The sequence below is a fragment of the Lepidochelys olivacea genome (genome assembly GCF_965140295.1).
Source record: "Lepidochelys olivacea isolate rLepOli2 genome assembly, chromosome: 14".
In the NCBI taxonomy this organism is placed as follows: Eukaryota; Metazoa; Chordata; order Testudines; family Cheloniidae; genus Lepidochelys; species Lepidochelys olivacea.
The window spans coordinates 40,926,760-41,048,966 of record NC_140424.1 but is presented as its reverse complement, the minus strand read 5'-3'; the positions used below and the strand labels follow the sequence as shown (position 1 = coordinate 41,048,966).

The following is a 122,207-nucleotide window of genomic DNA, read 5'->3' as shown; positions in this document are numbered from 1 at the left end:
GTAACCTGTAATCGGGGTCCTGCTCTGCTTAAGAGAACGGTACCACGCTCGAGCGTAATAAACCTACAAACGCTGAGACACTCTGCAGTCTGTCTTTATTTGGTTGCCTCAGCCTAGAAACGAGCTGTACGTGTCCTAACTGGAATAATTCGTAACAGTTGCTGTGAAATATGAAGGGAAGTTGTCGGGATTCCTGTCCCCATCCCCAGCTCAGAGCTCTGCTTGCCGACTCAGCCTGTGGCCGGCAGGCATGTGAGAAATGAGAAGACCCTCCCCTTCTCCCTGTGCTGCGGGGACAAGGAGCTCTCACCGTCTCCCAGCCCCTGGAGCCTCCTGGCCGCTCTGAGCAGGTGCCTGTGGGATTCTGCTACTCTGGCCTTCACTCTTTTCTTTCTTTGCCATGATTAGTGGGACTGTGGCAGGGGCAGCAGGTGCTGAGCGGGGGACTCTTGTTGTTTCAGATGCCGGTGACCTTGGAGGAGGTGGCTGTGTATTTCACCCAGGGGCAGGGGGCTCTGCTGGACCCCGCTCAGCATCTGATGTGTTCTGACCAGTGTTCCCTCAGTTTTTACGTCCAAGTGTGGAATGAATTTGGTTCTACGCACCAGTATGTGACACATCATCTCCATATTGGCGCACAGAACAAAATTCATGGGGTGGGGGTGGGGGTGGGGCCGAGGGATTTGGAGTGTGCGAACTGGCTCAGGACTGGGACAGGGATGAGGTGAAGGGGGTGAGGGCTCTGGATTCAGGTGTGGGCTCTGGGGTGGGGCTGCGGATCTGGAGGTTGATGTGTGAGAGGGGGTTCAGGGCTGGGACAGAGGGATGGGGTGCGGAGGGGTGAGTGCCCTGGCTAGGCATGTGGGGGTTGGGACTGGGGATGAGGGGTTTGGGGTTCAGACTGCAGTGGAGAGAGGACTCCCCCAGCCCTCTCTCACCACAGCAGTTTGGGGCCAGGTCAGAGGCAGCTCTCCCCAGCCACGGCGGCTCCTGTGGTCCTGGGCCGGGCTGAGGGAGGGGTTTCTCTCCCCAGCAGCTCCAGTGGACCTGGGCCAAACCTGGGGAGGGGCTCCTCTCCCTGCCTGCCTCCACTGCCCTCCATAGCCTGCAGTTCAGCTGCGTAGCCTGCCAGGAACACAGTTTCTGACCCCCGACCTCCCGTTAGCAGAGTGATTGCTAGTCCCTGAGTTCCCCCTTTGGGGCCAGGTTGTCTCATTCGCAGATAGTCAAGCATTTACTCTTTCTACATTTTATCCCTTATGGGCCAGAATTAACCAGATGCTAAAAAGGCGGGAGAAGGGACAGTAAAATGTGGAGTTTTCGCTTCTGTGCTATTTCAGGGCAACGGGGTGAGTGCGAGAGAGTCCCTCCTTCCCCTCTCACTGTCATGCTCCTCTCTCCACACAGCAGCCTCTGTCCCAGCCATGGAAAGTTTAACCTGCCTCCGTTCTATCCCTCCATCTCCCACGGTGTCACGTACCACCCTGTCCCTGGCTCTCCATGCTTAGGAGTCACAGCTTTGATGTCTATGATCTTAGTCAGACTCCGGAGGGCTGGAGAAGGAAGTGTCACAGACCTGGAATTGGCAGGGAAATCTCAATGAACTTCAAAGCACAGTTGGACTTTCAGATCTTATAGTCCCGTTTCCATCTATTGGTAAAATTACTTCCCAGCTTTTTCTAGGTTTGGTCCAGATCATTTGTAGATGGGAAGGTTGTTTTCTCTTTCGTTCTCTTTCTTTTATGATGATGCTAAAACTTTTGTAACTAATACAGCCGAATAATGAGGCGAGAAGTGAAGCCGGTTTAGCCACTTGAGAAGAAAATGGGTAAATTTCTTCCCCTGATTTTGAGTCTTAAAGGATTCTCTGAGATTTCCACCAACAGGAAGAAAGGGGTAAACAAAGAAACTTACAATTCATCTGTAGCACAGTGTGTAGCTCACTGATGCCACGGACTTCCCTGACCCCATGACCCAGCAAAGACTTTTCAAGTATAAAGGATCCAAGTACAAGAAGCGGGGAAAGGGGTTCTGACCCCATGTCTACTCAGGGCAGCAAGATCCCTTGAAAGACAACAGGAGCATCATTGAGCTGGGGAAGTGGTCCGAGCTGGAAGGCTTTCCAATGAGCATGGACTGCTGAAAGCTTTTGGGTGAGAGAAATCCTTTTGCTTGTAAGGGTACGTCAACACTCCAAACTTTAGTTGACCTGTATTTGGCTGACTTATAACCACTCCAGTAATGACTGAGGTAGATGATGTCCACACTGTCCTCCTTGGGTCGGTGGGGTGCGTCCTCACCAGGAGCACTTCCACTGACGGAGGAGGGGCAATGTGGGGAACTGAGAGCCCGCTCTGCCAACCAATGAATTCTTTCCTGCTGGTCAGAACTGAGTCTAACCCACCTGTCCCCTGGTTCCTTCCTCCACCATCGGAAAGCAGAACTTGTCCCTGACGCGTTCCCAGCACTTCTGGCACAGTGGGTACTGTTAGAGTAAAGTCGAGTTACTGCAGGTGGGGAGGCACTGGGTCATCACTCGCATCAGAGCCGACTCAGCCGGGGCTGCCTCCTACCTGCACTGGGCAGCTGCAGCTCCCAGCCCCGGCTCCACAGACAAGCCCTTCCTGACCTAGGCAGGGAAGGGGGAAAGAGAAGTGGAGGGCGGGTAGACCCTTGGAGGAAGAGATGGAGTTGGAGCAGGGCCTTGGAGGGAAGAGGTGGGGCAGGGATGGGACCTTGGGGGGAAGAGGCGGGGCAGGGGAGGTTGCAGCACTCCGACTTGAGTGTCCATTTTTAAAATATTTCCAAATTGGCAACCCGAGTCGCTAGCTGAGAGGTTGTGAAAATTTTTAGCAAACATAGAAATACCCTTTTTCACAGCAGCGGATTTACTAACTACCAATAAAGAAACTATGATTTTCATGTTTATAGGAGTAAGGGGATTGTTGGCCCCTTACTGAACCTTAATGGGTTGGCCATTAGTTAGGCCTTCTCCGAACACCAAAAGAAAGGGGAAGGGCCAATGAGAAATGAAGACCCTGAGACTGACAAGGGTGGGGGCGGGAGCGGAGGGGAGGCAATGCTGTAGGTCAGCCTGATTGACAGGGCAGGCAGGCCAATGAGCGAGTCAGCATCCGGAGTTCTCTCCTTTGTGTCAGCTGGGGCTGGCTGGGGGAGAGCAGAGCAGGGGGGGCTAAGGAGAGAGGAGGGCTGGGCTGGGCTGGAGGCAGAGGGAAACTGGAGCAGCCGGGAGCAGTGAGCGAAGGGGACCCTGGGCAAAGGGCCCAGGGCAAGGAGAGGCCCTCAGCCAAGAGGCCTTGCAGGCCAGACTGGGTGGGGGATCATAACCCTGACAGGAAGAGGCTGACGCTAGGAAGAAGGGTCCTACTACCTAGAGCCTGAGGGCGTGTGGCCAACACCAGAGTAAGTGTCCAACCCTGGGCATGCCTGCAGCACAGTCAGGGTCTGGGCAGGAGGCCTGGGACGTGGGAGGGACAGACTGTGAAGTGCCCTGGCATTCCAGAGAGGGTTGTTTGGGGTTCCCCCCGCACAGAGCGGGGTGACATGTTTTCCTTTCATCTTTCCCACTTTTCTCTTTATTTTTATATTACTTGCTGTTTAATAAATTGTATTTGTGCTTAACTCTGTGCAATGATGAAGGAAGCATCCAGAGTGGAGAGAACACCCCACAATGGGGACAGCTGTCCTGAGTGATCACAAGACTGGGGGTCCAGCGCCTCAGGAGCCCTGGGCCCAGCCTTGGGGTTAGGGGTCCAGAGTGGAAGCGGGCGGGCGGGCGGGCGGGGGGGGGACGGGTCCTCGAGGTTATGCAGGCGTCTGGGTAAAGGACTCAGATCCTTTTGCTAGCCAGTATTCCCCCCTCTTGCCTCTGTGCATATTGATTGGTTTCTAGTAAAGTTAATTGGGATTATAGGGGCAAGTGTGAGAGCGGGCACCAGCGAGAGCTGCTGGCTACACTCTGAGGCCACCAAATTTGGTGGTGAGAACCCCTGGGCAAGATGCTCATGATGGTCCCTTGTGCCTTGGAGCCTGTGAGTGTAACAGGAGCCGGGCACAGGGATGCTGATCCTTCGGTGAGTTGATCGCTAGGACCCAGGAGCGGCTGGGGGGCGGCTCTGGGGGGAGCGATCGCGGGGCTCAGGCCCGGCCCAGGAAGTGACTCGCAGCCGCTGCGGGGACTCTGGCTCCCAGCGAGATCCCCGAGCCCCGGCGGCTGGTGCTGGGAGCCCGGATCCCGGAGCCTGGGCTGCAGCCGGGAGAGGGGAACCTCCAGCCGGGCCCTGCCCGCTGCTCCCCGGGAGCCTCTCCCAGGGCAGAGCCCCCAGCCCGGCCAGGGCCCCTTCCCGGCCCGGCCCCTGCCCCGGGGGGCCCCGCTCGGGGGGAAGGTAAGAGAGACCCTCCCATCCCCCCTTGCAGCGGGCCCCCCGCCCCCCGGTCATATCTGGGCTGCTGGGGGAGGAGGATAAAGAGGGGCCGGAGGCGGGTGCAGGGGATGCCGGGGGCAGGGGTGCACGGAAGGGAAGATGGGGCAATGGAGGAGGATCGGGAGACTGTGGGGCTGAGGGGAGCGAGGTCGGGAATGGGGGAAGACGTGAGTGGGGGGCACAGCGAGGGAAAGGGGGGATGTGGGGAGGCGGGCGGAGAGAAGCTCTTCTCAGCTTTGGGAGTGATCAGGGGACTAACCCCTCAGGGTGCAGAAGCTACACGGAAAAAAACCCAAACCCCCCTTAACCCCCCCCCACGACACACACACCCCGCTCTGAGTGTATTATTGTCAGACACCCCTGTGGTGGTGGGGTCTGTGTGCCCTGAGTGTTGGGGGCTGCCCAGGGCCCTGGTCTGATTTCTCTGTAGGGTTCAGATCTCAGCCACACCAGAGTCAGACCGGAGTCACTGCTGTCTCAGGCAGGGGGGTGCGCGGATGGGCCAATTGGGTTAAGCCTCTTCCTGCCTGTCCCTGGGGGCTGCCGGGGGAGTCCAGGGCAGCTCAATCTTCAGGTGATGCCACCAGAGGTCTGCAGGTATTGTTAAGGCAGAGGGGTTTACACTGCAATGGGGGGAAATCTCCCAAAGTGGCCCTTTTGGTTCCTCTCTTTTCTTTAGCATTTGGCTCAGAGATGCTGTTACTGGGAGGATCTGAAGAGTCTGGGGGGAATCGGGGTGAGACACGGACAGAAGCCCCTTTTGTAACCTCCCTCTCGCCCCGACAGGCTGAGGAATCAGGACCACGTTTCACCAAAGATCGGCCAGTCTTCCAGGAGACAGAGAAGGGAAATGGCTGTGTTGGAGCCAGCTCAGGTAGGGGATTTTCAGGGAGCTGCTGGGCGGGGAAGGGAGGAGAGAGGGTTTGATAAACCTACTGATTTACTAAGTAGGCCCATTGTGGCAAGGAAAGGGGAAGGGGACATTCCCCCATTTCTCAGGCAGGATATAACCACCTCGGCAGGGCTGGGAACATTTTCCAGGCTCCCAGCGCTGGATCCTGAACCCACTTGCCTGGGGCTGCTGTGAAATACGAAGGGAAGCTGTCAGGATTCCTGTCCCTGTCCCCAGCTCAGAGGCGTGTGGGAAATGAGAAGATCCTGGCGTGCTCCGTGTGCTGGGGCAGACAGGGAGCTCTCACCCGCTCCGCCTCCTGAAGCCTCCTGGCTGCTCTGAGCAGGGTGTGGGTGGGATTCTGCTACTCTGGCCCTCCCACAGCTTCATGTTTTTTTTTCCTTTCCCATGAGTAGTTGGATTGTGGCTGGGGCAGCAGGTGCTGAGTGGGGGACTCTTGGTGTTTCAGATGCCGGTGACCTTCGAGGAGGTGGCTATTTATTTCACCCAGGGGCAGGGGGATCTGCTGGACCCCACTCAGAGAGCCCTCTACAAGGACATCATGCAGGAGAACTACGAGATGGTGACCTCGCTGGGTAAGGGATTCCCGTCCCCTCAGTTATTAGAAGCTGTGGGGTCTACGTGTCTTAATGTGGTGAGGTTTTTCCCTGGTCAGTTAGAGCAGAGGCGAATGGGTTCCATAATGCACAGCTGCCATGTGAGAAATACATGCATTTCGGTGCCCTCTCCACTGGGACACGGGAGTCAAAACTCAATGGACAAGCTAAACCATCCCCACCCCTCCAGCTTTCAAAGGGGCATAAATCCGCATTGTTTTTTCTTGTCTCTATTGTTTCTTGGCTGCACATACAATCTCTGTTCATCTCCCTCCTTGGGAATAGCTCCAGGCATGGGGAGAACTCTGGGCTCTGCAGGTTTAGAAAGAGGCAGGCTGAAGTCGAGACCTGTGTGTGAGTCAGCAAGGCCCCCAGAGCGCACAGATCCTGGGAACGCCTAGTGAGGGTGTAGTAATAATTCAACTCACCTCCCCAGACAATGTCCTCTGCATAAGGGGGCTCAGTGACCCTGTTCCCATCCTCTTGGATTCCACCTTCCTCCAGCAGAGCACAGGGACAGGTTCCACTCACGGAACGTCCTTTGTGACAAATCCTCCACCAATGGTCCATGCACCCTGATCTGGACTCATTTCACCTTCTGCACAGGATTTCCCATTCCCAAACCTGAGCTTATCGCCCGGCTGGAACGAGGGGAAGAGCTGTGGGTGTCCGACCTCCAGGATTTCAAGGACAGAAGGCTTCGGAGATGCACCAGCAAAGGTGAGGACTGACAGAGAAACCATCTAGGGAACAAAGGAAAAAGTTGAGAATCCCAAAATATGATATGAGTAACGCCCTCAGTTCTTCTTCATCTCACCGAGAGCAGGGCTATGGTCAGCAGATTTTGCTCACGCCATTCCACCCTTCCCGTCTCTCCTTCCTTGTAAGCGTTTGGGTGGGATGTGGAGGCAGAATCGAATTGCTCAGTCTTTGTGTTGGCTTTTCCCTCAGTGCTATTCCTCTTTCTCCCCAGCACAATGACTCCTCTCTGGATTGTGTCTCTCCCAGCAGGTGCTGAGCGAGGGAGTGAGAAGAAGGAGGGGAATCATCATGAGGCAGTTCCTGGGGAAGTGGAACCACAGGGGACCTTTTTGGGAAGAGCTGAAGGGAATTTTTCCCCTTGCTGGAATCAGGGAGAAGCCTGGAGAAATTGGCACAGGTCAGAGAGGCTTCTGATAAACCAACCCAGGAAGAAAGTGGATGAATCTCTTAACGGTGGGGGTGGAGACAAGAATCCCAGAGAGCAGCAGACAAATCCCAAGGAAGAGACACCCTGGCACTGCCTTGAGTGTGGGAAAGGATTCATTGTGAGATCACAACTTGTTACACATCAGACAGTCCATATGGGAGAGAAACCATTTCAATGCTTGGACAGTGGGGAAAGCTTCAATAAGCGCACAGATCTCAATGACCATGGGAGAAGCCACACTGTAGACAAGCCCATTCAATGCATTGAATGCGGGAAATGTTTCAGTTCAAAGTCAGCACTAAATTCACATGAGAAAAGCCACACAGAAGAGAGACCCCACAAGTGCTTGGACTGTGGGAAAAGTTTCAAGCAGAAATCAGACCTTGTTCGTCATCAGGCAATCCACACAGGAGAGAGACCCCACAAGTGCTTGCACTGTGGAAAAAGTTTCAAGTGGAAATCAGACCTTGTTCATCATCAGGCAATCCACACAGGACAGAGACCCCACAAGTGCTTGGATTGTGGGAAAAGTTTCACAGCGAGGTCAAACCTTCTTAAACATAAAACAATTCACAAAGGAGAAAGATCCCATAAGTGCTTGGACTGTGGGAAAAGTTTCATGCAGAAATCTTACCTTCTTAAACATAAAAGAATTCACAAAGGAGAAAAACCCCACAAGTGCTTGGACTGTGGGAAAAGTTTCACATGGCGGTCAGAGCTTGTTAATCATCAGGCAATCCACACAGGAGAGAGACCCCACAAGTGCTTTGACTGTGGGAAAAGTTTCAAGCAGAGGTCAGTACTTGTAAAACATCGGGCAGTCCACACAGGAGAGAGACCCCACAAGTGCTTTGATTGTGGGAAACGTTTCAAGCAGAGGTCAGACCTTGTTAAACATCAGGCAATCCACACAGGAGAAAGACCCCACAAGTGCTTGGACTGTGGGAAAAGTTTCAGATGGAGGTCAGACCTTGTTAAACATCAGGCAATCCACACAGGAGAAAGACCCCACAAGTGCTTGGACTGTGGGAAAAGTTTCACTTGGAAATCAGCCCTTGGTAATCATCAGAAAATCCATACAGGAGAGAGACCCCATAAATGCTTGGACTGTGGGAAAAGTTTCACAGAGAGGTCAACCCTTGTTAAACATCAGGCAATCCACACAGGAGAAAGATCCCATAAGTGCTTGGACTGTGGGAAAAGTTTCAAGCGGAAGTCACACTTTGTTAATCATCAGGCAATGCACACAAGAGGAAGACCCCATAAGTGCTTGGACTGTGGGAAAAGTTTCACATGGCGGTCACACCTTGTTAATCATCAGGCAATCCACACAGGAGAAAGACCCCACAAGTGCTTGGACTGTGGGAAAAGTTTCACTTGGAAATCAGCCCTTGGTTATCATCAGAAAATCCATACAGGAGAGAGACCCCACAAGTGCTTGGAGTGTGGGAAAAGTTTCATACGGACATCAGACCTCGTTAAACATGGAGGAATCCACAGAAGATGTAAACTTCTGTGACACATGGCAAGAAAAGGTTAAGCAACTTGTATGTAATTGACTCAGATTCAACTTTTAGACAGAGATTTTAAAAGTGTTTCCACCTTCATTAAGCTAGAGTTTGAAATGTAAACATGTTAAAGACTTGGAAGAGGGGTAACTGTCGTGGTCTATATTTAGCTATATCTTTTTAGAGGTTAACAATTTATGCAAAGGGTTCCTGTATTTTGTTAATTCAGAGATTATACCCATCGCCCATGTCACCTGCCCAATTCCAGCTCCCTCTCCTTGAAATCACTGGGGTTAGGGGCTGAAGGATGGAGGGAATGTTTATAGCTGAAATCACCAAAATGTGTTTTGCAAGGTGGCCATATATGTGCTTGTGAGGGTGGGGCGTAAATGACCACACACACAAAGAAGGTGGGGCCAATGAAACACATTTGAGAACCACTGGTCTACACTCTTATGGTCACCACGATTACAAAAGGATAAGTCTTCTCCAAAGTATGTCTTGTGAAGTATCAGTCACCCTTACTTCTGTGCTGCTGCTGGAGGCCTTCAGAGCCGGGCGCATCGCCAGCAGCGACTCTGCCTTTAGAGCTGGGTGGCCATATATGTGCTTGTGAGGGCGGGGGCGGAAATGACGACACACACAAAGAAGGGGGGGGCCAATGAAACACTTTTGAGAACCACTGGTCTACACTCTTATGGTCACCACGATTACAGAAGGATAAATCTTCTCCAAAGTATGTCTTGTGAAGTATGCTAGGAAAAGTCATCGCCTGCTGAATATTATTGTCCTGTTAAAATGTGTCGATCAGCACTCTCCATGGAGCTCTGAGAGTTTGCTGTATGTTTGTTACATGCTGGAAAGCTGGAAAACGCCCACAGACTCACTCTTTAGAGACAATGGTACCTGCAGACCAGCTAGGTGCTAAGTGGCCATTAATTGCTTAGCTGGCCATTCACCAGCTGTGGAGCTGTGAACAAGAGAGTTACAATTCACCAGAAGGATGGCTGGACCCTCACTTTGGCCACAGACTGATTGTTGCCTGCCCCCTGGCTGGAGCTTGAACCTCAAAGAAGAGAATGGTATAAAAGCAGAAGGGAGAATTGCCTCCATTTTCACCTCTCCTCTCCCATCTTTACAGAAGTCAAGGATATGCCTTGAAAGGCCACCGGGGCCTTGGACTGGGGAGGACGCACCAAGGCAGGAAGGAAATCTGTCCTGGGTACTAAGAACTAACTAGTTTTGACCTTTCACATCTTTCTCCCTTGTGATCCCTGAAAACCTCCTTGTTCCAGTTAATAAACCGATTTTAGTGTTTTGTCTGGACCTGTGTGTTTTCCTTGAAGTGTTTGGGGGATTTGACTTGAGAGAACAAGGCTTTGGCCTAATCTGATCCCTTTGTGGGGGGGGGATGACCCACTAATTATTGAGTTTGTCCAGCACAGTGAACAGACTGAGCAGTTTAAGATGCAGATTCCCGGGGTGCAAGGCTGGGAGTAGAAAACTGGCTGATGTTGCTGTCTTGTTTAGTAACTTCATGAGTGTCTTGCTAGTCACACTCAGTACAGTGCAGCCAGGAGTGAGTTTGAATGCCAGTGGCTGTGTGTGAGCAGAGCGTGGAGGGGTTTGTTGTTTACACAGCGATGCAGCAGGGTGGATTTGATTTAAATCACTAGTCTGGAAGACTCGATTTAATCATGGTATTCTACAGAAAAGTACATTCTTGGTTTTTATAATCTTAATAGATCATAGAATCCTAGAATATCAGGGTTGGAAGGGACCTCAGGAGGTCATCTAGTCCAACCCCCTGCTCAAAGCAGAACCGATCCCCAATTAAATCGTCCCAGCCAGGGCTTTGTCAAGCCTGACCTTAAAAACTCCTAAGGAAGGAGATTCCACCACCTCCCTAGGTAACGCAGTCCAGTGTTTCACCACCCTCCTAGTGAAAAAGTTTTTCCTAATATCCAACCTAAACCTCCCCCACTGCAACTTGAGACCATTACTCCTTGTTCTGTCATCCACTCCCACCGAGAATAGTCTAGATCCATCCTCTTTGGAACCACCTTTCAGGTAGTTGAAAGCAGCTATCAAATCTCCCCTCATTCTTCTCTTCTGTAGACTAAATAATCCCAGATCCCTCAGCCTCTCCTCATAAGTCATGTGTTCCAGTCCCCTAATCATTTTTGTTGCCCTCCGCTGGATTCTCTCCAATATTTCCACATCCTTCTTGCAGTGTGGGGCCCAAAACTGGACACAGTACTCCAGATGAGGCCTCACCAATGTCGAATAGAGGGGAACGATCACGTCCCTCGATCTGCTGCCAATGCCCCTACTTATACATCCCAAAATGCCATTGGCCTTCTTGGCAACAAGGGCACACTGCTGACTCATATCCAGCTTCTCATCCACTGTCACCCCCAGATCCTTTTCCGCAGAACTGCTGCCTAGTCATTCGGTCCCTACTCTGTAGCAGTGCATTGGATTCTTCCATCCTAAGTGCAGGACCCTGCACTTATCCTTGTTGAACCTCATCAGATTTCTTTTGGCCCAATCCTCTAATTTGTCTAGGTCCCTCTGTGTCCTATCCCTTCCTGCCACCGTATTTACCACTCCTCCTAGTTTAGTATCATCCGCAAATTTGCTGAGAATGCAATCCACACCATCCTCCAGATCATTTATGAAGATATTGAACAAAACCGGCCCCAGGACCGATCCTTGGGGCACTCCACTTGATAACCGGCTGCCAACTAGACATGGAGCCATTGATCACTCCCCGTTGAGCCTGACAATCTAGCCAATTTTCTACCCACCTTATAGTGCATTCGTCTAGCCCATACTTCTTTAACTTGCAGACAAGAATACTCTGGGAGACCATGTCAAAAGCTTTACTAAAGCCAAGGAACACTACGTCCACTGCTTTCCCTTCATCCACAGAACCAGTTATCTCGTCATAGGAAAGTTGTAGGAAAGGTGCGTGGCAGCCTCCTGTTCATAATTATTAGGGGAAATTAAGCTAGTTAGCATATGTGACTCCATTTTGGGTTTCCTCTCGGCCATTAACTAGAAGCGAGCACACCACGTACCAAGGAAGGAAGGAAGGATCCTTCAGGGTGGACAGCTGGACAGTTTCAAGAGAAGGGAAACAAAGGAGACAGGAACCAGCCGACATGCCTGAAATAGCTGCTAATTTAGCGTTTTTGCAGGGGGAAGGTGGCTGCAGGGGATTGGTGATAGATAAGGAGAAGGCCTGTTTTTTGGGTTAGGCCCCCCGAGGCACACAGGCAGGATGTTTTGCCAACAGTATAGAATCTTTGTGTAACCTGCAATCGGGGTCCCGCTCTGCTTAACGGAGCGGTGCCACGCTCGAGCGTAAGAAACCTACAAACTCTGAGACACTCTGCAGTCTGTCTTTATTTGGTTGCCTCAGCCTAGAAACAAACTGTACATGTCCTAACTGGAATAATTCGTAACAGTTTGGGACTCTAGGCTTGCCCTCGTAAGCGAAGCCGCACTCCTTCCCTCAGACAACTCCAGCCGGCACCAGGTGAGTTCACCTTCAAGAACTCGGAGGAACGGGCGTGTGGGCCGTCGCTTAGGCGATAAGGTGGCACCTGAGGCGTTCTTTTGGTAGCCCTAGAATGGGCTCTGGGCAGAGTGTGAGCAGGGGAACCCCTTTGGCTGAGATTCTCGGGAATTGGAAAAATATTTCTGGCACCCCTGGGTTAGGTGAAAGGAGAGCTGTAATTTTGTATAAAGTCGAGTGGCCAGCGCTGACTATTCAGACGCCCTTTGGATGGCCACCCGACGGAACTTTTGCACAGGATGAATTAACCTGCCTTAGACAACAGCTGGAGGACAAGCATCCAGCTGAAATGGATTATTGGTATGTATGGGATAATTGGGCATACGCCTGAGATAAGGGGCGCCCCTCAACTTTGGGCTCTGGTACCAGATCTAAGGTTTGCATGCCGCTTGCAGGTTCCGCTCCGCCCTATGCTGCTTTCCCTCCTCCGTCTCTTCCCGCTACTCCTCCTCCTGTTGCCCCTCTATAGCCGCCTGTAACCCTACCCCCTGTTGCGCTTCAAGTGCCCGATACAACAACCCGTTGCGACGAGCAATGACCGTGTCACTATGGTCACGTCCACCGCCCTTTTGGGCCTGGGGACCTGGTCACCTGGCAGTCACAGATGCCGAGGTTCGCGAGGATCCGGAAAGAGTCCTACAGACTATCCGTTCAGTCCTTACGGCATTTAACCCTAACTGGGCAGACGTCCAGGCTATTTTGCAAACCCTATTTACCCCTGACGAGAAGTATTCTATTCTAGACGCCAATCGGCGTTGAGCGGGGGACGCTGAGAATCGCACCCCTTGGCCCGAAGCCGATCCAGGTTGGGATCCTAACGACCTCAATGGCCGGGCCAGCCTCTCAGCTGCCCGGGAAGGGCTCCTGGAGAGCATCCGTAGGGCGGGTAGTAAGACGGCAAATTGGTCAAAAATTAGAGAGTGCCAGCAAGACCTAAACGAGCATCCGTCTGCATGTTTGGCCAGCTTGTTTAAGCAGGTTAGAATGTATGGGGGAGGGGTGGAGCCAGAAGCCGAGGTTAGCCGCATGATGATGGTCTCTTACTTTGTCGATCAAGCGGCGCCGGACATAAAGAAGTATTTAACTAAACATGTTCCCGATTGGCCAGGGAAAGCCCTAAGCGAAGTAGTTCGCCTGGTCACTTTTGTGTTTAATGGTAGGGACGAGGAGAAAGCTAAGGAAAAACGTAAGCAAAAGAAGGAGGAAGTAAGTATGTTGGCAGCCGCATTGCAGGTTCTCTTGGGGAATCAGCACTGGCAGGGACACGGGAATATAAGGGGGAGGGGACGCGGACGTGGGACAGGACGGGGAGGAGGCTGTGGTGGGACAAGGAACGGGAACTGTTATTATTGTAAGCAACCGGGGCACTGGAAGAAGGAATACCCCCTGCTTCCACGAGGGGCTCCTTGGCAGGATCAGCCGGTGACCGGTTCCTCCTTTCCCCCTAACGCTTCCCAGGACTTCGATAATCCCCAGTGACGAGAGGCAGAGATTTTGGGAGCCGTGGGAGAGTTGGAATGGAATCTTGGATTGCAGTCGCATATTTCCTTGTAAATTGTGGAACGGTTTGTACCCTTTTTGGTGGATACCGGAGCCACCCTTTCCACTTGAACTTTTGTTCCGGGCTCTCTTTCTAATACCAAGGTTTGGGTGCAGGATATTGAGGGCGACCCGTGCCCAGGTCCCCTATCCTGCCCCGTCCGTCTGGAGCTGGGTTCCTTAAAGTTGTCACAGAGATTTGTTGTTATGCCAGAAGGCCCCGCTAACCTTGGGTGAGACATGCTTAGCAAGCTGGGAGCCCACATATATTATGCCCACGAGGGGCTTCACATGTCCGTCCCGGACTCGGCGGTTGCTTCTCTTATGGCCTCACTAACCCCGATTCCCGATCTCCCCACAGAATTCTCCAGCGTCCCACCCAATTTGTGGAGCGTGAGTTCCACCGACGTGGGCCTCCTTCAATCAGCCACTCCAGTCAGTCTGCAGGTAAGGGATGGGCCGCCTCCCTCCGTAAAACAATATCCCTTGCCGAAGGAGACGGAGGAAGGTATTTCCCTTCTTATCTCTAGCTACTTAACCCAGGAGGTCTTGGTTCCATGCAGTTCTCCTTGCCCTGGGCAACACAGCATGGGGAGGAGGTGACCAGCCCTCAGTGGAGAAAGAAGTGGTTAGGGACTATTTAGAAAAGCTGGACGTGCACAAGTCCATGGGGCCGGATGCGTTGCATCCGAGAGCGCTAAAGCAGTTGGCGGCTGTGATTGCAGAGGCATTGGCCATTATCTTTGAAAACTCGTGGCAAACGGGGGAAGTCCCGGACGACTGGAAAAAGGCTAATGTAGTGCCAATCTTTAAAAAAGGGAAGAAGGAGGATCCTGGGAACTACAGGCCAGTCAGCCTCACCTCAGTCCCCAGAAAAATCATGGAGCAAGTCCTCAAGGAATCAATCCTGAAGCACTTAGACGAGAGAAAAGTGATCAGGAACAGTCAGCATGGATTCACCAAGGGAAGGTCATGCCTGACTAATCTAATCGCCTTCTATGATGAGATTACTGGTTCTGTGGATGAAGGGAAAGCAGTAGATGTATTGTTTCTTGACTTTAGCAAAGCTTTTGACACGGTCTCCCACAGTATTCTTGTCAGCAAGTTAAAGAAGTATGGGCTGGATGAATGCACTATAAGGTGGGTAGAAAGTTGGCTAGATTGTCGGGCTCAATGGGTAGTGATCAATGGCTCCATGTCTAGTTGGCAGCCAGTATCAAGAGGAGTGCCCCAAGGGTCAGTCCTGGGGCCGGTTTTGTTCAATATCTTCATAAATGATCTGGAGGATGGTGTGGAATTCACTCTCAGCAAATTTGCGGATGATACTAAACTAGGAGGAGTGGTAAATACGGTGGCAGGTAGAGATAGGATACAGAGGGACCTAGACAAATTGGAGGATTGGGCCAAAAGGAATCTGATGAGGTTCAACAAGGATAAGTGCAGGGTCCTGCACTTAGGATGGAAGAATCCAATGCACCGCTACAGACTAGGGACCGAATGACTAGGCAGCAGTTCTGCAGAAAAGGACCTAGGGGTGACAGTGGACGAGAAGCTGGATATGAGTCAGCAGTGTGCCCTTGTTGCCAAGAAGGTCAATGGCATTTTGGGATGTCTAAGTAGGGGCATAGCCAGCAGATCGAGGGTCGTGATCGTTCCCCTCTATTTGACATTGGTGAGGCCTCATCTGGAGTACTGTGTCCAGTTTTGGGCCCCACACTACAAGAAGGAGAGGCTGAGGGAGAGGCTGAGGGAACTGGGATTTAGACTGCAGAAGAGAAGAAGAGGGGAGATTTGATAGCTGCTTTCAACTCCCTGAAAGGTGGTTCCAAAGAGGATGGATCTAGACTATTCTCAGTGGTAGCGGATGACAGGACAAGGAGTAATGGTCTCAAGTTGCAGTGGGGAAGGTTTTGGTTGGATATTAGGAAAAACTTTTTCACTAGGAGGGTGGTGAAACACTGGAATGCGTTACCTCGGGAGGTGGTAGAATCTCCTTCCTTAGAAGTTTTTAAGGTCAGGCTTGACAATGCCCTGGCTGGAATGATTTAATTGGGGATCGGTCCTGTTTGAGCAGGGGGTTGGACTAGATGACCTCCTGAGGTCCCTTCCAACCCTGATATTCTATGATTCTATGCTTCTATGATTCTAATGCTCCTATCCTTCCTGTGAAAAAGTCAAAACCGGGCCCAGATGGGCGCCCAGTTTATTGGTTCGTTCAAGATCTGCGTGAGATAAATAGTTATGTTATAACCCCCCACCAAGTGGTCCCTGATCCGAGTACTATCCTGACACTGATTCCCCAGTCAGCCAGTGGTGTCCTATTGCAGTACCTAGGGGATCGCCCACGCCCCATAGCTTAGTATTCCCTACCTTAGGACCCGGTCATTCGGGGATCGGTCTCCTGTGTGTGGTCCATTGCCGCTGCAGCCCTTATGGTGGAACGGTCACGCCCTATTGTTCTGGGGCACCCTTTGCCTGTCTGGGTCCCCCACGAAGTTGAGGTTCTCTTAAAGCAGCATACAACGCAAGCGCTGTCTCCACAGTGGGCCCACAAATAGGAGCGGATTCTGCTGGATTCAACTATTGGGGTCTCGAGACTCCATCAGGACTTCTTGTTTTCTTGTTACTTGGACTTATATTTGTTGTCCTGTTTTGTGCGTGGTACACGGGAGGATGCAAATACTGATATGGGTGGCCTGTGAAATCCCCTCTCTATTCTCGAGTTCGGTACACGGATGGGAAAGCAACAACTTCCTGGATTTAACCCATGCTATAGCACAGGGGGTTAACCGAACACGGTGTTGGCTCTGTATTCATACCCCCACGTACATAGGTCAGGGAATCCCGTTGGTAAGGGAGCCTATCCCTCTCAACCGAACCCTCCTGGCCGGATTATGGACAGACACTCCATTTAACTGGAATGTTACAATCCAAACTTGGTCTATTGATATGGTGGCCCAGGGTAGTTATGTTTTATGTGTGTCATGACGTAAGAATTTCGAAAATACAGTTTTTGTGGGTAACTTTGTAGGGTCCAGTGATAGCACCCGCATTAGCTCTGGTGCGGCAAGTCCCCCCAAGTATTCCAGGGCGCCGTGGCCGGTCCCTGAGGGATCAGGCTGGTTCTGGTTGTGCAACCGCACGGCTTATAAGGTCCTCCCGGCAGGTTGGTGTGGTACATGCACCTTAGTACCCGCTGTTACAGTACACCAGGCCCTAGCCCAGGGGGAAATTGGGAACCTGGTATGGAGGAACCGACGAAATGTCCCATCAAATCCTCTCTCTGAACGGCCTACAGGCTTTCACTCCTTTGTTCGTTGGTTTTTGCCCTGGGTGTGGGTGAGTGAATTGGAAAAGGCTACAGTTAATATTTCTGCAGCCTTAGAATTAATGGCAAATGCCACTGCAGACGCCTTGTCTACCCTTCAAATGGAGGTGACTCAGTTATCTCAGCCCACACTGCAGAACCCCTTAGCCTTAGACTATCTCCTTGCAAACCGGGGGTGGGGGGGTGGGGGGGTTGTGCTCTTGTTAACTCAAGCTGTTGTGTCTTTGTGAATCAACACAGCAGGGTAGAAGTCGATATCCACACCCTTATGCAGCAGGCCACCTCACTTCACCGTGTCACCCTTGACGACACCAGTACCGGATTCCACCACACGCTCCTCTCTCCACACCTCACCTCCAGGCTGCCAGACTTGGGGGCTTGGGGAAGGCGTATTTTGTACCTCCTTCTTATGGCTGGTTCTCTTTTTGTATTACTTTTGTATACCTACAATGCTGTAGTATGAGCTGCCGGCAAATTTTAATCTTGCATCGAGGTTATTCTGCCCTCATATAGTTTACTGACGTATATAACAAAAGGAAGGACTGTCAGGGGCAATCAACCGAGTTAGCATATGTGACTCCATTTTGGGTTTCCTGTCGGCCATTAACTAGAAGCGAGCACATCACATACCAAGGGAGGAGGATCCTTCAGGGTGGACAGCTGGACAGTTTCAAGATAAGGGAAACAAAGGAGACAGGAACCAGCCGACATGCCTGAAATAGCTGCTAATTCAGCGTTTTTGCAGCGGGAAGGTGGCTGCAGGGGACTGGTGATAGATAAGGAGAAGGCCTGTTTATTGGGTTAGGCCTCCCCCACCCCACCCCCCGCCCCGAGGCACACAGGCAGGATGTTTTGCCAACAGTATATAATCTTTGTGTAACCTGTAATCGGGGTCCCGCTCTGCTTAAGAGAACGGTACCACGCTCGAGCGTAATAAACCTACAAACGCTGAGACACTCTGCAGTCTGTCTTTATTTGGTTGCCTCAGCCTAGAAACGAGCTGTACGTGTCCTAACTGGAATAATTCGTAACAGTTGCTGTGAAATATGAAGGGAAGTTGTCGGGATTCCTGTCCCCATCCCCAGCTCAGAGCTCTGCTTGCCGACTCAGCCTGTGGCCGGCAGGCATGTGAGAAATGAGAAGACCCTCCCCTTCTCCCTGTGCTGCGGGGACAAGGAGCTCTCACCGTCTCCCAGCCCCTGGAGCCTCCTGGCCGCTCTGAGCAGGTGCCTGTGGGATTCTGCTACTCTGGCCTTCACTCTTTTCTTTCTTTGCCATGATTAGTGGGACTGTGGCAGGGGCAGCAGGTGCTGAGCGGGGGACTCTTGTTGCTTCAGATGCCGGTGACCTTGGAGGAGGTGGCTGTGTATTTCACCCAGGGGCAGGGGGCTCTGCTGGACCCCGCTCAGCATCTGATGTGTTCTGACCAGTGTTCCCTCAGTTTTTACGTCCAAGTGTGGAATGAATTTGGTTCTACGCACCAGTATGTGACACATCATCTCCATATTGGCGCACAGAACAAAATTCATGGGGTGGGGGTGGGGGTGGGGCCGAGGGATTTGGAGTGTGCGAACTGGCTCAGGACTGGGACAGGGATGAGGTGAAGGGGGTGAGGGCTCTGGATTCAGGTGTGGGCTCTGGGGTGGGGCTGCGGATCTGGAGGTTGATGTGTGAGAGGGGGTTCAGGGCTGGGACAGAGGGATGGGGTGCGGAGGGGTGAGTGCCCTGGCTAGGCATGTGGGGGTTGGGACTGGGGATGAGGGGTTTGGGGTTCAGACTGCAGTGGAGAGAGGACTCCCCCAGCCCTCTCTCACCACAGCAGTTTGGGGCCAGGTCAGAGGCAGCTCTCCCCAGCCACGGCGGCTCCTGTGGTCCTGGGCCGGGCTGAGGGAGGGGTTTCTCTCCCCAGCAGCTCCAGTGGACCTGGGCCAAACCTGGGGAGGGGCTCCTCTCCCTGCCTGCCTCCACTGCCCTCCATAGCCTGCAGTTCAGCTGCGTAGCCTGCCAGGAACACAGTTTCTGACCCCCGACCTCCCGTTAGCAGAGTGATTGCTAGTCCCTGAGTTCCCCCTTTGGGGCCAGGTTGTCTCATTCGCAGATAGTCAAGCATTTACTCTTTCTACATTTTATCCCTTATGGGCCAGAATTAACCAGATGCTAAAAAGGCGGGAGAAGGGACAGTAAAATGTGGAGTTTTCGCTTCTGTGCTATTTCAGGGCAACGGGGTGAGTGCGAGAGAGTCCCTCCTTCCCCTCTCACTGTCATGCTCCTCTCTCCACACAGCAGCCTCTGTCCCAGCCATGGAAAGTTTAACCTGCCTCCGTTCTATCCCTCCATCTCCCACGGTGTCACGTACCACCCTGTCCCTGGCTCTCCATGCTTAGGAGTCACAGCTTTGATGTCTATGATCTTAGTCAGACTCCGGAGGGCTGGAGAAGGAAGTGTCACAGACCTGGAATTGGCAGGGAAATCTCAATGAACTTCAAAGCACAGTTGGACTTTCAGATCTTATAGTCCCGTTTCCATCTATTGGTAAAATTACTTCCCAGCTTTTTCTAGGTTTGGTCCAGATCATTTGTAGATGGGAAGGTTGTTTTCTCTTTCGTTCTCTTTCTTTTATGATGATGCTAAAACTTTTGTAACTAATACAGCCGAATAATGAGGCGAGAAGTGAAGCCGGTTTAGCCACTTGAGAAGAAAATGGGTAAATTTCTTCCCCTGATTTTGAGTCTTAAAGGATTCTCTGAGATTTCCACCAACAGGAAGAAAGGGGTAAACAAAGAAACTTACAATTCATCTGTAGCACAGTGTGTAGCTCACTGATGCCACGGACTTCCCTGACCCCATGACCCAGCAAAGACTTTTCAAGTATAAAGGATCCAAGTACAAGAAGCGGGGAAAGGGGTTCTGACCCCATGTCTACTCAGGGCAGCAAGATCCCTTGAAAGACAACAGGAGCATCATTGAGCTGGGGAAGTGGTCCGAGCTGGAAGGCTTTCCAATGAGCATGGACTGCTGAAAGCTTTTGGGTGAGAGAAATCCTTTTGCTTGTAAGGGTACGTCAACACTCCAAACTTTAGTTGACCTGTATTTGGCTGACTTATAACCACTCCAGTAATGACTGAGGTAGATGATGTCCACACTGTCCTCCTTGGGTCGGTGGGGTGCGTCCTCACCAGGAGCACTTCCACTGACGGAGGAGGGGCAATGTGGGGAACTGAGAGCCCGCTCTGCCAACCAATGAATTCTTTCCTGCTGGTCAGAACTGAGTCTAACCCACCTGTCCCCTGGTTCCTTCCTCCACCATCGGAAAGCAGAACTTGTCCCTGACGCGTTCCCAGCACTTCTGGCACAGTGGGTACTGTTAGAGTAAAGTCGAGTTACTGCAGGTGGGGAGGCACTGGGTCATCACTCGCATCAGAGCCGACTCAGCCGGGGCTGCCTCCTACCTGCACTGGGCAGCTGCAGCTCCCAGCCCCGGCTCCACAGACAAGCCCTTCCTGACCTAGGCAGGGAAGGGGGAAAGAGAAGTGGAGGGCGGGTAGACCCTTGGAGGAAGAGATGGAGTTGGAGCAGGGCCTTGGAGGGAAGAGGTGGGGCAGGGATGGGACCTTGGGGGGAAGAGGCGGGGCAGGGGAGGTTGCAGCACTCCGACTTGAGTGTCCATTTTTAAAATATTTCCAAATTGGCAACCCGAGTCGCTAGCTGAGAGGTTGTGAAAATTTTTAGCAAACATAGAAATACCCTTTTTCACAGCAGCGGATTTACTAACTACCAATAAAGAAACTATGATTTTCATGTTTATAGGAGTAAGGGGATTGTTGGCCCCTTACTGAACCTTAATGGGTTGGCCATTAGTTAGGCCTTCTCCGAACACCAAAAGAAAGGGGAAGGGCCAATGAGAAATGAAGACCCTGAGACTGACAAGGGTGGGGGCGGGAGCGGAGGGGAGGCAATGCTGTAGGTCAGCCTGATTGACAGGGCAGGCAGGCCAATGAGCGAGTCAGCATCCGGAGTTCTCTCCTTTGTGTCAGCTGGGGCTGGCTGGGGGAGAGCAGAGCAGGGGGGGCTAAGGAGAGAGGAGGGCTGGGCTGGGCTGGAGGCAGAGGGAAACTGGAGCAGCCGGGAGCAGTGAGCGAAGGGGACCCTGGGCAAAGGGCCCAGGGCAAGGAGAGGCCCTCAGCCAAGAGGCCTTGCAGGCCAGACTGGGTGGGGGATCATAACCCTGACAGGAAGAGGCTGACGCTAGGAAGAAGGGTCCTACTACCTAGAGCCTGAGGGCGTGTGGCCAACACCAGAGTAAGTGTCCAACCCTGGGCATGCCTGCAGCACAGTCAGGGTCTGGGCAGGAGGCCTGGGACGTGGGAGGGACAGACTGTGAAGTGCCCTGGCATTCCAGAGAGGGTTGTTTGGGGTTCCCCCGCACAGAGCGGGGTGACATGTTTTCCTTTCATCTTTCCCACTTTTCTCTTTATTTTTATATTACTTGCTGTTTAATAAATTGTATTTGTGCTTAACTCTGTGCAATGATGAAGGAAGCATCCAGAGTGGAGAGAACACCCCACAATGGGGACAGCTGTCCTGAGTGATCACAAGACTGGGGGTCCAGCGCCTCAGGAGCCCTGGGCCCAGCCTTGGGGTTAGGGGTCCAGAGTGGAAGCGGGCGGGCGGGGGGGGGGACGGGTCCTCGAGGTTATGCAGGCGTCTGGGTAAAGGACTCAGATCCTTTTGCTAGCCAGTATTCCCCCCTCTTGCCTCTGTGCATATTGATTGGTTTCTAGTAAAGTTAATTGGGATTATAGGGGCAAGTGTGAGAGCGGGCACCAGCGAGAGCTGCTGGCTACACTCTGAGGCCACCAAATTTGGTGGTGAGAACCCCTGGGCAAGATGCTCATGATGGTCCCTTGTGCCTTGGAGCCTGTGAGTGTAACAGGAGCCGGGCACAGGGATGCTGATCCTTCGGTGAGTTGATCGCTAGGACCCAGGAGCGGCTGGGGGGCGGCTCTGGGGGGAGCGATCGCGGGGCTCAGGCCCGGCCCAGGAAGTGACTCGCAGCCGCTGCGGGGACTCTGGCTCCCGGCGAGATCCCCGAGCCCCGGCGGCTGGTGCTGGGAGCCCGGATCCCGGAGCCCGGGCTGCAGCCGGGAGAGGGGAACCTCCAGCCGGGCCCTGCCCGCTGCTCCCCGGGAGCCTCTCCCAGGGCAGAGCCCCCAGCCCGGCCAGGGCCCCTTCCCGGCCCGGCCCCTGCCCCGGGGGGCCCCGCTCGGGGGGAAGGTAAGAGAGACCCTTCCATCCCCCCTTGCAGCGGGCCCCCCCCCCCGGTCATATCTGGGCTGCTGGGGGAGGAGGATAAAGAGGGGCCGGAGGCGGGTGCAGGGGATGCCGGGGGCAGGCTGGGATGGGGGCAGGGGTGCACGGAAGGGAAGATGGGGCAATGGAGGAGGATCGGGGGACTGTGGGGCTGAGGGGAGCGAGGTCGGGAATGGGGGAAGACGTGAGTGGGGGGCACAGCGAGGGAAAGGGGGGATGTGGGGAGGCGGGCGGAGAGAAGCTCTTCTCAGCTTTGGGAGTGATCAGGGGACTAACCCCTCAGGGTGCAGAAGCTACACGGAAAAAAACCCAAACCCCCCTTAACCCCCCCCCCCCCGACACACACACCCCGCTCTGAGTGTATTATTGTCAGACACCCCTGTGGTGGTGGGGTCTGTGTGCCCTGAGTGTTGGGGGCTGCCCAGGGCCCTGGTCTGATTTCTCTGTAGGGTTCAGATCTCAGCCACACCAGAGTCAGACCGGAGTCACTGCTGTCTCAGGCAGGGGGGTGCGCGGATGGGCCAATTGGGTTAAGCCTCTTCCTGCCTGTCCCTGGGGGCTGCCGGGGGAGTCCAGGGCAGCTCAATCTTCAGGTGATGCCACCAGAGGTCTGCAGGTATTGTTAAGGCAGAGGGGTTTACACTGCAATGGGGGGAAATCTCCCAAAGTGGCCCTTTTGGTTCCTCTCTTTTCTTTAGCATTTGGCTCAGAGATGCTGTTACTGGGAGGATCTGAAGAGTCTGGGGGGAATCGGGGTGAGACACGGACAGAAGCCCCTTTTGTAACCTCCCTCTCGCCCCGACAGGCTGAGGAATCAGGACCACGTTTCACCAAAGATCGGCCAGTCTTCCAGGAGACAGAGAAGGGAAATGGCTGTGTTGGAGCCAGCTCAGGTAGGGGATTTTCAGGGAGCTGCTGGGCGGGGAAGGGAGGAGAGAGGGTTTGATAAACCTACTGATTTACTAAGTAGGCCCATTGTGGCAAGGAAAGGGGAAGGGGACATTCCCCCATTTCTCAGGCAGGATATAACCACCTCGGCAGGGCTGGGAACATTTTCCAGGCTCCCAGCGCTGGATCCTGAACCCACTTGCCTGGGGCTGCTGTGAAATACGAAGGGAAGCTGTCAGGATTCCTGTCCCTGTCCCCAGCTCAGAGGCGTGTGGGAAATGAGAAGATCCTGGCGTGCTCCGTGTGCTGGGGCAGACAGGGAGCTCTCACCCGCTCCGCCTCCTGAAGCCTCCTGGCTGCTCTGAGCAGGGTGTGGGTGGGATTCTGCTACTCTGGCCCTCCCACAGCTTCATGTTTTTTTTTCCTTTCCCATGAGTAGTTGGATTGTGGCTGGGGCAGCAGGTGCTGAGTGGGGGACTCTTGGTGTTTCAGATGCCGGTGACCTTCGAGGAGGTGGCTATTTATTTCACCCAGGGGCAGGGGGATCTGCTGGACCCCACTCAGAGAGCCCTCTACAAGGACATCATGCAGGAGAACTACGAGATGGTGACCTCGCTGGGTAAGGGATTCCCGTCCCCTCAGTTATTAGAAGCTGTGGGGTCTACGTGTCTTAATGTGGTGAGGTTTTTCCCTGGTCAGTTAGAGCAGAGGCGAATGGGTTCCATAATGCACAGCTGCCATGTGAGAAATACATGCATTTCGGTGCCCTCTCCACTGGGACACGGGAGTCAAAACTCAATGGACAAGCTAAACCATCCCCACCCCTCCAGCTTTCAAAGGGGCATAAATCCGCATTGTTTTTTCTTGTCTCTATTGTTTCTTGGCTGCACATACAATCTCTGTTCATCTCCCTCCTTGGGAATAGCTCCAGGCATGGGGAGAACTCTGGGCTCTGCAGGTTTAGAAAGAGGCAGGCTGAAGTCGAGACCTGTGTGTGAGTCAGCAAGGCCCCCAGAGCGCACAGATCCTGGGAACGCCTAGTGAGGGTGTAGTAATAATTCAACTCACCTCCCCAGACAATGTCCTCTGCATAAGGGGGCTCAGTGACCCTGTTCCCATCCTCTTGGATTCCACCTTCCTCCAGCAGAGCACAGGGACAGGTTCCACTCACGGAACGTCCTTTGTGACAAATCCTCCACCAATGGTCCATGCACCCTGATCTGGACTCATTTCACCTTCTGCACAGGATTTCCCATTCCCAAACCTGAGCTTATCGCCCGGCTGGAACGAGGGGAAGAGCTGTGGGTGTCCGACCTCCAGGATTTCAAGGACAGAAGGCTTCGGAGATGCACCAGCAAAGGTGAGGACTGACAGAGAAACCATCTAGGGAACAAAGGAAAAAGTTGAGAATCCCAAAATATGATATGAGTAACGCCCTCAGTTCTTCTTCATCTCACCGAGAGCAGGGCTATGGTCAGCAGATTTTGCTCACGCCATTCCACCCTTCCCGTCTCTCCTTCCTTGTAAGCGTTTGGGTGGGATGTGGAGGCAGAATCCAATTGCTCAGTCTTTGTGTTGGCTTTTCCCTCAGTGCTATTCCTCTTTCTCCCCAGCACAATGACTCCTCTCTGGATTGTGTCTCTCCCAGCAGGTGCTGAGCGAGGGAGTGAGAAGAAGGAGGGGAATCATCATGAGGCAGTTCCTGGGGAAGTGGAACCACAGGGGACCTTTTTGGGAAGAGCTGAAGGGAATTTTTCCCCTTGCTGGAATCAGGGAGAAGCCTGGAGAAATTGGCACAGGTCAGAGAGGCTTCTGATAAACCAACCCAGGAAGAAAGTGGATGAATCTCTTAACGGTGGGGGTGGAGACAAGAATCCCAGAGAGCAGCAGACAAATCCCAAGGAAGAGACACCCTGGCACTGCCTTGAGTGTGGGAAAGGATTCATTGTGAGATCACAACTTGTTACACATCAGACAGTCCATATGGGAGAGAAACCATTTCAATGCTTGGACAGTGGGGAAAGCTTCAATAAGCGCACAGATCTCAATGACCATGGGAGAAGCCACACTGTAGACAAGCCCATTCAATGCATTGAATGCGGGAAATGTTTCAGTTCAAAGTCAGCACTAAATTCACATGAGAAAAGCCACACAGAAGAGAGACCCCACAAGTGCTTGGACTGTGGGAAAAGTTTCAAGCAGAAATCAGACCTTGTTCGTCATCAGGCAATCCACACAGGAGAGAGACCCCACAAGTGCTTGCACTGTGGAAAAAGTTTCAAGTGGAAATCAGACCTTGTTCATCATCAGGCAATCCACACAGGACAGAGACCCCACAAGTGCTTGGATTGTGGGAAAAGTTTCACAGCGAGGTCAAACCTTCTTAAACATAAAACAATTCACAAAGGAGAAAGATCCCATAAGTGCTTGGACTGTGGGAAAAGTTTCATGCAGAAATCTTACCTTCTTAAACATAAAAGAATTCACAAAGGAGAAAAACCCCACAAGTGCTTGGACTGTGGGAAAAGTTTCACATGGCGGTCACACCTTGTTAATCATCAGGCAATCCACACAGGAGAGAGACCCCACAAGTGCTTGGACTGTGGGAAAAGTTTCAAGCAGAGGTCAGTACTTGTAAAACATCGGGCAGTCCACACAGGAGAGAGACCCCACAAGTGCTTTGATTGTGGGAAACGTTTCAAGCAGAGGTCAGACCTTGTTAAACATCAGGCAATCCACACAGGAGAAAGACCCCACAAGTGCTTGGACTGTGGGAAAAGTTTCAGATGGAGGTCAGACCTTGTTAAACATCAGGCAATCCACACAGGAGAAAGACCCCACAAGTGCTTGGACTGTGGGAAAAGTTTCACTTGGAAATCAGCCCTTGGTAATCATCAGAAAATCCATACAGGAGAGAGACCCCATAAATGCTTGGACTGTGGGAAAAGTTTCACAGAGAGGTCAACCCTTGTTAAACATCAGGCAATCCACACAGGAGAAAGATCCCATAAGTGCTTGGACTGTGGGAAAAGTTTCAAGCGGAAGTCACACTTTGTTAATCATCAGGCAATGCACACAAGAGGAAGACCCCATAAGTGCTTGGACTGTGGGAAAAGTTTCACATGGCGGTCACACCTTGTTAATCATCAGGCAATCCACACAGGAGAAAGACCCCACAAGTGCTTGGACTGTGGGAAAAGTTTCACTTGGAAATCAGCCCTTGGTTATCATCAGAAAATCCATACAGGAGAGAGACCCCACAAGTGCTTGGAGTGTGGGAAAAGTTTCATACGGACATCAGACCTCGTTAAACATGGAGGAATCCACAGAAGATGTAAACTTCTGTGACACATGGCAAGAAAAGGTTAAGCAACTTGTATGTAATTGACTCAGATTCAACTTTTAGACAGAGATTTTAAAAGTGTTTCCACCTTCATTAAGCTAGAGTTTGAAATGTAAACATGTTAAAGACTTGGAAGAGGGGTAACTGTCGTGGTCTATATTTAGCTATATCTTTTTAGAGGTTAACAATTTATGCAAAGGGTTCCTGTATTTTGTTAATTCAGAGATTATACCCATCGCCCATGTCACCTGCCCAATTCCAGCTCCCTCTCCTTGAAATCACTGGGGTTAGGGGCTGAAGGATGGAGGGAATGTTTATAGCTGAAATCACCAAAATGTGTTTTGCAAGGTGGCCATATATGTGCTTGTGAGGGTGGGGCGTAAATGACCACACACACAAAGAAGGTGGGGCCAATGAAACACATTTGAGAACCACTGGTCTACACTCTTATGGTCACCACGATTACAAAAGGATAAGTCTTCTCCAAAGTATGTCTTGTGAAGTATCAGTCACCCTTACTTCTGTGCTGCTGCTGGAGGCCTTCAGAGCCGGGCGCATCGCCAGCAGCGACTCTGCCTTTAGAGCTGGGTGGCCATATATGTGCTTGTGAGGGCGGGGGCGGAAATGACGACACACACAAAGAAGGGGGGGGCCAATGAAACACTTTTGAGAACCACTGGTCTACACTCTTATGGTCACCACGATTACAGAAGGATAAATCTTCTCCAAAGTATGTCTTGTGAAGTATGCTAGGAAAAGTCATCGCCTGCTGAATATTATTGTCCTGTTAAAATGTGTCGATCAGCACTCTCCATGGAGCTCTGAGAGTTTGCTGTATGTTTGTTACATGCTGGAAAGCTGGAAAACGCCCACAGACTCACTCTTTAGAGACAATGGTACCTGCAGACCAGCTAGGTGCTAAGTGGCCATTAATTGCTTAGCTGGCCATTCACCAGCTGTGGAGCTGTGAACAAGAGAGTTACAATTCACCAGAAGGATGGCTGGACCCTCACTTTGGCCACAGACTGATTGTTGCCTGCCCCCTGGCTGGAGCTTGAACCTCAAAGAAGAGAATGGTATAAAAGCAGAAGGGAGAATTGCCTCCATTTTCACCTCTCCTCTCCCATCTTTACAGAAGTCAAGGATATGCCTTGAAAGGCCACCGGGGCCTTGGACTGGGGAGGACGCACCAAGGCAGGAAGGAAATCTGTCCTGGGTACTAAGAACTAACTAGTTTTGACCTTTCACATCTTTCTCCCTTGTGATCCCTGAAAACCTCCTTGTTCCAGTTAATAAACCGATTTTAGTGTTTTGTCTGGACCTGTGTGTTTTCCTTGAAGTGTTTGGGGGATTTGACTTGAGAGAACAAGGCTTTGGCCTAATCTGATCCCTTTGTGGGGGGGGGATGACCCACTAATTATTGAGTTTGTCCAGCACAGTGAACAGACTGAGCAGTTTAAGATGCAGATTCCCGGGGTGCAAGGCTGGGAGTAGAAAACTGGCTGATGTTGCTGTCTTGTTTAGTAACTTCATGAGTGTCTTGCTAGTCACACTCAGTACAGTGCAGCCAGGAGTGAGTTTGAATGCCAGTGGCTGTGTGTGAGCAGAGCGTGGAGGGGTTTGTTGTTTACACAGCGATGCAGCAGGGTGGATTTGATTTAAATCACTAGTCTGGAAGACTCGATTTAATCATGGTATTCTACAGAAAAGTACATTCTTGGTTTTTATAATCTTAATAGATCATAGAATCCTAGAATATCAGGGTTGGAAGGGACCTCAGGAGGTCATCTAGTCCAACCCCCTGCTCAAAGCAGAACCGATCCCCAATTAAATCGTCCCAGCCAGGGCTTTGTCAAGCCTGACCTTAAAAACTCCTAAGGAAGGAGATTCCACCACCTCCCTAGGTAACGCAGTCCAGTGTTTCACCACCCTCCTAGTGAAAAAGTTTTTCCTAATATCCAACCTAAACCTCCCCCACTGCAACTTGAGACCATTACTCCTTGTTCTGTCATCCACTCCCACCGAGAATAGTCTAGATCCATCCTCTTTGGAACCACCTTTCAGGTAGTTGAAAGCAGCTATCAAATCTCCCCTCATTCTTCTCTTCTGTAGACTAAATAATCCCAGATCCCTCAGCCTCTCCTCATAAGTCATGTGTTCCAGTCCCCTAATCATTTTTGTTGCCCTCCGCTGGATTCTCTGCAATATTTCCACATCCTTCTTGCAGTGTGGGGCCCAAAACTGGACACAGTACTCCAGATGAGGCCTCACCAATGTCGAATAGAGGGGAACGATCACGTCCCTCGATCTGCTGCCAATGCCCCTACTTATACATCCCAAAATGCCATTGGCCTTCTTGGCAACAAGGGCACACTGCTGACTCATATCCAGCTTCTCATCCACTGTCACCCCCAGATCCTTTTCCGCAGAACTGCTGCCTAGTCATTCGGTCCCTACTCTGTAGCAGTGCATTGGATTCTTCCATCCTAAGTGCAGGACCCTGCACTTATCCTTGTTGAACCTCATCAGATTTCTTTTGGCCCAATCCTCTAATTTGTCTAGGTCCCTCTGTGTCCTATCCCTTCCTGCCACCGTATTTACCACTCCTCCTAGTTTAGTATCATCCGCAAATTTGCTGAGAATGCAATCCACACCATCCTCCAGATCATTTATGAAGATATTGAACAAAACCGGCCCCAGGACCGATCCTTGGGGCACTCCACTTGATAACCGGCTGCCAACTAGACATGGAGCCATTGATCACTCCCCGTTGAGCCTGACAATCTAGCCAATTTTCTACCCACCTTATAGTGCATTCGTCCAGCCCATACTTCTTTAACTTGCAGACAAGAATACTCTGGGAGACCATGTCAAAAGCTTTACTAAAGCCAAGGAACACTACGTCCACTGCTTTCCCTTCATCCACAGAACCAGTTATCTCGTCATAGGAAAGTTGTAGGAAAGGTGCGTGGCAGCCTCCTGTTCATAATTATTAGGGGAAATTAAGCTAGTTAGCATATGTGACTCCATTTTGGGTTTCCTCTCGGCCATTAACTAGAAGCGAGCACACCACGTACCAAGGAAGGAAGGAAGGATCCTTCAGGGTGGACAGCTGGACAGTTTCAAGAGAAGGGAAACAAAGGAGACAGGAACCAGCCGACATGCCTGAAATAGCTGCTAATTTAGCGTTTTTGCAGGGGGAAGGTGGCTGCAGGGGATTGGTGATAGATAAGGAGAAGGCCTGTTTTTTGGGTTAGGCCCCCCGAGGCACACAGGCAGGATGTTTTGCCAACAGTATAGAATCTTTGTGTAACCTGCAATCGGGGTCCCGCTCTGCTTAACGGAGCGGTGCCACGCTCGAGCGTAAGAAACCTACAAACTCTGAGACACTCTGCAGTCTGTCTTTATTTGGTTGCCTCAGCCTAGAAACAAACTGTACATGTCCTAACTGGAATAATTCGTAACAGTTTGGGACTCTAGGCTTGCCCTCGTAAGCGAAGCCGCACTCCTTCCCTCAGACAACTCCAGCCGGCACCAGGTGAGTTCACCTTCAAGAACTCGGAGGAACGGGCGTGTGGGCCGTCGCTTAGGCGATAAGGTGGCACCTGAGGCGTTCTTTTGGTAGCCCTAGAATGGGCTCTGGGCAGAGTGTGAGCAGGGGAACCCCTTTGGCTGAGATTCTCGGGAATTGGAAAAATATTTCTGGCACCCCTGGGTTAGGTGAAAGGAGAGCTGTAATTTTGTATAAAGTCGAGTGGCCAGCGCTGACTATTCAGACGCCCTTTGGATGGCCACCCGACGGAACTTTTGCACAGGATGAATTAACCTGCCTTAGACAACAGCTGGAGGACAAGCATCCAGCTGAAATGGATTATTGGTATGTATGGGATAATTGGGCATACGCCTGAGATAAGGGGCGCCCCTCAACTTTGGGCTCTGGTACCAGATCTAAGGTTTGCATGCCGCTTGCAGGTTCCGCTCCGCCCTATGCTGCTTTCCCTCCTCCGTCTCTTCCCGCTACTCCTCCTCCTGTTGCCCCTCTATAGCCGCCTGTAACCCTACCCCCTGTTGCGCTTCAAGTGCCCGATACAACAACCCGTTGCGACGAGCAATGACCGTGTCACTATGGTCACGTCCACCGCCCTTTTGGGCCTGGGGACCTGGTCACCTGGCAGTCACAGATGCCGAGGTTCGCGATGATCCGGAAAGAGTCCTACAGACTATCCGTTCAGTCCTTACGGCATTTAACCCTAACTGGGCAGACGTCCAGGCTATTTTGCAAACCCTATTTACCCCTGACGAGAAGTATTCTATTCTAGACGCCAATCGGCGTTGGGCGGGGGACGCTGAGAATCGCACCCCTTGGCCCGAAGCCGATCCAGGTTGGGATCCTAACGACCTCAATGGCCGGGCCAGCCTCTCAGCTGCCCGGGAAGGGCTCCTGGAGAGCATCCGTAGGGCGGGTAGTAAGACGGCAAATTGGTCAAAAATTAGAGAGTGCCAGCAAGACCTAAACGAGCATCCGTCTGCATGTTTGGCCAGCTTGTTTAAGCAGGTTAGAATGTATGGGGGAGGGGTGGAGCCAGAAGCCGAGGTTAGCCGCATGATGATGGTCTCTTACTTTGTCGATCAAGCGGCGCCGGACATAAAGAAGTATTTAACTAAACATGTTCCCGATTGGCCAGGGAAAGCCCTAAGCGAAGTAGTTCGCCTGGTCACTTTTGTGTTTAATGGTAGGGACGAGGAGAAAGCTAAGGAAAAACGTAAGCAAAAGAAGGAGGAAGTAAGTATGTTGGCAGCCGCATTGCAGGTTCTCTTGGGGAATCAGCACTGGCAGGGACACGGGAATATAAGGGGGAGGGGACGCGGACGTGGGACAGGACGGGGAGGAGGCTGTGGTGGGACAAGGAACGGGAACTGTTATTATTGTAAGCAACCGGGGCACTGGAAGAAGGAATACCCCCTGCTTCCACGAGGGGCTCCTTGGCAGGATCAGCCGGTGACCGGTTCCTCCTTTCCCCCTAACGCTTCCCAGGACTTCGATAATCCCCAGTGACGAGAGGCAGAGATTTTGGGAGCCGTGGGAGAGTTGGAATGGAATCTTGGATTGCAGTCGCATATTTCCTTGTAAATTGTGGAACGGTTTGTACCCTTTTTGGTGGATACCGGAGCCACCCTTTCCACTTGAACTTTTGTTCCGGGCTCTCTTTCTAATACCAAGGTTTGGGTGCAGGATATTGAGGGCGACCCGTGCCCAGGTCCCCTATCCTGCCCCGTCCGTCTGGAGCTGGGTTCCTTAAAGTTGTCACAGAGATTTGTTGTTATGCCAGAAGGCCCCGCTAACCTTGGGTGAGACATGCTTAGCAAGCTGGGAGCCCACATATATTATGCCCACGAGGGGCTTCACATGTCCGTCCCGGACTCGGCGGTTGCTTCTCTTATGGCCTCACTAACCCCGATTCCCGATCTCCCCACAGAATTCTCCAGCGTCCCACCCAATTTGTGGAGCGTGAGTTCCACCGACGTGGGCCTCCTTCAATCAGCCACTCCAGTCAGTCTGCAGGTAAGGGATGGGCCGCCTCCCTCCGTAAAACAATATCCCTTGCCGAAGGAGACGGAGGAAGGTATTTCCCTTCTTATCTCTAGCTACTTAACCCAGGAGGTCTTGGTTCCATGCAGTTCTCCTTGCCCTGGGCAACACAGCATGGGGAGGAGGTGACCAGCCCTCAGTGGAGAAAGAAGTGGTTAGGGACTATTTAGAAAAGCTGGACGTGCACAAGTCCATGGGGCCGGATGCGTTGCATCCGAGAGCGCTAAAGCAGTTGGCGGCTGTGATTGCAGAGGCATTGGCCATTATCTTTGAAAACTCGTGGCAAACGGGGGAAGTCCCGGACGACTGGAAAAAGGCTAATGTAGTGCCAATCTTTAAAAAAGGGAAGAAGGAGGATCCTGGGAACTACAGGCCAGTCAGCCTCACCTCAGTCCCCAGAAAAATCATGGAGCAAGTCCTCAAGGAATCAATCCTGAAGCACTTAGACAAGAGAAAAGTGATCAGGAACAGTCAGCATGGATTCACCAAGGGAAGGTCATGCCTGACTAATCTAATCGCCTTCTATGATGAGATTACTGGTTCTGTGGATGAAGGGAAAGCAGTAGATGTATTGTTTCTTGACTTTAGCAAAGCTTTTGACACGGTCTCCCACAGTATTCTTGTCAGCAAGTTAAAGAAGTATGGGCTGGATGAATGCACTATAAGGTGGGTAGAAAGTTGGCTAGATTGTCGGGCTCAATGGGTAGTGATCAATGGCTCCATGTCTAGTTGGCAGCCAGTATCAAGAGGAGTGCCCCAAGGGTCAGTCCTGGGGCCGGTTTTGTTCAATATCTTCATAAATGATCTGGAGGATGGTGTGGAATTCACTCTCAGCAAATTTGCGGATGATACTAAACTAGGAGGAGTGGTAAATACGGTGGCAGGTAGAGATAGGATACAGAGGGACCTAGACAAATTGGAGGATTGGGCCAAAAGGAATCTGATGAGGTTCAACAAGGATAAGTGCAGGGTCCTGCACTTAGGATGGAAGAATCCAATGCACCGCTACAGACTAGGGACCGAATGACTAGGCAGCAGTTCTGCAGAAAAGGACCTAGGGGTGACAGTGGACGAGAAGCTGGATATGAGTCAGCAGTGTGCCCTTGTTGCCAAGAAGGTCAATGGCATTTTGGGATGTCTAAGTAGGGGCATAGCCAGCAGATCGAGGGTCGTGATCGTTCCCCTCTATTTGACATTGGTGAGGCCTCATCTGGAGTACTGTGTCCAGTTTTGGGCCCCACACTACAAGAAGGAGAGGCTGAGGGAGAGGCTGAGGGAACTGGGATTTAGACTGCAGAAGAGAAGAAGAGGGGAGATTTGATAGCTGCTTTCAACTCCCTGAAAGGTGGTTCCAAAGAGGATGGATCTAGACTATTCTCAGTGGTAGCGGATGACAGGACAAGGAGTAATGGTCTCAAGTTGCAGTGGGGAAGGTTTTGGTTGGATATTAGGAAAAACTTTTTCACTAGGAGGGTGGTGAAACACTGGAATGCGTTACCTCGGGAGGTGGTAGAATCTCCTTCCTTAGAAGTTTTTAAGGTCAGGCTTGACAATGCCCTGGCTGGAATGATTTAATTGGGGATCGGTCCTGTTTGAGCAGGGGGTTGGACTAGATGACCTCCTGAGGTCCCTTCCAACCCTGATATTCTATGATTCTATGCTTCTATGATTCTAATGCTCCTATCCTTCCTGTGAAAAAGTCAAAACCGGGCCCAGATGGGCGCCCAGTTTATTGGTTCGTTCAAGATCTGCGTGAGATAAATAGTTATGTTATAACCCCCCACCAAGTGGTCCCTGATCCGAGTACTATCCTGACACTGATTCCCCAGTCAGCCAGTGGTGTCCTATTGCAGTACCTAGGGGATCGCCCACGCCCCATAGCTTAGTATTCCCTACCTTAGGACCCGGTCATTCGGGGATCGGTCTCCTGTGTGTGGTCCATTGCCGCTGCAGCCCTTATGGTGGAACGGTCACGCCCTATTGTTCTGGGGCACCCTTTGCCTGTCTGGGTCCCCCACGAAGTTGAGGTTCTCTTAAAGCAGCATACAACGCAAGCGCTGTCTCCACAGTGGGCCCACAAATAGGAGCGGATTCTGCTGGATTCAACTATTGGGGTCTCGAGACTCCATCAGGACTTCTTGTTTTCTTGTTACTTGGACTTATATTTGTTGTCCTGTTTTGTGCGTGGTACACGGGAGGATGCAAATACTGATATGGGTGGCCTGTGAAATCCCCTCTCTATTCTCGAGTTCGGTACACGGATGGGAAAGCAACAACTTCCTGGATTTAACCCATGCTATAGCACAGGGGGTTAACCGAACACGGTGTTGGCTCTGTATTCATACCCCCACGTACATAGGTCAGGGAATCCCGTTGGTAAGGGAGCCTATCCCTCTCAACCGAACCCTCCTGGCCGGATTATGGACAGACACTCCATTTAACTGGAATGTTACAATCCAAACTTGGTCTATTGATATGGTGGCCCAGGGTAGTTATGTTTTATGTGTGTCATGACGTAAGAATTTCGAAAATACAGTTTTTGTGGGTAACTTTGTAGGGTCCAGTGATAGCACCCGCATTAGCTCTGGTGCGGCAAGTCCCCCCAAGTATTCCAGGGCGCCGTGGCCGGTCCCTGAGGGATCAGGCTGGTTCTGGTTGTGCAACCGCACGGCTTATAAGGTCCTCCCGGCAGGTTGGTGTGGTACATGCACCTTAGTACCCGCTGTTACAGTACACCAGGCCCTAGCCCAGGGGGAAATTGGGAACCTGGTATGGAGGAACCGACGAAATGTCCCATCAAATCCTCTCTCTGAACGGCCTACAGGCTTTCACTCCTTTGTTCGTTGGTTTTTGCCCTGGGTGTGGGTGAGTGAATTGGAAAAGGCTACAGTTAATATTTCTGCAGCTTTAGAATTAATGGCAAATGCCACTGCAGACGCCTTGTCTACCCTTCAAATGGAGGTGACTCAGTTATCTCAGCCCACACTGCAGAACCCCTTAGCCTTAGACTATCTCCTTGCAAACCGGGGGTGGGGGGGTGGGGGGGTTGTGCTCTTGTTAACTCAAGCTGTTGTGTCTTTGTGAATCAACACAGCAGGGTAGAAGTCGATATCCACACCCTTATGCAGCAGGCCACCTCACTTCACCGTGTCACCCTTGACGACACCAGTACCGGATTCCACCACACGCTCCTCTCTCCACACCTCACCTCCAGGCTGCCAGACTTGGGGGCTTGGGGAAGGCGTATTTTGTACCTCCTTCTTATGGCTGGTTCTCTTTTTGTATTACTTTTGTATACCTACAATGCTGTAGTATGAGCTGCCGGCAAATTTTAATCTTGCATCGAGGTTATTCTGCCCTCATATAGTTTACTGACGTATATAACAAAAGGAAGGACTGTCAGGGGCAATCAACCGAGTTAGCATATGTGACTCCATTTTGGGTTTCCTGTCGGCCATTAACTAGAAGCGAGCACATCACATACCAAGGGAGGAGGATCCTTCAGGGTGGACAGCTGGACAGTTTCAAGATAAGGGAAACAAAGGAGACAGGAACCAGCCGACATGCCTGAAATAGCTGCTAATTCAGCGTTTTTGCAGCGGGAAGGTGGCTGCAGGGGACTGGTGATAGATAAGGAGAAGGCCTGTTTATTGGGTTAGGCCTCCCCCACCCCACCCCCCGCCCCGAGGCACACAGGCAGGATGTTTTGCCAACAGTATATAATCTTTGTGTAACCTGTAATCGGGGTCCCGCTCTGCTTAAGAGAACGGTACCACGCTCGAGCGTAATAAACCTACAAACGCTGAGACACTCTGCAGTCTGTCTTTATTTGGTTGCCTCAGCCTAGAAACGAGCTGTACGTGTCCTAACTGGAATAATTCGTAACAGTTGCTGTGAAATATGAAGGGAAGTTGTCGGGATTCCTGTCCCCATCCCCAGCTCAGAGCTCTGCTTGCCGACTCAGCCTGTGGCCGGCAGGCATGTGAGAAATGAGAAGACCCTCCCCTTCTCCCTGTGCTGCGGGGACAAGGAGCTCTCACCGTCTCCCAGCCCCTGGAGCCTCCTGGCCGCTCTGAGCAGGTGCCTGTGGGATTCTGCTACTCTGGCCTTCACTCTTTTCTTTCTTTGCCATGATTAGTGGGACTGTGGCAGGGGCAGCAGGTGCTGAGCGGGGGACTCTTGTTGTTTCAGATGCCGGTGACCTTGGAGGAGGTGGCTGTGTATTTCACCCAGGGGCAGGGGGCTCTGCTGGACCCCGCTCAGCATCTGATGTGTTCTGACCAGTGTTCCCTCAGTTTTTACGTCCAAGTGTGGAATGAATTTGGTTCTACGCACCAGTATGTGACACATCATCTCCATATTGGCGCACAGAACAAAATTCATGGGGTGGGGGTGGGGGTGGGGCCGAGGGATTTGGAGTGTGCGAACTGGCTCAGGACTGGGACAGGGATGAGGTGAAGGGGGTGAGGGCTCTGGATTCAGGTGTGGGCTCTGGGGTGGGGCTGCGGATCTGGAGGTTGATGTGTGAGAGGGGGTTCAGGGCTGGGACAGAGGGATGGGGTGCGGAGGGGTGAGTGCCCTGGCTAGGCATGTGGGGGTTGGGACTGGGGATGAGGGGTTTGGGGTTCAGACTGCAGTGGAGAGAGGACTCCCCCAGCCCTCTCTCACCACAGCAGTTTGGGGCCAGGTCAGAGGCAGCTCTCCCCAGCCACGGCGGCTCCTGTGGTCCTGGGCCGGGCTGAGGGAGGGGTTTCTCTCCCCAGCAGCTCCAGTGGACCTGGGCCAAACCTGGGGAGGGGCTCCTCTCCCTGCCTGCCTCCACTGCCCTCCATAGCCTGCAGTTCAGCTGCGTAGCCTGCCAGGAACACAGTTTCTGACCCCCGACCTCCCGTTAGCAGAGTGATTGCTAGTCCCTGAGTTCCCCCTTTGGGGCCAGGTTGTCTCATTCGCAGATAGTCAAGCATTTACTCTTTCTACATTTTATCCCTTATGGGCCAGAATTAACCAGATGCTAAAAAGGCGGGAGAAGGGACAGTAAAATGTGGAGTTTTCGCTTCTGTGCTATTTCAGGGCAACGGGGTGAGTGCGAGAGAGTCCCTCCTTCCCCTCTCACTGTCATGCTCCTCTCTCCACACAGCAGCCTCTGTCCCAGCCATGGAAAGTTTAACCTGCCTCCGTTCTATCCCTCCATCTCCCACGGTGTCACGTACCACCCTGTCCCTGGCTCTCCATGCTTAGGAGTCACAGCTTTGATGTCTATGATCTTAGTCAGACTCCGGAGGGCTGGAGAAGGAAGTGTCACAGACCTGGAATTGGCAGGGAAATCTCAATGAACTTCAAAGCACAGTTGGACTTTCAGATCTTATAGTCCCGTTTCCATCTATTGGTAAAATTACTTCCCAGCTTTTTCTAGGTTTGGTCCAGATCATTTGTAGATGGGAAGGTTGTTTTCTCTTTCGTTCTCTTTCTTTTATGATGATGCTAAAACTTTTGTAACTAATACAGCCGAATAATGAGGCGAGAAGTGAAGCCGGTTTAGCCACTTGAGAAGAAAATGGGTAAATTTCTTCCCCTGATTTTGAGTCTTAAAGGATTCTCTGAGATTTCCACCAACAGGAAGAAAGGGGTAAACAAAGAAACTTACAATTCATCTGTAGCACAGTGTGTAGCTCACTGATGCCACGGACTTCCCTGACCCCATGACCCAGCAAAGACTTTTCAAGTATAAAGGATCCAAGTACAAGAAGCGGGGAAAGGGGTTCTGACCCCATGTCTACTCAGGGCAGCAAGATCCCTTGAAAGACAACAGGAGCATCATTGAGCTGGGGAAGTGGTCCGAGCTGGAAGGCTTTCCAATGAGCATGGACTGCTGAAAGCTTTTGGGTGAGAGAAATCCTTTTGCTTGTAAGGGTACGTCAACACTCCAAACTTTAGTTGACCTGTATTTGGCTGACTTATAACCACTCCAGTAATGACTGAGGTAGATGATGTCCACACTGTCCTCCTTGGGTCGGTGGGGTGCGTCCTCACCAGGAGCACTTCCACTGACGGAGGAGGGGCAATGTGGGGAACTGAGAGCCCGCTCTGCCAACCAATGAATTCTTTCCTGCTGGTCAGAACTGAGTCTAACCCACCTGTCCCCTGGTTCCTTCCTCCACCATCGGAAAGCAGAACTTGTCCCTGACGCGTTCCCAGCACTTCTGGCACAGTGGGTACTGTTAGAGTAAAGTCGAGTTACTGCAGGTGGGGAGGCACTGGGTCATCACTCGCATCAGAGCCGACTCAGCCGGGGCTGCCTCCTACCTGCACTGGGCAGCTGCAGCTCCCAGCCCCGGCTCCACAGACAAGCCCTTCCTGACCTAGGCAGGGAAGGGGGAAAGAGAAGTGGAGGGCGGGTAGACCCTTGGAGGAAGAGATGGAGTTGGAGCAGGGCCTTGGAGGGAAGAGGTGGGGCAGGGATGGGACCTTGGGGGGAAGAGGCGGGGCAGGGGAGGTTGCAGCACTCCGACTTGAGTGTCCATTTTTAAAATATTCCCAAATTGGCAACCCGAGTCGCTAGCTGAGAGGTTGTGAAAATTTTTAGCAAACATAGAAATACCCTTTTTCACAGCAGCGGATTTACTAACTACCAATAAAGAAACTATGATTTTCATGTTTATAGGAGTAAGGGGATTGTTGGCCCCTTACTGAACCTTAATGGGTTGGCCATTAGTTAGGCCTTCTCCGAACACCAAAAGAAAGGGGAAGGGCCAATGAGAAATGAAGACCCTGAGACTGACAAGGGTGGGGGCGGGAGCGGAGGGGAGGCAATGCTGTAGGTCAGCCTGATTGACAGGGCAGGCAGGCCAATGAGCGAGTCAGCATCCGGGGTTCTCTCCTTTGTGTCAGCTGGGGCTGGCTGGGGGAGAGCAGAGCAGGGGGGGCTAAGGAGAGAGGAGGGCTGGGCTGGGCTGGAGGCAGAGGGAAACTGGAGCAGCCGGGAGCAGTGAGCGAAGGGGACCCTGGGCAAAGGGCCCAGGGCAAGGAGAGGCCCTCAGCCAAGAGGCCTTGCAGGCCAGACTGGGTGGGGGATCATAACCCTGACAGGAAGAGGCTGACGCTAGGAAGAAGGGTCCTACTACCTAGAGCCTGAGGGCGTGTGGCCAACACCAGAGTAAGTGTCCAACCCTGGGCATGCCTGCAGCACAGTCAGGGTCTGGGCAGGAGGCCTGGGACGTGGGAGGGACAGACTGTGAAGTGCCCTGGCATTCCAGAGAGGGTTGTTTGGGGTTCCCCCGCACAGAGCGGGGTGACATGTTTTCCTTTCATCTTTCCCACTTTTCTCTTTATTTTTATATTACTTGCTGTTTAATAAATTGTATTTGTGCTTAACTCTGTGCAATGATGAAGGAAGCATCCAGAGTGGAGAGAACACCCCACAATGGGGACAGCTGTCCTGAGTGATCACAAGACTGGGGGTCCAGCGCCTCAGGAGCCCTGGGCCCAGCCTTGGGGTTAGGGGTCCAGAGTGGAAGCGGGCGGGCGGGGGGGGGGACGGGTCCTCGAGGTTATGCAGGCGTCTGGGTAAAGGACTCAGATCCTTTTGCTAGCCAGTATTCCCCCCTCTTGCCTCTGTGCATATTGATTGGTTTCTAGTAAAGTTAATTGGGATTATAGGGGCAAGTGTGAGAGCGGGCACCAGCGAGAGCTGCTGGCTACACTCTGAGGCCACCAAATTTGGTGGTGAGAACCCCTGGGCAAGATGCTCATGATGGTCCCTTGTGCCTTGGAGCCTGTGAGTGTAACAGGAGCCGGGCACAGGGATGCTGATCCTTCGGTGAGTTGATCGCTAGGACCCAGGAGCGGCTGGGGGGCGGCTCTGGGGGGAGCGATCGCGGGGCTCAGGCCCGGCCCAGGAAGTGACTCGCAGCCGCTGCGGGGACTCTGGCTCCCGGCGAGATCCCCGAGCCCCGGCGGCTGGTGCTGGGAGCCCGGATCCCGGAGCCCGGGCTGCAGCCGGGAGAGGGGAACCTCCAGCCGGGCCCTGCCCGCTGCTCCCCGGGAGCCTCTCCCAGGGCAGAGCCCCCAGCCCGGCCAGGGCCCCTTCCCGGCCCGGCCCCTGCCCCGGGGGGCCCCGCTCGGGGGGAAGGTAAGAGAGACCCTCCCATCCCCCCTTGCAGCGGGCCCCCCCCCCGGTCATATCTGGGCTGCTGGGGGAGGAGGATAAAGAGGGGCCGGAGGCGGGTGCAGGGGATGCCGGGGGCAGGCTGGGATGGGGGCAGGGGTGCACGGAAGGGAAGATGGGGCAATGGAGGAGGATCGGGGGACTGTGGGGCTGAGGGGAGCGAGGTCGGGAATGGGGGAAGACGTGAGTGGGGGGCACAGCGAGGGAAAGGGGGGATGTGGGGAGGCGGGCGGAGAGAAGCTCTTCTCAGCTTTGGGAGTGATCAGGGGACTAACCCCTCAGGGTGCAGAAGCTACACGGAAAAAAACCCAAACCCCCCTTAACCCCCCCCCCCCGACACACACACCCCGCTCTGAGTGTATTATTGTCAGACACCCCTGTGGTGGTGGGGTCTGTGTGCCCTGAGTGTTGGGGGCTGCCCAGGGCCCTGGTCTGATTTCTCTGTAGGGTTCAGATCTCAGCCACACCAGAGTCAGACCGGAGTCACTGCTGTCTCAGGCAGGGGGGTGCGCGGATGGGCCAATTGGGTTAAGCCTCTTCCTGCCTGTCCCTGGGGGCTGCCGGGGGAGTCCAGGGCAGCTCAATCTTCAGGTGATGCCACCAGAGGTCTGCAGGTATTGTTAAGGCAGAGGGGTTTACACTGCAATGGGGGGAAATCTCCCAAAGTGGCCCTTTTGGTTCCTCTCTTTTCTTTAGCATTTGGCTCAGAGATGCTGTTACTGGGAGGATCTGAAGAGTCTGGGGGGAATCGGGGTGAGACACGGACAGAAGCCCCTTTTGTAACCTCCCTCTCGCCCCGACAGGCTGAGGAATCAGGACCACGTTTCACCAAAGATCGGCCAGTCTTCCAGGAGACAGAGAAGGGAAATGGCTGTGTTGGAGCCAGCTCAGGTAGGGGATTTTCAGGGAGCTGCTGGGCGGGGAAGGGAGGAGAGAGGGTTTGATAAACCTACTGATTTACTAAGTAGGCCCATTGTGGCAAGGAAAGGGGAAGGGGACATTCCCCCATTTCTCAGGCAGGATATAACCACCTCGGCAGGGCTGGGAACATTTTCCAGGCTCCCAGCGCTGGATCCTGAACCCACTTGCCTGGGGCTGCTGTGAAATACGAAGGGAAGCTGTCAGGATTCCTGTCCCTGTCCCCAGCTCAGAGGCGTGTGGGAAATGAGAAGATCCTGGCGTGCTCCGTGTGCTGGGGCAGACAGGGAGCTCTCACCCGCTCCGCCTCCTGAAGCCTCCTGGCTGCTCTGAGCAGGGTGTGGGTGGGATTCTGCTACTCTGGCCCTCCCACAGCTTCATGTTTTTTTTTCCTTTCCCATGAGTAGTTGGATTGTGGCTGGGGCAGCAGGTGCTGAGTGGGGGACTCTTGGTGTTTCAGATGCCGGTGACCTTCGAGGAGGTGGCTATTTATTTCACCCAGGGGCAGGGGGATCTGCTGGACCCCACTCAGAGAGCCCTCTACAAGGACATCATGCAGGAGAACTACGAGATGGTGACCTCGCTGGGTAAGGGATTCCCGTCCCCTCAGTTATTAGAAGCTGTGGGGTCTACGTGTCTTAATGTGGTGAGGTTTTTCCCTGGTCAGTTAGAGCAGAGGCGAATGGGTTCCATAATGCACAGCTGCCATGTGAGAAATACATGCATTTCGGTGCCCTCTCCACTGGGACACGGGAGTCAAAACTCAATGGACAAGCTAAACCATCCCCACCCCTCCAGCTTTCAAAGGGGCATAAATCCGCATTGTTTTTTCTTGTCTCTATTGTTTCTTGGCTGCACATACAATCTCTGTTCATCTCCCTCCTTGGGAATAGCTCCAGGCATGGGGAGAACTCTGGGCTCTGCAGGTTTAGAAAGAGGCAGGCTGAAGTCGAGACCTGTGTGTGAGTCAGCAAGGCCCCCAGAGCGCACAGATCCTGGGAACGCCTAGTGAGGGTGTAGTAATAATTCAACTCACCTCCCCAGACAATGTCCTCTGCATAAGGGGGCTCAGTGACCCTGTTCCCATCCTCTTGGATTCCACCTTCCTCCAGCAGAGCACAGGGACAGGTTCCACTCACGGAACGTCCTTTGTGACAAATCCTCCACCAATGGTCCATGCACCCTGATCTGGACTCATTTCACCTTCTGCACAGGATTTCCCATTCCCAAACCTGAGCTTATCGCCCGGCTGGAACGAGGGGAAGAGCTGTGGGTGTCCGACCTCCAGGATTTCAAGGACAGAAGGCTTCGGAGATGCACCAGCAAAGGTGAGGACTGACAGAGAAACCATCTAGGGAACAAAGGAAAAAGTTGAGAATCCCAAAATATGATATGAGTAACGCCCTCAGTTCTTCTTCATCTCACCGAGAGCAGGGCTATGGTCAGCAGATTTTGCTCACGCCATTCCACCCTTCCCGTCTCTCCTTCCTTGTAAGCGTTTGGGTGGGATGTGGAGGCAGAATCCAATTGCTCAGTCTTTGTGTTGGCTTTTCCCTCAGTGCTATTCCTCTTTCTCCCCAGCACAATGACTCCTCTCTGGATTGTGTCTCTCCCAGCAGGTGCTGAGCGAGGGAGTGAGAAGAAGGAGGGGAATCATCATGAGGCAGTTCCTGGGGAAGTGGAACCACAGGGGACCTTTTTGGGAAGAGCTGAAGGGAATTTTTCCCCTTGCTGGAATCAGGGAGAAGCCTGGAGAAATTGGCACAGGTCAGAGAGGCTTCTGATAAACCAACCCAGGAAGAAAGTGGATGAATCTCTTAACGGTGGGGGTGGAGACAAGAATCCCAGAGAGCAGCAGACAAATCCCAAGGAAGAGACACCCTGGCACTGCCTTGAGTGTGGGAAAGGATTCATTGTGAGATCACAACTTGTTACACATCAGACAGTCCATATGGGAGAGAAACCATTTCAATGCTTGGACAGTGGGGAAAGCTTCAATAAGCGCACAGATCTCAATGACCATGGGAGAAGCCACACTGTAGACAAGCCCATTCAATGCATTGAATGCGGGAAATGTTTCAGTTCAAAGTCAGCACTAAATTCACATGAGAAAAGCCACACAGAAGAGAGACCCCACAAGTGCTTGGACTGTGGGAAAAGTTTCAAGCAGAAATCAGACCTTGTTCGTCATCAGGCAATCCACACAGGAGAGAGACCCCACAAGTGCTTGCACTGTGGAAAAAGTTTCAAGTGGAAATCAGACCTTGTTCATCATCAGGCAATCCACACAGGACAGAGACCCCACAAGTGCTTGGATTGTGGGAAAAGTTTCACAGCGAGGTCAAACCTTCTTAAACATAAAACAATTCACAAAGGAGAAAGATCCCATAAGTGCTTGGACTGTGGGAAAAGTTTCATGCAGAAATCTTACCTTCTTAAACATAAAAGAATTCACAAAGGAGAAAAACCCCACAAGTGCTTGGACTGTGGGAAAAGTTTCACATGGCGGTCACACCTTGTTAATCATCAGGCAATCCACACAGGAGAGAGACCCCACAAGTGCTTGGACTGTGGGAAAAGTTTCAAGCAGAGGTCAGTACTTGTAAAACATCGGGCAGTCCACACAGGAGAGAGACCCCACAAGTGCTTTGATTGTGGGAAACGTTTCAAGCAGAGGTCAGACCTTGTTAAACATCAGGCAATCCACACAGGAGAAAGACCCCACAAGTGCTTGGACTGTGGGAAAAGTTTCAGATGGAGGTCAGACCTTGTTAAACATCAGGCAATCCACACAGGAGAAAGACCCCACAAGTGCTTGGACTGTGGGAAAAGTTTCACTTGGAAATCAGCCCTTGGTAATCATCAGAAAATCCATACAGGAGAGAGACCCCATAAATGCTTGGACTGTGGGAAAAGTTTCACAGAGAGGTCAACCCTTGTTAAACATCAGGCAATCCACACAGGAGAAAGATCCCATAAGTGCTTGGACTGTGGGAAAAGTTTCAAGCGGAAGTCACACTTTGTTAATCATCAGGCAATGCACACAAGAGGAAGACCCCATAAGTGCTTGGACTGTGGGAAAAGTTTCACATGGCGGTCACACCTTGTTAATCATCAGGCAATCCACACAGGAGAAAGACCCCACAAGTGCTTGGACTGTGGGAAAAGTTTCACTTGGAAATCAGCCCTTGGTTATCATCAGAAAATCCATACAGGAGAGAGACCCCACAAGTGCTTGGAGTGTGGGAAAAGTTTCATACGGACATCAGACCTCGTTAAACATGGAGGAATCCACAGAAGATGTAAACTTCTGTGACACATGGCAAGAAAAGGTTAAGCAACTTGTATGTAATTGACTCAGATTCAACTTTTAGACAGAGATTTTAAAAGTGTTTCCACCTTCATTAAGCTAGAGTTTGAAATGTAAACATGTTAAAGACTTGGAAGAGGGGTAACTGTCGTGGTCTATATTTAGCTATATCTTTTTAGAGGTTAACAATTTATGCAAAGGGTTCCTGTATTTTGTTAATTCAGAGATTATACCCATCGCCCATGTCACCTGCCCAATTCCAGCTCCCTCTCCTTGAAATCACTGGGGTTAGGGGCTGAAGGATGGAGGGAATGTTTATAGCTGAAATCACCAAAATGTGTTTTGCAAGGTGGCCATATATGTGCTTGTGAGGGTGGGGCGTAAATGACCACACACACAAAGAAGGTGGGGCCAATGAAACACATTTGAGAACCACTGGTCTACACTCTTATGGTCACCACGATTACAAAAGGATAAGTCTTCTCCAAAGTATGTCTTGTGAAGTATCAGTCACCCTTACTTCTGTGCTGCTGCTGGAGGCCTTCAGAGCCGGGCGCATCGCCAGCAGCGACTCTGCCTTTAGAGCTGGGTGGCCATATATGTGCTTGTGAGGGCGGGGGCGGAAATGACGACACACACAAAGAAGGGGGGGGCCAATGAAACACTTTTGAGAACCACTGGTCTACACTCTTATGGTCACCACGATTACAGAAGGATAAATCTTCTCCAAAGTATGTCTTGTGAAGTATGCTAGGAAAAGTCATCGCCTGCTGAATATTATTGTCCTGTTAAAATGTGTCGATCAGCACTCTCCATGGAGCTCTGAGAGTTTGCTGTATGTTTGTTACATGCTGGAAAGCTGGAAAACGCCCACAGACTCACTCTTTAGAGACAATGGTACCTGCAGACCAGCTAGGTGCTAAGTGGCCATTAATTGCTTAGCTGGCCATTCACCAGCTGTGGAGCTGTGAACAAGAGAGTTACAATTCACCAGAAGGATGGCTGGACCCTCACTTTGGCCACAGACTGATTGTTGCCTGCCCCCTGGCTGGAGCTTGAACCTCAAAGAAGAGAATGGTATAAAAGCAGAAGGGAGAATTGCCTCCATTTTCACCTCTCCTCTCCCATCTTTACAGAAGTCAAGGATATGCCTTGAAAGGCCACCGGGGCCTTGGACTGGGGAGGACGCACCAAGGCAGGAAGGAAATCTGTCCTGGGTACTAAGAACTAACTAGTTTTGACCTTTCACATCTTTCTCCCTTGTGATCCCTGAAAACCTCCTTGTTCCAGTTAATAAACCGATTTTAGTGTTTTGTCTGGACCTGTGTGTTTTCCTTGAAGTGTTTGGGGGATTTGACTTGAGAGAACAAGGCTTTGGCCTAATCTGATCCCTTTGTGGGGGGGGGATGACCCACTAATTATTGAGTTTGTCCAGCACAGTGAACAGACTGAGCAGTTTAAGATGCAGATTCCCGGGGTGCAAGGCTGGGAGTAGAAAACTGGCTGATGTTGCTGTCTTGTTTAGTAACTTCATGAGTGTCTTGCTAGTCACACTCAGTACAGTGCAGCCAGGAGTGAGTTTGAATGCCAGTGGCTGTGTGTGAGCAGAGCGTGGAGGGGTTTGTTGTTTACACAGCGATGCAGCAGGGTGGATTTGATTTAAATCACTAGTCTGGAAGACTCGATTTAATCATGGTATTCTACAGAAAAGTACATTCTTGGTTTTTATAATCTTAATAGATCATAGAATCCTAGAATATCAGGGTTGGAAGGGACCTCAGGAGGTCATCTAGTCCAACCCCCTGCTCAAAGCAGAACCGATCCCCAATTAAATCGTCCCAGCCAGGGCTTTGTCAAGCCTGACCTTAAAAACTCCTAAGGAAGGAGATTCCACCACCTCCCTAGGTAACGCAGTCCAGTGTTTCACCACCCTCCTAGTGAAAAAGTTTTTCCTAATATCCAACCTAAACCTCCCCCACTGCAACTTGAGACCATTACTCCTTGTTCTGTCATCCACTCCCACCGAGAATAGTCTAGATCCATCCTCTTTGGAACCACCTTTCAGGTAGTTGAAAGCAGCTATCAAATCTCCCCTCATTCTTCTCTTCTGTAGACTAAATAATCCCAGATCCCTCAGCCTCTCCTCATAAGTCATGTGTTCCAGTCCCCTAATCATTTTTGTTGCCCTCCGCTGGATTCTCTGCAATATTTCCACATCCTTCTTGCAGTGTGGGGCCCAAAACTGGACACAGTACTCCAGATGAGGCCTCACCAATGTCGAATAGAGGGGAACGATCACGTCCCTCGATCTGCTGCCAATGCCCCTACTTATACATCCCAAAATGCCATTGGCCTTCTTGGCAACAAGGGCACACTGCTGACTCATATCCAGCTTCTCATCCACTGTCACCCCCAGATCCTTTTCCGCAGAACTGCTGCCTAGTCATTCGGTCCCTACTCTGTAGCAGTGCATTGGATTCTTCCATCCTAAGTGCAGGACCCTGCACTTATCCTTGTTGAACCTCATCAGATTTCTTTTGGCCCAATCCTCTAATTTGTCTAGGTCCCTCTGTGTCCTATCCCTTCCTGCCACCGTATTTACCACTCCTCCTAGTTTAGTATCATCCGCAAATTTGCTGAGAATGCAATCCACACCATCCTCCAGATCATTTATGAAGATATTGAACAAAACCGGCCCCAGGACCGATCCTTGGGGCACTCCACTTGATAACCGGCTGCCAACTAGACATGGAGCCATTGATCACTCCCCGTTGAGCCTGACAATCTAGCCAATTTTCTACCCACCTTATAGTGCATTCGTCCAGCCCATACTTCTTTAACTTGCAGACAAGAATACTCTGGGAGACCATGTCAAAAGCTTTACTAAAGCCAAGGAACACTACGTCCACTGCTTTCCCTTCATCCACAGAACCAGTTATCTCGTCATAGGAAAGTTGTAGGAAAGGTGCGTGGCAGCCTCCTGTTCATAATTATTAGGGGAAATTAAGCTAGTTAGCATATGTGACTCCATTTTGGGTTTCCTCTCGGCCATTAACTAGAAGCGAGCACACCACGTACCAAGGAAGGAAGGAAGGATCCTTCAGGGTGGACAGCTGGACAGTTTCAAGAGAAGGGAAACAAAGGAGACAGGAACCAGCCGACATGCCTGAAATAGCTGCTAATTTAGCGTTTTTGCAGGGGGAAGGTGGCTGCAGGGGATTGGTGATAGATAAGGAGAAGGCCTGTTTTTTGGGTTAGGCCCCCCGAGGCACACAGGCAGGATGTTTTGCCAACAGTATAGAATCTTTGTGTAACCTGCAATCGGGGTCCCGCTCTGCTTAACGGAGCGGTGCCACGCTCGAGCGTAAGAAACCTACAAACTCTGAGACACTCTGCAGTCTGTCTTTATTTGGTTGCCTCAGCCTAGAAACAAACTGTACATGTCCTAACTGGAATAATTCGTAACAGTTTGGGACTCTAGGCTTGCCCTCGTAAGCGAAGCCGCACTCCTTCCCTCAGACAACTCCAGCCGGCACCAGGTGAGTTCACCTTCAAGAACTCGGAGGAACGGGCGTGTGGGCCGTCGCTTAGGCGATAAGGTGGCACCTGAGGCGTTCTTTTGGTAGCCCTAGAATGGGCTCTGGGCAGAGTGTGAGCAGGGGAACCCCTTTGGCTGAGATTCTCGGGAATTGGAAAAATATTTCTGGCACCCCTGGGTTAGGTGAAAGGAGAGCTGTAATTTTGTATAAAGTCGAGTGGCCAGCGCTGACTATTCAGACGCCCTTTGGATGGCCACCCGACGGAACTTTTGCACAGGATGAATTAACCTGCCTTAGACAACAGCTGGAGGACAAGCATCCAGCTGAAATGGATTATTGGTATGTATGGGATAATTGGGCATACGCCTGAGATAAGGGGCGCCCCTCAACTTTGGGCTCTGGTACCAGATCTAAGGTTTGCATGCCGCTTGCAGGTTCCGCTCCGCCCTATGCTGCTTTCCCTCCTCCGTCTCTTCCCGCTACTCCTCCTCCTGTTGCCCCTCTATAGCCGCCTGTAACCCTACCCCCTGTTGCGCTTCAAGTGCCCGATACAACAACCCGTTGCGACGAGCAATGACCGTGTCACTATGGTCACGTCCACCGCCCTTTTGGGCCTGGGGACCTGGTCACCTGGCAGTCACAGATGCCGAGGTTCGCGAGGATCCGGAAAGAGTCCTACAGACTATCCGTTCAGTCCTTACGGCATTTAACCCTAACTGGGCAGACGTCCAGGCTATTTTGCAAACCCTATTTACCCCTGACGAGAAGTATTCTATTCTAGACGCCAATCGGCGTTGGGCGGGGGACGCTGAGAATCGCACCCCTTGGCCCGAAGCCGATCCAGGTTGGGATCCTAACGACCTCAATGGCCGGGCCAGCCTCTCAGCTGCCCGGGAAGGGCTCCTGGAGAGCATCCGTAGGGCGGGTAGTAAGACGGCAAATTGGTCAAAAATTAGAGAGTGCCAGCAAGACCTAAACGAGCATCCGTCTGCATGTTTGGCCAGCTTGTTTAAGCAGGTTAGAATGTATGGGGGAGGGGTGGAGCCAGAAGCCGAGGTTAGCCGCATGATGATGGTCTCTTACTTTGTCGATCAAGCGGCGCCGGACATAAAGAAGTATTTAACTAAACATGTTCCCGATTGGCCAGGGAAAGCCCTAAGCGAAGTAGTTCGCCTGGTCACTTTTGTGTTTAATGGTAGGGACGAGGAGAAAGCTAAGGAAAAACGTAAGCAAAAGAAGGAGGAAGTAAGTATGTTGGCAGCCGCATTGCAGGTTCTCTTGGGGAATCAGCACTGGCAGGGACACGGGAATATAAGGGGGAGGGGACGCGGACGTGGGACAGGACGGGGAGGAGGCTGTGGTGGGACAAGGAACGGGAACTGTTATTATTGTAAGCAACCGGGGCACTGGAAGAAGGAATACCCCCTGCTTCCACGAGGGGCTCCTTGGCAGGATCAGCCGGTGACCGGTTCCTCCTTTCCCCCTAACGCTTCCCAGGACTTCGATAATCCCCAGTGACGAGAGGCAGAGATTTTGGGAGCCGTGGGAGAGTTGGAATGGAATCTTGGATTGCAGTCGCATATTTCCTTGTAAATTGTGGAACGGTTTGTACCCTTTTTGGTGGATACCGGAGCCACCCTTTCCACTTGAACTTTTGTTCCGGGCTCTCTTTCTAATACCAAGGTTTGGGTGCAGGATATTGAGGGCGACCCGTGCCCAGGTCCCCTATCCTGCCCTGTCCCTCTGGAGCTGGGTTCCTTAAAGTTGTCACAGAGATTTGTTGTTATGCCAGAAGGCCCCGCTAACCTTGGGTGAGACATGCTTAGCAAGCTGGGAGCCCACATATATTATGCCCACGAGGGGCTTCACATGTCCGTCCCGGACTCGGCGGTTGCTTCTCTTATGGCCTCACTAACCCCGATTCCCGATCTCCCCACAGAATTCTCCAGCGTCCCACCCAATTTGTGGAGCGTGAGTTCCACCGACGTGGGCCTCCTTCAATCAGCCACTCCAGTCAGTCTGCAGGTAAGGGATGGGCCGCCTCCCTCCGTAAAACAATATCCCTTGCCGAAGGAGGCGGAGGAAGGTATTTCCCTTCTTATCTCTAGCTACTTAACCCAGGAGGTCTTGGTTCCATGCAGTTCTCCTTGCCCTGGGCAACACAGCATGGGGAGGAGGTGACCAGCCCTCAGTGGAGAAAGAAGTGGTTAGGGACTATTTAGAAAAGCTGGACGTGCACAAGTCCATGGGGCCGGATGCGTTGCATCCGAGAGCGCTAAAGCAGTTGGCGGCTGTGATTGCAGAGGCATTGGCCATTATCTTTGAAAACTCGTGGCAAACGGGGGAAGTCCCGGACGACTGGAAAAAGGCTAATGTAGTGCCAATCTTTAAAAAAGGGAAGAAGGAGGATCCTGGGAACTACAGGCCAGTCAGCCTCACCTCAGTCCCCAGAAAAATCATGGAGCAAGTCCTCAAGGAATCAATCCTGAAGCACTTAGACGAGAGAAAAGTGATCAGGAACAGTCAGCATGGATTCACCAAGGGAAGGTCATGCCTGACTAATCTAATCGCCTTCTATGATGAGATTACTGGTTCTGTGGATGAAGGGAAAGCAGTAGATGTATTGTTTCTTGACTTTAGCAAAGCTTTTGACACGGTCTCCCACAGTATTCTTGTCAGCAAGTTAAAGAAGTATGGGCTGGATGAATGCACTATAAGGTGGGTAGAAAGTTGGCTAGATTGTCGGGCTCAATGGGTAGTGATCAATGGCTCCATGTCTAGTTGGCAGCCAGTATCAAGAGGAGTGCCCCAAGGGTCAGTCCTGGGGCCGGTTTTGTTCAATATCTTCATAAATGATCTGGAGGATGGTGTGGAATTCACTCTCAGCAAATTTGCGGATGATACTAAACTAGGAGGAGTGGTAAATACGGTGGCAGGTAGAGATAGGATACAGAGGGACCTAGACAAATTGGAGGATTGGGCCAAAAGGAATCTGATGAGGTTCAACAAGGATAAGTGCAGGGTCCTGCACTTAGGATGGAAGAATCCAATGCACCGCTACAGACTAGGGACCGAATGACTAGGCAGCAGTTCTGCAGAAAAGGACCTAGGGGTGACAGTGGACGAGAAGCTGGATATGAGTCAGCAGTGTGCCCTTGTTGCCAAGAAGGTCAATGGCATTTTGGGATGTCTAAGTAGGGGCATAGCCAGCAGATCGAGGGTCGTGATCGTTCCCCTCTATTTGACATTGGTGAGGCCTCATCTGGAGTACTGTGTCCAGTTTTGGGCCCCACACTACAAGAAGGAGAGGCTGAGGGAGAGGCTGAGGGAACTGGGATTTAGACTGCAGAAGAGAAGAAGAGGGGAGATTTGATAGCTGCTTTCAACTCCCTGAAAGGTGGTTCCAAAGAGGATGGATCTAGACTATTCTCAGTGGTAGCGGATGACAGGACAAGGAGTAATGGTCTCAAGTTGCAGTGGGGAAGGTTTTGGTTGGATATTAGGAAAAACTTTTTCACTAGGAGGGTGGTGAAACACTGGAATGCGTTACCTAGGGAGGTGGTAGAATCTCCTTCCTTAGAAGTTTTTAAGGTCAGGCTTGACAATGCCCTGGCTGGAATGATTTAATTGGGGATCGGTCCTGTTTGAGCAGGGGGTTGGACTAGATGACCTCCTGAGGTCCCTTCCAACCCTGATATTCTATGATTCTATGCTTCTATGATTCTAATGCTCCTATCCTTCCTGTGAAAAAGTCAAAACCGGGCCCAGATGGGCGCCCAGTTTATTGGTTCGTTCAAGATCTGCGTGAGATAAATAGTTATGTTATAACCCCCCACCAAGTGGTCCCTGATCCGAGTACTATCCTGACACTGATTCCCCAGTCGGCCAGTGGTGTCCTATTGCAGTACCTAGGGGATCGCCCACGCCCCATAGCTTAGTATTCCCTACCTTAGGACCCGGTCATTCGGGGATCGGTCTCCTGTGTGTGGTCCATTGCCGCTGCAGCCCTTATGGTGGAACGGTCACGCCCTATTGTTCTGGGGCACCCTTTGCCTGTCTGGGTCCCCCACGAAGTTGAGGTTCTCTTAAAGCAGCATACAACGCAAGCGCTGTCTCCACAGTGGGCCCACAAATAGGAGCGGATTCTGCTGGATTCAACTATTGGGGTCTCGAGACTCCATCAGGACTTCTTGTTTTCTTGTTACTTGGACTTATATTTGTTGTCCTGTTTTGTGCGTGGTACACGGGAGGATGCAAATACTGATATGGATGGCCTGTGAAATCCCCTCTCTATTCTCGAGTTCGGTACACGGATGGGAAAGCAACAGCTTCCTGGATTTAACCCATGCTATAGCACAGGGGGTTAACCGAACACGGTGTTGGCTCTGTATTCATACCCCCACGTACATAGGTCAGGGAATCCCGTTGGTAAGGGAGCCTATCCCTCTCAACCGAACCCTCCTGGCCGGATTATGGACAGACACTCCATTTAACTGGAATGTTACAATCCAAACTTGGTCTATTGATATGGTGGCCCAGGGTAGTTATGTTTTATGTGTGTCATGACGTAAGAATTTCGAAAATACAGTTTTTGTGGATAACTTTGTAGGGTCCAGTGATAGCACCCGCATTAGCTCTGGTGCGGCAAGTCCCCCCAAGTATTCCAGGGCGCCGTGGCCGGTCCCTGAGGGATCAGGCTGGTTCTGGTTGTGCAACCGCACGGCTTATAAGGTCCTCCCGGCAGGTTGGTGTGGTACATGCACCTTAGTACCCGCTGTTACAGTACACCAGGCCCTAGCCCAGGGGGAAATTGGGAACCTGGTATGGAGGAACCGACGAAATGTCCCATCAAATCCTCTCTCTGAACGGCCTACAGGCTTTCACTCCTTTGTTCGTTGGTTTTTGCCCTGGGTGTGGGTGAGTGAATTGGAAAAGGCTACAGTTAATATTTCTGCAGCCTTAGAATTAATGGCAAATGCCACTGCAGACGCCTTGTCTACCCTTCAAATGGAGGTGACTCAGTTATCTCAGCCCACACTGCAGAACCCCTTAGCCTTAGACTATCTCCTTGCAAACCGGGGGTGGGGGGGTGGGGGGGTTGTGCTCTTGTTAACTCAAGCTGTTGTGTCTTTGTGAATCAACACAGCAGGGTAGAAGTCGATATCCACACCCTTATGCAGCAGGCCACCTCACTTCACCGTGTCACCCTTGACGACACCAGTACCGGATTCCACCACACGCTCCTCTCTCCACACCTCACCTCCAGGCTGCCAGACTTGGGGGCTTGGGGAAGGCGTATTTTGTACCTCCTTCTTATGGCTGGTTCTCTTTTTGTATTACTTTTGTATACCTACAATGCTGTAGTATGAGCTGCCGGCAAATTTTAATCTTGCATCGAGGTTATTCTGCCCTCATATAGTTTACTGACGTATATAACAAAAGGAAGGACTGTCAGGGGCAATCAACCGAGTTAGCATATGTGACTCCATTTTGGGTTTCCTGTCGGCCATTAACTAGAAGCGAGCACATCACATACCAAGGGAGGAGGATCCTTCAGGGTGGACAGCTGGACAGTTTCAAGATAAGGGAAACAAAGGAGACAGGAACCAGCCGACATGCCTGAAATAGCTGCTAATTCAGCGTTTTTGCAGCGGGAAGGTGGCTGCAGGGGACTGGTGATAGATAAGGAGAAGGCCTGTTTATTGGGTTAGGCCTCCCCCACCCCACCCCCCGCCCCGAGGCACACAGGCAGGATGTTTTGCCAACAGTATATAATCTTTGTGTAACCTGTAATCGGGGTCCCGCTCTGCTTAAGAGAACGGTACCACGCTCGAGCGTAATAAACCTACAAACGCTGAGACACTCTGCAGTCTGTCTTTATTTGGTTGCCTCAGCCTAGAAACGAGCTGTACGTGTCCTAACTGGAATAATTCGTAACAGTTGCTGTGAAATATGAAGGGAAGTTGTCGGGATTCCTGTCCCCATCCCCAGCTCAGAGCTCTGCTTGCCGACTCAGCCTGTGGCCGGCAGGCATGTGAGAAATGAGAAGACCCTCCCCTTCTCCCTGTGCTGCGGGGACAAGGAGCTCTCACCGTCTCCCAGCCCCTGGAGCCTCCTGGCCGCTCTGAGCAGGTGCCTGTGGGATTCTGCTACTCTGGCCTTCACTCTTTTCTTTCTTTGCCATGATTAGTGGGACTGTGGCAGGGGCAGCAGGTGCTGAGCGGGGGACTCTTGTTGTTTCAGATGCCGGTGACCTTGGAGGAGGTGGCTGTGTATTTCACCCAGGGGCAGGGGGCTCTGCTGGACCCCGCTCAGCATCTGATGTGTTCTGACCAGTGTTCCCTCAGTTTTTACGTCCAAGTGTGGAATGAATTTGGTTCTACGCACCAGTATGTGACACATCATCTCCATATTGGCGCACAGAACAAAATTCATGGGGTGGGGGTGGGGGTGGGGCCGAGGGATTTGGAGTGTGCGAACTGGCTCAGGACTGGGACAGGGATGAGGTGAAGGGGGTGAGGGCTCTGGATTCAGGTGTGGGCTCTGGGGTGGGGCTGCGGATCTGGAGGTTGATGTGTGAGAGGGGGTTCAGGGCTGGGACAGAGGGATGGGGTGCGGAGGGGTGAGTGCCCTGGCTAGGCATGTGGGGGTTGGGACTGGGGATGAGGGGTTTGGGGTTCAGACTGCAGTGGAGAGAGGACTCCCCCAGCCCTCTCTCACCACAGCAGTTTGGGGCCAGGTCAGAGGCAGCTCTCCCCAGCCACGGCGGCTCCTGTGGTCCTGGGCCGGGCTGAGGGAGGGGTTTCTCTCCCCAGCAGCTCCAGTGGACCTGGGCCAAACCTGGGGAGGGGCTCCTCTCCCTGCCTGCCTCCACTGCCCTCCATAGCCTGCAGTTCAGCTGCGTAGCCTGCCAGGAACACAGTTTCTGACCCCCGACCTCCCGTTAGCAGAGTGATTGCTAGTCCCTGAGTTCCCCCTTTGGGGCCAGGTTGTCTCATTCGCAGATAGTCAAGCATTTACTCTTTCTACATTTTATCCCTTATGGGCCAGAATTAACCAGATGCTAAAAAGGCGGGAGAAGGGACAGTAAAATGTGGAGTTTTCGCTTCTGTGCTATTTCAGGGCAACGGGGTGAGTGCGAGAGAGTCCCTCCTTCCCCTCTCACTGTCATGCTCCTCTCTCCACACAGCAGCCTCTGTCCCAGCCATGGAAAGTTTAACCTGCCTCCGTTCTATCCCTCCATCTCCCACGGTGTCACGTACCACCCTGTCCCTGGCTCTCCATGCTTAGGAGTCACAGCTTTGATGTCTATGATCTTAGTCAGACTCCGGAGGGCTGGAGAAGGAAGTGTCACAGACCTGGAATTGGCAGGGAAATCTCAATGAACTTCAAAGCACAGTTGGACTTTCAGATCTTATAGTCCCGTTTCCATCTATTGGTAAAATTACTTCCCAGCTTTTTCTAGGTTTGGTCCAGATCATTTGTAGATGGGAAGGTTGTTTTCTCTTTCGTTCTCTTTCTTTTATGATGATGCTAAAACTTTTGTAACTAATACAGCCGAATAATGAGGCGAGAAGTGAAGCCGGTTTAGCCACTTGAGAAGAAAATGGGTAAATTTCTTCCCCTGATTTTGAGTCTTAAAGGATTCTCTGAGATTTCCACCAACAGGAAGAAAGGGGTAAACAAAGAAACTTACAATTCATCTGTAGCACAGTGTGTAGCTCACTGATGCCACGGACTTCCCTGACCCCATGACCCAGCAAAGACTTTTCAAGTATAAAGGATCCAAGTACAAGAAGCGGGGAAAGGGGTTCTGACCCCATGTCTACTCAGGGCAGCAAGATCCCTTGAAAGACAACAGGAGCATCATTGAGCTGGGGAAGTGGTCCGAGCTGGAAGGCTTTCCAATGAGCATGGACTGCTGAAAGCTTTTGGGTGAGAGAAATCCTTTTGCTTGTAAGGGTACGTCAACACTCCAAACTTTAGTTGACCTGTATTTGGCTGACTTATAACCACTCCAGTAATGACTGAGGTAGATGATGTCCACACTGTCCTCCTTGGGTCGGTGGGGTGCGTCCTCACCAGGAGCACTTCCACTGATGGAGGAGGGGCAATGTGGGGAACTGAGAGCCCGCTCTGCCAACCAATGAATTCTTTCCTGCTGGTCAGAACTGAGTCTAACCCACCTGTCCCCTGGTTCCTTCCTCCACCATCGGAAAGCAGAACTTGTCCCTGACGCGTTCCCAGCACTTCTGGCACAGTGGGTACTGTTAGAGTAAAGTCGAGTTACTGCAGGTGGGGAGGCACTGGGTCATCACTCGCATCAGAGCCGACTCAGCCGGGGCTGCCTCCTACCTGCACTGGGCAGCTGCAGCTCCCAGCCCCGGCTCCACAGACAAGCCCTTCCTGACCTAGGCAGGGAAGGGGGAAAGAGAAGTGGAGGGCGGGTAGACCCTTGGAGGAAGAGATGGAGTTGGAGCAGGGCCTTGGAGGGAAGAGGTGGGGCAGGGATGGGACCTTGGGGGGAAGAGGCGGGGCAGGGGAGGTTGCAGCACTCCGACTTGAGTGTCCATTTTTAAAATATTCCCAAATTGGCAACCCGAGTCGCTAGCTGAGAGGTTGTGAAAATTTTTAGCAAACATAGAAATACCCTTTTTCACAGCAGCGGATTTACTAACTACCAATAAAGAAACTATGATTTTCATGTTTATAGGAGTAAGGGGATTGTTGGCCCCTTACTGAACCTTAATGGGTTGGCCATTAGTTAGGCCTTCTCCGAACACCAAAAGAAAGGGGAAGGGCCAATGAGAAATGAAGACCCTGAGACTGACAAGGGTGGGGGCGGGAGCGGAGGGGAGGCAATGCTGTAGGTCAGCCTGATTGACAGGGCAGGCAGGCCAATGAGCGAGTCAGCATCCGGGGTTCTCTCCTTTGTGTCAGCTGGGGCTGGCTGGGGGAGAGCAGAGCAGGGGGGGCTAAGGAGAGAGGAGGGCTGGGCTGGGCTGGAGGCAGAGGGAAACTGGAGCAGCCGGGAGCAGTGAGCGAAGGGGACCCTGGGCAAAGGGCCCAGGGCAAGGAGAGGCCCTCAGCCAAGAGGCCTTGCAGGCCAGACTGGGTGGGGGATCATAACCCTGACAGGAAGAGGCTGACGCTAGGAAGAAGGGTCCTACTACCTAGAGCCTGAGGGCGTGTGGCCAACACCAGAGTAAGTGTCCAACCCTGGGCATGCCTGCAGCACAGTCAGGGTCTGGGCAGGAGGCCTGGGACGTGGGAGGGACAGACTGTGAAGTGCCCTGGCATTCCAGAGAGGGTTGTTTGGGGTTCCCCCGCACAGAGCGGGGTGACATGTTTTCCTTTCATCTTTCCCACTTTTCTCTTTATTTTTATATTACTTGCTGTTTAATAAATTGTATTTGTGCTTAACTCTGTGCAATGATGAAGGAAGCATCCAGAGTGGAGAGAACACCCCACAATGGGGACAGCTGTCCTGAGTGATCACAAGACTGGGGGTCCAGCGCCTCAGGAGCCCTGGGCCCAGCCTTGGGGTTAGGGGTCCAGAGTGGAAGCGGGCGGGCGGGGGGGGGGACGGGTCCTCGAGGTTATGCAGGCGTCTGGGTAAAGGACTCAGATCCTTTTGCTAGCCAGTATTCCCCCCTCTTGCCTCTGTGCATATTGATTGGTTTCTAGTAAAGTTAATTGGGATTATAGGGGCAAGTGTGAGAGCGGGCACCAGCGAGAGCTGCTGGCTACACTCTGAGGCCACCAAATTTGGTGGTGAGAACCCCTGGGCAAGATGCTCATGATGGTCCCTTGTGCCTTGGAGCCTGTGAGTGTAACAGGAGCCGGGCACAGGGATGCTGATCCTTCGGTGAGTTGATCGCTAGGACCCAGGAGCGGCTGGGGGGCGGCTCTGGGGGGAGCGATCGCGGGGCTCAGGCCCGGCCCAGGAAGTGACTCGCAGCCGCTGCGGGGACTCTGGCTCCCGGCGAGATCCCCGAGCCCCGGCGGCTGGTGCTGGGAGCCCGGATCCCGGAGCCCGGGCTGCAGCCGGGAGAGGGGAACCTCCAGCCGGGCCCTGCCCGCTGCTCCCCGGGAGCCTCTCCCAGGGCAGAGCCCCCAGCCCGGCCAGGGCCCCTTCCCGGCCCGGCCCCTGCCCCGGGGGGCCCCGCTCGGGGGGAAGGTAAGAGAGACCCTCCCATCCCCCCTTGCAGCGGGCCCCCCCCCCGGTCATATCTGGGCTGCTGGGGGAGGAGGATAAAGAGGGGCCGGAGGCGGGTGCAGGGGATGCCGGGGGCAGGCTGGGATGGGGGCAGGGGTGCACGGAAGGGAAGATGGGGCAATGGAGGAGGATCGGGGGACTGTGGGGCTGAGGGGAGCGAGGTCGGGAATGGGGGAAGACGTGAGTGGGGGGCACAGCGAGGGAAAGGGGGGATGTGGGGAGGCGGGCGGAGAGAAGCTCTTCTCAGCTTTGGGAGTGATCAGGGGACTAACCCCTCAGGGTGCAGAAGCTACACGGAAAAAAACCCAAACCCCCCTTAACCCCCCCCCCCCGACACACACACCCCGCTCTGAGTGTATTATTGTCAGACACCCCTGTGGTGGTGGGGTCTGTGTGCCCTGAGTGTTGGGGGCTGCCCAGGGCCCTGGTCTGATTTCTCTGTAGGGTTCAGATCTCAGCCACACCAGAGTCAGACCGGAGTCACTGCTGTCTCAGGCAGGGGGGTGCGCGGATGGGCCAATTGGGTTAAGCCTCTTCCTGCCTGTCCCTGGGGGCTGCCGGGGGAGTCCAGGGCAGCTCAATCTTCAGGTGATGCCACCAGAGGTCTGCAGGTATTGTTAAGGCAGAGGGGTTTACACTGCAATGGGGGGAAATCTCCCAAAGTGGCCCTTTTGGTTCCTCTCTTTTCTTTAGCATTTGGCTCAGAGATGCTGTTACTGGGAGGATCTGAAGAGTCTGGGGGGAATCGGGGTGAGACACGGACAGAAGCCCCTTTTGTAACCTCCCTCTCGCCCCGACAGGCTGAGGAATCAGGACCACGTTTCACCAAAGATCGGCCAGTCTTCCAGGAGACAGAGAAGGGAAATGGCTGTGTTGGAGCCAGCTCAGGTAGGGGATTTTCAGGGAGCTGCTGGGCGGGGAAGGGAGGAGAGAGGGTTTGATAAACCTACTGATTTACTAAGTAGGCCCATTGTGGCAAGGAAAGGGGAAGGGGACATTCCCCCATTTCTCAGGCAGGATATAACCACCTCGGCAGGGCTGGGAACATTTTCCAGGCTCCCAGCGCTGGATCCTGAACCCACTTGCCTGGGGCTGCTGTGAAATACGAAGGGAAGCTGTCAGGATTCCTGTCCCTGTCCCCAGCTCAGAGGCGTGTGGGAAATGAGAAGATCCTGGCGTGCTCCGTGTGCTGGGGCAGACAGGGAGCTCTCACCCGCTCCGCCTCCTGAAGCCTCCTGGCTGCTCTGAGCAGGGTGTGGGTGGGATTCTGCTACTCTGGCCCTCCCACAGCTTCATGTTTTTTTTTCCTTTCCCATGAGTAGTTGGATTGTGGCTGGGGCAGCAGGTGCTGAGTGGGGGACTCTTGGTGTTTCAGATGCCGGTGACCTTCGAGGAGGTGGCTATTTATTTCACCCAGGGGCAGGGGGATCTGCTGGACCCCACTCAGAGAGCCCTCTACAAGGACATCATGCAGGAGAACTACGAGATGGTGACCTCGCTGGGTAAGGGATTCCCGTCCCCTCAGTTATTAGAAGCTGTGGGGTCTACGTGTCTTAATGTGGTGAGGTTTTTCCCTGGTCAGTTAGAGCAGAGGCGAATGGGTTCCATAATGCACAGCTGCCATGTGAGAAATACATGCATTTCGGTGCCCTCTCCACTGGGACACGGGAGTCAAAACTCAATGGACAAGCTAAACCATCCCCACCCCTCCAGCTTTCAAAGGGGCATAAATCCGCATTGTTTTTTCTTGTCTCTATTGTTTCTTGGCTGCACATACAATCTCTGTTCATCTCCCTCCTTGGGAATAGCTCCAGGCATGGGGAGAACTCTGGGCTCTGCAGGTTTAGAAAGAGGCAGGCTGAAGTCGAGACCTGTGTGTGAGTCAGCAAGGCCCCCAGAGCGCACAGATCCTGGGAACGCCTAGTGAGGGTGTAGTAATAATTCAACTCACCTCCCCAGACAATGTCCTCTGCATAAGGGGGCTCAGTGACCCTGTTCCCATCCTCTTGGATTCCACCTTCCTCCAGCAGAGCACAGGGACAGGTTCCACTCACGGAACGTCCTTTGTGACAAATCCTCCACCAATGGTCCATGCACCCTGATCTGGACTCATTTCACCTTCTGCACAGGATTTCCCATTCCCAAACCTGAGCTTATCGCCCGGCTGGAACGAGGGGAAGAGCTGTGGGTGTCCGACCTCCAGGATTTCAAGGACAGAAGGCTTCGGAGATGCACCAGCAAAGGTGAGGACTGACAGAGAAACCATCTAGGGAACAAAGGAAAAAGTTGAGAATCCCAAAATATGATATGAGTAACGCCCTCAGTTCTTCTTCATCTCACCGAGAGCAGGGCTATGGTCAGCAGATTTTGCTCACGCCATTCCACCCTTCCCGTCTCTCCTTCCTTGTAAGCGTTTGGGTGGGATGTGGAGGCAGAATCCAATTGCTCAGTCTTTGTGTTGGCTTTTCCCTCAGTGCTATTCCTCTTTCTCCCCAGCACAATGACTCCTCTCTGGATTGTGTCTCTCCCAGCAGGTGCTGAGCGAGGGAGTGAGAAGAAGGAGGGGAATCATCATGAGGCAGTTCCTGGGGAAGTGGAACCACAGGGGACCTTTTTGGGAAGAGCTGAAGGGAATTTTTCCCCTTGCTGGAATCAGGGAGAAGCCTGGAGAAATTGGCACAGGTCAGAGAGGCTTCTGATAAACCAACCCAGGAAGAAAGTGGATGAATCTCTTAACGGTGGGGGTGGAGACAAGAATCCCAGAGAGCAGCAGACAAATCCCAAGGAAGAGACACCCTGGCACTGCCTTGAGTGTGGGAAAGGATTCATTGTGAGATCACAACTTGTTACACATCAGACAGTCCATATGGGAGAGAAACCATTTCAATGCTTGGACAGTGGGGAAAGCTTCAATAAGCGCACAGATCTCAATGACCATGGGAGAAGCCACACTGTAGACAAGCCCATTCAATGCATTGAATGCGGGAAATGTTTCAGTTCAAAGTCAGCACTAAATTCACATGAGAAAAGCCACACAGAAGAGAGACCCCACAAGTGCTTGGACTGTGGGAAAAGTTTCAAGCAGAAATCAGACCTTGTTCGTCATCAGGCAATCCACACAGGAGAGAGACCCCACAAGTGCTTGCACTGTGGAAAAAGTTTCAAGTGGAAATCAGACCTTGTTCATCATCAGGCAATCCACACAGGACAGAGACCCCACAAGTGCTTGGATTGTGGGAAAAGTTTCACAGCGAGGTCAAACCTTCTTAAACATAAAACAATTCACAAAGGAGAAAGATCCCATAAGTGCTTGGACTGTGGGAAAAGTTTCATGCAGAAATCTTACCTTCTTAAACATAAAAGAATTCACAAAGGAGAAAAACCCCACAAGTGCTTGGACTGTGGGAAAAGTTTCACATGGCGGTCACACCTTGTTAATCATCAGGCAATCCACACAGGAGAGAGACCCCACAAGTGCTTGGACTGTGGGAAAAGTTTCAAGCAGAGGTCAGTACTTGTAAAACATCGGGCAGTCCACACAGGAGAGAGACCCCACAAGTGCTTTGATTGTGGGAAACGTTTCAAGCAGAGGTCAGACCTTGTTAAACATCAGGCAATCCACACAGGAGAAAGACCCCACAAGTGCTTGGACTGTGGGAAAAGTTTCAGATGGAGGTCAGACCTTGTTAAACATCAGGCAATCCACACAGGAGAAAGACCCCACAAGTGCTTGGACTGTGGGAAAAGTTTCACTTGGAAATCAGCCCTTGGTAATCATCAGAAAATCCATACAGGAGAGAGACCCCATAAATGCTTGGACTGTGGGAAAAGTTTCACAGAGAGGTCAACCCTTGTTAAACATCAGGCAATCCACACAGGAGAAAGATCCCATAAGTGCTTGGACTGTGGGAAAAGTTTCAAGCGGAAGTCACACTTTGTTAATCATCAGGCAATGCACACAAGAGGAAGACCCCATAAGTGCTTGGACTGTGGGAAAAGTTTCACATGGCGGTCACACCTTGTTAATCATCAGGCAATCCACACAGGAGAAAGACCCCACAAGTGCTTGGACTGTGGGAAAAGTTTCACTTGGAAATCAGCCCTTGGTTATCATCAGAAAATCCATACAGGAGAGAGACCCCACAAGTGCTTGGAGTGTGGGAAAAGTTTCATACGGACATCAGACCTCGTTAAACATGGAGGAATCCACAGAAGATGTAAACTTCTGTGACACATGGCAAGAAAAGGTTAAGCAACTTGTATGTAATTGACTCAGATTCAACTTTTAGACAGAGATTTTAAAAGTGTTTCCACCTTCATTAAGCTAGAGTTTGAAATGTAAACATGTTAAAGACTTGGAAGAGGGGTAACTGTCGTGGTCTATATTTAGCTATATCTTTTTAGAGGTTAACAATTTATGCAAAGGGTTCCTGTATTTTGTTAATTCAGAGATTATACCCATCGCCCATGTCACCTGCCCAATTCCAGCTCCCTCTCCTTGAAATCACTGGGGTTAGGGGCTGAAGGATGGAGGGAATGTTTATAGCTGAAATCACCAAAATGTGTTTTGCAAGGTGGCCATATATGTGCTTGTGAGGGTGGGGCGTAAATGACCACACACACAAAGAAGGTGGGGCCAATGAAACACATTTGAGAACCACTGGTCTACACTCTTATGGTCACCACGATTACAAAAGGATAAGTCTTCTCCAAAGTATGTCTTGTGAAGTATCAGTCACCCTTACTTCTGTGCTGCTGCTGGAGGCCTTCAGAGCCGGGCGCATCGCCAGCAGCGACTCTGCCTTTAGAGCTGGGTGGCCATATATGTGCTTGTGAGGGCGGGGGCGGAAATGACGACACACACAAAGAAGGGGGGGGCCAATGAAACACTTTTGAGAACCACTGGTCTACACTCTTATGGTCACCACGATTACAGAAGGATAAATCTTCTCCAAAGTATGTCTTGTGAAGTATGCTAGGAAAAGTCATCGCCTGCTGAATATTATTGTCCTGTTAAAATGTGTCGATCAGCACTCTCCATGGAGCTCTGAGAGTTTGCTGTATGTTTGTTACATGCTGGAAAGCTGGAAAACGCCCACAGACTCACTCTTTAGAGACAATGGTACCTGCAGACCAGCTAGGTGCTAAGTGGCCATTAATTGCTTAGCTGGCCATTCACCAGCTGTGGAGCTGTGAACAAGAGAGTTACAATTCACCAGAAGGATGGCTGGACCCTCACTTTGGCCACAGACTGATTGTTGCCTGCCCCCTGGCTGGAGCTTGAACCTCAAAGAAGAGAATGGTATAAAAGCAGAAGGGAGAATTGCCTCCATTTTCACCTCTCCTCTCCCATCTTTACAGAAGTCAAGGATATGCCTTGAAAGGCCACCGGGGCCTTGGACTGGGGAGGACGCACCAAGGCAGGAAGGAAATCTGTCCTGGGTACTAAGAACTAACTAGTTTTGACCTTTCACATCTTTCTCCCTTGTGATCCCTGAAAACCTCCTTGTTCCAGTTAATAAACCGATTTTAGTGTTTTGTCTGGACCTGTGTGTTTTCCTTGAAGTGTTTGGGGGATTTGACTTGAGAGAACAAGGCTTTGGCCTAATCTGATCCCTTTGTGGGGGGGGGATGACCCACTAATTATTGAGTTTGTCCAGCACAGTGAACAGACTGAGCAGTTTAAGATGCAGATTCCCGGGGTGCAAGGCTGGGAGTAGAAAACTGGCTGATGTTGCTGTCTTGTTTAGTAACTTCATGAGTGTCTTGCTAGTCACACTCAGTACAGTGCAGCCAGGAGTGAGTTTGAATGCCAGTGGCTGTGTGTGAGCAGAGCGTGGAGGGGTTTGTTGTTTACACAGCGATGCAGCAGGGTGGATTTGATTTAAATCACTAGTCTGGAAGACTCGATTTAATCATGGTATTCTACAGAAAAGTACATTCTTGGTTTTTATAATCTTAATAGATCATAGAATCCTAGAATATCAGGGTTGGAAGGGACCTCAGGAGGTCATCTAGTCCAACCCCCTGCTCAAAGCAGAACCGATCCCCAATTAAATCGTCCCAGCCAGGGCTTTGTCAAGCCTGACCTTAAAAACTCCTAAGGAAGGAGATTCCACCACCTCCCTAGGTAACGCAGTCCAGTGTTTCACCACCCTCCTAGTGAAAAAGTTTTTCCTAATATCCAACCTAAACCTCCCCCACTGCAACTTGAGACCATTACTCCTTGTTCTGTCATCCACTCCCACCGAGAATAGTCTAGATCCATCCTCTTTGGAACCACCTTTCAGGTAGTTGAAAGCAGCTATCAAATCTCCCCTCATTCTTCTCTTCTGTAGACTAAATAATCCCAGATCCCTCAGCCTCTCCTCATAAGTCATGTGTTCCAGTCCCCTAATCATTTTTGTTGCCCTCCGCTGGATTCTCTGCAATATTTCCACATCCTTCTTGCAGTGTGGGGCCCAAAACTGGACACAGTACTCCAGATGAGGCCTCACCAATGTCGAATAGAGGGGAACGATCACGTCCCTCGATCTGCTGCCAATGCCCCTACTTATACATCCCAAAATGCCATTGGCCTTCTTGGCAACAAGGGCACACTGCTGACTCATATCCAGCTTCTCATCCACTGTCACCCCCAGATCCTTTTCCGCAGAACTGCTGCCTAGTCATTCGGTCCCTACTCTGTAGCAGTGCATTGGATTCTTCCATCCTAAGTGCAGGACCCTGCACTTATCCTTGTTGAACCTCATCAGATTTCTTTTGGCCCAATCCTCTAATTTGTCTAGGTCCCTCTGTGTCCTATCCCTTCCTGCCACCGTATTTACCACTCCTCCTAGTTTAGTATCATCCGCAAATTTGCTGAGAATGCAATCCACACCATCCTCCAGATCATTTATGAAGATATTGAACAAAACCGGCCCCAGGACCGATCCTTGGGGCACTCCACTTGATAACCGGCTGCCAACTAGACATGGAGCCATTGATCACTCCCCGTTGAGCCTGACAATCTAGCCAATTTTCTACCCACCTTATAGTGCATTCGTCCAGCCCATACTTCTTTAACTTGCAGACAAGAATACTCTGGGAGACCATGTCAAAAGCTTTACTAAAGCCAAGGAACACTACGTCCACTGCTTTCCCTTCATCCACAGAACCAGTTATCTCGTCATAGGAAAGTTGTAGGAAAGGTGCGTGGCAGCCTCCTGTTCATAATTATTAGGGGAAATTAAGCTAGTTAGCATATGTGACTCCATTTTGGGTTTCCTCTCGGCCATTAACTAGAAGCGAGCACACCACGTACCAAGGAAGGAAGGAAGGATCCTTCAGGGTGGACAGCTGGACAGTTTCAAGAGAAGGGAAACAAAGGAGACAGGAACCAGCCGACATGCCTGAAATAGCTGCTAATTTAGCGTTTTTGCAGGGGGAAGGTGGCTGCAGGGGATTGGTGATAGATAAGGAGAAGGCCTGTTTTTTGGGTTAGGCCCCCCGAGGCACACAGGCAGGATGTTTTGCCAACAGTATAGAATCTTTGTGTAACCTGCAATCGGGGTCCCGCTCTGCTTAACGGAGCGGTGCCACGCTCGAGCGTAAGAAACCTACAAACTCTGAGACACTCTGCAGTCTGTCTTTATTTGGTTGCCTCAGCCTAGAAACAAACTGTACATGTCCTAACTGGAATAATTCGTAACAGTTTGGGACTCTAGGCTTGCCCTCGTAAGCGAAGCCGCACTCCTTCCCTCAGACAACTCCAGCCGGCACCAGGTGAGTTCACCTTCAAGAACTCGGAGGAACGGGCGTGTGGGCCGTCGCTTAGGCGATAAGGTGGCACCTGAGGCGTTCTTTTGGTAGCCCTAGAATGGGCTCTGGGCAGAGTGTGAGCAGGGGAACCCCTTTGGCTGAGATTCTCGGGAATTGGAAAAATATTTCTGGCACCCCTGGGTTAGGTGAAAGGAGAGCTGTAATTTTGTATAAAGTCGAGTGGCCAGCGCTGACTATTCAGACGCCCTTTGGATGGCCACCCGACGGAACTTTTGCACAGGATGAATTAACCTGCCTTAGACAACAGCTGGAGGACAAGCATCCAGCTGAAATGGATTATTGGTATGTATGGGATAATTGGGCATACGCCTGAGATAAGGGGCGCCCCTCAACTTTGGGCTCTGGTACCAGATCTAAGGTTTGCATGCCGCTTGCAGGTTCCGCTCCGCCCTATGCTGCTTTCCCTCCTCCGTCTCTTCCCGCTACTCCTCCTCCTGTTGCCCCTCTATAGCCGCCTGTAACCCTACCCCCTGTTGCGCTTCAAGTGCCCGATACAACAACCCGTTGCGACGAGCAATGACCGTGTCACTATGGTCACGTCCACCGCCCTTTTGGGCCTGGGGACCTGGTCACCTGGCAGTCACAGATGCCGAGGTTCGCGAGGATCCGGAAAGAGTCCTACAGACTATCCGTTCAGTCCTTACGGCATTTAACCCTAACTGGGCAGACGTCCAGGCTATTTTGCAAACCCTATTTACCCCTGACGAGAAGTATTCTATTCTAGACGCCAATCGGCGTTGGGCGGGGGACGCTGAGAATCGCACCCCTTGGCCCGAAGCCGATCCAGGTTGGGATCCTAACGACCTCAATGGCCGGGCCAGCCTCTCAGCTGCCCGGGAAGGGCTCCTGGAGAGCATCCGTAGGGCGGGTAGTAAGACGGCAAATTGGTCAAAAATTAGAGAGTGCCAGCAAGACCTAAACGAGCATCCGTCTGCATGTTTGGCCAGCTTGTTTAAGCAGGTTAGAATGTATGGGGGAGGGGTGGAGCCAGAAGCCGAGGTTAGCCGCATGATGATGGTCTCTTACTTTGTCGATCAAGCGGCGCCGGACATAAAGAAGTATTTAACTAAACATGTTCCCGATTGGCCAGGGAAAGCCCTAAGCGAAGTAGTTCGCCTGGTCACTTTTGTGTTTAATGGTAGGGACGAGGAGAAAGCTAAGGAAAAACGTAAGCAAAAGAAGGAGGAAGTAAGTATGTTGGCAGCCGCATTGCAGGTTCTCTTGGGGAATCAGCACTGGCAGGGACACGGGAATATAAGGGGGAGGGGACGCGGACGTGGGACAGGACGGGGAGGAGGCTGTGGTGGGACAAGGAACGGGAACTGTTATTATTGTAAGCAACCGGGGCACTGGAAGAAGGAATACCCCCTGCTTCCACGAGGGGCTCCTTGGCAGGATCAGCCGGTGACCGGTTCCTCCTTTCCCCCTAACGCTTCCCAGGACTTCGATAATCCCCAGTGACGAGAGGCAGAGATTTTGGGAGCCGTGGGAGAGTTGGAATGGAATCTTGGATTGCAGTCGCATATTTCCTTGTAAATTGTGGAACGGTTTGTACCCTTTTTGGTGGATACCGGAGCCACCCTTTCCACTTGAACTTTTGTTCCGGGCTCTCTTTCTAATACCAAGGTTTGGGTGCAGGATATTGAGGGCGACCCGTGCCCAGGTCCCCTATCCTGCCCTGTCCCTCTGGAGCTGGGTTCCTTAAAGTTGTCACAGAGATTTGTTGTTATGCCAGAAGGCCCCGCTAACCTTGGGTGAGACATGCTTAGCAAGCTGGGAGCCCACATATATTATGCCCACGAGGGGCTTCACATGTCCGTCCCGGACTCGGCGGTTGCTTCTCTTATGGCCTCACTAACCCCGATTCCCGATCTCCCCACAGAATTCTCCAGCGTCCCACCCAATTTGTGGAGCGTGAGTTCCACCGACGTGGGCCTCCTTCAATCAGCCACTCCAGTCAGTCTGCAGGTAAGGGATGGGCCGCCTCCCTCCGTAAAACAATATCCCTTGCCGAAGGAGGCGGAGGAAGGTATTTCCCTTCTTATCTCTAGCTACTTAACCCAGGAGGTCTTGGTTCCATGCAGTTCTCCTTGCCCTGGGCAACACAGCATGGGGAGGAGGTGACCAGCCCTCAGTGGAGAAAGAAGTGGTTAGGGACTATTTAGAAAAGCTGGACGTGCACAAGTCCATGGGGCCGGATGCGTTGCATCCGAGAGCGCTAAAGCAGTTGGCGGCTGTGATTGCAGAGGCATTGGCCATTATCTTTGAAAACTCGTGGCAAACGGGGGAAGTCCCGGACGACTGGAAAAAGGCTAATGTAGTGCCAATCTTTAAAAAAGGGAAGAAGGAGGATCCTGGGAACTACAGGCCAGTCAGCCTCACCTCAGTCCCCAGAAAAATCATGGAGCAAGTCCTCAAGGAATCAATCCTGAAGCACTTAGACGAGAGAAAAGTGATCAGGAACAGTCAGCATGGATTCACCAAGGGAAGGTCATGCCTGACTAATCTAATCGCCTTCTATGATGAGATTACTGGTTCTGTGGATGAAGGGAAAGCAGTAGATGTATTGTTTCTTGACTTTAGCAAAGCTTTTGACACGGTCTCCCACAGTATTCTTGTCAGCAAGTTAAAGAAGTATGGGCTGGATGAATGCACTATAAGGTGGGTAGAAAGTTGGCTAGATTGTCGGGCTCAATGGGTAGTGATCAATGGCTCCATGTCTAGTTGGCAGCCAGTATCAAGAGGAGTGCCCCAAGGGTCAGTCCTGGGGCCGGTTTTGTTCAATATCTTCATAAATGATCTGGAGGATGGTGTGGAATTCACTCTCAGCAAATTTGCGGATGATACTAAACTAGGAGGAGTGGTAAATACGGTGGCAGGTAGAGATAGGATACAGAGGGACCTAGACAAATTGGAGGATTGGGCCAAAAGGAATCTGATGAGGTTCAACAAGGATAAGTGCAGGGTCCTGCACTTAGGATGGAAGAATCCAATGCACCGCTACAGACTAGGGACCGAATGACTAGGCAGCAGTTCTGCAGAAAAGGACCTAGGGGTGACAGTGGACGAGAAGCTGGATATGAGTCAGCAGTGTGCCCTTGTTGCCAAGAAGGTCAATGGCATTTTGGGATGTCTAAGTAGGGGCATAGCCAGCAGATCGAGGGTCGTGATCGTTCCCCTCTATTTGACATTGGTGAGGCCTCATCTGGAGTACTGTGTCCAGTTTTGGGCCCCACACTACAAGAAGGAGAGGCTGAGGGAGAGGCTGAGGGAACTGGGATTTAGACTGCAGAAGAGAAGAAGAGGGGAGATTTGATAGCTGCTTTCAACTCCCTGAAAGGTGGTTCCAAAGAGGATGGATCTAGACTATTCTCAGTGGTAGCGGATGACAGGACAAGGAGTAATGGTCTCAAGTTGCAGTGGGGAAGGTTTTGGTTGGATATTAGGAAAAACTTTTTCACTAGGAGGGTGGTGAAACACTGGAATGCGTTACCTAGGGAGGTGGTAGAATCTCCTTCCTTAGAAGTTTTTAAGGTCAGGCTTGACAATGCCCTGGCTGGAATGATTTAATTGGGGATCGGTCCTGTTTGAGCAGGGGGTTGGACTAGATGACCTCCTGAGGTCCCTTCCAACCCTGATATTCTATGATTCTATGCTTCTATGATTCTAATGCTCCTATCCTTCCTGTGAAAAAGTCAAAACCGGGCCCAGATGGGCGCCCAGTTTATTGGTTCGTTCAAGATCTGCGTGAGATAAATAGTTATGTTATAACCCCCCACCAAGTGGTCCCTGATCCGAGTACTATCCTGACACTGATTCCCCAGTCGGCCAGTGGTGTCCTATTGCAGTACCTAGGGGATCGCCCACGCCCCATAGCTTAGTATTCCCTACCTTAGGACCCGGTCATTCGGGGATCGGTCTCCTGTGTGTGGTCCATTGCCGCTGCAGCCCTTATGGTGGAACGGTCACGCCCTATTGTTCTGGGGCACCCTTTGCCTGTCTGGGTCCCCCACGAAGTTGAGGTTCTCTTAAAGCAGCATACAACGCAAGCGCTGTCTCCACAGTGGGCCCACAAATAGGAGCGGATTCTGCTGGATTCAACTATTGGGGTCTCGAGACTCCATCAGGACTTCTTGTTTTCTTGTTACTTGGACTTATATTTGTTGTCCTGTTTTGTGCGTGGTACACGGGAGGATGCAAATACTGATATGGATGGCCTGTGAAATCCCCTCTCTATTCTCGAGTTCGGTACACGGATGGGAAAGCAACAGCTTCCTGGATTTAACCCATGCTATAGCACAGGGGGTTAACCGAACACGGTGTTGGCTCTGTATTCATACCCCCACGTACATAGGTCAGGGAATCCCGTTGGTAAGGGAGCCTATCCCTCTCAACCGAACCCTCCTGGCCGGATTATGGACAGACACTCCATTTAACTGGAATGTTACAATCCAAACTTGGTCTATTGATATGGTGGCCCAGGGTAGTTATGTTTTATGTGTGTCATGACGTAAGAATTTCGAAAATACAGTTTTTGTGGATAACTTTGTAGGGTCCAGTGATAGCACCCGCATTAGCTCTGGTGCGGCAAGTCCCCCCAAGTATTCCAGGGCGCCGTGGCCGGTCCCTGAGGGATCAGGCTGGTTCTGGTTGTGCAACCGCACGGCTTATAAGGTCCTCCCGGCAGGTTGGTGTGGTACATGCACCTTAGTACCCGCTGTTACAGTACACCAGGCCCTAGCCCAGGGGGAAATTGGGAACCTGGTATGGAGGAACCGACGAAATGTCCCATCAAATCCTCTCTCTGAACGGCCTACAGGCTTTCACTCCTTTGTTCGTTGGTTTTTGCCCTGGGTGTGGGTGAGTGAATTGGAAAAGGCTACAGTTAATATTTCTGCAGCCTTAGAATTAATGGCAAATGCCACTGCAGACGCCTTGTCTACCCTTCAAATGGAGGTGACTCAGTTATCTCAGCCCACACTGCAGAACCCCTTAGCCTTAGACTATCTCCTTGCAAACCGGGGGGGGGGGGGAGGGGGGGTTGTGCTCTTGTTAACTCAAGCTGTTGTGTCTTTGTGAATCAACACAGCAGGGTAGAAGTCGATATCCACACCCTTATGCAGCAGGCCACCTCACTTCACCGTGTCACCCTTGACGACACCAGTACCGGATTCCACCACACGCTCCTCTCTCCACACCTCACCTCCTGGCTGCCAGACTTGGGGGCTTGGGGAAGGTGTATTTTGTACCTCCTTCTTATGGCTGGTTCTCTTTTTGTATTACTTTTGTATACCTACAATGCTGTAGTATGAGCTGCCGGCAAATTTTAATCTTGCATCGAGGTTATTCTGCCCTCATATAGTTTACTGACGTATATAACAAAAGGAAGGACTGTCAGGGGCAATCAACCGAGTTAGCATATGTGACTCCATTTTGGGTTTCCTGTCGGCCATTAACTAGAAGCGAGCACATCACATACCAAGGGAGGAGGATCCTTCAGGGTGGACAGCTGGACAGTTTCAAGATAAGGGAAACAAAGGAGACAGGAACCAGCCGACATGCCTGAAATAGCTGCTAATTCAGCGTTTTTGCAGCGGGAAGGTGGCTGCAGGGGACTGGTGATAGATAAGGAGAAGGCCTGTTTATTGGGTTATGCCTCCCCCACCCCACCCCCCGCCCCGAGGCACACAGGCAGGGTGTTTTGCCAACAGTATATAATCTTTGTGTAACCTGTAATCGGGGTCCCGCTCTGCTTAAGAGAACGGTACCACGCTCGAGCGTAATAAACCTACAAACTCTGAGACACTCTGCAGTCTGTCTTTATTTGGTTGCCTCAGCCTAGAAACGAGCTGTACGTGTTGTCATAAATATAAAGGGAAGGGTAAACCCCTTTGAAATCCCTCCTGGCCAGGGGAAAGCTCCTCTCACCTGTAAAGGGTTAAGAAGCTAAAGGTAACCTCGCTGGCACCTGACCAAAATGACCAATGAGGAGACAAGATACTTTCAAAAGCTGGGAGGAGGGAGAGAAACAAAGGGTCTGGGTCTGTCTGTATGCTGCGCTTGCCAGGGACAGAACAGGAATGGAGTCTTAGAACTTTTAGTAAGTAATCTAGCTAGGTATGTGTTAGATTATGATTTCTTTAAATGGCTGAGAAAAGAATTGTGCTGAATAGAATAACTATTTCTGTCTGTGTATCTTTTTTGTAACTTAAGGTTTTGCCTAGAGGGGTTCTCTATGTTTTTGAATCTAATTACCCTGTAAGATATATACCATCCTGATTTTACAGGGGGGATTTCTTTATTTCTATTTACTTCTATTTTTTATTAAAAGTCTTCTTGCAAAACACTGAATGCTTTTTCATTGTTCTCAGATCCAAGGGTTTGGGTTTGTGGTCACCTATGCAAATTGGTGAGGCTTTTTATCCAACATTTCCCAGGAAAGGGGGGGTGCAAGTGTTGGGAGGATTGTTCATTGTTCTTAAGATCCAAGGGTCTGGGTCTGTAGTCACCTAGGCAAATTGGTGAGGCTTTTTACCAAACCTTGTCCAGGAAGTGGGGTGCAAGGTTTTGGAAAGTATTTTGGGGGGAAGGACGCGTCCAAACAGCTCTTCCCCAGTAACCAGTATTAGTTTGGTGGTGGTAGCGGCCATTCCAAGGATAACGGGGGTAATATTTTGTACCTTGGGGAAGTTTTGACCTAAGCTGGTAAAGATAAGCTTAGGAGGTTTTTCATGCAGGTCCCCACATCTGTACCCTAATTCGTAACAGTTGCTGTGAAATACAAAGGGAAGTTGTCGGGATTCCTGTCCCCGTCCCCGGCTCAGAGCTCTGCTTGCCGACTCAGCCTGTGGCTGGCAGGCGTCTGGGAAATATATCCACCTCGGCAGGGCTGGGAACATTGTCCAAACTCCCAATGCTGGAGTCTGACCTTACTGGCCAGAGGCTGCTGTGAAATACGAAGGGAAGCTGTCAGGATTCCTGTCCCTGTCCCCAGCTCGGAGCTCTGCTTCCCGTCTCAGCCAGTGGCTGGCAAGCGTGTGGGAAATGAGAAGACCCTCCCATTCTCCGTGTGCTGGGGGGACAAGGAGCTCTCACCGTCTCCCAGCCCCTGGAGCCTCCTGGCCGCTCTGAGCAGGTGCCTGTGGGATTCTGCTACTCTGGCCTTCACTCTTTTCTTTCTTTGCCATGATTAGTGGGACTGTGGCAGGGGCAGCAAGTGCTGAGCGGGGGACTCTTGTTGTTTCAGATGCCGGTGACCTTGGAGGAGGTGGCTGTGTATTTCACCCAGGGGCAGGGGGCTCTGCTGGACCCCGCTCAGCATCTGATGTGTTCTGACCAGTGTTCCCTCAGTTTTTACGTCCAAGTGTGGAATGAATTTGGTGCTACGCACCAGTATGTGACACATCATCTCCATATTGGTGCACAGAACAAAATTCATGGGGTGGGGGTGGGGCCGAGGGATTTGGAGTGTGCGAACTGGCTCAGGACTGGGACAGGGATGAGGTGAAGGGGGTGAGGGCTCTGGATTCAGGTGCGGGCTCTGGGGTGGGGCTGCGGATCTGGAGGTTGATGTGTGAGAGGGGGTTCAGGGCTGGGACAGAGGGATGGGGTGCGGAGGGGTGAGTGCCCTGGCTAGGCATGTGGGGGTTGGGACTGGGGATGAGGGGTTTGGGGTTCAGACTGCAGTGGAGAGAGGACTCCCCCAGCCCTCTCTCACCACAGCAGTTTGGGGCCAGGTCAGAGGCAGCTCTCCCCAGCCACGGCGGCTCCTGTGGTCCTGGGCCGGGCTGAGGGAGGGGTTCCTCTCCCCAGCAGCTCCAGTGGACCTGGGCCAAACCTGGGGAGGGGCTCCTCTCCCTGCCTGCCTCCACAGCCCTCCATAGCCTGCAGTTCAGCTGCGTAGCCTGCCGGGAACACAGTTTCTGACCCCCGACCTCCCGTTAGCAGAGTGATTGCTAGTCCCTGAGTTCCCCCTTTGGGGCCAGGTTGTCTCATTCCCAGATAGTCAAGCATTTACTCTTTCTACATTTTATCCCTTATGGGCCAGAATTAACCAGAAGCTAAAAAGGCGGGAGAAGGGACAGTAAAATGTGGAGTTTTCGCTTCTGTGCTATTTCAGGGCAACGGGGTGAGTGCGAGAGATTCCCTCCTTCCCCTCTCACTGTCATGCTCCTCTCTCCACACAGCAGCCTCTGTCCCAGCCATGGAAAGTTTAACCTGCCTCCGTTCTATCCCTCCATCTCCCACGGTGTCACGTACCACCCTGTCCCTGGCTCTCCATGCTTAGGAGTCACAGCTTTGATGTCTATGATCTTAGTCAGACTCCGGAGCGCTGGAGAAGGAAGTGTCACAGACCTGGAATTGGCAGGGAAATCTCAATGAACTTCAAAGCACAGTTGGACTTTCAGATCTTATAGTCCCGTTTCCATCTATTGGTAAAATTACTTCCCGGCTTTTTCTAGGTTTGGTCCAGATCATTTGTAGATGGGAGGGTTGTTTTCTCTTTCGTTCTCTTTCTTTTATGATGATGCTAAAACTTTTGTAACTAATACAGCCGAATAATGAGGCGAGAAGTGAAGCCGGTTTAGCCACTTGAGAAGAAAATGGGTAAATTTCTTCCCCGGATTTTGAGTCTTAAAGGATTCTCTGAGATTTCCACCAACAGGAAGAAAGGGGTAAACAAAGAAACTTACAATTCATCTGTAGCACAGTGTGTAGCTCACTGATGCCACGGACTTCCCTGACCCCATGACCCAGCAAAGACTTTTCAAGTATAAAGGATCCAAGTACAAGAAGCGGGGAAAGGGGTTCTGACCCCATGTCTACTCAGGGCAGCAAGATCCCTTGAAAGACAACAGGAGCATCATTGAGCTGGGGAAGTGGTCCGAGCTGGAAGGCTTTCCAATGAGCATGGACTGCTGAAAGCTTTTGGGTGAGAGAAATCCTTTTGCTTGTAAGGGTACGTCAACACTCCAAACTTAAGTTGACCTGTATTTGGCTGACTTATAACCACTCCATTAATGACTGAGGTACATGATGTCCACACTGTCCTCCTTGGGTCGGTGGGGTGCGTCCTCACCAGGAGCACTTCCACTGATGGAGGAGGGGCAATGTGGGGAACTGAGAGCCCGCTCTGCCAACCAATGAATTCTTTCCTGCTGGTCAGAACTGAGTCTAACCCACCTGTCCCCTGGTTCCTTCCTCCACCATCGGAAAGCAGAACTTGTCCCTGACGCGTTCCCAGCACTTCTGGCACCGTGGGTACTGTTAGGGTAAAGTCGAGTTACTGCGGGTGGGGAGGCACTGGGTCATCACTCCCATCAGAGACTACTCAGCCGGGGCTGCCTCCTACCTGTACTGGGCAGCTGCAGCTCCCAGCCCCGGCTCCACAGACAAGCCCTTCCTGACCTCGGCAGGGAAGGGGGAAAGAGAAGTGGAGGGCGGGTAGACCCTTGGAGGAAGAGGTGGAGTCGGAGCAGGGCCTTGGAGGGAAGAGGTGGGGCAGGGATGGGACCTTGGGGGGAAGAGGTGGGGCAGGGGAGGTTGCAGCACTCCGACTTGAGTGTCCATTTTTAAAATATTTCCAAATTGGCAACCCGAGTCGCTAGCTGAGAGGTTGAGAAAATTTTTAGCAAACATAGAAATACCCTTTTTCACAGCAGCGGATTTACTAACTGCCAATAAAGAAACTATGATTTTCATGTTTATAGGAGTAAGGGGATTGTTGGCCCCTTACTGAAACTTAATGAGTGGGCCATTAGTTAGGCCTTCTCCGAACACCAAAAGAAAGGCGAAGGGCCAATGAGAAATGAAGACCCTGAGACTGACAGGTGCGGGGGGGGCAATGCTGTAGGTCAGCCTGATTGACAGGGCAGGCAGGCCAATGAGGGAGTCAGCAGCCCAGTTCCTCTCCTTTGTGTCAGCTGGAGCTGGCTGGGCTAGAGCAGAGCAGGAGGGGCTAAGGAGAGAGGAGGGCTGGGCTGGGCTGGAGGCAGAGGGAAACTGGAGCAGCCGGGAGCAGTGAGCGAAGGGGACCCTGGGCAAAGGGCCCAGGGCAAGGAGAGACCCTCAGCCAAGAGGCCTTGCAGGCCAGACTGGGTGGGGGATCATAACCCTGACAGGAAGCAGCTGACGCTAGGAAGAAGGGTCCTACTACCTGGAGCCTGAAGCCAACACCAGAGTTAGTGTCCAACCCTGGGCATGCCTGCAGCACAGTCAGGGTCTGGGCAGGAGGCCTGGGACGTTGGAGGGACAGACTGTGAAGTTCCCTGGCATTCCAGAGAGGGTTGTTTGGGGTTCCCCCCCACAGTGCGGGGTGACATGTTTTCCTTTCATCTTTCCCACTTTTCTCCTTATTTTTGTATTACTTGCTGTTTAATAAATTGTATTTGTTCTTAACTCTGTGCAATGATCAAGGAAGCATCCAGAGTGGAGAGAACACCCCACAGTGGGGACAGCTGTCGTGAGTGATCACAAGACTGGGGGTCCAGCGCCTCAGGAGACCTGGGCCCAGCCTTGGGGTTACGGGTCCAGAGTGGAAGCGGGCGGGGGGGAGGGGTCCTCGAGGTCATGCAGGCCTCTGGGTAAAGGACTCACATCCTTTTGCTAGCCAGTATTCCACCCTCTTGCCTCTGTGCATATTGATTGGTTTCTAGTAAAGTTAATTGGGATTATAGGGGCAAGTGTGAGAGCGGGCACCAGCGAGAGCTGCTGGCCACCCTCTGAGGCCACCAAATTTGGTGGTGAGAACCCCTGGGCAAGATGCTCATGATGGTCCCTTGTGACCTTGGAGCCTGTGAGTGTAACAGGAGCCGGGCACAGGGATGCTGATCCTTCGGTGAGTTGATCGCTAGGACCCAGGAGCGGCTGGGGGGCGGCTCTGGGGGGAGCGATCGCGGGGCTCAGCCCGGCCCAGGAAGTGACTCGCAGCCGCTGCGGGGACTCTGGCTCCCGGCGAGATCCCCGAGCCCTGGCGGCTGGTGCTGGGAGCCCGGAGCCCGGGCTGCAGCCGGGAGAGGGGAACCTCCAGCCGGGCCCTGCCCGCTGCTCCCCGGGAACCTCTCCCAGGGCAGAGCCCCCAGCCCGGCCAGGGCCCCTTCCCGGCCCGGCCCCTGCCCCGGGGGGCCCCGCTCGAGGGGAAGGTAAGAGAGACCCTCCCATCCCCCCCTTGCAGCGGCCCCCCCCGTCACATCTGGGCTGCAGGGGGAGGAGGATAAAGAGGGGCCGGAGGCGGGTGCAGGGGATGCCGGGGGCAGGGGTGCACGGAAGGGAAGATGGGGCAATGGAGGAGGATCGGGAGACTGTGGGGCTGAGGGGAGCGAGGTCGGGAATGGGGGAAGACGTGAGTGGGGGGCACAGCGAGGGAAAGGGGGGATGTGGGGAGGCGGGCGGAGAGAAGCTCTTCTCAGCTTTGGGAGTGATCAGGGGACTAACCCCTCAGGGTGCAGAAGCTACACGGAAAAAAACCCAGCCCCCCGCACCCGGCTCTGAGTGTGTTATTGTCAGACACCCCTGTGGTGGTGGGGTCTGTGTGCCCTGAGTGTTGGGGGCTGCCCAGGGCCGTGGTCTGATTTCCCTGTAGGGTTCAGATCTCAGCCACACCAGAGTCAGACCGGAGTCACTGCTGTCTCAGGCAGGGGGGTGCGCGGATGGGCCAATTGGGTTAAGCCTCTTCCTGCCTGTCCCTGGGGGCTGCCGGGGGAGTCCAGGGCAGCTCAATCTTCAGGTGACACCACCAGAGGTCTGCAGGTATTGTTAAGGCAGAGGGGTTTACACTGCAATGGGGGGAAATCTCCCAAAGTGGCCCTTTTGGTTCTTCCCTTTTCTTTAGCATTTGGCTCAGAGATGCTGTTACTGGGAGGATCTGAAGAGTCTGGGGGGAATCGGGGGGAGACACGGACAGAAGCCCCTTTTGTAACCTCCCTCTCGCCCCGACAGGCTGAGGAATCAGGACCACGTTTCACCAAAGATCGGCCAGTCTTCCAGGGGACAGAGAAGGGAAATGGCTGTGTTGGAGCCAGCTCAGGTAGGGGATTTTCAGGGAGCTGCTGGGCGGTGGAGGGAGGAGAGAGGGTTTGATTAACCTACTGATTTCCTAAGTAGGCCCATTGTGGCAGGGAAAGGGGAAGGGGACATTCCCCCATTTCTCAGGCAGGATATAACCACCTCGGCAGGGCTGGGAACATTTTCCAGGCTCCCAGCGCTGGATCCTGAACCCACTTGCCTGGGGCTGCTGTGAAATATGAAGGGAAGCTGTCAGGATTCCTGTCCCTGTCCCCAGCTCAGAGCTCTGCTTCCTGTCCCAGTCTGTGGCTGGCAGGCGTGTGGGAAATGAGAAGATCCTGGCGTGCTCCTTGTGCTGGGGCGGACAGGGAGCTCTCACCTTCTCCGCCCCCTGAAGCCTCCTGGCTGTTCTCAGCAGGGTGTGGGTGGGATTCTGCTACTCTGGCCCTCCCACAGCTTCATGTTTTTTTTTCCCTTTCCCATGAGTAGTTGGATTGTGGCTGGGGCAGCAGGTGCTGAGTGGGGGACTCTTGGTGTTTCAGATGCCGGTGACCTTCGAGGAGGTGGCTATTTATTTCACCCAGGGGCAGGGGGCTCTGCTGGACCCCGCTCAGAGAGCCCTCTACAGAGACGTCATGCAGGAGAACTATGAGACGGTGACCTCGCTGGGTAAGGGATTCCCGTCCCCTCAGTTATTAGAAGCTGTGGGGTCTACGTGTCTTAATGTGGTGAGGTTTTTCCCTGGTCAGTTAGAGCAGAGGCGAATGGGTTCCATAATGCACAGCTGCCATGTGAGAAATACATGCATTTCGGTGCCCTCTCCACTGGGACACGGGAGTCAAAACTCAATGGACAAGCTAAACCATCCCCACCCCTCCAGCTTTCAAAGGGGCATAAATCCGCATTGTTTTTTCTTCTCTGTATTGTTTCTTGGCTGCACATACAATCTCTGTTCATCTCCCTCCTTGGGAATAGCTCCAGGCATGGGGAGGGCTCTGGGCTCTGCAGGTTTAGAAAGAGGCAGGCTGAAGTCGAGACCTGTGTGTGAGTCAGCAAGGCCCCCAGAGCGCACAGATCCTGGGAACGCCTAGTGAGGGTGTAGTAATAATTCAACTCACCTCCCCAGACAATGTCCTCTGCATAAGGGGGCTCAGTGACCCTGTTCCCATCCTCTTGGATTCCAAGTTCCTCCAGCAGAGCACAGGGACAGGTTCCACTCACGGAACGTCCTTTGTGACAAATCCTCCACCGATGGTCCATGCACCCTGATCTGGACACATTTCACCTTCTGCACAGGATTTCCCATTCCCAAACCTGAGCTTATCGCCCGGCTGGAACGAGGGGAAGAGCTGTGGGTGTCCGATCTCCAGGATTTCAAGGACAGAAGGCTTCTGAGATGCACCAGCAAAGGTGAGGACTGACAGAGAAACCATCTAGGGAATGAAGATAAAAGTTGAGAATCCCAAAATATGATGTGAGTAACGCCCTCAGTTCTTCTTCATCTCACCGAGAGCAGGGCTATGGTCAGCAGATATTCCTCACACCATTCCACCCTTCCCGTCTCTCCTTCCTTGTAAGCGTTTGGGTGGGATGTGGAGGCAGAATCCAATTGCTCAGTCTTTGTGTTGGCTTTTCCCTCAGTGCTATTCCTCTTTCTCCCCAGCACAATGACTCCTCTCTGGATTGTGTCTCTCCCAGCAGGTGCTGAGCGAGGGAGTGAGAAGAAGGAGGGGAATCATCATGAGGCAGTTCCTGGGGAAGTGGAACCACAGGGGACCTTTTTGGGAAGAGCTGAAGGGAATTTTTCCCATTGCTGGAATCAGGGAGAAGCCTGGGGAAATTGGCACAGGTCAGAGAGGCTTCTGATAAACCAACCCAGGAAGAAAGTGGATGAATCTCTTAACGGTGGGGGTGGAGACAAGAATCCCAGAGAGCAGCAGACAAATCCCAAGGAAGAGACACTCTGGCACTGCCTTGAGTGTGGGAAAGGATTCATTGTGAGATCACAACTTGTTACACATCAGACAGTCCATACGGGAGAGAAACCATTTCAATGCTTGGACAGTGGGGAAAGCTTCAATAAGCGCACAGATCTCAATGACCATGGGAGAAGCCACACTGTAGACAAGCCCATTCAATGTGTTGAATGCGGGAAATGTTTCAGTTCAAAGTCAGCACTAGATTCACATGAGAAAAGCCACACAGAAGAGAGACCCCACAAGTGCTTGGACTGTGGGAAAAGTTTCAAGCAGAAATCAGACCTTGTTCGTCATCAGGCAATCCACACAGGAGAGAGACCCCATAAGTGCTTGGACTGTGGGAAAAGTTTCATGCAGAAATCATGCCTTCTTAAACATAAAAGAATTCACAAAGGAGAAAAACCCCACAAGTGCTTGGACTGTGGGAAAAGCTTTATATGGAGGTCAGACCTTGTTATTCATGAGGCAGTCCACACAGGAGAGAGACCCCATAAATGCTTGGATTGTGGGAAAAGTTTCATACACAGGTCACACCTTGTTAAACATCAGGCAGTCCACACAGGAGAGAGACCCCATAAATGCATGGATTGTGGGAAAAGTTTCATACACAGGTCAGACCTTGTTAAACATCAGGCAGTCCACACAGAAGAGAGACCCCACAAGTGCTTGGACTGTGGGAAAAGTTTCAAGCGGAAATCAGACGTTCTTAAACATAAAACAATTCACAAAGGAGAAAGATCCCATAAGTGTTTGGAGTGTGGGAAAAGTTTCACAGTGAGCTCAAGCCTTGTTAATCATCAGAGAATCCACAGTGGAGATAGACCCCACAAGTGCTTGGACTGCGGAAAAAGTTTCACTTCGACATCAGCCCTTAGTTATCACCAGAAAAGCCACACAGCAGAGAGACCCCACAAGTGCTTGGACTGTGGGAAAAGTTTCACTTGGAGATCAGCCCTTGGTTATCATCAGAAAAGCCACACAGGAGAGAGACCCCACAAGTGCTTGGAGTGTGGAAAAAGTTTCAAGGGGAAATCAGGCCTTGGTTATCATCAGAAAAGCCACACAGGAGAGAGACCCCACAAGTGCTTGGACTGTGGGAAAAGTTTCAAACTAAGGTCAACCCTTCTTCAACATCAGGCAGTCCACACAGGAAAGACGCCCCATAAGTGCTTGGACTGTGGGAAAATTTTCATGCAGAAATCTTACCTTCTTAAACATAAAAGAATTCACAAAGGAGAAAAACCCCACAAGTGCTTGGTCTGTGGGAAAAGTTTCAGATGGCGGTCAGAGCTTGTTAATCATCAGGCAATCCACACAGGAGAGAGACCCCACAAGTGCTTGGACTGTGGGAAAAGATTCACTTCGAGTTCAGGCCTTGGTAATCATCAGAAAAGCCACACAGGAGAGAGACCCCACAAGTGTTTGGACTGTGGGAAAAGTTTCACTTCGAGTTCAGGCCTTGGTTATCATCAGAAAAGCCACACAGGAGAGAGACCCCACAAGTGCTTGCACTGTGGGAAAAGTTTCAAGGGGAAATCAGACCTTGTTCGTCATCAGGCAGTCCACACAGGAGAGAGACCCCACAAGTGCTTGCACTGTAGGAAAAGTTTCAAGCGGAAATCAGACCTTGTTCATCATCAGGCAATCCACACAGGAGAGAGACCCCACAAGTGGTTGGACTGTGGGAAAAGTTTCATACTAAGGTCAACCCTTGTTCAACATCAGGCAGTCCACAGAGGAAAGAGGCCCCATAAGTGCTTGGACTGTGGGAAAAGTTTCAAGCGGAAGTCACAGCTTGTTAATCATCAGGCAATCCACACACGAGAAAAACCCCATAAGTGCTTGCAGTGTGGGAAAAGTTTCATACGAAGGTCACGCCTTGTTCGTCATCATGCAGTCCACACAGGAGAGAGACCCCACAAGTGCTTGCACTGTGGAAAAAGTTTCAAGTGGAAATCAGACCTTGTTCGTCATCAGGCAATCCACACAGGAGAGAGACCCCACAAGTGCTTGGATTGTGGGAAAAGTTTCACTTCGGGTTCAGGCCTTGGTTATCATCAGGCAATCCACACAGGAGAGAGACCCCACAAGTGCTTGGACTGTGGGAAAAGTTTCACTTCGAGTTCAGGCCTTGGTTATCATCAGAAAAGCCACACAGGAGAGAGACCCCACAAGTGCTTGCACTGTGGGAAAAGTTTCAAAGGGAAATCAGGCCTTGTTCGTCATCAGGCCGTCCACACAGGAGAGAGACCCCACAAGTGCTTGCACTGTGGTAAAACTTTCAAGGGGAAATCAGACCTTGTTCGTCATCAGGCAATCCACACAGGAGAGAGACCCCACAAGTGCTTGGACTGTGGGAAAACTTTCACTTCAAGTTCAGGCCTTGGTTATCATCAGAAAAGCCACACGGGAGAGAGACCCCACAAGTGCTTGGACTGTGGGAAAAGTTTCACTTCGAGTTCAGGCCTTGGTTATCATCAGAAAAGCCACACAGGAGAGAGACCCCACAAGTGCTTGGACTGTGGGAAAAGTTTCACTTCGAGTTCAGGCCTTGGTTATCATCAGAAAAGCCACACGGGAGAGAGACCCCACAAGTGCTTGGACTGTGGGAAAAGTTTCACTTGCAAATCAGCCCTTGGTTATCATCAGAAAATCCATACAGGAGAGAGACCCCACAAGTGCTTGGAATGTGGGAAAAGTTTCATACGGACGTCAGACCTCGTTAAACATGGAAGAATCCACACAAGATTTAAATTTCTTTGACACATGGTAAGAAAGGGTTAAGCAACTTGTATGTAATTGACTCAGATTCAACTTTTAGAATGAGATTTTAAAAGTGTTTCCACCTTCATGAAGCTAGAGTTTAAAATGTAAACATGTTAAAGACTTGGAAGAGGGGTAACTGTCCTGGTCTGTTTAGCTATATGTTTTTAGAGGTTAACAATTTATGGAAAGGGTTCCTGTATTCTGTTAATTCAGAGATTATACCCATCGCTCATGTCACCTGCCCAATTCCAGCTCCCTCTCCTTGAAATCACTGGGGTTAGGGGCTGAAGGATGGAGGGAATGTTTATAGCTGAAATCACCAAAATGTGTTTTGCAAGGTTAATATCAGTGAGATCTGTTCCTCTCTCCTGCTCGGACATTTTCTCTGGGGATCCCACAGACAGAAAGGAGCAGGTGTTACCATCTTGGGTTCCGATCGCAACGGTGACTGTCTACACTAGTAATTCTCAAACTGTGGGGCATGTCCTCCCAATGGAGGCACAGGAATATGTCAAGGGAGGCGTGACCTCTGGCTGGGACTCTTGAAGAAGGACCTGGCCTATCTGGGAGTTGGGGATAAATGCTCAGGCTCTCAAAAGCCAGGTGGAGCAGCAAGGCAGAAATCAGGGTGGCAATGGGGTGATAAGTCTGCTGTGAACAGTGATGTTGACGAATATCACTTTTCACTCGGTCACCCTTACTTCTGTGCTGCTGCTGGAGGCCTTCAGAGCCGGGCGCATTGCCAGCAGCGACTCTGCCTTTAGAGCTGGGTGGCCATATATGTGCTTGTGAGGGCGGGGGCGTAAATGACCACACACACAAAGAAGGGGGGGCCAGTGAAACACTTTTGAGAACCACTGGTCTACACTCTTATGGCCACCACGTTTACAGAAGGATAAATCTTCTCCAAAGTATGTCTTGTGAAGTATCCTAGGAAAAGTTATCAAGTGGTGAATATTATTGTCCTGTTGAAATGTGTCTATCAGCGCTGTCCATGGAGCTCTGAGAGTTTGCTGTACATTTGTTACATGCTGGAAAGCTGGAAAACGCCCAGAATGAAGACTCACTCTTTAGAGACAATGGTACCTGCAGACCAGCTAGGTGCTAAGTGGCCCTTAATTGCTTAGCTGGCCATTCACCAGCTGTGGAGCTGTGAACAAGAGAGTTACAATTCACCAGAAGGACGGCTGGATGCTCACTTTGGCCACAGACTGATTGTTGCCTGCCCCCTGGCTGGAGCTTGAATCTCAAAGAAGAGAATGGTATAAAAGCAGAAGGGAGAATTGCCTCCATTTTCACCTCTCCTCTCCCATCTTTACAGAAATCAAGGATATGCCTTGAAAGGCCACAGAGGCCTTGGACTGGGGAGGATGCACCAAGGCGGGAAGGAAATCCCTCCTGGGTACGAAGAACTGTGAACCGCTTGCAATAGCGGGCGGGGTGCGAAAACCTGCTTGCTTTGCATTTTCCTTAGATTGGTCAAATTTACGATTTAAAATGCATGTTTTAACTGTATAGATTTAACTAGTTCTGACCTTTCACATCTTTCTCCCTTGTGATCCCTGAAAACCTCCTTGTTCCAGTTAATAAACTGATTTTAGTGTTTTGTCTGGACCTGTGTGTTTTCCTTGAAGTGTTTGGGGGATTTGACTTGAGAGAACAAGGCTACGACCTAATCCGACCCCTTTGTCGGGGGGGCGGGGGGGGTGACCCACTAATTATTGAGTTTGTCCAGCAGAGTGAACAGACTGAGCAGTCCAAGATGCAGATTCCGGGGGTGCAAGGCTGGGAGTAGAAAAGTGGCTGATGTTGCTGAGTCCTTTAGTAACTTCATGAGTGTCTGGCTAGTCACAGTCAGTACAGTGCAGCCAGTGGCTGTGTGTGAGCAGAGCGTGGAGGGGTTTGTTGTTTACACAGCGATGCAGCAGGGTGGATTTGATTTAAACCACTAGTCTGGAAGACTCGATTTAATCATGGTATTCTACAGAAAAGTGCATTCTTGGTTTTTATAATCTTAATAGATCATAGAATCCTAGAATATCAGGGTTGGAAGGGACCTCAGGAGGTCATCTAGTCCAACCCCCTGCTCAAAGCAGGACCAATCCCTAGTTACATCATCCCAGCAAGGGCTTTGTCAAGCCTGACCTTAAAAACTTCTAAGGAAGGAGATTCCACCCCCTCCCTAGGTAACGCATTCCAGTGTTTCACCACCCTTCTAGTGAAAAAGTTTTTCCTAATATCCAACCTAAATCTCCCCCACTGCAACTTGAGACCATTACTCCTTGTCCTGTCATTTTCTATCACTGAGAATAGTCTAGAACCATCCTCTTTGGAATCACCTCTCAGGTAGTTGAAAGCAGCTGTCAAATCTCCCCTCATTCTTCTCTTCTGTAGACTAAATAATCCCAGATCCCTCAGCCTCTCCTCGTAAGTCATGTGTTCCAGTCACCTAATCATTTTTGTTGCCCTCCGCTGGACTCTCTCCAATATTTCCACATCCTTCTTGTAGTGTGGGGCCCAAAACTGGACACAGTACTCCAGATGAGGCCTCACCAATGTCGAATAGAGGGGAACGATCACGTCCCTCGATCTGCTGCCAATCCCCCTGTTTATACATCCCAAAATGCCATTGGCCTTGGCTACAAGGGCACACTGTTCACTCATATCCAGCTTCTCGTCCACTGTCACCCCTAGGTCCTTTTCTGCAGAACTGCTGCCTAGCCATTCGGTCCCTACTCTGTAGCGGTGCATTGGATTCTTCCGTCCTAAGTGCAGGACTCTGCACTTGTCCTTGTTGAACCTCATCAGATTTCTTTTGACCCAATCCTCCAATTTGTCTAGGTCCCTCTGTATCCTATCACTACCCTCCAGCATATCTACCACTCCTCCCAGTTTAGTGTCATCTGCAAACTTGCTGAGGGTGCAATCCACACCATCCTCCAGATCATTAATGAAGATATTGAAGAAAACCGGCCCCAGGACCTACCCTTGGGGCACTCTGCTTGATACTGTCTGCCAACTAGACATGGAGCCATTGATTACTCCCCATTGAGCCCGACAATCTAGCCAATTTTCTACCCACCTTATAGTGCATTTGTCCAGCCGAAACTTCTTTAACTTGCTGACAAGAAGACTGTGGGAGACAGTGTCAAAAGCTTTGCTAAAGTCAAGGAACACCACGTCCACTGCTTTCCCTTCATCCACAGAGCCAGTTATCTCGTCATAGAAGGCAATTAGATTAGTCAGGCATGACTTGCCCTTGGTGAATCCATGCTGACTGTTCCTGATCACTTTCCTCTCCTCTAAGTGCTTCAGAATTGATTCCTTGAGGACCTGCTCCATGATATTCTACACAACTCAGAGATAGATGTAGGTTGCATTTTTAGAAGGTACACACTATACATTTTAAAACACCGATTTATTTGCAAACTTTTGAGGTTAGTTTTAAAGCTAAATCAGACAATGAATGATTGTTTGGTTATTTCATTTCATTTATTTGCATTTGGTTATTTCATTGTTTGGTTATTTCATTCATGCCACCCTGTGGAGGAGAACATCACCAGACAGACGTTTAAATTGTTTTATTTCACTAAAACAACCACGTTAAGTATTCTGGATTTTTTTCTTCAACAGGAAAGATATAATATTTTAACAGAAAAGCATATGTCCATCGTTTCTCACATTTATCTCCAAACTTCTTCTCCTTGTCCAGATTTATTCCGCCTCCAACAGTCTTCTATTCATTCAACTTTTTGAAACTTTGCACTTTTGGAGAGAGGTAAGGGATTGACTCTGTGTACAGAAATTTGCAGGGGGACAATAGAGGTGAGGTCTGTTATTTCTCACCTCTCTATATTAATTGATTTTAAAACATTTTGGCTGTTCACAAACATGTTACCTCTGGAGACACAAAGCCACAGTTTGAGAACTGGGAAACTAAGCATCTCTGATGGGATCTTCTAGACTGAGCACTGAGTCCCATTGGGTAAATGGAAAGATTAACCTAAATAATCTATACAGAAGGCTGTGGAATCCCATAAAATTGGGTCCCTAATCCATCAACTATTGGAACTCATGTACAAAACTTTTCTTAAACATTCCATGAATATATTGTCTCATACTATAGAATTAGAATTTACAATCCCTATTCCAGGATGAGATATCTTTGAGCTATAATGTATCTTAATTAAAAGTATCTTTAAATAAGTTTTTTCCTCAAAAAGCATTTTATCAAAAAAAAAATCCAATTTAAATAAAAACACTGATTTTTGTTTAACTCATTGATTTTTATCCAGCCTGGGAAGCAGTGTAAAACATGCCCTGGGATGGAGAATTAAGCAGTTCAACAGTCCAGATTGTACCCTGGGGTATGTCTCACACCCGCTGTCTCCTGGGCCCCAGCATGGCACTGTTGGGCTTTCATCACCCTGGTCTTGAAAGACACGCTCAGCAGGGCAAACCAGAGAAGGGGAGCCAGCGGACATCCTCAACTCCACTGAGTTTGATTTTGGCTAAATCCTGAACTCCCCCTGGTACGTGAGCAGCTGCTGGGAGCTTCGGGCCCTTGAAATCAGGGCAGGAACAGTAGCTGCAGCGGCAGCCAGGACCCCCGGGGCTCCAGCGGCGATTTAAAGGGCCCAGGGCTCCGCTGTGGTACCGGTGGCCGGAGCCCTTCACATCACCGGCCTGGGGAAGCTGCCCCCTGCCGGTGCAGTCAGCGGTGTCCCGGCTCTTGCCGGGTCCGCCAGACTGGATCAGACCGGCTTACTTTCACCTCTATCTAAACAATTATGCCACCCCCACTTCTCCTCTCTCTCCTTTTGCCTTCCCTCGCTCCCCCCTGCAAATCTGGCCCAGTCAGCTCAAACAACCAGAGGTTTTGGGCCAGTAGCCGGTGACCAGAGAGGCGGTGAGAGCAAGGCCTCTGCCAGCCCAATATGGAGAGAAGTTTGCCGCAGACGGGCTGATCAGCCAGCGGCCGGTGCCCGGTCAGTCCTGCAGGGAGGCTGCGAGCGAGACTGAATGCTGACAGGAGAAGTTTGGAGGCGGGATGACCCCTTACTGCTGGGAGAAGCTCCCCGAGCCCAGGGGCGGTTGGGCCCCCAGGGGGCAGGGGCTGGATTACTGTGGGTTGATCGCTAGGACCCAGGAGCGGCTGGGGGGCGGCTCTGGGGGGAGGATCGCGGGGCTCAGGCCCGGCCCAGGAAGTGACTCGCAGCCGCTGCGGGGACTCTGGCTCCCGGCGAGATCCCCGAGCCCCGGCGGCTGGTGCTGGGAGCCCGGAGCCCGGGCTGCAGCCGGGAGAGGGGAACCTCCAGCCGGGCCCTGCCCGCTGCTCCCCGGGAGCCTCTCCCAGGGCAGAGCCCCCAGCCCGGCCAGGGCCCCTTCCCGGCCCGGCCCCTGCCCCGGGGGGCCCCGCTCGGGGGCAAGGTAAGAGAGACCCTGCCATCCCCCCCTGCAGCGGCCCCCCCCGTCACATCTGGGCTGCAGGGGGAGGAGGATAAAGAGGGGCCGGAGACGGGTGCAGGGGATGCCGGGGGCAGGCTGGGATGGGGGCAGGGGTGCACGGAAGGGAAGATGGGGCAATGGAGGAGGATCGGGGGACTGCGGGGCTGAGGGGAGCGAGGTCGGGAATGGGGGAAGATGTGAGTGGGGGGCACAGCGAGGGAAAGGGGGGATGTGGGGAGGCGGGCGGGGGGAGATGCCCAGGCAGCTTCTCCGCCCCATGGGACACGAGGTGGGAGGGGCGGAGAGAAGCTCTTCTCCTGGAACTGGTCAAACCAGCTTTGGGAGCGATCAGGGGACTAACCCCTCAGGGTGCAGAAGCTACAAAGCAAAAACCGGGTGTCCCCCCCCCCCCACACACACACCCTGCTCCGAGTGTGTTATTGTCAGACACCCCCGTGCTGGTGGGGTCAGTGTCTCATGAGTGTTGGGGTCTGCCCGAGGTTCTCGTCTAATTTCCCTGCAGGATTCAGATCTCAGCCACACCAGAGTGAGACCGGAGTCACTGCTGGCTCAGGCAGGGGGATGGGCCAATGGGATCAGTCTCTGCCTGCCTGTCCCTGGGGGCTGCCTGGGGAGTCCAGGGCAGCTCATTCATCAGGTGTTGTCACCAGAGGGCTCCAGCTATTGGTAAGGGAGAGGGGTTTACACTGCAATGGGGGCCAATCCCCCAAAGTGGCCCTTTGGGTTCTTCCCTTTTTTTAACATTTGGCTAAGAGATGCTGTTACTGGGAGGCTCTGAAGAGTCTGGGGGGAATCGGGGTGTGACATGGACAGAAGCCCCTTCTGTAACCTCCCTCTCGCCCCGACAGGCTGAGGAATCAGGTCCACGTTTCACTAAAGATCGGCCAGTCTTCCAGGAGACAGAGAAGGGAAATGGCTGTGATGGAGCCAGCTCAGGTAGGGGATTTTCAGGGAGCTGCTGGGCGGGTGAGGGAGAGGCAGGGAGGAAACAGGGTGTGAGAAACCTGCTGATTTTCTGAGTAGGCCCATTGCTGGAAGGAGAGCGGTGGAGGGGACATTCCCCCAATTCTCAAACAGGATATAACCCCCTTACACAGGGCTGGGAACATTGTCCAAACTCCCAATGCTGGAGTCTGACCTTACTGGCCAGAGGCTGCTGTGAAATACGAAGGGAAGCTGTCAGGATTCCTGTCCCTGTCCCCGGCTCAGAGCTCTGCTTCCCGTCTCAGCCCGTGGCTGGCAAGCGTGTGGGAAATGAGGAGACCCTCCCCTTCTCCGTGTGCTGTGGGGACATGGAGCTCTCACCGTCTCCCAGTCCCTGGAACCTCCTGGCTGCTCTGAGCAGGGTGCCTGTGGGATTGTGCTACTCTGGCCCACCCACAGCTTCACGTTTTTCTTTCTTTGCCATGATTAGTGGGATTGTGGCTGGGGCAGCAGGTGCTGAGTGGGGGACTCTTGTTGTTTCAGATGCCGGTGACCTTGGAGGAGGTGGCTGTGTATTTCACCCAGGGGCAGGAGGCTCTGCTGGACCCCGCTCAGAGAGCCCTCTACAGGGACGTCATGCAGGAGAACTACAAGACGGTGACCTCGCTGGGTAAGGGATTCTTGTCCCCTCCGTTATTGGAAGCCGTGGGGCCTGTGTATCTGAATTTGGTCAGTTTCTTCCCTGGTCAGTGAGATCAGGGGCGAATGGGTTCCATAATGCACAGCTGCCATGAGAGACACTTGCATCTCCGTGCCCCCTCCAGGAGGACATGGTAGTCAAAACCCAACGGACCCCCCTCCCTGGGAATAGCTCCAGCTATGGAGAGGGCTCTGGGGTCTGCAGGTTTATAAAGAGGAGGGGTTTAAGTCCAGAGCTTTGTGTGAGTCAGCAAAGCCCTCAGAGTACACAGATCCTGGAACGCCTAGTAAGGGTGTAGTAATAATTCAACTCACCTCCCTAATAAAGTCCCCCTGCGCAAGGGGGCTCAGTGATCCTGTTCCCATCCTCTTGGATTTCTCGTTCCTCCAGCAGAGCACAGGGACAGGTTCCACTCACGGAATGTCCTTTGTGACAGATCCTCCACCAATGCTCCATGCACCCTGATCTGGTCTGATTCCACCCTCTGCACAGGAGTTCCCATTTCCAAACCTGAGCTGATCACCCAGCTGGAGCAAGGGGACGAGCCGTGGGTGCCCGATCTCCAGGCCTGTGAGGAAGGAAGGGATGCACCCGCACAGGTGAGGACTGACACAGAGACCATCTGGGGAATGAAGGAAAAGTTTGAGAATCCCCAAATAAGGTGTGAATAACGCCCTCAATTCTTCCTCATCTCAGCCAGGACAGGGCTGTAGTCAGCAGTTATCGCTCACGGCATTCCACCCAGCCTCTTAGCTGCAGGAGTTTGTTTCCCAGCTTTCCTTCCTTGTCAGTGTTTGGGTGGGATGTGGAGGCAGAATCCAATTGCTCAGTCTTTCTGTTGGGTTTCCCTCGGTGCTATTCCTCTCTCTCCCTTGCACAATGACTCCTGTCTCAGTTGAGTCTCTCCCAGCAGGTGCTGAGCGAGGGAGTGAGAATGAGGAGGGGAATCGTCATCAGGAAGTCCCTGGAGAAGTGCAACCACAGGGGCCCTTGGTGGGAGGAGCTGAAGGGAATTTTTATGACTGCACGGAAGAGGGAGAAGCCTGGGGAAATTGGCACAGGTCAGAGAGGCTTCTGGGAAACCTCCCCAGGAACAAAGTGGATGAATCTCTTAACAGTGGAGGAGGAGATGAAGATCCCAGAGCGCAGCAGACAAATCCCAAGGAAGAGACACCCTGGCACTGCCTTGAGTGTGGGAAAGGATTCATTGTGAGATCACGGCTTGTGACACATCAGACAATCCATACTGGAGAGAAACCCCTTCAATGCTTGGACTGTGGGAAAAACTTCAATAAACTCTCAGATCTTAATAACCATGGGAGAAGCCACACTGGAGAGAAGCCCATTCAGTGCCTCGAGTGTGGGAAACGTTTCAGTTAAAGGCAGCATGAACATCACATAAGAAAAGCCACACAGGAGAGACACCCCACAAGTGCTCTGACTGTGGGAAAAGTTTCATGCAGAGGTCACACCTTGTTAAACATCAGGCAATCCACACAGGAGAGAGACCCCATAAGTGCTTGGACTGTGGGAAAACTTTCAGAAGAAGTTCAGAGCTTGTTTATCATCAGATAATCCACACAGGAGAGAGACCCCACAAGTGCTTAGACTGGGAAAAGTTTCAGACAGAGATCATACCTCATTAAAAATGGGAGAATCCACACAGGATGGACGTGGTCCACTCCCAATGACTGATGAGGAGGGGTCAATACCAAGAGAGGGAAATTGGTTTTGTAGTGAGCCAGCCACTCCCAGTCCCTATTCAGGCCCAAATTGATGGTGTTAAGTTTGCAAATGAATTGTCGCTCTGGAGTTTCTCTCTGAAGTCTGTGTTTGAAGTTTTTTGGTTGAAGGATGGCTACTTTTAAATCTGTTATTGAATGTCCAGGGAGAGTGAAATGTTCTCCTACTGGCTTTTGTACGTTACCGTTCCTGATGTCTTATTTGTGTCCATTTATTCTTTTACATAGAGACTGTCCGGTTTGGCCAATGTACGTGGCAGAGGGGCATTGCTGGCCCATGATGGCATAGATCACATTGGTAGATGTGCACGTGAATGTGCCCCTGATGGTGTTAGGGAAAAAGGGTTTCCCTCCCGTCTAGGGTTGGGGGGGAGCCTTCCCTGGACTTCTGTATTAGCCAAACAAACACAGAGTCAGGACTCTTAGATAAAATGAGGCACTTTAATGCTAGCAAGTACGACAGCTGAAGGGCTCACCAATTCCTACACAGAGGAATTTTCCCAGAGTGGAGGTCTTTGGGTATTTTCCCAGAGTGGTTTTACCTTGGGAGTGCAGTGACCTCTTCTCTACGCACAAGGGGGCCTTAACAAGCAAGTCTGGGCGATGGTTTGGGATCCACTTCCTAAAATCCATGGGTCCCCTGCCCCTTTTTCCCTTTTGGCCGTACCACGCCAAACCATTTTGCCAAGAATCAAGGAGTACTGGAACCGGCAAAATGGGGAACCCTTGCAATGAATGTGAGGAGAAGTCGGAACGCACCCAACAGTCACTAACATTCCAGGAGTTGGTTAGATTTTGGGCTAATTGTAAAAACGTGTTTTTGTCCCAACTCCCTAGGGCAAGGTTCCAGGTTAATGCCCGTAACCGTACATACATTGTAAACACTAACAACTACAAACAAAACACAAGGCAGTACAATTTGTAACAGTATAACCAATGTCCCAGAATTCTGTAACTGCTTCTGATCCCGCTGACCGACCGGTACACAGTTCATGTAGGAGCGGCGGTTGTGATGGCAGTCGTTGGAGACGTTGGAGCAGGAACCTTTTTACAGTGGCTGCAGTGCACCCATCTATCAATGCCCTCGATCTTTACCGCAGTCGGAGTAGTCAGAAGGACTTGAGCAGGGGCCGACCACCGTGGTTCCAGGCAATGCTTCCTTCGATGGATTTTAACACAGACAAAGTTACCTGGAAAAAGAGTGTGTCCACAAGTATCAAGTGGTAAAGGTTGGGCATCCTTTACTTTGGCCCACGCGTCACTTAACGCATCTTGCAACATGCGACAGTAACCCGCCAACTTATCTTGTCCCGCCATTAACGACGTTTTCGCTGGGACAAATCCGTTTGTATTGGTTAGGGGGATTGGCAAGGGTCGGCCAAATAGAATTTCAAACGGTGTCAGCCAGTGTTTCCTATGGGCTGTATTATACTGGTTGGTTAACACTATGGGTAACACTTCAGGCCACTGTAATCCAGTTTGCTCACATAGCTTTGCTAATTGGGTTTTGATCAGCCCATTCACCCTTTCCACTTTTCCTGAGCTTTGTGGATGATAGGGGGTATGCAAGGCCTGTTTTATGCCTAAGGCTTTCGCTATATGCTGAATAATTTGGGAAGTGAAATGGGGTCCTTGGTCACTTTCCAAACGAGTCATTACTCCAAAGCGGGGAATAATATCCTTGAGGAGACACTTTGCTACGGATACTGCATCTGCTTTTCAGTATCCGTAGCAAAACGGATGTGGGGAACGCCTCAACCCACCCTGAAAAAAGGTCAACCAGGACAAGCAAGTGTTTTCGTCCTGTCACTGGTGGTAAATCCATGAAGTCCATCTGGACCACAGCAAATGGGTACTCAGGTAGTTTGCTATGTCCCATAACTTGTGGTTTGATTGCTCCCTGATGATTATATCGTTGACACAACCCACACTGTGCAATGACGGCCTTTGCAGCTGCATGGACCCCCGGAGGGAAAACAATTTCTCCGTCTGAGCCACCAATGCCTATAGCCTTTACAGTTGCAGAAGTAGTAGGGAGGTTGGGGTCCTGTAGAGTACTTCTATCTGCTCCGGTGTCAACTAACATTGAATAAGTTTTTCCTCCCACCACAACGGGAAGTTCCAGATGGTTTGCATCCAGCTGCACTGTCCAAGAAGTGGAGGGGGTTTCCGGCGGGGGGAGCGAGGCATTGTGGGCAGCTAGCTTTCAATCAGTACCTCCTTCTTCTTGCCCCTTTTCCTGAACCCTTTGGTAGGCTTGCATAAGAGGGTCAGCTGACTCGGGGGGGTAATTCGGACACTGGGCAGCCCAGTGTCCCTTTTGCCAGCACCGCCGGCACTCATCTGGCCCTGCCCTCCCGGGCCGTGGCTGGAAGTTCTGACCTTATGGTTCCCATCCCTGGGTAGAGCTGCCTCCCCTTCCGCCTCTTCCTCGAAAGCCTCCCCTCCTACGGCTGGCGTCTCGTCCCCGAGAGCTGTCTTGGAACCCTTGCAACTGCAGATCAAGAAGCTTTTCGGACCTCCTAGTGTCCAATTCCTTTCTATTCCTCCAAGCATGGGCTGCTAAACCCACCACCTCCTCCAGCGTTTTGTTTTCATAAGCTGGTTGACTACACACATACTTCCGAGCGAATGGTAATAAGTTTTTTACATACTGGCTGATCACTTGTGTTTTTGCTACAGGGGAGGTTGGATCTAAACCGCCATGGTTTTTTGAAACCTTACTCAGGCAGTGGAAAAATTCCCCTGGGTGTTCATCGTGCTTCTGAACACATGCATCCACCTTTCCCCAATCATAAACAGGCTTAGACTTCTCCTCTAATGCTTCTAAAATTCGCTTTCTCATATTATCCCACACACAAATGTTTTCCGGAACATCCCAATCCATTTCAGGTTTCCCTTGCGGATATGTCTCCTTGCCTTGTACCATCTCTCTGGCTTTCTTATACACCGTTGCCTTCTCACCCTCACTTAGTACTTGATTCAAAACCATCTCCACATCATCATAGTTACAATTATACATTGTGAAAATACCCTTCAACTTTTTAATAAATTCTTCCGGACACTTTCGAAATGGGGGGAAAGTAGCTGACCAATTCATTAGATCCGTGCTGGTAAAAGGGACATACACCATTTGTGTTCCCCCCACACCACTTGGTAGTTGTCGCATAGGCATTTGGACTGCACTAGCCATCACAGCACCAATAACTTTTGCCTGAGGTGTCTCTTGAGAGCGGGTTTTAGCAGGCGTCGCATCACTGAGGTGTCGCGGATCAAGATTTGCCACCTCCCTTGTAGAGGTGCCAGCTTCCTGAGCATCCCCCTGCTCTGTGTCGGATGTGGGTGCATCAGTAGCTAGCGGGAGAGCGGGGCCGCTCCTCTCTCTGTAGTGCGCCCGGTCACTCTCCGGGGACGTGGGTGCGTCGGGGCCGGGCGGTGGTATCCCACCCCATATCCAGGTACATTCTTCCAGTGGTATAGGATCCCCTGCTTCTTTCAATGGGAGTTGGGGATAAATAGACTTTGGCGTTTTTGGCTTCCGGTCAGCATCACCGGATCCTGGATTATAGGGTGGAGGCCGCATGCTTTAAGTTTTTCTTCCTCAATTCGTAAACTAGTAGTTACACTGGGTGCTTTTGCGCCGTTCGGCCTCTCTTATCCATACATCTGAATACTTTAGTTGCTGCGGTTTCAAATCATACAGTGCTTTCCGTAGTTGAACAACAGTATGTAACTCAAATGTTCCTTCCCCCGGCCAGCGATTTCCTGGCTCTGGGTCGTCTTGCGTCATTCCCACCCAGGGACCTTGACACAAAAATATAAACTTATACACAGCTTTGTTGCTATCCGATTGTAAGGCCTTGATATCCCTATCATAATGTTTTAACATATAGCCCAGGGGCGTAGAAGGATCGACAATTCTACTGGACCCCCCTTCCGTCTTTTCCAAAAGACAGAACCCCTGACTGTTGTCTAGACAATCACAAAGGAAAAATTCAGAACTCACCAAGTTCCCACCGGCCGGTGTTCACCAATAGGTTTGGACCCTAGTGCCTTTAGGGATGCCTTATTTAGCCGAAGCAGCGGGTGGAAGCGAGACGGGAAGCCTTCAGGGTTAAAGCAACCCAGGTGCCAGCAAGAAGGATTCAGAGTCCCAACCGTCCACCGGTCCGGAGAAGCGGCAATCCCGGACGAGCCCCCAATTTTGTTAGGGAAAAAGGGTTTCCCTCCCGTCTAGGGTTGGGAGGGTAGCCTTCCCTGGACTTCTGTATTAGCCAAACAAACACAGAGTCAGGACTCTTAGATAAAAAGAGGCACTTTAATGCTAGCAAGTACAACAGCTGAAGGGCTCACCAATTCCTACACAGAGGAATATGGCGAAGCCCAGAACAAAGAACAAGGTAGAGCTTTGATAGCTTGGTTCAACATACTTTGTGATATCTCTTCCAGTTCAAACCGGTCAACCCCTGTTGGTCTGAGTCTTGAGGTATGAACATGGAGGCCCATCTGTATAAGGAATTCCTTCCCCAAACGGGGAGTACAGGTTACACATAGTTCAAATTCTTTCTTCCCATAAACATAGGGAAAGGACAGATAAGCATAGAAAAAAGACAGAAGCCTAGCTTTACATGATTATAGGGTTGTTTTCTGGTTCTTTATCAATGGCGTGGCTGTTATGGTTGGGTCCTATGATGGTGTCGCTAGAGTAGATACGGGGACAGATTTGGCAATGGGATTTGTTGCAGGGATTGGTTCCTGGGTTAGCATTTCTGTGGTATGGTGTGTAGTTGCTGGTGAGTATTTGGTTCAGATTGGGAGCTATCTGTAAGCGAGGACTGGCCTGCCTCCTACTGTCTGTGAGAATGAGGAATCGTTTTCCAGGATAGGTTGTACATCGTTGATGATGCGGTGGAGAGGTTTTAGCTGGGGGCTGTACATGATGGCCAGTGGTGTTCTGTTATTTCCCTTGTTGGGCCTGTCCTGTAGAAGGTGACTTCTGGGTCTCCATCTTGCTTTGTCAGTCTGTGAGTATTGTAGTTTTAAGAATGCTTGATAAAGATCTTGTAGGTGTTTGTCTCTGCCTGAGGGATTGGAGCAAAAGTGGTTGTACCTTGGGGCATGGCTGTAGACAATGGATCTTGTGATGTGTCCTGGATGGAAGCTGGAGGCATGTAGGTAAGTATAGAGGTCAGTAGGTTTCCAGTATAGGGTGGTATTTATGTGACCATCACTTATTTGCACTGTAGTGTCCAGGATCTCTTGTGTGGACTGGTCCAGGCTGAGGTCGATGCTGGGGTGGAAATTGTTGAAATCCAGGTGGAATTCTTCAAGGGCCTCCTTCCCATGGGTCCATATGATGAAGATGTCATCAATGTAGCGCAAATAGAGGAGGGGGCGCTCTGGGACGAGAGCTGAGGAAGCGTTGTTCTAAGTCAGCCATAAAGATGTTGGTATGCTGTGGGGCCATGCAGTGCTGCTGACTTGAAAGTATAAATTGTCCCCAGATCTGAAATGGTTGTGGATGAGCACAAAGTCACAAATCTCAGCCACCAGGTGTGCCGTGGCCTCATCAGGGATAATGTTCCTGACAGCTTGTAGCCCATCCTTGTGTGGAATATTGGTGTAAAGAGCTTCTACATCCATGGTGGCCAGGATGGTGTTTTCAGGAAGATCACCAATACGTTGTAGTTTCATAGAATCATAGAATCAAAGAATATCAGGGTTGGAAGGGACCTCAGGAGGTCATCTAATCCAACCCCCTGCTCAAAGCAGGACCAATCCCCAATTAAATCATCCCAGCCAGGGCTTTCTCAAGCCTGGCCTTAAAAACTTCTAAGGAAGGAGATTCTACCACCTCCCTAGGTAACGCATTCCAGTGTTTCACCACCCTCCTAGTAAAAAAGTTTTTCCTAATATCCAACCTAAACCTCCCCCACTGCAACTTGAGACCATTACTCCTTGTCCTGTCATCCGCTACCACTGAGAATAGTCTAGATCCATCCTCTTTGGAACCACCTCTCAGGTAGCTGAAAGCAGCTATCAAATCCCCCCTCATTCTTCTCTTCTGCAGACTAAACAATCCTAGTTCCCTCAGCCTTTCCTCATAAGTCATGTGTTCCAGACCCCTAATCATTTTTGTAGCCCTTCGCTGGACTCTCTCCAATTTTTCTACATCCTTCTTTTAGTGTGGGGCCCAAAACTGGACACAGTACTCCAGATGAGGCCTCACCAATGTCGAATAGAGGGGAACGATCACGTCCCTCGATCTGCTGGCTATGCCCCTACTTATACATCCCAAAATGCCATTGGCCTTCTTGGCAACAAGGGCACACTGTTGACTCCTATCCAGCTTTTCATCCACTGTCACCCCTAGGTCCTTTTCTGCAGAACTGCTGCCTAGCCATTCGGTCCCTAGTCTGTAGCGGTGCATTGGATTCTTGCATCCTAAGTGCAGGACCCTGCACTTATCCTTGTTGAACCTCATGAGATTTCTTTTGGCCCAATCCTCCAATTTGTCTAAGTCCCTCTGTATCCTATCCCTACTTGCCACCATATCTACCACTCCTCCTAGTTTAGTATCATCCACAAATTTGCTGAGAGTGCAATCCACACCATCCTCCAGATCATTTATGAAGATATTGAACAAAATCAGCCCCAGGACCGACCCTTGGGGCACTCCACTTGATACCGGCTGCCAACTAGACATGGAGCCATTGATCACTACCCGTTGAGCCTGACAATCTAGCCAACTTTCTACCCACCTTATAGTGTATTCATCCAGCCCATACTTCTTTAACTTGCTGACAAGAATACTGTGGGAGACTGTGTCAAAAGCTTTGCTAAAGTCAAGAAACAATACATCCACTGCTTTCTCTTCATCCACAGAACCAGTAATGTCATCATAGAAGGCGATTAGATTAGTCAGGCATGACCTTCCCTTGGTGAATCCATGCTGACTGTTCCTGATCACTTTCCTCTCATGCAAGTGCTTCAGGATTGATTCCTTGAGGACCTGCTCCATGATTTTTCCGGGAACTAAGGTAAGGCTGACTGGCCTGTAGTTCCCAGGATCCTCCTCCTTCCCTTTTTTAAAGATGGGCACTACATTAGCCTTTTTCCAGTCGTCCGGGACTTCCCCCGATCGCCATGAATTTTCAAACTAATGGCCAATGCCTCTGCAATCACAGCCGCCAACTCCTTTAGCACTCTCAGATGCAACGCATCCGGCCCCATGGACTTGTGCACGTCCAGCTTTTCTAAATAGTCCCTAACCACTTCTTTCTCCACAGAGGGCTGGCCACCTACTCCCCATGCTGTGTTGCCCAGCGCAGCAGTCTGGGAGCTGACCTTGTTCGTAAAGACAGAGGCAAAAAAAGCATTGAGTCCATTAGCTTTTTCCACATCCTCTGTCACTACGTTGCCTCCCTCATTCAGTAAGGGGCCCACACTTTCCTTGGCTTTCTTCTTGTTGCCAACATACCTGAAGAAACCCTTCTTGTTACCCTTAACATCTCTTGTTAGCTGCAGCTCCAGGTGCGATTTGGCCCTCCTGATTTCATTCCTACGTGCCCGAGCAACATTTTTATACTCTTCCGTGGTCATTTGTCCAATCTTCCTCATCTTGTAAGCTTCTTTTTTATGTTTAAGATCCGCAAGGATTTCACCGTTAAGCCAAGCTGGTCGCCTGCCATATTTACTATTCTTTCGACACATCGGGATGGTTTGTCCCTGTAACCTCAAGAGGGACTCTTTGAAATACAGCCAGCTCTCCTGGACTCCTTTCCCCCTCATGTTATTCCCCCAGGGGATTCTACCCATCAGTTCCCTGAGGGAGTCGAAGTCTGCTTTCCTGAAGTCCAGGGTCCGTATTCTGCTGCTTACCTTTCTTCCCTGTGCCAGGATCCTGAACTCGACCAACTCATGGTCACTGCCTCCCAGATTCCTATCCACTTTTGCTTCCCCTACTAATTCTTCCCGGTGAATTGTGAGCAGCAGGTCAAGAAAAGCTCTCCCCCTAGTTGGCTCCGCCAGCACTTGCACCAGGAAATTGTCTCCTACATTTTCCAAAAACTTCCTGGATTGTCTATGCACCGCTGTAGTGCTCTCCCAGCAGATATCAGGAGGATTAAAGTCGCCCATGAGAACCAGGGCGTGCGATCTAGTAGCTTCTGCGAGCTGCCGGAAGAAAGCCTCATCCACCTCATCCCCCGGGTCCGGTGGTCTGTAGCAGACACCCACCACAACGTCACTCTTGTTGCTCACACTTCTAAACTTAATCCAGAGACACTCAGGTTTTTCTGCAGTTTCGTACCGGAGCTCTGAGCAGTCATACTGCTCCCTTACATACAGTGCTACTCCCCCACCTTTTCTGCCCTGCCTGTCCTTCCTGAACAGTTTATAACCATCCATGACAGTACTCCAGTCATTGAGTTTTCCCACCGAGTCTCTGTTATTCCAATCACGTCATAATTCCTTGCCTTCACCAGGACCTCCAGTTCTCCCTGCTTGTTTCTAAGGCTTTGTGCATTTGTATATAGGCACTTGAGATAACCTGCTGATGGCCCCTCATTCTCAGTTTGAGGTAGGAGCGCTCCCCGCACAGACGTTCCTGCCTGTGCTTCCTCCCGGTATCCTGCTTGCTCACTTACCTCAGGGCTTTGGTCTCCTTCTCCCGGTGAACCTAGTTTAAAGCCCTCCTCACTTCCTCAGGAAGTCGGTGGTGTCTCGAAGACAGCTGGGAGTGCTGGTAGCATAGGGTGTGAGGAGAGAGTCCACATCGCCAGATAATCCTGCTGTAAGAGTGCCGATGCCTGAGATGATGGGGTGTCCCGGGTTTCCAGGTTTATGGATCTTGGGTAGCAGATAGAATACCCCTGGTCGGGGCTCTAGGGGTCTGTCTGTGTAGATTTGTTCCCGTGCTGTTGCAGGGATTTGTTCCCGTGCTGTTGCAGGGAGTTTCTTGAGCTGTTGATGTAGTTTCTTTTGGTACTCCTCAGTGGGATCGGAGGACAGTGGCCTTTAGATTGTGGTGTTGGAAAGTTGCCTGGCAGCCTCCTGTTCATAATTGTTAGGGGAAATTAACCCTGTTAGCATATGTGACTCCATTTTGGGTTTCCTGTCGGCCATTAACTAGAAGCGAGCACACCACGTACCAAGGGAGGAGGATCCTTCAGGGTGGACAGTCTGGACAGTTTCAAGAGAAGAGAAACAAAGGAGACAGGAACCAGCCGACATGCCTGAAATAGCTGCTAATTCAGCGTTTTTGCAGCGGGAAGGTGGCTGCAGGGGACTGGTGATAGATAAGGAGAAGGCCTGTTTATTGGGTTAGGCCTCCCCCACCCCACCCCCCGCCCCGAGGCACACAGGCAGGATGTTTTGCCAACAGTATATAATCTTTGTGTAACCTGTAATCGGGGTCCCGCTCTGCTTAAGAGAACGGTACCACGCTCGAGCGTAATAAACCTACAAACGCTGAGACACTCTGCAGTCTGTCTTTATTTGGTTGCCTCAGCCTAGAAACGAACTGTGTCTGTCCTAACTGGAATAATTTGTAATAGTTGCTGTGAAATATGAAGGGAAGCTGTCGGGATTCCTGTCCTCATCCCCAGCTCAGAGCTCTGCTTGCCGACTCAGCCTGTGGCCGGCAGGCATGTGAGAAATGAGAAGACCCTCCCCTTCTCCCTGTGCTGGTGGGACAAGGCGCTCTCACCGTCTCCCAGCCCCTGGAGCCTCCTGGCCGCTCTGAGCAGGTGCCTGTGGGATTCTGCTACTCTGGCCCTTCACTCTTTTCTTTCTTTGCCATGATTAGTGGGACTGTGGCAGGGGCAGCAAGTGCTGAGCGGGGGACTCTTGTTGTTTCAGATGCCGGTGACCTTGGAGGAGGTGGCTGTGTATTTCACCCAGGGGCAGGGGGCTCTGCTGGACCCCGCTCAGCATCTGATGTGTTCTGACCAGTGTTCCCTCAGTTTTTACGTCCAAGTGCGGAATGAATTTGGTTCTACGCACCAGTATGTGACACATCATCTCCATATTGGCGCACAGAACAAAATTAATGGGGTGGGGGTGGGGCCGAGGGATTCGGAGTGTGGGAACTGGCTCAGGACTGGGACAGGGATGAGGTGAAGGCGGTGAGGGCTCTGGATTCAGGTGCAGGCTCTGGGGTGGGGCTGGGGATGTGGAGGTTGACGTGTGAGAGGGGGTTCAGGGCTGGGACAGAGGGATGGGGTGCGGAGGGGTGAGTGCTCTGGCTAGGCATGTGGGGGTTGGGACTGGGGATGAGGGGTTTGGGGTTCAGACTGCAGTGGAGAGAGGACTCCCCCAGCCCTCTCTCACCACAGGAGTTTGGGGCCAGGTCAGAGGCAGCTCTCCCCAGCCACGGCGGCTCCTGTGGTCCTCGGCCATGCTGAGGGAGGGGTTCCACTCCCCAGCAGCTCCAATGGACCTGGGCCAAGCCTGGGGAGGGGCTCCTCTCCCTGCCTGCCTCCACGGCCCTCCATAGCCTGCAGTGCAGCTGCGTAGCCTGCCGGGAACACAGTTTCTGACGCCTGACCTCCCTTTAGCAGAGTGATTGCTAGTCCCTGAGTTCCCCCTTTGGGGCCAGGTTGTCTCATTCCCAGATAGTCAAGCATTTACTGCTTTTACATTTTATCCCTTATGGGCCAGAATTAACCAGATGCTAAAAAGGTGGGAGAAGGGACAGTAAAATGTGGAGTTTTCGCTTCTGTGCTATTTCAGGGCAACGGGGTGAGTGCGAGAGATTCCCTCCTTCCCCTCTCACTGTCACGCTCCTCTCTCCACACAGCAGCCTCTGTCCCAGCCATGGAAAGTTTAACCTGCCTCCGTTCTATCCCTCCATCTCCCACGGTGTCACGTACCACCCTGTCCCTGGCTCTCCATGCTTAGGAGTCACAGCTTTGATGTCTATGATCTTAGTCAGACTCCGGAGGGCTGGAGAAGGAAGTGTCACAGACACTTGGAGTTGGCAGGGAAATCTCAATGAACTTCAAAGCACAGTTGGATCTTCAGATCTTAGAGCCCCGTTTCCATCTATTGGTAAAATTACTTCCCGGCTTTTTCTAGGTTTGGTCCAGATCATTTGTAGATGGGAAGGTTGTTTTCTCTTTCGTTCTCTTTCTTTTATGATGATGCTAAAACTTTTGTTACTAATACAGCCGAATAATGAGGCGAGAAGCAAAGCTGGTTTAGCCACTGGAGAAGAAAATGGGTAAATTTCTTCCCCGGATTTTGAGTCTTAAAGGATTCTCTGAGATTTCCACCAACAGGAAGAAAGGGGTAAACAAAGAAACTTACAATTCATCTGTAGTACAGTGTGTAGCTCACTGATGCCACGGACTTCCCTGACCCCATGACCCAGCAAAGACTTTTCAAGTATATAGGATCCGAGTACAAGAAGTGGAGAAAGGGGTTCTGGCCCCATCTCTACTCAGGGCAGCAAGATCCCTTGAAAGACAGTAGGAGCATCATTGAGCTGGGGGAGTGGTCCGAGCTGGAAGGCTTTCCAAAGAGCATGGACTGCTGAAAACTTTTGGGTTAGAGAAATCCTTTTGTTTGTAAGGGTACGTCAACACTGCAAACTTAAGTTGACCTGTATTAGGTTGACTTATAACCACTCCAGTAATGATTGCGGTCGATGATGTCCACACTGTCCTCCTTGGGTCGGTGGGGTGTGTCCTCACCAGGAGCACTTCCACCGACCTAGGAGGGGCAATGTGGGGAACTGAGAGCCCGCTCTGCCAACTCCAGCAGCATCTCTCTCCCAGGAACGTGGCTGCGGTACAAGCTCTGTGTGAATTGCTCCCCATCTAGACCCCGTTCCCTGCTGGGCTGCCCCCCCCCCCCACTCCCTCTTCCCCATAAAGAGCGAGGGAGGCCACCTGGAGCTTCTCCCTCCTCCGCCCCCCCCGCACCATTCCCCTCCCAGTTTGACACCAGACCATAAATAACTACTCTGAGTGCAGTCTTTAGTTGTGCACCCACTTTACAGTAGTTTCATCTCGACCAATGAATTCTTCCCTGCTGGTCAGAACTGAGTCTAACCCACCTGCCCCCTGGTTCCTTCCTCCACCATCGGAAAGCAGAACTTGTCCCTGACGCGTTCCCAGCACTTCTGGCACAGTGGGTGCTGTTAGGGTGACCAGGTGCCCGGTTTTCAACCATGAAGTCCAGTGGAAAAGGGGACCTGACAGTGTCCGATCACATCTACTGACCGGACAGCCAAAGTCGAGTTACTGCGGGTGGGGAGGCACTGGGTCATCACTCCCATTAGACCCAACTCAGCCGGGGCTGCCTCCTACCTGCACTGGGCAGCTGCAGCTCCCAGCCCCGGCTCCACAGACAAGCCCTTCCTGACCTAGGCAGGGAAGGGGGAAAGAGAAGTGGAGGGCGGGTAGACCCTTGGAGGAAGAGGTGGAGTCGGAGCAGGGCCTTGGAGGGAAGAGGTGGGGCAGGGATGGGACCTTGGGGGGAAGAGGCGGGGCAGGGGAGGTTGCAGCATTCCGACTTGAGTGTCCATTTTTAAAATATTTCCAAATTGGCAACCCGAGTCGCTAGCTGAGAGGTTGAAAAAATTTTTAGCAAACGTAGAAATACCGTTTTTCACAGCAGCGGATTTACTAACTGCCAATAAAGAAACTATGATTTTCATGTTTATAGGAGTAAGGGGATTGTTGGCCCCTTACTGAAACTTAATGGGTTGGCCATTACTTAGGCCTTCCCCGAACACCAAAAGAAAGGGGGAGGGCCAATGAGAAATGAAGACCCTGAGACTGATGGGGGTGGGGGTGGGGGAGGGGCAATGCTGTAGTTCAGCCTGATTGACAGGGCAGGCAGGCCAATGAGGGAGTCAGCAGCCAGGTCCTCTCCTTTGTGTCAGCTGGAGCTGGCTGGGCTAGAGCAGAGCAGGAGGGGCTAAGGAGAGAGGAGGGCTGGGCTGGGCTGGAGGCAGAGGGAAACTGGAGCAGCCGGGAGCAGTGAGCGAAGGGGACCCTGGGCAAAGGGCCCAGGGGAAGGAGAGGCCCTCAGCCAAGAGGCCTTGCAGGCCAGACTGGGTGGGGGATCATAACCCTGACAGGAAGCAGCTGATGCTAGGAAGAAGGGTCCTGCCACCTAGAGCCTGAGGCCAACACCAGAGTTAGTGTCTAACCCTGGGCATGCCTGCAGCACAGCCAGGGCCTGGGCAGGAGGACTGGGACGTGGGAGGGACAGACTGTGAAGTGCCCTGGCATTCCAGAGAGGGTTGTTTGGGGTTCCCCCCCACAGAGCGAGGTGACATGTTTTCCTTTCATCTTTTCCACTTTTCTCTTTATTTTTATATTACTTGCTGTTTAATAAATTGTATTTGTTCTTAACTCTGTGCAATGATCAAGGAAGCATCCAGAGTGGAGAGAACACCCCACAGTGGGGACAGCTTTCCTGAGTGATCACAAGATTGGGGGTCGAGCACCTCAGGAGCCCTGGGCCCAGCCTTGGGGTTACGGGTCCCGAGTGGAAGCAGGCTGGCGGGGGAGAGGGGAGGGGTCCTCGATGTCATGCAGGCCTCTGGGTAAAGGACTCAGATCCTTTTGCTTGCCAGTTCCTCTGGTGCTCGGTAGAAGGCAGAAAAGTTCCCCACACTAGGGGGAGTGTTCCCCCCTCTTACCTCTGTGCATATTGATTGGTTTCTACTAAAGTTAATTAGATTATAGGGGCAAGTGTGAGAGCGGGCACCAGCGAGAGTTGCTGGCCACACTCTGAGGCCACCAAATTTGGTGGTGAGAACCCCTGGGCAAGATGCTCATGATGGTCCCTTGTGACCTTGGAGCCTGTGAGTGTAACAGGAGCCGGGCACAGGGATGCTGATATTCGGTGAGTTGATCACTAGGACCCAGGAGCGGCTGGGGGGCGGCTCTGGGGGGAGCGATCGCGGGGCTCAGGCCCGGCCCAGGAAGTGACTCGCAGCCGCTGCGGGGACTCTGGCTCCCGGCGAGATCCCCGAGCCCCGGCGGCTGGTGCTGGGAGCCCGGAGCCCGGGCTGCAGCCGGGAGAGGGGAACCTCCAGCCGGGCCCTGCCCGCTGCTCCCCGGGAGCCTCTCCCAGGGCAGAGCCCCCAGCCCGGCCAGGGCCCCTTCCCGGCCCGGCCCCTGCCCCGGGGGGCCCCGCTCGGGGGGAAGGTAAGAGAGACCCTCCCATCCCCCCTTGGAGCGGCCCCCCTCGTCACATCTGGGCTGCTGGGGGAGGAGGATAAAGAGGGGCCGGAGGCCGGTGCAGGGGATGCCGGGGGCAGGCTGGGATGGGGGCAGGGGTGCACGGAAGGGAAGATGGGGCAATGGAGGAGGATCGGGAGACTGTGGGGCTGAGGGGAGCGAGGTCGGGAATGGGGGAGGATGTGAGTGGGGGGCACAGCGAGGGAAAGGGGGGATGTGGGCAGGCGGGCGGAGAGAAGCTCTTCTCAGCTTTGGGAGTGATCAGGGGACTAACCCCTCAGGGTGCAGAAGCTACAAGGAAAAAACCCAAACCCCCCACCCCGCTCTGAGTGTATTATTGTCAGACACCCCTGTGGTGGTGGGGTCTGTGTGCCCTGAGTGTTGGGGGCTGCCCAGGGCCGTGGTCTGATTTCCCTGTAGGGTTCAGATCTCAGCCACACCAGAGTCAGACCGGAGTCACTGCTGTCTCAGGCAGGGGGGTGCGCGGATGGGCCAATTGGGTTAAGCCTCTTCCTGCCTGTCCCTGGGGGCTGCCGGGGGAGTCCAGGGCAGCTCAATCTTCAGGTGACACCACCAGAGGTCTGCAGGTATTGTTAAGGCAGAGGGGTTTACACTGCAATGGGGGGAAATCTCCCAAAGTGGCCCTTTTGGTTCTTCCCTTTTCTTTAGCATTTGGCTCAGAGATGCTGTTACTGGGAGGATCTGAAGAGTCTGGGGGGAATTGGGGTGAGACACGGACAGATGCCCCTTTTGTAACCTCCCTCTCGCCCCGACAGGCTGAGGAATCAGGACCACGTTTCACCAAAGATCGGCCAGTCTTCCAGGGGACAGAGAAGGGAAATGGCTGTGTTGGAGCCAGCTCAGGTAGGGGATTTTCAGGGAGCTGCTGGGCGGTGGAGGGAGGAGAGAGGGTTTGATTAACCTACTGATTTACTAAGTAGGCCTATTGTGGCAGGGAAAGGGGAAGGGGACATTCCCCCATTTCTCAGGCAGGATATAACCACCTCGGCAGGGCTGGGAACATTTTCCAGGCTCCCAGCGCTGGATCCTGAACCCACTTGCCTGGGGCTGCTGTGAAATATGAAGGGAAGCTGTCAGGATTCCTGTCCCTGTCCCCGGCTCAGAGCTCTGCTTCCTGTCCCAGTCTGTGGCTGGCAGGCGTGTGGGAAATGAGAATATCCTGCCGTGCTCCTTGTGCTGGGGCGGACAGGGAGCTCTCACCTTCTCCGCCCCCTGAAGCCTCCTGGCTGCTCTGAGCAGGGTGTGGGTGGGATTCTGCTACTCTGGCCCTCCCACAGCTTCATGTTTTTTTTTCCTTTCCCATGAGTAGTTGGATTGTGGCTGGGGCAGCAGGTGCTGAGTGGGGGACTCTTGGTGTTTCAGATGCCGGTGACCTTCGAGGAGGTGGCTATTTATTTCACCCAGGGGCAGGGGGCTCTGCTGGACCCCGCTCAGAGAGCCCTCTACAGAGACGTCATGCAGGAGAACTATGAGACGGTGACCTCGCTGGGTAAGGGATTCCCGTCCCCTCAGTTATTAGAAGCTGTGGTGTCTTAATGTGGTGAGGTTTTTCCCTGGTCAGTTACAGCAGAGGCGAATGGGATCCATAATGCACAGCTGCCATGTGAGAAATACATGCATTTCAGTGCCCTCTCCACTGGGACACGGGAGTCAAAACTCAATGGACAAGCTAAACCATCCCCACCCCTCCAGCTTTCAAAGGGGCATAAATCCGCATTGTTTTTTCTTCTCTGTATTGTTTCTTGGCTGCACATACAATCTCTGTTCATCTCCCTCCTTGGGAATAGCTCCAGGCATGGGGAGGGCTCTGGGCTCTGCAGGTTTAGAAAGAGGCAGGCTGAAGTCGAGACCATTGTGTGAGTCAGCAAGGCCCCCAGAGCGCACAGATCCTGGGAACGCCTAGTGAGGGTGTAGTAATAATTCAACTCACCTCCCCAGACAATGTCCTCTGCGTAAGGGGGCTCAGTGACCCTGTTCCCATCCTCTTGGATTCCAAGTTCCTCCAGCAGAGCACAGGGACAGGTTCCACTCACGGAATGTCCTTTGTGACAAATCCTCCACCGATGGTCCATGCACCCTGATCTGGACACATTTCACCTTCTGCACAGGATTTCCCATTCCCAAACCTGAGCTTATCGCCCGGCTGGAACGAGGGGAAGAGCTGTGGGTGTCCGATCTCCAGGATTTCAAGGACAGAAGGCTTCTGAGATGCACCAGCAAAGGTGAGGACTGACAGAGAAACCATCTAGGGAATGAAGGAAAAAGTTGAGAATCCCAAAATATGATGTGAGTAACGCCCTCAGTTCTTCTTCATCTCACCGAGAGCAGGGCTATGGTCAGCAGATATTCCTCACACCATTCCACCCTTTCTGTCTCTCCTTTCTTGTAAGTGTTTGGGTGGGATGTGGAGGCAGAATGCAACTGCTCAGTCTTTGTGTTGGCTTTTCCCTCAGTGCTATTCCTCTTTCTCCCCAGCACAATGACTCCTCTCTGGATTGTGTCTCTCCCAGCAGGTGCTGAGCGAGGGAGTGAGAAGAAGGAGGGGAATCATCATGAGGCAGTTCCTGGGGAAGTGGAACCACAGGGGACCTTTTTGGGAAGAGCTGAAGGGAATTTTTCCCATTGCTGGAATCAGGGAGAAGCCTGGGGAAATTGGCACAGGTCAGAGAGGCTTCTGATAAACCAACCCAGGAAGAAAGTGGATGAATCTCTTAACGGTGGGGGTGGAGACAAGAATCCCAGAGAGCAGCAGACAAATCCCAAGGAAGAGACACTCTGGCACTGCCTTGAGTGTGGGAAAGGATTCATTGTGAGATCACAACTTGTTACACATCAGACAGTCCATACGGGAGAGAAACCATTTCAATGCTTGGACAGTGGGGAAAGCTTCAATAAGCGCACAGATCTCAATGACCATGGGAGAAGCCACACTGTAGACAAGCCCATTCAATGCGTTGAATGCGGGAAATGTTTCAGTTCAAAGTCAGCACTAGATTCACATGAGAAAAGCCACACAGAAGAGAGACCCCACAAGTGCTTGGACTGTGGGAAAAGTTTCAAGCAGAAATCAGACCTTGTTCGTCATCAGGCAATCCACACAGGAGAGAGACCCCATAAGTGCTTGGACTGTGGGAAAAGTTTCATGCAGAAATCATGCCTTCTTAAACATAAAAGAATTCACAAAGGAGAAAAACCCCACAAGTGCTTGGACTGTGGGAAAAGCTTTATATGGAGGTCAGACCTTGTTATTCATGAGGCAGTCCACACAGGAGAGAGACCCCATAAATGCTTGGATTGTGGGAAAAGTTTCATACACAGGTCACACCTTGTTAAACATCAGGCAGTCCACACAGGAGAGAGACTCCATAAATGCCTGGATTGTGGGAAAAGTTTCATACACAGGTCAGACCTTGTTCAACATCAGGCAGTCCACACAGAAGAGAGACCCCACAAGTGCTTGGACTGTGGGAAAAGTTTCAAGCGGAAATCAGACGTTCTTAAACATAAAACAATTCACAAAGGAGAAAGATCCCATAAGTGTTTGGAGTGTGGGAAAAGTTTCACAGTGAGCTCAAGCCTTGTTAATCATCAGAGAATCCACAGTGGAGATAGACCCCACAAGTGCTTGGACTGCGGAAAAAGTTTCACTTCGACATCAGCCCTTAGTTATCACCAGAAAAGCCACACAGCAGAGAGACCCCACAAGTGCTTGGACTGTGGGAAAAGTTTCACTTGGAGATCAGCCCTTGGTTATCATCAGAAAAGCCACACAGGAGAGAGACCCCACAAGTGCTTGGAGTGTGGAAAAAGTTTCAAGGGGAAATCAGGCCTTGCTTATCATGAGAAAAGCCACACAGGAGAGAGACCCCACAAGTGCTTGGACTGTGGGAAAAGTTTCAAACTAAGGTCAACCCTTCTTCAACATCAGGCAGTCCACACAGGAAAGACGCCCCATAAGTGCTTGGACTGTGGGAAAATTTTCATGCAGAAATCTTACCTTCTTAAACATAAAAGAATTCACAAAGGAGAAAAACCCCACAAGTGCTTGGTCTGTGGGAAAAGTTTCAGATGGCGGTCAGAGCTTGTTAATCATCAGGCAATCCACACAGGAGAGAGACCCCACAAGTGCTTGGACTGTGGGAAAAGTTTCACTTCGAGTTCAGGCCTTGGTAATCATCAGAAAACCCACACAGGAGAGAGACCCCACAAGTGCTTGGACTGTGGGAAAAGTTTCACTTCGAGTTCAGGCCTTGGTTATCATCAGAAAAGCCACACAGGAGAGAGACCCCACAAGTGCTTGCACTGTGGGAAAAGTTTCAAGGGGAAATCAGACCTTGTTCGTCATCAGGCAGTCCACACAGGAGAGAGACCCCACAAGTGCTTGCACTGTAGGAAAAGTTTCAAGCGGAAATCAGACCTTGTTCATCATCAGGCAATCCACACAGGAGAGAGACCCCACAAGTGGTTGGACTGTGGGAAAAGTTTCATACTAAGGTCAACCCTTGTTCAACATCAGGCAGTCCACAGAGGAAAGAGGCCCCACAAGTGCTTGCAGTGTGGGAAAAGTTTCAAGGGGAAATCAGACCTTGTTCGTCATCAGGCAGTCCACACAGGAGAGAGACCCCACAAGTGCTTGCAGTGTGGGAAAAGTTTCAAGGGGAAATCAGGCCTTGTTCGTCATCAGGCCGTCCACACAGGAGAGAGACCCCACAAGTGCTTGGACTGTGGGAAAAGTTTCACTTCGAGTTCAGGCCTTGGTTATCATCAGAAAAGCCACACAGGAGAGAGACCCCACAAGTGCTTGGACTGTGGGAAAACTTTCACTTCAAGTTCAGGCCTTGGTTATCATCAGAAAAGCCACACAGGAGAGAGACCCCACAAGTGCTTGGACTGTGGGAAAAGTTTCAAGGGGAAATCAGGCCTTGTTCATCATCAGGCCGTCCACACAGGAGAGAGACCCCACAAGTGCTTGGACTGTGGGAAAAGTTTCACTTCGAGTTCAGGCCTTGGTTATCATCAGAAAAGCCACACAGGAGAGAGACCCCACAAGTGCTTGGACTGTGGGAAAAGTTTCCCTTCGAGTTCAGGCCTTGGTTATCATCAGAAAAGCCACACGGGAGAGAGACCCCACAAGTGCTTGGACTGTGGGAAAAGTTTCACTTCGAGTTCAGGCCTTGGTTATCATCAGAAAAGCCACACAGGAGAGAGACCCCACAAGTGCTTGGACTGTGGGAAAAGTTTCACTTGCAAATCAGCCCTTGGTTATCATCAGAAAATCCATACAGGAGAGAGACCCCACAAGTGCTTGGAATGTGGGAAAAGTTTCATACGGACGTCAGACCTCGTTAAACATGGAAGAATCCACACAAGATTTAAATTTCTTTGACACATGGTAAGAAAGGGTTAAGCAACTTGTATGTAATTGACTCAGATTCAACTTTTAGAATGAGATTTTAAAAGTGTTTCCACCTTCATGAAGCTAGAGTTTAAAATGTAAACATGTTAAAGACTTGGAAGAGGGGTAACTGTCCTGGTCTATGTTTAGCTATATGTTTTTAGAGGTTAACAATTTATGGAAAGGGTTCCTGTATTCTGTTAATTCAGAGATTATACCCATCGCTCATGTCACCTGCCCAATTCCAGCTCCCTCTCCTTGAAATCACTGGGGTTAGGGGCTGAAGGATGGAGGGAATGTTTATAGCTGAAATCACCAAAATGTGTTTTGCAAGGTTAATATCAGTGAGATCTGTTCCTCTCTCCTGCTCGGACATTTTCTCTGGGGATCCCGCAGACAGAAAGGAGCAGGTGTTACCATCTTGGGTTCCGATCGCAACGGTGACTGTCTACACTAGTAATTCTCAAACTGTGGGGCATGTCCTCCCAATGGAGGCACAGGAATATGTCAAGGGAGGCGTGACCTCTGGCTGGGACTCTTGAAGAAGGACCTGGCCTATCTGGGAGTTGGGGATAAATGCTCAGGCTCTCAAAAGCCAGGTGGAGCAGCAAGGCAGAAATCAGGGTGGCAATGGGGTGATAAGTCTGCTGTGAACAGTGATGTTGACGAATATCACTTTTCACTCGGTCACCCTTACTTCTGTGCTGCTGCTGGAGGCCTTCAGAGCCGGGCGCATTGCCAGCAGCGACTCTGCCTTTAGAGCTGGGTGGCCATATATGTGCTTGTGAGGGCGGGGGCGTAAATGACCACACACACAAAGAAGGGGGGGCCAGTGAAACACTTTTGAGAACCACTGGTCTACACTCTTATGGCCACCACGTTTACAGAAGGATAAATCTTCTCCAAAGTATGTCTTGTGAAGTATCCTAGGAAAAGTTATCAAGTGGTGAATATTATTGTCCTGTTGAAATGTGTCTATCAGCGCTGTCCATGGAGCTCTGAGAGTTTGCTGTACATTTGTTACATGCTGGAAAGCTGGAAAACGCCCAGAATGAAGACTCACTCTTTAGAGACAATGGTACCTGCAGACCAGCTAGGTGCTAAGTGGCCCTTAATTGCTTAGCTGGCCATTCACCAGCTGTGGAGCTGTGAACAAGAGAGTTACAATTCACCAGAAGGACGGCTGGATGCTCACTTTGGCCACAGACTGATTGTTGCCTGCCCCCTGGCTGGAGCTTGAATCTCAAAGAAGAGAATGGTATAAAAGCAGAAGGGAGAATTGCCTCCATTTTCACCTCTCCTCTCCCATCTTTACAGAAATCAAGGATATGCCTTGAAAGGCCACAGAGGCCTTGGACTGGGGAGGATGCACCAAGGCGGGAAGGAAATCCCTCCTGGGTACGAAGAACTGTGAACCGCTTGCAATAGCGGGCGGGGTGCGAAAACCTGCTTGCTTTGCATTTTCCTTAGATTGGTCAAATTTACGATTTAAAATGCATGTTTTAACTGTATAGATTTAACTAGTTCTGACCTTTCACATCTTTCTCCCTTGTGATCCCTGAAAACCTCCTTGTTCCAGTTAATAAACTGATTTTAGTGTTTTGTCTGGACCTGTGTGTTTTCCTTGAAGTGTTTGGGGGATTTGACTTGAGAGAACAAGGCTACGACCTAATCCGACCCCTTTGTCGGGGGGGATGTGACCCACTAATTATTGAGTTTGTCCAGCAGAGTGAACAGACTGAGCAGTCCAAGATGCAGATTCCGGGGGTGCAAGGCTGGGAGTAGAAAAGTGGCTGATGTTGCCTTTAGTAACTTCATGAGTGTCTGGCTAGTCACAGTCAGTACAGTGCAGCCAGTGGCTGTGTGTGAGCAGAGCGTGGAGGGGTTTGTTGTTTACACAGCGATGCAGCAGGGTGGATTTGATTTAAACCACTAGTCTGGAAGACTCAATTTAATCATGGTATTCTACAGAAAAGTGCATTCTTGGTTTTTATAATCTTAATAGATCATAGAATCCTAGAATATCAGGGTTGGAAGGGACCTCAGGAGGTCATCTAGTCCAACCCCCTGCTCAAAGCAGGACCAATCCCTAGTTACATCATCCCAGCAAGGGCTTTGTCAAGCCTGACCTTAAAAACTTCTAAGGAAGGAGATTCCACCCCCTCCCTAGGTAACGCATTCCAGTGTTTCACCACCCTTCTAGTGAAAAAGTTTTTCCTAATATCCAACCTAAATCTCCCCCACTGCAACTTGAGACCATTACTCCTTGTCCTGTCATTTTCTATCACTGAGAATAGTCTAGAACCATCCTCTTTGGAATCACCTCTCAGGTAGTTGAAAGCAGCTGTCAAATCTCCCCTCATTCTTCTCTTCTGTAGACTAAATAATCCCAGATCCCTCAGCCTCTCCTCGTAAGTCTTGTGTTCCAGTCACCTAATCATTTTTGTTGCCCTCCGCTGGACTCTCTCCAATATTTCCACATCCTTCTTGTAGTGTGGGGCCCAAAACTGGACACAGTACTCCAGATGAGGCCTCACCAATGTCGAATAGAGGGGAACGATCACGTCCCTCGATCTGCTGCCAATCCCCCTGCTTATACATCCCAAAATGCCATTGGCCTTGGCTACAAGGGCACACTGTTCACTCATATCCAGCTTCTCGTCCACTGTCACCCCTAGGTCCTTTTCTGCAGAACTGCTGCCTAGCCATTCGGTCCCTACTCTGTAGCGGTGCATTGGATTCTTCCGTCCTAAGTGCAGGACTCTGCACTTGTCCTTGTTGAACCTCATCAGATTTCTTTTGACCCAATCCTCCAATTTGTCTAGGTCCCTCTGTATCCTATCACTACCCTCCAGCATATCTACCACTCCTCCCAGTTTAGTGTCATCTGCAAACTTGCTGAGGGTGCAATCCACACCATCCTCCAGATCATTAATGAAGATATTGAAGAAAACCGGCCCCAGGAGCTACCCTTGGGGCACTCTGCTTGATACTGTCTGCCAACTAGACATGGAGCCATTGATTACTCCCCATTGAGCCCGACAATCTAGCCAATTTTCTACCCACCTTATAGTGCATTTGTCCAGCCGAAACTTCTTTAACTTGCTGACAAGAAGACTGTGGGAGACAGTGTCAAAAGCTTTGCTAAAGTCAAGGAACACCACGTCCACTGCTTTCCCTTCATCCACAGAGCCAGTTATCTCGTCATAGAAGGCAATTAGATTAGTCAGGCATGACTTGCCCTTGGTGAATCCATGCTGACTGTTCCTGATCACTTTCCTCTAAGTGCTTCAGAATTGATTCCTTGAGGACCTGCTCCATGATATTCTACACAACTCAGAGATAGATGTAGGTTGCATTTTTAGAAGGTACACACTATACATTTTAAAACACCGATTTATTTGCAAAATTTTGAGGTTAGTTTTAAAGCTAAATCAGACAATGAATGATTGTTTGGTTATTTCATTTCATTTATTTGCATTTGGTTATTTCATTGTTTGGTTATTTCATTCATGCCACCCTGTGGAGGAGAACATCACCAGACAGACGTTTAAATTGTTTTATTTCACTAAAACAACCACGTTAAGTATTCTGGATTTTTTTCTTCAACAGGAAAGATATAATATTTTAACAGAAAAGCATATGTCCATCGTTTCTCACATTTATCTCCAAACTTCTTCTCCTTGTCCAGATTTATTCCGCCTCCAACAGTCTTCTATTCATTCAACTTTTTGAAACTTTGCACTTTTGGAGAGAGGTAAGGGATTGACTCTGTGTACAGAAATTTGCAGGGGGACAATAGAGGTGAGGTCTGTTATTTCTCACCTCTCTATATTAATTGATTTTAAAACATTTTGGCTGTTCACAAACATGTTACCTCTGGAGACACAAAGCCACAGTTTGAGAACTGGGAAACTAAGCATCTCTGATGGGATCTTCTAGACTGAGCACTGAGTCCCATTGGGTAAATGGAAAGATTAACCTAAATAATCTATACAGAAGGCTGTGGAATCCCATAAAATTGGGTCCCTAATCCATCAACTATTGGAACTCATGTACAAAACTTTTCTTAAACATTCCATGAATATATTGTCTCATACTATAGAATTAGAATTTACAATCCCTATTCCATGATGAGATATCTTTGAGCTATAATGTATCTTAATTAAAAGTATCTTTAAATAAGTTTTTTCCTCAAAAAGCATTTTATCAAAAAAAAAATCCAATTTAAATAAAAACACTGATTTTTGTTTAACTCATTGATTTTTATCCAGCCTGGGAAGCAGTGTAAAACATGCCCTGGGATGGAGAATTAAGCAGTTCAACAGTCCAGATTGTACCCTGGGGTATGTCTCACACCCGCTGTCTCCTGGGCCCCAGCATGGCACTGTTGGGCTTTCATCATCCTGGTCTTGAAAGACACGCTCAGCAGGGCAAACCAGAGAAGGGGAGCCAGCGGACATCCTCAACTCCACTGAGTTTCATTTTGGCTAAATCCTGAACTCCCCCTGGTACCTGAGCAGCTGCTGGGAGCTTCGGGCCCTTGAAATCAGGGCAGGAGCAGTAGCTGCAGCGGCAGCCGGGACCCCCGGGGCTCCAGCGGCGATTTAAAGGGCCCAGGGCTCCGCTGTGGTTCCGGTGCCTGGAGCCCTTCACATCACCGGCCTGGGGAAGCTGCCCCCTGCCGGTGCAGTCAGCGGTGTCCTGGCTCTTGCCGGGTCCGCCAGACTGGATCAGACCGGCTTACTTTCACCTCTGTCTAAACAATTATGCCACCCCCACTTCTCCTCTCTCTCCTTTTGCCTTCCCTCGCTCCCCCCTGCAAATCTGGCCCAGTCAGCTCAAACAACCAGAGGTTTTGGGCCAGTAGCCGGTGACCAGAGAGGCGGTGAGAGCAAGGCCTCTGCCAGCCCAATATGGAGAGAAGTTTGCCGCAGACGGGCTGATCAGCCAGCGGCCGGTGCCCGGTCAGTCCTGCAGGGAGGCTGCGAGCGAGACTGAATGCTGACAGGAGAAGTTTCGAGTCGGGATGACCCCTTACTGCTGGGAGAAGCTCCCCGAGCCCAGGGGCGGTTGGGCCCCCAGGGGGCAGGGGCTGGATTACTGTGGGTTGATCGCTAGGACCCAGGAGCGGCTGGGGGGCGGCTTTGGGGGGAGGATCGCGGGGCTCAGGCCCGGCCCAGAAGTGACTCGCAGCCGCTGCGGGGACTCTGGATCCCGGCGAGATCCCCGAGCCCCGGCGGCTGGTGCTGGGAGCCCGGAGCCCGGGCTGCAGCCGGGAGAGGGGAACCTCCAGCCGGGCCCTGCCCGCTGCTCCCCGGGAGCCTCTCCCAGGGCAGAGCCCCCAGCCCGGCCAGGGCCCCTTCCCGGCCCGGCCCCTGCCCCGGGGGGCCCCGCTCGGGGGCAAGGTAAGAGAGACCCTCCCATCCCCCCCTGCAGCGGCCCCCCCCCGTCACATCTGGGCTGCAGGGGGAGGAGGATAAAGAGGGGCCGGAGACGGGTGCAGGGGATGCCGGGGGCAGGCTGGGATGGGGGCAGGGGTGCACGGAAGGGAAGATGGGGCAATGGAGGAGGATCGGGGGACTGCGGGGCTGAGGGGAGCGAGGTCGGGAATGGGGGAAGATGTGAGTGGGGGGCACAGCGAGGGAAAGGGGGGATGTGGGGAGGCGGGCGGGGGGAGATGCCCAGGCAGCTTCTCCGCCCCATGGGACACGAGGTGGGAGGGGCGGAGAGAAGCTCTTCTCCTGGAACTGGTCAAACCAGCTTTGGGAGCGATCAGGGGACTAACCCCTCAGGGTGCAGAAGCTACAAAGCAAAAACCGGGTGTCCCCCCCCCCCCCACACACACACACCCTGCTCCGAGTGTGTTATTGTCAGACACCCCCGTGCTGGTGGGGTCAGTGTCTCATGAGTGTTGGGGTCTGCCCGAGGTTCTCGTCTAATTTCCCTGCAGGATTCAGATCTCAGCCACACCAGAGTGAGACCGGAGTCACTGCTGGCTCAGGCAGGGGGATGGGCCAATGGGATCAGTCTCTGCCTGCCTGTCCCTGGGGGCTGCCTGGGGAGTCCAGGGCAGCTCATTCATCAGGTGTTGTCACCAGAGGGCTCCAGCTATTGGTAAGGGAGAGGGGTTTACACTGCAATGGGGGCCAATCCCCCAAAGTGGCCCTTTGGGTTCTTCCCTTTTTTTAACATTTGGCTAAGAGATGCTGTTACTGGGAGGCTCTGAAGAGTCTGGGGGGAATCGGGGTGTGACATGGACAGAAGCCCCTTCTGTAACCTCCCTCTCGCCCCGACAGGCTGAGGAATCAGGTCCACGTTTCACTAAAGATCGGCCAGTCTTCCAGGAGACAGAGAAGGGAAATGGCTGTGATGGAGCCAGCTCAGGTAGGGGATTTTCAGGGAGCTGCTGGGCGGGTGAGGGAGAGGCAGGGAGGAAACAGGGTGTGAGAAACCTGCTGATTTTCTGAGTAGGCCCATTGCTGGAAGGAGAGCGGTGGAGGGGACATTCCCCCAATTCTCAAACAGGATATAACCCCCTTACACAGGGCTGGGAACATTGTCCAAACTCCCAATGCTGGAGTCTGACCTTACTGGCCAGAGGCTGCTGTGAAATACGAAGGGAAGCTGTCAGGATTCCTGTCCCTGTCCCCGGCTCAGAGCTCTGCTTCCCGTCTCAGCCCGTGGCTGGCAAGCGTGTGGGAAATGAGGAGACCCTCCCCTTCTCCGTGTGCTGTGGGGACATGGAGCTCTCACCGTCTCCCAGTCCCTGGAACCTCCTGGCTGCTCTGAGCAGGGTGCCTGTGGGATTGTGCTACTCTGGCCCACCCACAGCTTCACGTTTTTCTTTCTTTGCCATGATTAGTGGGATTGTGGCTGGGGCAGCAGGTGCTGAGTGGGGGACTCTTGTTGTTTCAGATGCCGGTGACCTTGGAGGAGGTGGCTGTGTATTTCACCCAGGGGCAGGAGGCTCTGCTGGACCCCGCTCAGAGAGCCCTCTACAGGGACGTCATGCAGGAGAACTACAAGACGGTGACCTCGCTGGGTAAGGGATTCCCGTCCCCTCGGTTATTGGAAGCCGTGGGGCCTGTGTATCTGAATTTGGTCAGTTTCTTCCCTGGTCAGTGAGATCAGGGGCGAATGGGTTCCATAATGCACAGCTGCCATGAGAGACACTTGCATCTCCGTGCCCCCTCCAGGAGGACATGGTAGTCAAAACCCAACGGACCCCCCTCCCTGGGAATAGCTCCAGCTATGGAGAGGGCTCTGGGGTCTGCAGGTTTATAAAGAGGAGGGGTTTAAGTCCAGAGCTTTGTGTGAGTCAGCAAAGCCCTCAGAGTACACAGATCCTGGAACGCCTAGTAAGGGTGTAGTAATAATTCAACTCACCTCCCTAATAAAGTCCCCCTGCGCAAGGGGGCTCAGTGATCCTGTTCCCATCCTCTTGGATTTCTCGTTCCTCCAGCAGAGCACAGGGACAGGTTCCACTCACGGAATGTCCTTTGTGACAGATCCTCCACCAATGCTCCATGCACCCTGATCTGGTCTGATTCCACCCTCTGCACAGGAGTTCCCATTTCCAAACCTGAGCTGATCACCCAGCTGGAGCAAGGGGACGAGCCGTGGGTGCCCGATCTCCAGGCCTGTGAGGAAGGAAGGGATGCACCCGCACAGGTGAGGACTGACACAGAGACCATCTGGGGAATGAAGGAAAAGTTTGAGAATCCCCAAATAAGGTGTGAATAACGCCCTCAATTCTTCCTCATCTCAGCCAGGACAGGGCTGTAGTCAGCAGTTATCGCTCACGGCATTCCACCCAGCCTCTTAGCTGCAGGAGTTTGTTTCCCAGCTTTCCTTCCTTGTCAGTGTTTGGGTGGGATGTGGAGGCAGAATCCAATTGCTCAGTCTTTCTGTTGGGTTTCCCTCGGTGCTATTCCTCTCTCTCCCTTGCACAATGACTCCTGTCTCAGTTGAGTCTCTCCCAGCAGGTGCTGAGCGAGGGAGTGAGAATGAGGAGGGGAATCGTCATCAGGAAGTCCCTGGAGAAGTGCAACCACAGGGGCCCTTGGTGGGAGGAGCTGAAGGGAATTTTTATGACTGCACGGAAGAGGGAGAAGCCTGGGGAAATTGGCACAGGTCAGAGAGGCTTCTGGGAAACCTCCCCAGGAGCAAAGTGGATGAATCTCTTAACAGTGGAGGAGGAGATGAAGATCCCAGAGCGCAGCAGACAAATCCCAAGGAAGAGACACCCTGGCACTGCCTTGAGTGTGGGAAAGGATTCATTGTGAGATCACGGCTTGTGACACATCAGACAATCCATACTGGAGAGAAACCCCTTCAATGCTTGGACTGTGGGAAAAACTTCAATAAACTCTCAGATCTTAATAACCATGGGAGAAGCCACACTGGAGAGAAGCCCATTCAGTGCCTCGAGTGTGGGAAACGTTTCAGTTAAAGGCAGCATGAACATCACATTAGAAAAGCCACACAGGAGAGACACCCCACAAGTGCTCTGACTGTGGGAAAAGTTTCATGCAGAGGTCACACCTTGTTAAACATCAGGCAATCCACACAGGAGAGAGACCCCATAAGTGCTTGGACTGTGGGAAAACTTTCAGAAGAAGTTCAGAGCTTGTTTATCATCAGATAATCCACACAGGAGAGAGACCCCACAAGTGCTTAGACTGTGGGAAAAGTTTCAGACAGAGATCATACCTCATTAAAAATGGGAGAATCCACACAGGATGGACGTGGTCCACTCCCAATGACTGATGAGGAGGGGTCAATACCAAGAGAGGGAAATTGGTTTTGTAGTGAGCCAGCCACTCCCAGTCCCTATTCAGGCCCAAATTGATGGTGTTAAGTTTGCAAATGAATTGTCGCTCTGGAGTTTCTCTCTGAAGTCTGTGTTTGAAGTTTTTTGGTTGAAGGATGGCTACTTTTAAATCTGTTATTGAATGTCCAGGGAGAGTGAAATGTTCTCCTACTGGCTTTTGTACGTTACCGTTCCTGATGTCTTATTTGTGTCCATTTATTCTTTTACATAGAGACTGTCCGGTTTGGCCAATGTACGTGGCAGAGGGGCATTGCTGGCCCATGATGGCATAGATCACATTGGTAGATGTGCACGTGAATGTGCCCCTGATGGTGTTAGGGAAAAAGGGTTTCCCTCCCGTCTAGGGTTGGGGGGGAGCCTTCCCTGGACTTCTGTATTAGCCAAACAAACACAGAGTCAGGACTCTTAGATAAAATGAGGCACTTTAATGCTAGCAAGTACGACAGCTGAAGGGCTCACCAATTCCTACACAGAGGAATTTTCCCAGAGTGGAGGTCTTTGGGTATTTTCCCAGAGTGGTTTTACCTTGGGAGTGCAGTGACCTCTTCTCTACGCACAAGGGGGCCTTAACAAGCAAGTCTGGGCGATGGTTTGGGATCCACTTCCTAAAATCCATGGGTCCCCTGCCCCTTTTTCCCTTTTGGCCGTACCACGCCAAACCATTTTGCCAAGAATCAAGGAGTACTGGAACCGGCAAAATGGGGAACCCTTGCAATGAATGTGAGGAGAAGTCGGAACGCACCCAACAGTCACTAACATTCCAGGAGTTGGTTAGATTTTGGGCTAATTGTAAAAACGTGTTTTTGTCCCAACTCCCTAGGGCAAGGTTCCAGGTTAATGCCCGTAACCGTACATACATTGTAAACACTAACAACTACAAACAAAACACAAGGCAGTACAATTTGTAACAGTATAACCAATGTCCCAGAATTCTGTAACTGCTTCTGATCCCGCTGACCGACCGGTACACAGTTCATGTAGGAGCGGCGGTTGTGATGGCAGTCGTTGGAGACGTTGGAGCAGGAACCTTTTTACAGTGGCTGCAGTGCACCCATCTATCAATGCCCTCGATCTTTACCGCAGTCGGAGTAGTCAGAAGGACTTGAGCAGGGGCCGACCACCGTGGTTCCAGGCAATGCTTCCTTCGATGGATTTTAACACAGACAAAGTTACCTGGAAAAAGAGTGTGTCCACAAGTATCAAGTGGTAAAGGTTGGGCATCCTTTACTTTGGCCCACGCGTCACTTAACGCATCTTGCAACATGCGACAGTAACCCGCCAACTTATCTTGTCCCGCCATTAACGACGTTTTCGCTGGGACAAATCCGTTTGTATTGGTTAGGGGGATTGGCAAGGGTCGGCCAAATAGAATTTCAAACGGTGTCAGCCAGTGTTTCCTATGGGCTGTATTATACTGGTTGGTTAACACTATGGGTAACACTTCAGGCCACTGTAATCCAGTTTGCTCACATAGCTTTGCTAATTGGGTTTTGATCAGCCCATTCACCCTTTCCACTTTTCCTGAGCTTTGTGGATGATAGGGGGTATGCAAGGCCTGTTTTATGCCTAAGGCTTTCGCTATATGCTGAATAATTTGGGAAGTGAAATGGGGTCCTTGGTCACTTTCCAAACGAGTCATTACTCCAAAGCGGGGAATAATATCCTTGAGGAGACACTTTGCTACGGATACTGCATCTGCTTTTCAGTATCCGTAGCAAAACGGATGTGGGGAACGCCTCAACCCACCCTGAAAAAAGGTCAACCAGGACAAGCAAGTGTTTTCGTCCTGTCACTGGTGGTAAATCCATGAAGTCCATCTGGACCACAGCAAATGGGTACTCAGGTAGTTTGCTATGTCCCATAACTTGTGGTTTGATTGCTCCCTGATGATTATATCGTTGACACAACCCACACTGTGCAATGACGGCCTTTGCAGCTGCATGGACCCCCGGAGGGAAAACAATTTCT

At 51.6% G+C, this 122,207-nt stretch overlaps 7 protein-coding genes across 10 annotated transcripts; all 7 read left to right on the top strand.

The window, feature by feature from the left end:
* Positions 1–23,792: 23,792 nt before the first annotated feature.
* On the top strand, positions 23,793–36,040 carry LOC311530840 (uncharacterized protein). 2 transcript variants are annotated; one of them, XR_014714097.1, is made up of 2 exons: positions 23,793–23,918; positions 32,120–36,040. XR_014714097.1 is itself a non-coding variant. In XM_084647787.1 (2 exons), exon 2 carries the CDS (start codon positions 24,917–24,919, stop codon positions 26,645–26,647), a length of 1,731 nt encoding a protein of 576 aa, XP_084503913.1. In that variant the 5' UTR covers positions 23,793–23,918; positions 24,546–24,916; the 3' UTR covers positions 26,648–27,954. The 2 variants fall into 2 exon arrangements, 1 of the variants encoding a protein (XP_084503913.1); XM_084647787.1 differs by lacking the exon at positions 32,120–36,040 and adding an exon at positions 24,546–27,954.
* A 5,735-nt stretch (positions 36,041–41,775) lies between these two features.
* Positions 41,776–54,023, top strand: LOC311530844 (uncharacterized protein). Of its 2 annotated transcripts, XR_014714101.1 has the most exons (3): positions 41,776–41,901; positions 50,103–50,188; positions 53,310–54,023. XR_014714101.1 is itself a non-coding variant. In XM_084647793.1 (2 exons), exon 2 carries the CDS (start codon positions 42,900–42,902, stop codon positions 44,628–44,630), a length of 1,731 nt encoding a protein of 576 aa, XP_084503919.1. In that variant the 5' UTR covers positions 41,776–41,901; positions 42,529–42,899; the 3' UTR covers positions 44,631–45,937. The 2 variants fall into 2 exon arrangements, 1 of the variants encoding a protein (XP_084503919.1); XM_084647793.1 differs by lacking the exons at positions 50,103–50,188; positions 53,310–54,023 and adding an exon at positions 42,529–45,937.
* A 5,735-nt stretch (positions 54,024–59,758) lies between these two features.
* LOC311530842 (uncharacterized protein) lies at positions 59,759–72,335 on the top strand. 2 transcript variants are annotated; one of them, XR_014714099.1, is made up of 3 exons: positions 59,759–59,884; positions 68,086–68,171; positions 71,293–72,335. XR_014714099.1 is itself a non-coding variant. In XM_084647791.1 (2 exons), exon 2 carries the CDS (start codon positions 60,883–60,885, stop codon positions 62,611–62,613), a length of 1,731 nt encoding a protein of 576 aa, XP_084503917.1. In that variant the 5' UTR covers positions 59,759–59,884; positions 60,512–60,882; the 3' UTR covers positions 62,614–63,920. The 2 variants fall into 2 exon arrangements, 1 of the variants encoding a protein (XP_084503917.1); XM_084647791.1 differs by lacking the exons at positions 68,086–68,171; positions 71,293–72,335 and adding an exon at positions 60,512–63,920.
* Positions 72,336–78,748: 6,413 nt separating this feature from the next.
* LOC311531009 (uncharacterized protein) lies at positions 78,749–84,565 on the top strand (the record flags this gene model as incomplete). The annotated part of the gene is made up of 3 exons (XM_084648069.1): positions 78,749–78,875; positions 79,503–79,616; positions 79,905–84,565. 3 exons carry the CDS (start codon positions 78,749–78,751, stop codon positions 82,946–82,948), a joined length of 3,285 nt encoding a protein of 1,094 aa, XP_084504195.1. The 3' UTR covers positions 82,949–84,565.
* A 3,685-nt stretch (positions 84,566–88,250) lies between these two features.
* LOC311531008 (zinc finger protein 2-like) lies at positions 88,251–91,424 on the top strand (the record flags this gene model as incomplete). Its single annotated transcript, XM_084648068.1, has 7 exons — positions 88,251–88,381; positions 88,923–89,086; positions 89,269–89,356; positions 89,888–90,014; positions 90,537–90,643; positions 90,958–91,236; positions 91,281–91,424. Exons 3-7 carry the CDS (start codon positions 89,333–89,335, stop codon positions 91,422–91,424), a joined length of 681 nt encoding a protein of 226 aa, XP_084504194.1. The 5' UTR covers positions 88,251–88,381; positions 88,923–89,086; positions 89,269–89,332.
* Positions 91,425–105,763: 14,339 nt separating this feature from the next.
* On the top strand, positions 105,764–120,406 carry LOC311530925 (zinc finger protein 707-like). The gene is made up of 6 exons (XM_084647987.1): positions 105,764–105,954; positions 117,357–117,520; positions 117,703–117,790; positions 118,322–118,448; positions 118,971–119,077; positions 119,392–120,406. Exons 3-6 carry the CDS (start codon positions 117,767–117,769, stop codon positions 119,689–119,691), a joined length of 558 nt encoding a protein of 185 aa, XP_084504113.1. The 5' UTR covers positions 105,764–105,954; positions 117,357–117,520; positions 117,703–117,766; the 3' UTR covers positions 119,692–120,406.
* Positions 106,158–113,013, top strand: LOC311530225 (uncharacterized protein; the record flags this gene model as incomplete). The annotated part of the gene is made up of 4 exons (XM_084646691.1): positions 106,158–106,169; positions 107,371–107,497; positions 108,117–108,230; positions 108,519–113,013. 4 exons carry the CDS (start codon positions 106,158–106,160, stop codon positions 111,392–111,394), a joined length of 3,129 nt encoding a protein of 1,042 aa, XP_084502817.1. The 3' UTR covers positions 111,395–113,013.
* Positions 120,407–122,207: the final 1,801 nt, after the last annotated feature.

What these genes read in the sequence shown, in the direction of transcription:
- LOC311530925 (XM_084647987.1), top strand. Translation starts at nt 117,767, where the DNA reads ATGGCTGTGATGGAGCCAGCTCAG. An exon ending in CTGTGATGGAGCCAGCTCAG is followed by an intron (nt 117,791 to 118,321) that starts GTAGGGGATTTT and finishes TTGTTGTTTCAG; the next exon opens with ATGCCGGTGACCTTGGAGGA. An exon ending in CAAGACGGTGACCTCGCTGG is followed by an intron (nt 118,449 to 118,970) that starts GTAAGGGATTCC and finishes CCCTCTGCACAG; the next exon opens with GAGTTCCCATTTCCAAACCT.
- LOC311530840 (XM_084647787.1), top strand. Translation starts at nt 24,917, where the DNA reads ATGACTCCTCTCTGGATTGTGTCTCTCCCAGCAGGTGCTGAGCGAGGG.
- LOC311530844 (XM_084647793.1), top strand. Translation starts at nt 42,900, where the DNA reads ATGACTCCTCTCTGGATTGTGTCTCTCCCAGCAGGTGCTGAGCGAGGG.
- LOC311530842 (XM_084647791.1), top strand. Translation starts at nt 60,883, where the DNA reads ATGACTCCTCTCTGGATTGTGTCTCTCCCAGCAGGTGCTGAGCGAGGG.